The sequence below is a fragment of the Sarcophilus harrisii genome, chromosome 2 (assembly GCF_902635505.1).
Source record: "Sarcophilus harrisii chromosome 2, mSarHar1.11, whole genome shotgun sequence".
Lineage (NCBI taxonomy): Eukaryota > Metazoa > Chordata > Mammalia > Dasyuromorphia > Dasyuridae > Sarcophilus > Sarcophilus harrisii.
The window spans coordinates 445,720,888-445,849,723 of record NC_045427.1 but is presented as its reverse complement, the minus strand read 5'-3'; the positions used below and the strand labels follow the sequence as shown (position 1 = coordinate 445,849,723).

The 128,836-nt window shown below is 37.2% G+C and overlaps 2 protein-coding genes across 6 annotated transcripts; one reads left to right on the top strand and one right to left on the bottom strand.

The window, feature by feature from the left end:
- Nucleotides 1–41,059: 41,059 nt before the first annotated feature.
- MRRF (mitochondrial ribosome recycling factor) lies at nt 41,060–94,035 on the bottom strand. 4 transcript variants are annotated; one of them, XM_012553681.3, is made up of 8 exons: nt 93,959–94,035; nt 86,920–87,130; nt 84,379–84,534; nt 78,447–78,565; nt 66,988–67,079; nt 51,021–51,180; nt 41,674–41,770; nt 41,060–41,495 (listed from the first exon to the last, which is right to left on the bottom strand). In XM_012553681.3, the coding sequence occupies exons 2-7, from the start codon at nt 87,101–87,103 to the stop codon at nt 41,693–41,695; spliced, it is 789 nt and encodes a 262-aa protein (XP_012409135.1). In that variant the 5' UTR covers nt 87,104–87,130; nt 93,959–94,035; the 3' UTR covers nt 41,060–41,495; nt 41,674–41,692. The 4 variants fall into 4 exon arrangements, with proteins under 4 accessions (XP_012409135.1, XP_012409134.1, XP_012409137.1 ...); XM_012553680.3 differs by having other exon boundaries at nt 41,060–41,770; XM_012553683.3 differs by lacking the exon at nt 51,021–51,180.
- Nucleotides 94,036–94,109: 74 nt separating this feature from the next.
- RBM18 (RNA binding motif protein 18) lies at nt 94,110–126,833 on the top strand. Of its 2 annotated transcripts, XR_004232238.1 has the most exons (7): nt 94,110–94,199; nt 101,600–101,718; nt 112,185–112,311; nt 114,492–114,578; nt 118,698–118,783; nt 123,324–123,504; nt 124,634–124,736. XR_004232238.1 is itself a non-coding variant. In XM_003757097.3 (6 exons), the coding sequence occupies exons 2-6, from the start codon at nt 101,606–101,608 to the stop codon at nt 124,791–124,793; spliced, it is 573 nt and encodes a 190-aa protein (XP_003757145.1). In that variant the 5' UTR covers nt 94,110–94,199; nt 101,600–101,605; the 3' UTR covers nt 124,794–126,833. The 2 variants fall into 2 exon arrangements, 1 of the variants encoding a protein (XP_003757145.1); XM_003757097.3 differs by lacking the exon at nt 123,324–123,504 and having other exon boundaries at nt 124,634–126,833.
- The last annotated feature ends 2,003 nt before the right edge of the window (nt 126,834–128,836 follow it).

Here is a 128,836-nt window from a genome sequence, read left to right as displayed (position 1 = left end):
CGAAGGCAAATTATATCAATAAAAATTTATTTAAAAGAAAATTGCTAACCATTGCTCTGCTCTCTTACTATTCTTATCCTATGACAACTATGCAACACTATGCAACAATAAGCAGGTCATTTTCTCTCTATGAATGTCAATTTTATCATCTTCAGAAATGAAGATAAGAATAATTCTATTATGTAATTCATAGGATTATCATGAGGAAGTATTTTGCAAAGTTTAAAATACTACATATGTATCTGAATTATCATTACTCTCCTTTTTTCCTAGTTCTCCTGAACCATCTGGAAACCTCATAAAGGCAAGGTGGTTTTTTGAGTCCCCAATCTGATTACTAAAAATGAATCAGCTAGTGAACTCCAAGACATTGTCTTTGAACCTCTACTTTGCATTGATTTCACTTTCCCCTATATTATTTTCATATTTGGTTCATTTGTTCTTCTTCCTCAGTAGACTATAAACTAATTTAGAACTGGGCTTGTGCCATGATTATCTTAGTAACCCTGATGCCTCACTGTGCTTTGCACATAGAACTTTTTAAATGTTTTTTAATTTGAATCCATATCTTTCTCCAGTCAATGAGCTCCATAAGGGCAGGGACCTATATATTTTTTACCTTTGTGTCTTTATCTACCTGCACAGAGAAGACCTTCAAATCTATGTCCCATAGAACCTCAGAGTTAGAAGAGACTTAAGAACATCTCCCTGAAGAAAAATGGTTTATATTTCTAAAGCAATTTAAGGTTTCTGCTACATTGTCAACAACCTTCCATGAGCTAGGTAATGCCAGGATTAGCATTCTGTTTTACATATAAGGAAACTGTGAACCAGAAAAATGAAATAACATGACCAAGCTCAAGGATTTGAACACAGAGGCCTCTTGATTACCAGTTATGTAGATTTTTTCTAACAACACAAATTTTCCCCTCTTTCTCCTCAACCCCTCCCTTAGATGGCAGGTAATCCAATCCAACATGTTAAATATGTTAAAATATATATATTAAATCCAATATATGTATGCATATTTATACAATTATCTTGTTGCACAAGAAAAATCAGATCAAACAGGGAAAAACTGAGAAAGGAAACAAAATGCAAGCAAACAACAACAGAAAGAGTGAAAATGTTATGGTCCACACTCAGTTCTCACAGTCCTCTCTCTGAGTGTAGATCTTCATCACAAGATTATTGGAATGGGGCTGAATCATCTCATTGCTGGAAAGAGCCATGTCCCTCAGAATTGATCATTGTATAGTCTTGTTTTTGCCATGTGTAATGATCTCCTGGTTCTGCTCCTTTCACTTAGCATCAGTTCATGTAAGTCTCTCCGGGCCTCTCTGAAATCATTCTGCTGATCGTTTCTTACAGAACAATAGTACTTGATAACATTCATATACCTTAACTAATTCAGCCATTCTTTAACTGATGGGCATCCACTCAATTTCCAGTTTCTTACCCCTACAAAAAGGGCTGCTACAAACATTTTTGCATATGTGGGTCCCTTTCCTTCCTTTAAGATCTCTTTGGGATATAAGCCCAGTAAAAACACTGCTGGATCAAAGGGATCAAAGTCATCAATGCCCAGTTTGATAACTTTTTGAGGACAGTTCCAAATTTATGCATATGTTTTGAAAATAAAAAGCTTTAATTAAAAAAAAAAGAAAATCAGGCTTCACGTGGAAATGGCACTTGAGTTTTGATGTTCAAGACAAAAAGAGAGGGATTCTTAGAGGTAGAAGTCAGGAGAGAGTGTATTATAGGCCCTTATGATGTTCAGTACAATTACATAGAAATAGGAGGTGGAATGCTATTTGAACAACACAGAGAAAGTCATTTTGGCTGTTTTGCAGAGTGTGAGAGAAGTAATGTCAGCTGGGAAGGGAAAACTTAATTGAGGCCAAGTCATGAAAGTTTTAAAATCTGAACAAAAGAGTTTGTATTTTATCCGAAAGACAGTGGGACCAATGGAATTGATTGAGTAAGGGAATGATATAGTCAGATCTAGGCTGCTTAAGGAAAATTATGTGGATAGCATTGTGGAGGATGGGCTGGAGTGGAGAGAAGCTTGATAAAGAGATACCTGGTTGCAGTGATCCAGGTAATGTAGATGGAGACCTGAACCAAGGCAGTACCTATGACAGTAAAGAGAAGAGATCAGATTCAAGAGATTGTATGGGTAGAAACAGAAAGATTTTGGAAGAAAGACAAACTCGTAGAAGAGGAACTGTCAGCCCCTCCAAAGAAAGACAGAGAAATGACAATGGAGGAGGAGGAGGAAGAGAAAGAAGAAGAGAAAGGGACAGAAGGAGGGAAAGGAGAAAAAGAGGAGAAAGAGGAAAGGAGAAGGAATGGGAAGGGGGAAGAAAGGAAGGAAAAGGAAGAGGGAGAGATGGGAAGGGAAAGAGGATGAATTGGGGAGGAAAGAAGACATTAGGCCCTCTACAAGAGAAGTTTTTTTTCATTGGATTTGGAGTCAAAAACCCTGGGTTTAATTTTTGGCTCTTCCATTTAGCTGTGTTCTTGGCCAAGTTACAGTATTCAACTTCTCTGAAGCTTGAGTGTTCCCATCTTTTAAAATGACTAGGTAATTTTGAAGATCCTTTTCAACTCTAAATCTATGATCCTCTGAGTACTATCCTTGTTGGGGAATTCAGAGCTGAGCCAAAGAGACAAAAGACAATAAAAATAGCATTCAGAAGTCACCTACTGTCCTGAAGTCAGGAGGACCTGAGTTCCAATATGATCTCAGATACTTAACATTTCCTGGCTGTGTGATCCTGGGCAAGTCACTTAACCTCAATTGCCTCAGCCAAAAAAACAAACAAAAAGAAGTCATGAATTCACAAGAGCCCAACAAACATACTTAATCAAGTATATAAACAGTGCTAGTTTACAGAATGCTGGTCTTAACACAAACTCTTCCACACCCTATGTCCTGAATTCAGGACTTGACCCTGTCATTTATTTGTGCAAGTCACTTAGACCCCCAAGCTTCAGTTTCTTCATTTGTAAAATAAGAGGTTTTGACTTGGTTATCTTTAAGATCTTTTTAATCTCTAACACTGCATGAGTATACTATGACTATATTAGGTTTTGGTACATTTAGGTACATTTTTATTTATGTATAATTAGGTACATTTAATAATGTACCTGCCAGGAAAGAAATTTCTAGTGGCTTGGTCTATAACCAAGCTATGGAGGGAAGGGTGAGAGTTCTCAGTTTAGATTCTGATGGGACTTAAGGTTCCTGGTTTGTTTGGTTTCCAGGGAGGAAGTTTAAGATTTTATAGAGTAAAACTTCTTCCTTTCCAAGAGGTCCAGAGCTCAAGGTTTTTCTTCTTCTAGACAGAGAAATTTGTTATTATTGTTATTTCCTCTTGAGCCCCTTCCCTCACACTTATCTTTTCTCTGAGCTTTTTGAAATCCATTTTCCTAATCTCTAATCCATATGCAGGATTCTCTATCTTGATTATCAAAAATTCTAAGATGACAGGATAACTGTGTCATGCTATCAAAATCTTAATTATACCATATGAGGTCATATTTATCTGCTTTCATAAACATTTAAATTTACTTTGTTTTCAACCCATACTCAGTGCATACACAGTGCATATAAAGAAATCTGAGGGGCAGCTAGGTGGCACAGTGGATTAAAAGTATCAGTCCTGAAGTCAGGAGGACCTGAATTCAAATCTGACCTCAGACATTTAAAGACTGCCTTGCTGTATGACCCTGGGCAAGTCACTTAACCCCAATTGCCTCAGGAAAAGAAAGAAAGAAAGAGGGGTAGGGAGGGAAGGAGGGAGGGAGGGAGGGAGAGAGAGAGAGAGAGAGAGACAGAGAGAGAGAGAGAGAGAGAGAGAGAGAGAGAAGAGGAAAGAAGGAAAGAAGGAAAGAAGGAAGGAAGGAAGGAAGGAAGGAGAAGGAAGGAAGGAAGGAAGGAAGGAAGGAAGGAAGGAAGGAAGGAAGGAAGGAAGGAAGGAAGGAAAGAAAGAAAGAAAGAAAGAAAGAAAGAAAGAAAGAAAGAAAGAAAGAAAACAGCTATAGGTACCATGTTTCATTTCTTCAAGTTATAATTTTCTCTTGCAAATGACAGGATCACAAGACTAAGTGTTGGAAGGGACCTTTGAAATAATCTCTTCCAGTCTTCCTTAATATTCTCATGTTTTAGATCAGGAAACAAACTCAGAAAAGCTTAGTGACTTGGTCAAGCTAACACAAGTAATAAGTTAGTTAAACCTGGGATTGTATAACTTCCAACTCCCATCTTCTCTCATTTCAGTTTTCTTGTTACTACTTCATGAGAGCTCCTGATTGACCAACTGTGAACATGGGTTTGCAATGAGCACCTTCAAAGTGGGAGAATCAGTCAATTAACAAGTATGTATTAAATTCCTCCTATTTTTCAGGCACTATGACAGGGAATGGGGGATACAGAGATAAAAATGAAAAAAGATCCAACCTGTAATATTTGGGAATTACATCCCAAGATAGCTTATGATAAAGAAAAGAGCAATCAGGAAGTAGAAATAGATATTCACTTATTTTCATATGCCCAGGAAAAGGGGGGAAAAGTTTTTCATGCTACAGTAAAATGATTAGGATATTTGAAGTGAAAGGGCTTGGGTTTTAATTCCAGATCTGTAAATTTTTGACTTGTGTAACTTTGGCTGTCAGTTACTCTCTTTATGCCTTTTTTTTCTTTTTGTGTAAATGAAGGTATTAGACTAGTTCAACAGGTCCCAAAGTATAATCTGGAGACCTTTGGGAGTCAATCATTAAAAAAAGTTTTATCAAATATCTTCTATGAGCCAGACAAGTTGCTAAGTGTTACCAATACAAAGAAAGACAAAAGACAATCCCAGTTCTTAAAGAGCTTGAAAAGAGAAAACAAATAAAATATATACAGGATAAACTGGAAATATTCAACAGGGGGAAGGTACTAACCTTAAGGAGGACTGGGAAAGGCTTCCTAGAGAAGACATTTTAGCTAGAACTGAAGTCAGGGAAGCCAAGAGGTGGGTCCCTAAGGCTTTCAAGGAATGTGCAAGATCAAAAATATTTTTATGATCATAGTGAGATGTTTTCATTTCTAATTCAGTTAATATCAATATATATAACCCAGATAAACAAAAGCTCTTTGGGGTCCTCAGAGACCAAAGTGCTGGAGAACCACTGAACAAGAGGATCTCTAAGGTCCATTCCATTAGGATCACCCTATGATCTTACTAAAGGAAAGGGCTACAAAAGACCTTCTAAAGTTAGGAGACAATCAGGCTCAAGAACCAAGCAAGTCAGGAGGATAGATGATGCTTCAAAGTGAGGTTTCTAGCCAGATCTGGGAAGTTTAGTAAATAGTGAAAGGAGGACAGCCTGGGATCCATTCCAAGAAGCTGGAATCTTCAGGAAGCTAACATATTAGCAAAGCTTAAGGCCCATTGACTAATCCTTTATAATATTATGCTTCTTTCTGAGTCATCACTTTCTATTTTGTTATGTCATAGTTTCCACTTTTACAATTTCCTCTGGACATTTTTGTACTACCCCCTTCATTTTCAGTTAAAAGTGACCTTTCCCTCCAAACACATTGTCTCTTTTCTATCTCTCTCTCATATTTTTTCTTCACCATATTTATTTGTCTCTGGGTTTCATCCCTCTTATTAATATGTAATCTTGAAGGCAGGGACTATGTGGTTTTTTATTGAATATAGCAAATCCCTTTAAATTTTTTTTAACTTTGCTGTTTCATTTTGTCTGTGGTCAAATTGTTTCCTGGTTGGTAAATTTATCCTTTTTTTTTTTTTTTTTTGCAAACTTGTTCTTGATCTTCTATCCACTAAAATAGAACTACAATTTCATTTTCCTAATTGCTTTTGGTTGTTTGTTTTGTTTCATTTTTTCAATTTTTATTCTTAAATTGAACACCCAAAAAAAGCATTTCCATACACACAGTACATTAAAAAGAGCCTCCTCTATGAAACTTCAAGACTCCATTTCATTCTACCTGCCTTTTTTTCTTTAAAATATATAGTAAATTATCCACATAGCTCAACATTGCCTTGTGTGTCTGTATTTACTTCTGAATTAACTTATATCTTCTATGTTTTTTAAAAAATGTTTCAATGATTTTTTTTTTCTTATCACTATTGCTAATTTTATAACCTCTTCCCTTGTCTCCTCCCCCAATTAAAAAAAAAACAAACTGAGAAAATGAAAGAGGAAACAACCCTCTTGTAACAAATAGAATCAATCAAAAATACAGTGGTCATGGCACCAAAGATTATGTCTTTGTACCTTGCTTGTATCCATCACCTCCCTCCCTATAAGAAAGTAATTCTGTTTCATCATAGGACTCTGAAAACATAATAGATCACTACATTGATCTTTATTCTTAAGTCTTTAAAAGTGATTTTTCTTTACAATGGATTGCATTCTTTGTAAAAACTGTTCTCTTGGTTGTGTTCACTTGACTCTACATCAGTTCATACTGCCCAAGATTCTCTGATAGCATCTATTTCATCATTTCTTCCAGCACAATAGTATTCCATTACATCCATTTACCACAATTTGTTTGACCATTCCATAGTTGTCGAAAAGGGAATGTAAAACTTTCTCTTGGATTCTAGTTCTTTATTTTTTTTTTCCCCTCTCTTTCCCACCCCCAACTTTCTGATTTCTCCCTTAAGATTAGAATGATTGTTTAATCTCTCCTTTAGGATCAGGAAAATTGTTTTGCTAGTGACTATTAGCTCCCTGTTATTTTGCTACTTCTTAACCACACCCTCTCAGATCTTTATTTTTCCCCCCTTCCTGAGTTTGATGTATTTCTACACCAGATTGTTTCTGTGTGTGTTCAAGTCTCTTCTGTTTCAGATAAGAGTAAGGTTCATTCTGGGGCATGCTGGAGCCAGCTTTCAAGAGCCAAGCACCAATGCTATAAATCTAATGCTTGATTTATTGTTTTCTTGATCATCTAGATTTAAGGAAGTGGTAAAATATCAACAATGAGGATTAAACTTTAAAGGGTTATTCACTACTTCCTCCACCACCACCATGAGCTGGTAGCTAAACATTTAACGGCACACCTCTGCATTTATATGATATTTACACTCCCCATCACTTCTTCCAAGGTTGTATACTCTCCTCAATATTATCATACAAATCCTCCTAACTGCTCAAATGAATTTATCTTCCTAGGTTTTTCTAGATTTTTGTGTTTGCAATTCAAAGTTCTTATTCAACAAAGGTCTTTTCAACAGAAAAGTTTGAGAGTCCTCTATTCCATTAAAGATTTACTTTTTTCTCCTCTAGGATTAGACTCAATTTTGCAGGGTAAATTATTCTTGATTGTAAGCCTATATCTTTTGCCTTTTAATATATCCTTCTAGAATCTCTTCTGGTTTATAGTAAAAGCTTCCAGGTCTTATATGATCATTTAAACGCCTTCTTTGAGAATTTTTTAAAAGTAGTTTTTCTTTGGTATGGAAAATCTGGATTTTTGGCTAGGGCATTTCTGAGACTCTTTCTTTTAAGGTTCCTTTCAGGAAGTGACTAGTGGACTCTTCCTTTATTTATTTTGTCCTCTGGTTCCAATAAATTTGGAAATTTTTCTTTTTTATAGTATTTTATATTTTCCAATTATGTATAAAGACAATTTTTAACATTCATTTTTATAAAATTTTGAGATCCAAATTCTTCCCCCTACCTTCTTCCTCTCACCTCTTCCTAAAATAGTAAGCAATTTGATATATGTGCCATCATATAAAATAAATTTCCATATTAATTGTGTTACAAAAGGAAAAACAGACCAAAAGGAGAAAATCAAACCAAAAACAAAATAAGGAAAGTGAAAATAATATGCTTTGCTCTGTATTTAGAGTCTATCAGTTCTTTCTCTGGATGTAGATAGCATTTTCCATCATGAATTTTTTGGAACTGTCTTTATGATTTATTATTAGTAAATGTTTGATTTGTATACCTATTGAAAAGAGAAAACTGCATACAAATAAAATATATGCAGCATAAACTGGAAATATTCAACAGAGGGAAGGTACTAACCTTAAGGAGGACTGGGCTGCATAAAAATTTGGGGGATGAAAGGGGGTTGCTCGTGGAAAAAGTTTAAGAAGCCTTGCCTTAGAGTATGAGGACTTAGAAAGTCCAATTTTACCCATGTTGAGATAAGCCCTCTACCTATTGTAAAGTTTCAGTGGCTCACAGTCTCATCTCCTTCCTGTTCTTATCTGCCACATTCTTCCACTTGCCAACCCCATGACAGTAGTTTCAATTCCTGTCTGTTACCTCAGAATTTGTTCCTTCCTTATTTCCTTCTTGGGTTAGTTCTTCCATTCTGAAGAGTAACTCTTTATCATCTCTAACAAGCCAGAGTACACCGAGAGGTTCCTTGAACACCTACCTTGGCCTTTTCCTTTATGAGAGAGATCAGCTGATACTTAGTACACACCTGATTGATGAATGCCTTAGCTAGAAGAACAAATCTCTAATCATTGCCCATCCCTAATCAAGCTCCCCTTGGCTTCCCAGAGTATTGGCATGGTAGAGTTAGGGTCACATTTCTCAGTAGAATTCAGGCATTTTATAACTTCTCCTCAAAATTCCGGGAATCATTAAATTTAGAAATGCCTAGGGGGTCAGTTCTGAGAGCAGCAGCAGCAGCAAAAAGCAATAAGAACCAATGGGTACCATAGAACTCGGACAGCCCAGACTATGATGTTCTAGTCCTTATCTTTCCTGTTTATAATCTGCCTCTACCTTCTCTGTCTATAATAAATGAATTTCCAGTTCTCTTTAGTTTCACCATGTTATAGTTTGGGAAAGAGCTAGCTATATCCCAGAGGCATAACCACAAGGGAAAATACAAAGCAATGGTAGCAAGAAGACAAGGAGTGAACAGCTATTCAATTCCATTAATGAATAGTCTCCTGCTCTGTGGTAAGCATAGGGTGCTTTGACCTTGACTGTTTCCCATTATACACAAACAAGATCATCCACTCCATTTTTTCCCTGGGAAGGAATCCTCCCAGAACCCAAGAGCTCCCTCTATGTTCCATTTCAAAATCTTACAATCACTCAACCAGGAAAGAGAGGCAATATAGTTAAAAGGAATATTAGAATTGTGATTAGGAAGGCTAGATTCACATCATGATTCTGACACAACTGTCACATAACCTCTATTGTCATCTAGCTCATCTACAAAATGAGGACATTATTTTGTATTCCCTATCTCACAGAGTTGTAATCAAAGTGCTTTGCTTACTTAAAAGGTCTTGAAAATATCTAAATATTGTCTTCTTGCTATTTTATTGCTGTGCCACAGTTCTCTTTTATTGTTCTGACTCAGTTTCCCTAATTGTCCTGCCTCAGTTTTCCCTGAATTGTTCTGCCTCAGTTCTTAATTGTTCTATTCAATCCTGCAATACCACCTTTCCCTCTTAATCATCAGAATGTTTGATAGGATAAAGATCTTATATCTTAGAATATCAGGTGCCTCTCCCCATCCCAATTAATTAGAATATCAGGTGCCTCTCCCCATTACATCATCATTCTTGTTCCCCTATAAAAGAATCTTTGGATCCCATATTCGATGCTGGATTCTTGGAGATGATAGTCTCATTCATCCCTGGGACCAAACCATGGATCCATTTGGCCCTAGTAAATCTTTCCCTTTCAAATAAAACATTAAAAACTCTCTAATCCCTATCTTGCCTCAGTTTCTCCAGCATTACATCATCTGCATCTTGCTACAGTGATATCACTAAAGAATGGATTAGTAATGGTGGGTTCTCAGGCAGTTTGAAGGGGACAACGATAGGTGCAAGAAAGTACTAAATATTAGGTCATCTAACTTATCCAGTCACCAGATATTCCTTGGGCCCTAAGGGAAAGGCTGGTACTGCCTGCTCAGAGAAGCCTGGACCTGTAGCTACCTGGACCCAGGGCTGCTCCCAACCAGTTGGCCCTGAAAAAAAGGAGTAGTAGAAGACCCATTGTTCCTTAAGCTGAGGAAAGCAAAGGGTGGGGAGACCTCATTGTTCTGGGAAAATAACTTACCAGTCAGAGAGTGTAACAGGAATAGATGTGGTATTCCTTTAGGTTCAGAAACTGGGGAACTTAACTGGGCATGGGAGGACTAAAGACAATTCCCCTCAAAAGGCACACAATTCCTCTCCACACACCCCCCCACACACACACACACTTTGAAGTATGACTCTATGAAGGTTTTTGCTGATTAAATATTAACTAAATTCTCCTTCTCCCCATCATTACTTCCACACCTATTTATTCACCTTCCCCCCATAAGCTCAATCCTTTGGGCTGTATGGCAAGACCCAAGCTGCCCCACCTTAGGGATGGGGCCACATTCCTCACCCTCCCAGGAACTAGGTCTGTCAGAGTTCTAACCTTCCTTCACCTCCACCTCACCTACTAGTACTAGGTTAATATTCAGAAAGGGTAAGGGAGACCATGAGCTAACTGCAGAAATACTTCCTAGACCTCACAGATTTATTCTAATAGTCCTCTGAGTTCACAGTCAGAGAAAGAGACCCTTCCCAATGCTTCATGACTCCCAGTCACCATTGTTATCATTCTCACCAAAATTTATCTTATATGTTTTGTATATACTCTTTATATAGATGTTGTCTCCCCCTATAGACTGTAACCTCCTTGAAGGCAACAATTCTTTCTTTTTTTTTCTCTGTATTCCATGTTACCAAGTCAGAGGTGTCCAATTCACATGAGTTAGAAGGAGGTTAAAATGTAATTTTTAATTATTTATTATCAAAATAAAAATATAATACAACATAGATATTGTTAATTTGTGGTTTTCTAAGTCAACATGTTACCTGCAGAGATCTGTTTCTGAGTTTAACCCCACTGACTAGATTTAGGAGGTGCTTGAAAAACAGATGAATTGAATGGATATCCTACCCATGCATCCATCTGCTGTAAGGAGAAAGGATGCTTTGGAAGGACTCTAGCTCTCAAATCCCAGCTCTAAAGAGCTGCAATTTTAGAGTTTAGAGTTAGAAGGAACTAAAGAGATTATCTAGTCCAGCCCCTTCTTAATACAGATTTGGAAACTAAAACTCAGAGATATTAAGGGATTTGACCAAGGAGAGACAGGTAGTAAATAGCAGAGCGAGGATTTGAACCCTCTGACAAGACTGCTAGATTGAGTTCTGCATGACACCCCTGCTTTTATCCATTCCCTGCAGCTCAAAGGAACAGGGAATGAACTCTGCTCTGGGATTTCTTCAGAACTTTGAAAAGTCTTAAAATAAAAAGCAGAAGCGCATGGCTGTGGCCTGGGTAGTCTGCTGGAAGCTGGGGAACTGAGTGGTGAATGAAGGGAACCAGTAACCCTTTGTTTTCTACTTTACCTCTTCTTCATCAGACTACTTTTAATGCTTTTAGGACCCTCAGGATCCCAGACTCCTCCTTTTTCCTGATTGGCTCTGGCAATAATTGTTTTTCCCAAATTGCAGAATCTTAGAATAGTAAATGACTTTTTAGATACTTAAATACAAAAACATAGTCCCTCCTCTTCTTTGTAGACTGAAACCCAGAAAGGGGGAAAGACTGGGAAAGGGAAGGCCTAGAAAGCACGTACTTGAGGTTACTCATCAAATTGATGGCATAGATGATTGCTGAGGAGGCCTAAGAGCCCAAGTCCCAGATTGGAAGTACTAAATCTTAGACTGGAAGTACTATAGAATAATGAAAACACCCCTGAATTCACTCCAAAGCGTTGGCCCCAGAACTCAGCTCAGCTGTTTATTTACCTGTGTGACTTGGAGCACACTACCTAGAGTTTCCTTTAAAGTCTTTTCCAGGCCTAATAATTTATGTTGGGTACAATGTAAAGAGCATGTTAGTTAGAGTCAGTAACATGACTTGGAATCTTGCCTTCCTTAACTGGCTACCTATGTCATGTAGCTCAGACTTTCTTTTTCTGTTTCCTTAGATAAGGAGATGGGAGTGGGGGAGTGAGGAGGGGAAAAGGGTTGGACTAGATTATATCTAAAGTAGTGGTTCTTAACCTGGAGTACTTGAATTTATTTATTCATTTATTTTTTTTTCTTTTATCTGTTAAAAAAAACATTTTTATAACTGCATTTAAATAGAATTGTTTCCCTTTGTAATTCTATGCATTTTATTTTATTCTTACATAGATTCTGGGAAGATGACCATAGGTTTTCCCATACTGCTAAAGGAGGGAGAGTCCATGACACAAACAAGGTACTTAAAGGTTTTTTCAAACTTTAAAAATCCATATGATCCTGTAATTTAGTTATTCCTCATCTAGGGATTTTCTTTCCTCTCCATCTGAGGAAGTTCCTAGGGGCTTATATCCACTATGGGTACTGGTCCTTACTCTTCCAGAGGACTCTTTTTACCATCCATGCCCACGCTTCAAAAGCAAGGGACACAAAAGCTATTGCCCACAGGACAGAGTCTTCTTGTTTCCCATCTCAGAATAAATCCTCTTTCTAATGAGGGAAGTCAGCATGTCTGTCCACCACTACCCCATTCAACCCTGGTCAGAACCTTTTATTGAAGTAAACAGTGAAGATGTTCCTAAAGTCCTCCATTCTGGTCTCTGGGTCTTCTACCCCATCTCCTTCTTTTGAAGAGAAACCCTGGCTCAGCCTCCACCCTTTTCCTCTCCCCTCCTTTTCCCTCTTTCTCTTTCTGACCTCAGCCTGGTTTTCCTTCCCCTTTCCTCCAACCACCCTTCCCCCAACCTAAAGCCCCCTCCTCCCCGGGCAGTTTTGGAGAGAACACAGGAAGGACAGAGTACAAAGAGCATTCTGATTTTGGAAAATGTAGCCTTAGGTCCTGGCTCTACTTCTTACTAGCTTCAAGCCCTGGGCCAATAATTTTCTCATCTATAAAAAGATGGTTTCTAAGGCACCTTTGAGCTTTAACACTCTATATTCTAAGACCCCTTCCAGATTTAAAAATATTTTGTCTGGTTGAGGCCTGACTGGTTTTAATAATAATAATTACAACAATAAGTTAGCACTTATAAGGGCTTTAAGGTTTACAAAATATTTTACAAATATCTCTCTTCTTATCTTCACAACAACCCTAGGGATTGGTGCCAATTAACTCATTTTACAGATGAGAACCTTAATAGAGAGGTTAAGGGACTTATCCAGGTTCAAACAGTTAATAAGTGTATGAGATTAGATTTGAATTCAGGCTTTCCTAACTCCAGCTTCAATGATGTACTTACTGTCTCTCCACAAGGTGAGGAATTAGGGGTGGGCAAAAGGAGTTAGTTGTTAGAAGTGCCCATGAGACTAAGCCCTACACCAAAGGTGCCTGCCTTTCATGTTTCCATAGCACCTTAAGGTTTATAACACTGGAGCACTGGAGATATTGTCATAATACTATGAGATATCATCATGATTTTACAATCTTACTAGCCCAGTTACAAAGCTAGGATGCATCTAATCTAGTCACAGTATGCACTTGGTAGTTTTGATTAACTTTTTTTTTTTTTTTTTGGAACATGTGCTGGCCGCTAATGACCCTTCCAAAAACTGAGGTTTTTGAATGTTACCATTAATGATTATAATCCCAGATATGATATGGTTGAAATTTGAGCTGAAACGAAATTCATAATATGGTGTTATTTAAAGTGAGATGTGTTCTCCTATTTAGGATAATTGTGGTAAATCAGAACTTAATGCAAAATATACTTACTCTTTGGCATTAAGGCAACATGTTGGGACAATGTATAGAGTAGGAAAATCTGAATTCAAATCTGATCTCGGAAATTTATTAGGCATGTCACCTTAATCAAGTTACTTCATCTCTCTTTATTGAAGTTTCCTAATCTGTAAAGGGGATAAATGATAGCACCTACCCCAGATTTGCTGTGGACAGAATAATTGTAAAGTGATTAGTACAGGGGTTGGCACATGCTAAGAATTATAAAAATAGGAGCAGCTAGGTGGTGCAGTGGATAGAGCACCAGCCCTGAAGGCAGGAGGACCGGAGTGACCTGAGTTCAAATTTGACTTCAGACACTTACCACCCTGGGCAAATCACTTAACCACAATTGCCCTCAGCAAAAGCCAAAAAAAAAAACCCAAAAAACCCAACAACAACTATATAAATGTTAGGAAATATAAATACTCTCTACATTGGTCATCAATGCAATCAGTTGAGAATGCTAAAATCAATAAAATAAGTGAGTTTTCTATGTAAAATTACTTGGAAATGCATTCAACTGAATTGATGTCATTTGACTGGCTATAAGTTTTGTTTCATAGTTTAAATATGTGGTTTGCATATATACACAGGTATATTATTGCATTGGGAAGGACTCTCTAAGGTAAGACATGTACTCCATGTACAATGGAAACTTATGTTTCCAAAAAAGTTCTTATAGTGAAATTTGAGAAACCATTTTATCAGAAATGCTATTAGAAAAGTAATTTCTCAATCTGGATGCTGTTAGCTATTAAAGCTAATAGCTATTAGCTGTTAAAGTATATGACCAAAATGTTTGAAAGCTGTCAAATATTTAATTGTATATATTTTGCTCTAAAATGCATAATAATAATAATAATAACTTACTTTTTTGGGGGGAAATATGGCAAGTTGTCCTTATCAGTGAAGTTTTAGGACTTTCATTCTGGGCAGAGTCAAAAGATTTTATCAATCTTGCTAACAGAATTATGATAAAAGTTTAAAGTACTGAAATTTGAGAAATGAGGACCACACCCACCAAAGGAGGAGAGATGGGAGATTTTACAAGTTTGCTTTTAGTAAAGAATGAACTTTATGTAAGGTTACTTGACCATGACCTATAAAAAAAATTTATTACATTTTTTATTATAGCTTTTTATATATAAAACATATCCATGGGTAATTTTTCAACATTGACCCTTGCAAAAACTTCCCTTTCAACTTTTCCTCTCTTTCCCTCTACTCCCTACCCTAGATGGCAGGTAATGACCTATAAAAATTATGAAATTATTGTTGTTGTGTAGTCATATCTAACTCTTTTGACCCCATTTGGGGTTTTCTTATCAAAGATATTGAAGTAGTTTGCCCCTTCCTTCTCCAGATTAGGAAATGAGACAAACTGGGTTTTAAGTGCTTTGCCCAGGATTACCTGGCTTGTAAATGTCTGAGGCCAGATTTGAACTCAGAAAGATGAGTCTTCCCAAATCCAGACCCCATACTCTATTCACTGTGCCACTTAGTCACCGTTGAAATTGTACCTGATAACAAACAGTATGTATTGAAATTACATCTTTAAGACAACTTAGTAACACTAGAACTTAGTTTGGAAGATTTCAATTTTGCCTCAGAGGTTAATACATATTAGGCATTTACAGTTGCCAGAAATTTTCTGGGGGTCTTAAGTCAGCTATCATGTATTCCCTGTATGTGTGAAATTCCAGAATGTGGAATTTCTACAAAATAGAGTACATACATCCTTCCCCTCTCCACCACACAGTCCTCACACATCCCTTGGCCCAATAGCCTTCCACCAGGAAAACTTGGCTAATTATACTGTCAAACATCTCCTGACATTCTCCCTACAACCTCAAGTCTTCATATCAGAGCAGCTGGGGGAGTTCTTGTCAAAATGATTCCTAATGATTCTCAACTTTAGATTGCTCGCAATGTTCATCCCTCAATGGCCACATGATGGCAGCACACAGCCACCTAATAAGGAAACGGCGGACTCCAAATGACAGGGAACAGGCAATGTCCAACTCTTAGTGAGCCGCTGTGTGGTGTCCAGTAACTCCTCTTCCCTCGAGAACGCTTTGCCCCAAGCTCAGGGAAAGGTAAAGCTGGATAAAAGAAAGACTGAGGACAGTTATAGAATCTTAGCAACAGAAAGAACCTCAAAAATCATTTTGTCCAACCTGTACCCTATTCCCAAGCAGTGATTCCCAAGCAGTGATCATCCAGCCTCTAAGACCCTGTGAAAAGGGGAATTAACTCCCTGAACTAAACTCTTCCACATTTAAATAATAATTTTAGATAGTGATACCTGGATGAATCTATGAGCACATCAATATGGCCATCCCCTAGACTGGATGATCCATCCATGACTGAGTACCTTATGAGACCATTGTCCCTGTATATCACATTTAGAATTAAAATTAGGCTTATAGAATTATTGATTTAAAACTGGAAAGGACTTTGCTGTTGTTCAATCATTTTTCAGTCATGACCTACTTCACAACTACATTTGAGGGTTTTCTTGACAAAGATGCTGGAGTGGTTGGCCATTTCCTTGTCTGGCTTTTTTATAGATGAGGAAACTGAGGCAAATAAGATTAAGTGACTCATCCAGGGTCATACAGCTAGGGTCTGAAGCTAAATTTGAACTCAGGAAGAGTTCATTCCATCAAAACCATCTACTAGGGATAACATCCTTGGCTTCTAGAACCACTGTGGCATTCTCAGGTTGAGGCCCCTGTTGAGTCCTTTGGTTTGCATATATACACAGGTATATTATTGCATTGGGGAGAACTCTCTAAGGGAAGTGTTGAGGATGGCCTACAATGGAAAGATAAGGGGATGAGAGGAGATACAGCCATAGGGCCTGAGCATTAGAGCTCTATAAGTCGACTGAGCATTAGAGGGGACCATGTTGAGGAAGATCATGAGGTGTGACATGGGACTGGGGGCTAAAGCAACCATAGGAGCTATGTAAAGGTGTGCAGAATTAGGAGGGGGTGGGATGCAGGCCCTGCCTCTCTCTCATTAGTAAAGCTTTGTCCAGGACAAAAGATGAAAAGCCAAACTTTGGGCACCTGAATCTCCAAGTCAGAATCGCTCAATTACTCTGGATTCAAGCAAAACATCCTCTCTTTGAGTACTTCCACAGCCCGCCCCAATGCATCCTGATTGCCCATAATTGAGGCCATTACAGTCCCTTCTTCCCAGTACAAAGGGGCTGCCGAAGCTGCTGCTGTTACTGATGCTGCTGCTGCCGCCACCACTGGCCAACCGACTCCCTCCCCTCCCACCATTCTGCGCAGCTCTCCCAGCTGCTCAGCTCCAGTTGGAAAGAGAAAGTGCCCTCAGATCAGGAAGGGGCTGAAAGGTCAGCCCCCTACCGACCTGGCCCAAGTCAGAGGCAATTATAGTCAGAATAAGGATTAGTTCAAGAGCATATAGAACATAGAACAGGAGAATCCAGAATGTAATAAATGGAAGAAATGTTAAACTGTAGAATGATGGAGCTGAGTAGAAACCCACATACTAGTCTACTTGGAAGGGACCCTTGGTGAAGAAGTAGAAAAGGGGGTGGGGTGGTGCTCAGACCTCAGGATCTCAGCTGTCGCCTGCCTATTCTTATCCCCTGACCATCCTAGGGCTGGGGGCTGGGGGCTGGGGGCATGAATGAGAAGGGTTGACAGACAGCATTTGAAAAGGCAACAGATCCGAAATGAAAAGGCCAGGCTGGACAGGAAGTCTGGTAACTTGTAACCCTATCCTCAGGAAAGAGGAATTCAGGAAGGAGCTTTTCAGCAATCATATTCATCAGGCTGAGCCTCCTGGCTCTGGGACAGGCCAAGTTTAGGTTGGGAGGCAAGGAGGTAGAGACCTCCTGCCCAATCCACCTAGAGAAGAGAGGGAGCAAAAAGGGAGGGAGGGAGTGTTGGTGGTAGTGGTGATGGTAGTGGTGGTAGATGGATAGAGGGCCAGAGGTTTTGCTTCCAGACAATAAATGGTTCCAGCTCTTTGGGTAGATTCCCTAGGTCACAGAAGCATCTGATGTCAATTACTACCCTGGTATAGGGTTCCTTGACTTGGGGCGGGGGAAGGAGGATATGGGGGAACAGTGCCTAATATACATACTAAGGCTGAGTTCTGGAGGACCCCCACATTTCACCTGAAGTTGTTTTGTTACTGCCTGGTGAAAAGAGGGAGAGATGTGGGGGATAAAGAAGTTTTTCAAGTCTGTTTAAGGGGTCCCCACCCAATTTGCTCTATGATCTATTCATTTCTCTGGGTTTCAGTCTTTCTAGCTATAAAACAAGGGAGTTGGACTGCAGGGCCTTGGAGGTCGCTTCCAGCTCAAGTATTCATTTCATGTTCTATCTTCTAATAATTTTATATTCCCAGGATATCCAGGTTACCAGGTTTGAACTGTAAACTCAAACATTTTGTGTTCTAAGAGCTCCCCCTCTGGATATCTTTTAAAAGTCTCTTCATGCTCTAATAGTTTATGTTCTAATATTCTGTATTACAAAGTCCCTTCCAGCTCAAGTATTTTATATTTAGGATTCTATTTTCTTATAGCCCTTTCAGTTCTGACATTATAGAATTCTAAGTCATTTGACTTCAGTATTAACTGTGGAGATTCAGCCTCATCCTTTTGCTTTCCTCCATGATGAGTTGGTAATACAAAACCACTCTGAAATCCTGGATGGAATGGTGCTATGGAAACCACAAGGGTTGCTATTTTCTTATTTTTATTTGTCTTGTTAATTAAATATTAATGTCCTCAGACTGTATAGACCAATCCAAATATGTTATGATCACCTCCGTGTTGCTGTGTTGTTTAAATCTTATTGGTACAATAAATATCCCACTCAGTGTCAATACATTGTATATTAATATTATTAACATTGTTATTAATAATACTTCAAACTAGCAAGAGAAACCAGTATGAATTTGTGAAAAGTTGTTACAATAGCAAAATCATTTCAGTCCTTCAAAATAGCTTGGATTTTATCCATGAAGGTGATCCTACATGGGTGTAGACTACAACCTCTCCAAGAAGAAAAAAGAAGAAGGAGGAGCAGGAGGAGCGGGGAGGAGAAGAAAGTTTATATGGAATTTTGAGGTTTGTATATGTTAACTCATTTGATCCTCACAGAAACCTTGTAAGATAGGTGTTATTACTCTCATTTTACAGATGAGGAAACTGAGGCAGCAAACAGGAGGTTATTTGCTCAAGATCACACAGTTTAAAGATATCAACTCAGACCTCAATGACTCCAAGACCTTCACTCTAACTACTGAGCTACTAAGCTGCTTATATAATTTCATGCATAATTGAGGCCAAAAATATTTTTTATCACCTTCTAGTGATAAGCCTTTGGACAATGGACACCCACCTATAGCCCATGCTCAAAGGTTTTCTAGCTTATGGAAGAACCAGCCAAAATTTGTTCTCCAATGATAGAATCATCAAGTCAGGGTCATTTTCACATTATTGAAGCACCAGAGGATGACATTATTAATATTAATAATTATTCAAATATATATAAAGATATTATTCAAGTTTTATAAAATACTTTACTCACAATAACGCTATAAGATAGGTAATATCAGGATTGTGCTTCATTTTACAGATGAAATCAAAAAGAAAATCATAGAGTTAGCAGGTGTTAGAACCAAAATTTGAACCCATCTCTTTGAATCCATCTCTTTTCATAATCAACATTGGAGGAGTTGCAAGAAGACTAGTACAATGCTTTTGATGGAGCTGCAAAGTGAAAACAATTTGTAATTAATTAAGAAAGTTGCAAAACTGTTCATATCTCTTAACCCAAATATCCTAATGCAGGTCATATTACCTCAAGGAGATCAAGAGCAGAAGGAAAAAAAAAAGTCTTTTATATTCCAACATATATACAGGAACACTTTTTGTAGTAGCGAATGACTAGAAATAAAATGGGCACCCACTGGTTGGGGAATAGCTTAACAAATTGCAGTACATAAAGGAATATTATTGTGCCATAAGAAATTATGAATATAAAAGATTCAGAAAAACACGGCACTATTTGTGTGAATTGATAGAGAATGAAGTAAGCAGAATCAGGAAAACAATATACATAATAGCTACAACAATGGAAAATGGAAAAGCAATAAAACAAAGCTGAATGCTACGTAATTACAATGGTCAATCTTTGCCCTGGAGAGGAGATGAAGAAATATAACTCCTTTCTTTCAGTGGTGACGTTAGGGACTGTGGTTGTGGAATATTGCATACCCTATTAGATATGGTCAGTGTATCAATTATTTCCCCCCCTACCCTAAGAGAAGATTTATTGGGGATGAGATATCTGGAAATGACTATGATGTAAAGCAGCATCAATAAAACTTTTAAAAGCTCGAGGTGTTATTACTTTCAATTTCATAAAGCAACCTACTAACAAAGTACCAAGAAAGTATTGCCAAATAACAGCCAGCCTGGGCTGATTTAGCAAAGAGATTAGACTCTTTTGTAATCTTTGATACTGTTTTCCTAACTGCTCTATCTGCCTCATGATTCCTGCCTGTCCTGCCAAGGCCAATAGATTTCTTTTCTAGATGTACTCTGAGAATATCACCACACAGCTCAGGAATCGTCAATGGCTCTACCTAATAAATAAAGTTCATTATCTTCAGCCTGACGTTCATAGCCCTCATGATCTGACCCAAGTTTTTCTTCAATCTTATCTCCCCCTACTCAACTTTAATATGTGCTAAAATGGAAATTTTGTAACCCCTCTGTCCATCAATTTATCCTGTTTCCCAATCTCTATGCGCTGATGTCTTTCCCTCTAACTATACCTGCTGAAACTTAACCTATCCTTTAAGAACCAATACAGATACCATTTTTCTAAGAAATCTTCCCTGATCACCTTCTAACAGACATGATCTCTCCTTCCTCTGAATTCCTCAAATACTTTGTCTCTTTGTCATGTTATCACATCCTCTCACTCAATACTGAACTAAGCATTTCAGATACAAAGAAAGGCAAAAAAACCAAAAAAAAAAAAAACAGTCCCTGACCTCAAGAAGGTAACATTCCAAGGCAGAAGACATATTCCTAAATAAGCAGATGTAAGACACATACAAAATAGAAAGTAATCTTAGAGGGGAAGACTAGAGGAACCATAGAAATGTCTGTTGAATAAACGAATGAGAACAATAATTATAATACCTCCCATTTCTTCTTTTGTTTAACCTCTGAGGTGTTTTTTTTTAATCAAACAATCTACAATCCTTAATAAGCATTATTTTATGCCAGGTATTGTTTTAGGCACTGGGTTTATAAATTCAAAGAATGGTCAGGAGTGGCAATGCATATCTGTAATCCCTTCTACTAGTGGAGGTGAGATGGTGGATTGCTTAATCTCTGGAGTTTTGAGCAGGTCCAAGTATCCATGCCAATCAATTTTGAGATTGAGTTTATGAGAAGCCATTGCATTTCCAGCCTAGGTAGGAAAGGAGAACCAGTCTCAAAAAACAAATAAAGAATAAAATAATCCGCATTCACTTAAATAAAAAATTTAACTGATGCTTTTTTTTATTTTTACTGCTCCACTATTTTTCAATATGACTCCCCTGAATTGAACCATCTCACAACAAAAAATATTCAAGGAAAACTAGCTAACAACCACCTCAGAGACTTGATGGCATCTTTACCATTTTGAACCTGTAGTCCCCTATCTTTCTATAGAGAAGAAGAAAATATATTTCATCAACTGTCTTTTGAGATCAAGATTGATAATTTCAATTAATCTCAGTTTGGATTAACTCTTACTTCTACAGTGTTTTTAGGACATTATTGTACCCATTTGACAGAAAAGGAAATTAGGGCTTGAACTTAGAGAAAGGAAATATTTCCCAGATTTACACAATCCACAAGGGGTCTAACAATAATTTCTGCTAAAATGATAAATGTGGAAATATGTTTAGAAGAATTGTACATGTTTCATCTATATTGGATTACTTACTGTCTAGGGAGGGGAAGGTGGGAAGAGAGGGAGAAAAATTCACAAAACACAAGATTTTGTAAGGTTTAATGGTGAAAACTATCTTTGCATGTATTTTGAAAAATAAAAAGCTATTATTATAAAAATAATTTCTCCTAAAGTTCTTGAAATTAATTGGCAGAGGAGCTTTTAAGCCTGTTATAATGATAAGTAAAGCATGTGAAACTCCCAGAATAATTTGGGAAAAGATATGCTGCAAAAGTCATCATTGGAAACAACTAGTTATGTTGGATAGGTTAAACTCCACACCCCATTCCCCTCACTTACTCTTGCCATCCCCCATCTTATTCATCCCTCACTATTCTGTAATCCTAAACAAGGGTACAATGAAAAGATCACTCAACTAGAAACTAAACAGGTTGATTTCTGTTTGAAGCACTGTCATTTACTGACTATGGGACCTTAGGAACATCCCTCAAGCTCTATGGGCCTCTATTTCCTCATCTGTAAAATGGGAATAATGATCCTGTACTGCTTCCTTCATAGGACAGAGACCAGCACAACTCCAATGGGCAAGCCACATTATTCAGATGCCAAATGTACATTTGTCTAAAAGACTATTTTCTGTAGAACTCACGTGAGACAAGTGCTCACATGGAGGTCAGGAGAAGCTATATAAGAATACTCTTCAAGATCATTCTGAAATACTTTGGAATTAATTGTAATCCATGGGAAAAACTGACATAGGACACCTCAGCAAGGTGTGCCTGCATCAAAGATGGTGTGTTCTGTGAACACAGCAGAATTTCAGTAATTCAAAAGAAATGGGAGATGTGCAGATTCAGAGACATTGCCACTCCAAATGTTCATATAGACTATTTGTGCCCAGCCTGTGGTAGAGCCTTCAAAGTTTATACTTGATGTCTGATCAGTCATATATGGTATGATACACTGAACCTTGACCCCAACATAGTGATGCCATTTTGATCCTTTTCGAGCACAAAGGACAAAAACCATTACCAATGTTTTTATTATAGCTTTTTATTTACAAGATATATGCATGGGTAATTTTTCAGCATTGACAATTGCAAAACCTTTTGTTCCAATTTTTCCCCCTTCTTTCCCCACTCCCTCCCCACATGGCAGGTAGACCAATACATGTTAAATATGTTAAAGTATATGTTAAATACAATATATGTATACATATCCATACAGTTATTTTGTTGCACAAGAAGAATCGGACTTTAAAATAATGTACAATTAACCTGTGAAGGAAATAAAAAATGCAAGCGGGCAAAAACAGAAGGATTGGAAATAATAGGTAGTGTTTCACACTCATTTCCCAGAATTCTTTTGCTGGGTGTAGCTGGTTCTATTTATTATTGAACAAATGGAACTGATTTGGATCCTCTCATTGTTGAAGAGAGCACATCCATCAGAATTGATCATCATATAGTATTGTTGTTGAAGTATATAATGATCTCCTGGTCCTGCTCTTTTCACTCAGCATCAGTTCATGTAAGTCTCTCCAGGCCTTTCTGAAATCATCCTGCTGGTCATTTCTTACCGAACAATAATATTCCATAACATTCATATACCACACTTTATTCAGCCATGCTCCAATTGAAGGGCATCCACTCAGTTTACTGTTTCTGGCCACTACAAAGAGGGCTGCCACAAACATTTTTGCACATACAGATCCCTTTCCCTTCTTTTAAGATCTCTTTGGGATACAAACCCAGTCGTAATACTGCTAGATCAAAGGGTATCCACAGTTTGATAATTTTTTGAGCATAGTTCCAAATCGTTCTCCAGAATGAAAAACCATTACCATTGTAAGAATCAAACAAGACAATATTATGGAACTGTGCTTTTTAGCCATAAAGTGCTATACACACCTAAGGAATAATTATTGTAATATTCTCTTTAAGATGTAATGTTCTCTGTTGAGATTTTCTTGGGGTCGCTGGAGGCAGCCTTTGTTTCAGTTCAGTAATCACCACAAGTGCAGCCAAGGATAAAGGCCCAAATCCTTTATTGTCTCTTTCCAAGTCTTCTCTCCTTTCTTGGGGCCTGTTTAGCTTTTTTAGAGGATTATCTCTCTTCTTGGTTCCAAGAGCTTGAGCTCCTGCCATCAGTCCTTTGTGTTCTCTGCCTCTGCCAGCTTCTTGAAGTCCTCCTAAATGTGTCTTGGTTTCTGTGGGGGAGGCAGAAGAACCTCCATCACAGTCTCTGTCTTCCAGTTCTGCTTCTGGCTGAGTTTGTCTGAGCTTATATGGTCTCTTATCAAAGGTGTGAATCTTGTAGAACTATAGTAAGTACTAAGTACATGTACTGAACTAGAGAACTGTTAAGCACCATGCTAAATAACCATCGTCTCTATCAATTCCCCTGACTTAGCACCTTGTTTCAAGTTCTGGCCCATAACAAATTATGACTATCAATTTCTTATATGTTTAGTAGGAAGTTTGAGTTTGTATTCTTACAAAATTAATAATAAAGCTCGCATTTCTCATATTTTAGAGACTTACCAAGTGCTTTTCTCAAAATAATAAGTAGGAGATTACTTTAACATTTTTGAAAAATCAGTAGATGGAGGGTCAGAAGAGTGAATCACAGGGTTTGTTGAGTCATTTGCAGAATAAGAGAGTTGGACCCAATGTATCCAATGTCTGCCAATATCACTTCTAGCTCTGAATCCTCTGTTACTAAATGGTTGGTATAGTTATTATTATTCTCATTAGTTGAAATATAAAACTTATGCCCAGAGTAATAAAATATCTTGCATTGGGCCACACACCTAGCCATAATCAGAGTCCACTTGAGCCTAAGGTCCCTAAAAGCAATGGCTTTTTACCACCTTACCATGATTAGGCAGATTAAAGAGGATGACCTATAATTGATTAATGATCTGGGTTCCAAGTGGCCTACCCAGCTGAGGGAGGAAGCTGCTCCTTCCCTCCCTGTCATGACCTAAATGTTTGGGGAACTGGTAGGGGAGGAGGGGGGAGGTGAATAAAAAGGATGGAGATGCTAGCTGAGGATCAGGGTCGGGCTTCCTCCCTGAGAGGCAGCCGCCCCACAGCCCCACCGGCCTTGGGCCAGCTCCCCCGACTATCTCCTTTTATGTCCAAAGGGGCAGAGGGAACTCCCTGGAAGGAAGCCACACTTCCCCTCCCTGTCTCCCCCCACCCCCCAAGTGAACAATGCTGCATTTCCTCCTGCTGCCTGGACTAAGGAATCTTCAGCCCTCCCAGGTCCCCCTGCCTGGCCTGCACTGTCTCTCTAGGGGCAGAAGGTCCTCATCTGGTCAGGCCTGCCCAAGCGCCAGGCTTCCCTCCTCTCCTGTTCAGCTCCTGTCTCCAGCCAGCAGGTCAGAAACAATAGCCTTAGAGGGGAATGTTTGCCCAATGAGACCCAAAGGCCTCTGGCTGGTGGGAGGGGGGGTGGAGAAGCGGGGAAACCTGGCCAGGGCCCAAGGACAGCTGGGTGGAGAAGGAGGGCGGAGGGAGGAAAGAGGCAAGGATGGGGAATGTGGGCCTAACCACATGTGATGGAAGTGGGGGTGGGGGGGTTCCTCTCAAAGAATTTGCCTTCTGCAACCTCTGGTCATAGGATTTTACTGTGGGAAGGAACCTTTGCGATCATCTCTTCCAACCTGCACATTTTATATAAAAGAAATTAAAATCTAGAGAGAAGTCAGTTATCTAAGACTAGACGGAAGTTAATGACAGAACTGAGACTTTAACTCGGGACTAGACTCCAAACCCAATTTTCTTTCCATTACACTGTTCAGGTATAGTCTATGGGAGGCCAAGTCAACATTTGCCTCTGTTTGTTCTTTTTACAAACATTGGAACAAGGAGTAAGGCTAGAAGTGAGAACAAGGCTCATAGGCCTAATATCAGACTAAAACTCTGAGGGTCTCATTTAGTCTGTCTCCTTCTCTCTCATGAGGACCAGGCAGACAGCTCTTATAGCACCTAACAGCCTACATACACAGTCCCTAAATTTTTGAGTATATGTCACGTAAACATATGTCCCACTAGCTTATGAACAAGGTTCATCCATGGACATACATCAGATACATACATATATATCTCATATTTATATATGATATACCTTATATATCATATTCATTCACTCATGAAAATATATCACTGATATCAATCCTGAAATCTATAATATGTCCTTAGGCAGCTCTCTTAAATAATTTTTGTACTTTAAAAATACTTTGGTACATTTTTATACTTGTGTGCAGCTCATGTAGTTGTATAATGTGCAAACATATATCTCCAAAACATTTATTTTACAGCTATTATTCTCATGGGTCACATATCCAAACCCCATAAAATTATATCAAAGGCATATAGATCCCATTTCCGTGGATCACACACATAGAAACTGTTAATATACCACAACCAATTTACAAGCTATGTCAATTACCAAAAATAAAAATGATAATAATAAAAAATAAAATCCCTTTCACACATAGTTCATGCCACAGATTACAGCATTAGAATTATAAGATAGTTGCATCTTATATTACAGTTTATTTGAAGCTTTCTTTTCCATTATCAGAATTATAGAATTACAAAAGCTAAGAACTGCAAGAGACCCCACACATTGTATAGTTTGGTCCATACTTAAATAAGTGGTTATGCAACCTCCTCTCAAAGGTCTAAAAATCTATCTCTCAGGTCATTTTATTCCACTTTTGGAGAGCTCTCATTAGGAAGTTTTTCCTTACATCAAGCCCAAATTTGCCCCTCTCCACAACTCCTCCCTATTTCTTCTAATTCTGCTCTACTGGGTCAAGAAAGCCAACAGATCAATTAAGTACACAATAAGCCAGATACTGTGCTAAGTGCTGGGGAGACAAAGAAAATCAATAACAGCTTCTGCCCTCAAAAAGCTCACAGCCTCATAGTGGAAGATAACATGTAAACAACTAACTATGTATGTAAAAGATATAGACAGGATAAATGGAGATAATCTCAAGCCACTGGTATTGGAATTTAGGGGGAATTTTAAAATTTAGTAGAAGATGGGGTTTGAGATGAGACTTGAAGAAAGCCAGGGATACCTGGAGGCAGAAATGAAGAGGAAGGACATTACTGGAGTAAAGAACAGTTAGAAAAAGGCAGGGAGCGGTGGACTATCATGTGAAGAAACTTGTCACTGTATCATAGAATACATGGAGAGAAGAAAAGTATAAGAAGACAGGAAAGGTAGGAAAGGATCAGATTATAAAGGACTTCAAAGCCAAATGGGAAATTATATTTGATCCTGGAGGTAATAAGATAATCATCACAATTATAGGATCAGACCTGGACTTTAGGAAGATCAACTGACAGGTGAGTGGACAATGGATTAAAGAGGGGATACACTTGAGGGAGGGACTGGCCAGAAGGCTATGGCAATAATCATGACATGAGGTGATAAAATAAAACTAACCCCTCTTTCCCGTGAATGTCTTTCAAATACATTTAGATACTGAATGTATCCTCTCTATATCTCTTTAAAATGTACATCCTAACCAAGTTCTTTCAACTTTCCCACCCACAGTGATCACCAGTTCATTCATTGCCACTTTGAACCCTTTCAAATGAGGAGGACTTAAGTAGAGAATGTATTATTATGCCAGTCTTATAGATATGAAAACTGTTAAGTGACTTGCTCAATCATACATCTGGTAAATCACAGAAATGGAATTTGAACACAATTCTTGATTCCAAATCCTATGCTCTTTATACTATTCCATGATGCTACACACTGATCATACATATCTTATACACACATATACACACACACACACACATATGCATATCATAGTCTGCTGGCAACTTAGACATATAGGCTAGAAGGAAGGAGATTTGGCTCTGGGTTCAGAGGGACAGACCTTACTCCATCCCCCATCCCCAAGGACCACAGGACTCAGGTAGCCAGAAGACTTCCTCTCTGGAAGGAAGGAGTCATCAAGTGTCAATGCCCGAGGCCAGGAAATTGTAGCAGACACCAAACCAAACCAGTCCTCCTCCCAGCTCAGGTAATCAGGCTTCTCTAGGATTCGGATTGACAGTTTAAATGTTTTAATTCTGTTTCCAAGGCTCCCTTCCCCCACAACCCCCTATACTGGCTTTCTCCCCAAACCACTCTCAAAGGATATCCAGCCATAATTGGACACATGTTGCATTACCCTGAGATTAGACAGGTTACCGACACAGGGGACATGAGCAGCTGGAAAGGAACAATCTACCTTATGGACTTATTTACCTGATTATATAGTTTATTTTATAGAAATTACTTGAGTGTTCAAGTCTCCCCGAGGCTGGGGTGGGGGTGGGGGTAGGGAGTGAGCAACATACCCAATTCTCAGGACAAGTGGTTTCTGTCTAATGTACCTAAATTTACCAAGAAGATCATTCTCCCTCCCCCTGCCAACTTCCCATGTGACTCCTAATTGGAAAGAGTTTTGTTCCCATTAATTAAAAAACACTTAAGAAGATTAGAGCATGGAGTGTCCAGCTGCCAGACTTCTCTGCCTCCTTTCTCAGGTGAGTGATTGTGAGGAGGGGGCTCTGGGCAGGAGACCAGAAGAGAATCTGGTCCTAAAGCTATGGTTTGTGTCTGATGTGATGATGGGATGATCATTATTTCTCTCTGGGACACTCCGTACTTTCCTTTTACACCTAAATAGATCTTCAGAATCTCTCTTCTCTCTCTCCTCCTAAAAGACCTTCTGAGTGGAGCCTGTGCATTCAGAAAAGATTTAATAAATCTTGTGAAACCTGATGATGCTTGACAATGCACATCAGCTTCCCCATGGAGAATCTTTTCTTATGAATTAGAATTTGCCTCCTAAGCTAATGGGCAGCTAAGTAAGACATGGAGTCAGGAAGATGAATCTTCCTGAGTTCAAATCTGACCTCAAACACTCACTACTTGTGGGAGCCAGGACAAGGCACTTAAACTGCTTTTTGTCTCAGTTTTTTCTTTTATAAAATGAGCTGGAGAAGGAAATGGCTAATCACTTCAGTATCCTTGCCAAGAAAACCCCAAACGGGGTCACAAAGAGTCAGATATAAGTAAAAACTACCAAACAAAACCAACAACAACAAAGTAAGTCAAGGCTGAAGCCTTGTCTCTTACATGAAATTGGACAAGGAAGCTAGGAGGCAAAGTACAGAGAGCACAGGGCATTGAATTACGAAAACCTGAGTTCAAATATAGCCTCAGACACTTATTAGCTGTGTGACTCTGGGTATGTCAGTTAATCTATGTGCCTCAGTTTCCTCAACTGTAAATTGAATTTGATAATAGCACTAACCTTACAGTGTTGTTGTTAAGATCAAATGAGATAATATTTGTAAGGTGCTTGGAATATAATATTTTAATCAATGCTTATTCCTTTCCAAATCATATTGACCCCTTCTGGCCCTCAAATTTTTTTCTGAAAAATGAGCAGGTTGAATTTGGATAAAAGATTCTTTACCTGATATTAATGAACTTGTTTTGTTTTCTCCTTTTTAAAATTTTGATCACTGTATTTCAACATAACTGGTTGCTTTTGTAATATTATATATTTTATTTTGTGCATCTAGAAATATGATTCTGAGAAGGGACTAACAGGCACCAGACTGCCAGAGGGGTCCATGTCACAAGCAATAATAGAATCTCTAGCCTAAATGACCACTTAGGACCCTTCAAGTTCTAACATCTCTTTTCTTATGTCCCTCCTAGTTCCTTTTTCCTATACTCTAACATCTTGGGGTCTAAGAACTCAACATTCTATGAGTCTATCAACTTTGCATTAAAGCATGATGGAATTTTGACTGGGTGTTTAGAAGTGATAGGATCAAAGATTTAAAACTTTAGTTCATCAAATCCAGTGAAAACTGGGGCCCAGAGATAATAATGAATGACTTGCAGGTAGTACATGGCCAGGTTTGGAAACAAACCTCATACTAATTATTATGCCATTCTGCCCTTCATCCATTGGAATTATTTAGAAGTCCTTGACAAATTGCTCCCTTTTATACCCTTGTCCTAAAGAGGCAGTATATAGAATGGTGGATAGAATGTGAATCTTGTGGGGGATGGGAGTTGGGGGGGTGAAGAATTTGTTCAAATCTTGTCTCTGATGCTTACTAGTTATATAATCAAGGACAAAGCTATTGATTTTTCTTTTTTTTATTATAGCTTTTTATTTATAAGATATATGCATGGATAATTTTTCAGCATTGACAATTGCAAAACCTTTTATCCAATTTTTCCCCACCCTCTCCCCCAGATGGCAGGTAGACCAATACATGTTAAATATGTTAAAGTATATGTTAAATACAATATAAGCATATGTGTCCATACAGTTATTTTGCTGCACAAGAAGAATCAGACTTTGAATAGTGTACAATTAACCTGTGAAAGAAATCAAGAATGCAAGCGGACAAAAACAGAAGGATTAGAAATGCTATGTAGTGGTTCACACTTATTTCCCAGAGTTCTTTCACTGGGGTTAGCTGGTTCTATTCATTATTGAACAAATTGAACTGATTTGGTTCATCTCATTGTTGAAGAGGGCCACTTCTGTCAGAATACATCCTCATACAGTATTGTTGTTAAAATATATATTGATCTCCTGGTGCTGTTCATTTCTCTCAGCATCAGTTCATGTAAGTATCTCCAGGCCTTTCTGAAATCATCCTGCTGGTCATTTCTTACAGAACAATGATATTCCATAACATTCATATACCACAGTTTATTCAGCCATTCTCCAGTTGATGGGCATCCACTCAGTTTCCAGTTTCTGGCCACTACAAAGAGGGCTACTAGAAACATTTTTGCACATGCAGGTCCTTTCCCTTCTTTAAGATCTCTTTGGGATATAAGCCCCTACTGATTTTTCTTTAGCTACCCTAGACATCTCTAGAAGAACTAGTCTTGATATTATGTGTGGACAGCACTCAAAGGACCATATAAATGTGAATTATTATCATGTCACAATCCTCCACAAGGACTCCAAAGGTCAGCAGGAACATCCAAGAGTCATCTTATTCCTTTCTCCTGCCTTCAGTCAGGAAGCAAATACTCTCTCTTTTTGTGAAGGTATATTTTTTTAACCCCCACCAGCAAAACAGTATTTGCCTGCCCAAAAATCTCTTTGTAATCCAGTGGTATAAGATCAAAAGCAGTATAGGAAGTAATGGAAAAATCTACTGTTCTTGGGGGATGGACTTTAGATCTCAGATTTAGCCTCTGCTCTTGGAGAGGCCAGACAGTTAACTTGGCATTTCCAATTATTCACATTAATGATACCCATCCCCAGTAGTATCAGTAATCAAAAGTTGGCCTCATTTCTAATCCTATCAGTGAGCAAATGTAGTTTTCTCCCTTGAAAAGGAAATCAGCCACTGTTGGATTTTTCTACAACCTTATATTTAATTTCAAGCCCTCAGACTTTCTTAATCTCTCCCAGAACAAAATACCTGGGGGATTAATTTAATCAGGCTCTAAGGATGGGCCCTGTCCTAGGCCTTATCTTATCCTATCCCTTTATACAGCCTGCTTTCTCCTGCCTTCTAGTTCTCCAAGTTCTGGGAGAAATATAAGAAACTGGAAATTAACCACTTCTCTAGAAGGCCAGCTTAAGCTGCCACTGATTCTCTTCAAGATCTTAGTCAAAGAAGGAAAGAACTCCAGAAAAGTTAGTTGCCAATAATCCTATAAGGTTCAACTCTACCATGGCTATTGTTGAGTTTTCAAGCTATAAGAGATAGAATATTTGAGCTGGAATGGCCCTCAGAACACAAAAAAATAGAGCTAGAAAGGATCTCAAAATCATCTATGATACAAATATGATATGCACAAAAAGGGGCAAGAGACATCTGAGGAAGAAGAGGTCTCTGAGGTTTCTCTTAGAAATCAAAGAAGTGACCACAGAAAAAGTAACAAGAGCTGGATCTTGAAGGATAGGTAGGATTTCATGGGTAGAGTGAAATAAAGAAGGACATAACAGGTTGAGTTCAAAGAAAGACATGCTTTGGTAGGAGGAGAAAGGAAAAAAGAGGGAGTGGGGAATATTGGTAGATTGGGCCTTGAGTGGCAAGTAGATATCACTTAAAATAACATCAGCATTACCCTAGCTACCTAAAAGCAGCTAGGTGGTGCAGTGGATAATGTTCAGGGGAGGAAAGAACCTGAGTTCAAATCCATCTACAGATATTTCCTGGCTATGTAACTCTAACCTGTTTCCTCATCTATAAAATGGAGATAATAATAGCACTTAATTCCCAGAGTTGTTGTGAGTGTCTTTAATAAAAAGTAAGGTGATATTTTTAAAGTATTTGGTACTAACACTTAATAAATGCTTGTTTCCTTATCTGTGAGTGTAAGAGAACAATGCTTATTCTCTGAAATTGGAGATGAGCGAGGAGTTAGACCTGGACTGAGAGTCACTTGTGTATGCTACAGAGGGCCACATCACTGGGCTAGGAGCCAAGAGACTAGTTCTGTCACTCAGAACTTGGACAAGTTATTTTCTTCCTTGATACTAAATTCTGACATCTGGGAGAGCAAGAATCTGAAAGATCATCTAGTCTGATCTCTTCATTTTACAGATCAGGAAACTGAGGCCCAAGGAGGTGAAATGAGTTGCTTAAGATTCTACCAGTGATATTTGGCAGAAGTAGGATTTTAATGATAGTCCTCCAATTCCAAATCTAGCACACTGCCTTCCAATAAGATTTCATCTCATCCTGATATTCTATGGTACTAAGCTGTCCTTGGGATAGGAGTCCTGGGAAAAAGGAATCTGGGGAAAGGAACAAGGCAGTTTCAGGTCACACAGAGAGTAAATGTCTCACCAAAGAACAAGACTTAAGGCAAAGGGGAAAAGAAACAAAGGTCTGTTTGCCTGAGGCACTACAGAAAAGATCCTTCATGTGGAAAGCTGTTCTCCCCACTTCCCTCCTCCCCCATATAAACTCCTCTCTGGTGACCTCAAAGCTGATGTATCCCAGTCGAACTCTGGGAACAGTAATAAAATGGGTTCGTGAAGAGAGAAAGAGTGATGGCTTTCTAGAAGCCTTTCCCCTCCCCCCATGCCATCCCAGGGGAAGAGGAGAAACTCACATTACTGGAAGATGGATGGCCAGGGGGCTCTACCCCAGCCACGGAGGGAGGTCACTGCAATAGGGCTCCTCGAAGTTCAGTCTTACCCACCCCCATTCCCCTATTCCTAAAGACCACTCAGACCTGCAGAGGGGGGGAGGTCAGCTCTCACTCAGCTGCAGATACAGCAGGGAGTGCTAGAGAGACAGGCAGGCAGGCAAACAAAGGAAGCTAAGACAGAGAGAAAGAAGCAGTCAGAGACATAAAGAAGGGAGAATGAGGGGTGAAAACAGAGAGAAAAGGGAGAGAGAGAGAGAGAGAGAGAGAGAGAGAGAGAGAGAGAGAGAGGAGAGAGAGAGTGTGACAGGGAGACAGAGAGAGATTCAGAGAGAGAGAGAGAATTTGAACCATGATGGTAGTTCTCACTTCATAGTCATAGGATACTTCTTTGTTAGAGCTGGAAGAGAACCTTAGAACAATAGAATGGTAGGACACAGAAGATAGAATGTTTGATGTGAAGGAAACTTTGAACATGGAATGTTAGAACTTGAGGGGATCTTAGAATACATGGAATGTTAAAATTGAATATTGAAGACAGAAGAAACCTTAGAGGTGATCTAGTCTAATTTCCTAAATTTACAAAGCAAGAAACTGAAGTCTAGAGAAGGAAAATTACTTTTGCCGTAATTACTAAGATTTAGTGGCAAAGCTGAAACTGGAACTCGGCTCTCCTGCCAGTTCAGAGATTTTCCCACTATACTATGAACTGTAACTGGCGGGCTGATTGTCAGTTGTCAACTTTACATTGAGAATAAACTGGTCATAGTGATAAAAATTCACAAGCATTTGTGTATAAGTTTTAGTTTACAAATGCTTTGCTTGTATAAGTGCAGAGACCAAACTCAAACCCAGATCTCCTGGCTCCTCATCTAGCAACCCTCTTTGCTGTGATGCCTCTCAAGAGATAACTAGAAAACAGGATTCCTCTGGCAGGCTGCTGTGTCTGGAGCCATGTGCAGGTGCATGTTTATTAGCATTCTCCAAAAGCTGGTAAGCATCTGCCTGCCTGGGCACAAGACAGAGCAAGGTAGCCAGACTACTACTCATTGGAACAAGGTCTCAAAGGCAATATTAGCCATCCTGGTGCTTGGAGCTTGAGGCTGCTCTTTCTTAAATCTCCATGCTTCAGAAACCTCAATCTTGACAATTCTCTAGCTCAGAGAAGGTGGAGGATAGAGAATAGGATAATGTACTTTCAAGGCTGGCCAAATCAATCCAATGGAAAAGTCATGTGAGGGATCTGAGCTGTCAGGACATAGTTTGAGGGCACATTGGTAAAGCAGAAAAGATCACTTTCTGACTTCCTGAATCAGAAAATCTAAATTCAAATCCATCCTCAGATGATTAATGTCCATGTAATCTTAGGCAATTCACTTATCTGCCCTGGATTTTTAGTCTCCTCATCTGTAAAATGAGGGGAGTGAGCTAGAAGGTTTTTGAGGATCCTTCCACCTGCAAATCTCCAATCCCATGATAATCCTCAAAAGTGGGCTAGAGCTAATTTGTACTAGCTTTTGAACTGGTGATTAAATTTTCACTGTGTGCATTTGCACCTTGGAAATTGGCAAATGCTACAAATCAGGGCTTGATTTAGCATTTTATTGGCTGCCTAGTTTTAGAATATAGTTGAGAAAATGTTAATAATTTAGATTAAATTTAAAAATGTATCATGTATTTTCAAAGAGCAAGTTGTTAAGCATTTACTAGCATACTCCTTATCCTTATCCTTAAAACAGAATATTCCTGGGAATGAGTAGTAAAGGAGATTTGTCTCTAGGATGGTCTCCCCGAATTTGACTCTTTGGGCCAGCATGGAATGAGTTCCTAAACTCTGTGAATTTTTCTTGTATGTGAACTTCTTATAACTACAAATAGTCAAGCAGAAGATAGGTCAGGAATAATTGACATAAGTTTCTCCAAGATCCCTTCTACCTCTGAAATTCTATGTTCTCATATTTTATGTTCTTCAATCTTCTATGTTATATGTCCTAATATTCTATGTTTTAAGGCCCCTTCTAGTTTCAACATTCTATGGTCTCTGTTCTAATATACTGTTTTAAGATCCCGTTTAGTTTCAGCATTCTATGGCCTATGTTCTAATATCCTTTTCAGTTCTAACATTTATCATACCCACTAGTTTAGTTTGTGTTTGTACCCATCTCTATAGGCTCCTGTCTTTGCTGCAGATCCATCTCATTTACATGTGTATTGCGCCTGCCGCCATGGGTGCTGGGGTCAATTGAAACTCAAGAAAAGGGAAGAAATTTATGCAAAACTGTTGATTGCATTTGTATGTAATGAAATCATCCAATATTCATCTGACTATAGAATCTAATCTGAAAGGAGAACTGGAGGACATGAGAGTCACTGCAGAGCAGTAATGAGCCTCGGTAGTGATTAAAAAAGCACTTGAGCTTTCTGAAAATCCAGGCAGAAATAGTGTCTAATCAACACTGAATATAGGAGGCAGAGATTGGACTGATACATTTTGCAGAGCTTGCCACAGAAAATGTCTGTGAGCGGTAAACTCTGACACACCATCCGTATTCTGTTTTATACAAATCTGGGAAGCGCACAATCAGGCGAATGGCTCATCCCTGCACAAAGCAATCTTAGTGTCTCTTTTGGATCACAAGGAGCCCAATCACATCTATTTTGAAGAGCAGTGTTGGTTTTTTAACCATGTCAAGAGCTTGTCAGAGTCCTAAGGGTTTTTCTCCCTGCTGTTTCTGTGGAAGGTTGTGTTCCCAGCAGGCCAGCCTTGGGGTGGGAACAGCAGGGGGAGGAGGTATCTCTGAATGATCTCTGTGCCACAGAAATAGCTCAAGTCCCAGTTATAAATGTGCTTTGGGCATCACATAGGACTACAGAATGTTAGAATCTTAAAACATAGTATGTTATAACATGGAACATGGTTTATAGAGCTGGAAGGGACCTTAAAACAAAGCATATTGGGGAAAAAAGATTACCAATGGTCAAAGGCACATTAAAATACAGAATGTAAAAATATACTAGATCAGAATGGAAAGAGATGCTATATCAGAGAAGCAGCATGGTGCAATGGAAAGATCAGTGGACTTAGAAGCAAAGGACCTGGATTTGAATCCTCATCCTGACAATTACTACCTATGTGACCTCAGACAAGTCATTTTACCTGATGATCCTGTTTCCTCTTATGTAAAAAGGGAGGGGGGGGGGGGGGATTAGCTGTCCTCTAGAAAGAATCTCATTGATCTCAAAATCTATTAACCTAGAATCTTAGAACAGAGAACACTCTATTTGGAAGGAACATTGGAAAATTCTATAGAGTTCTATAAAAATTCTGAGATATTTTTAGATCTAATCCTCTTATTTTTCAGTTGAGGGAACTGAGGCTCAGAAAAATTCAATGACTCATCCAAGGTCACATAGTTGATTACTGGTTTAAAGTTTAAAGATCCACGCTTCCTTACTTCTGGCACAATGTTGTTATTTCTCTCCCCACTCTCTTTTATAGCATTTGAAGAAACAACACTAATTCACCAACTGAAAGGATTGAACCCAGAACTTTTTCCTTATTAACAAGATGCTTTCAGCACTAGCCTGTCTGCTGGCCATGGTGCTGATTCGCTTAGATTCCATTATTACCTTTTAGTACCTGGATACTATAGAAAAAATAAAACCCAAATAGAGAACTCCCACTTATACCGGCTGAAACACATGAGACTCATCAAAACATAAAATGTTAGTGACAAAAGATAGAAAGTATAAGAGGACAAATGTTAGAACATAGGAAGGTTAGGATCTTCACAGAGAAACTTTAAAACAAAACACAGGATATTAGAGCTAATATTAGTACCAGGTAAAAGATATCAACCTGGAAAGAGATAAAAATCATGTCTGCAACCAATTCTACTAACCAGTTACTGACATGGGTTATAACAAACAGGTTTATACTGTAGTTTGAGTTTGCAATAAATAGAAGTCTAGAAAAAGGCATAGTGAAAGGCATCAGAGTATAATGGAAAGAACAATGGAATTGAAATCAAAAGACTTGAGTTTGAATTATTAGATGTTTGGAATGCAGAGCTGCAAAGTTAAACAGATCCCATAACTAGGAAAAAACATGGGACAAAATAATCTCCCTGAGGAGACATTAGGCACTGAATCAATGAGCAGAGAAGAGGTGATAGGAAAAACAAAACAATAATTATCATATTACTGTATCATTACTATTATTTTTATGTTAGTATTATTATGCAATAATTATTGTCAATAATTATGAACAATTAAAACAATAATAGCAAAAATCAATCAAGAAAGTTCTTCTAAGGATAATATAACATAACTGTAGTAAAGTCATTTCCCTGATCTGGACCTCAACTTCCTAATTTGCAAAATGAAAATAATAGTATCTGTACTACCTACCTTACACAGAGTTGTGAGGATAGCATTATTAAATATACTATTGTCAATTCACTCTGATCTTGAGTTAACAGTCATTACCAATGTTTTAAGGTTAATCCATTATGGAAGATCATAGAATTTAGAGTTGAAAGGAATCTGAGAGATCTGCTAGTCCAACCACTCATTTAAAATAAATGTGTGTATGCATGTATACACATACACATATTGTTATTCTAAACATGATAAACATCAACAAATATGGGCATTTCCAAATACAAAGAATAAAAAAAAGAGAACTGTGCATAAAAAAAGTGAATCTCTATCATGTACAGGTTGGGATTTTTAGCAAATAATAAATTCAATATGTTAATTGCAAAGATCTTGCTCATCTATATTCCTTTTGAACTCAATCTGTTCTCTTCTATGCATTTTATTAAATTCTTCACTGATGCTTTTATCATAATTTTTGTTTCTGTTTAACCACCACTTAATTCTTCTCAGCTCCTACCCCCAAATTTCGCCTTCTCTTATAACAAAAAAAAATAAAACAAAACCATAGTCAAGCAAAGCAAATCTAGACATTGGCCAAGTTCAGAAATGTGTATATCATTCTGTACTACTTTTCTATCACTCTTCTGTCATGAGGTCAATGCTCTCATTTTACAAATAAGAAAAATGAGACAGTGAAAGGTTAACTGACTTGTTCAAGGTCATACAACCAGTGAGTGTTAGAGCCAAGATTTGATGCTCAAGTTTTGATTCCAAATCCAGTGAACTTTCTACTATAACTCTGCCTCTCACCATGTCTTCCTTAGTTTTGGTCCTCCTCCCTTTTTATTATTTATCCTTACAGTGGCAGATGGCAACAAATGAAACTATTAATTTTGTTCCCTTCTTTTATAAAAGTTTACTCCTTAGAATTTCTCTGCCTTTGTATATTTGTCAAAGCTCTTCCTTCTCATAATTCTTTTATTAACATCAACACCTTTTGCTCATTATTCCCCTAATCTAGTCTCTGTAGCCTTCACCAAATCTTCATCTTGTTAAGTTTATGGATTTGATTCTCTTAACAACTTATACTACCACTGCTGTGAGCCACCACCTAGGCTTAGGAGATCACTCCCTCTTCAATCTATGTACTCAGAGATTCCTGTATCCTCAGAAGAACCTTACTGATTTGTGTTGTTGTATTTTTTTTTTTCTATTGACCACTTTTCATCTCACCCACTCAATACCTAATGCCCACTCAGGTCAAACTGTCTATTTTTGCTCATTTCTTGTCATCTGCTACCCTCCAGCCCTGGTCACTACATCTGTTTTAATATTCTCTCTTCATTCCATATTATCTTGTATCTAGAATTTAGATACTCTAATGATTATAACTATTTATCTTGAGTGTTAGAATATTAGAGCTAGAAAAGATCTTAGAACATAAGATATTAGAACAAAGAATATAAGAGCAAGGAAAGACCTCAGAATGAAGAATAGTAGAGCTAGAAAGGAACTTAGAAGACATAACCAAAAAATATAGGAAATAAGAGAACTTGAGATGTTAGCATATGGACAACTGAACACAACTCTCTCATTTTGCAGATAAGAAAACTGAGATCCAGAGTGGGGGAAGTGATTTACTCAAGAATATGCTTCTAATTAAAGGAAGCTGGGGCTTGGATCTGGATATTTTGACACACACCCCCCTCCAATTCAGTGTCCTTTACATTATAGTACACTGCGTCTCCATCCTGACCTAGCTTTCCCCCTTTTAATAAAAGCTCAAAATCATATGCTCCAGAATTTCTCAACATAATTGGACAGGTAAAGTCGTCCAGTCTCTGCTACCTACCCCTGCAGCACAGACAAAGAGAGGGACCAAGAAAGTATTTGATAAATGTCAACTGAAATAGAGTAATCAGCTGAAAGCCATTTGCTGAGCTGTCTGGATTGCCTTGGGCTCGAGGTTTTCCTTTATTCATTTATCATGATATAGGGCTCTGGCCAAAATACACACAGGGGAGAAATTGTTGACATGTGGAACCCGAGTATAGAAAATCTTTCATTTTTTTCCCGTCTGTTCACAAAATAAGTTTTTGTTTATTTAAAGACTACAGAGGCCTCGGCTGTTAAGAACCAAATGCCTTTGGAGTGGAGTTACTACATAATTTATCATTTCCTCTGTTTATTAAAAAAAAAAAATCCTGTGTTGGGGGGGAAGTCTATTTGCTGTTGGAGGGCTGTTTCAGCCACTAATTAGAGGCAGTTATTGCAGAATCTCAAGGTTGAAAAGGACCTCAGAGGCCAAAGAATCCAACCTAATCCTGACCAGGAACCCCCTCTGTACCATCAAACATTTGCCTGAAGATTTAAGATGAGGCCCACTCCCATCGATGGCAGCCCATTCAACTTTAGAATGACTCTAATTGTTCCAAAGTTCTTTACTGCATCAAACCTAAGTTTATCCCTCACTGATAAGAAGCAGTATAAATCTAATCTGTCTTCCACATGATGCTGCTTCAAATACTTGAAGACAACTATATTTTTCCATTTCCACTTCCATCTTCTCTATGACAAATATCCACCCCCTTCCTCTGACTGCTGTTCATTTGCCAACATCTCAAACCCTTTCACAATCCTAATCAGCTTCCTCTAGATACTCTCCTTCCTAAAATGTGGCAATCCAGAAATAGTGGTCTGTGAAGAAGTGGTCTGACTAAGGCAAAGAACATCAGGACTGTCACCATCCTCACTTTGCACACTGTGCTTTTCTTTCTTTTCCCACTGAGGAAATTGGGGTGAAGTGACTTGCCCAGGGTCACACAGCTAGGAAGTGCTAAGTGTCTGAGGCCAGATTTGAACTCAGGTCTTCCTGACTTCAGGGCTGGTGCTCTATCCACTAGCTGTCCCCTGTGCTTTTCTTAATACAATGTAAGACTTCATTAGCTTTTTTTTGGCTACCATATCAAAACAGCTGATTCATATGAACTTACAAGTCACAAAAAACATCAGATCTTTTAAGGAGATATAAGATTAGAGTTGTAACACTAAATGGAAAGCATTTATCATGTGGATTATGGAAAGAAGATACTTGCCTTAAGATTGATGGGCTCCATGGAAAAGTAGCATGATGTGACCCAGGTTTAAATTCTGCCTCAGATACATCCTAGCTGTGTGATCATAGGCAAGTCACCCAAGCTCTCTGAGGTTCCCACATTTATAAAATTGAAGGAGCTGGACTTAATGACCTCTAAGATGCCTTATGGCTCTAAGATTTTATTCCATTCTAAAATTCAATGCATTTTAATCTCCCTTATAATTCTACATTCTATGATCTTTGCATTATGTGTGTTCTATTCATTGTCAGGTTCAACACTATATGTTCTAAGGATCCTTTCAGTTGTAGCATTTAGTGATTCTGAGGCTCAACAATTCTATTTCAAGTTTGAGCCTCTTGTTTTTCCCCAGACAATTATATCTATCCTTTGACAAACATAGATTCATTAAGTTGGGTAAGTCACTTAACTTGTCTTGAAATATTTCTCTGTATGTTATTTCTAGATTCATTAAGTTGGGTAAGTCACTTAACTTGTCTTGAAATATTTCTCTGTATGTTATTTCTAAGTCTCTTCCAGCTCTAAAATCTTCTATTTCCATGTTTCTAACTTAACTGAATTTCTGGAGGTTTTCTACAATTGTTTTGAGGTTTGTTTTTTAGTTACTGGAACAAGTCAAATATATTATAATGGGTGAGAAGAAATGGAAATGAAAGATTTCATCCTTGTTGGTTGTTTTCAATTATTTCATTTTATTCAGACTTAATTCATCAATGAAAACCCACAACAGGCAAAATACAGAGGCATTTAATATTGAGGCCTGGCTTCAGAACATGAATTACAGTTAAAATTTCCCAACATTGAACATGGAGTTCAACCTCAGAAGCGATTAGTGGTATGAAATGTACCCACTTTCTCATTCAAAAGGAAGAAAATAAGCCCACACTAAATATTCCTTGAGGTAATATTTAGCAGAAAACAGAGATAGTCATAATTTACTAATAATCCTGCTCCCTCAGGAACATCAAATAAAGAAAACTAAGCCCAACAGGGTATATTTCACTACTATAAGTATTTACTTAATGGAGGCTGCCCCTGCTGATAGGCCCAGCATGAAACATCAAGATCAGCGAAGAATTGGAATGGCCCAGTTCCATACAAGTAGATGCTGTGGTGGGAGACAGAAGACAATATTTTGACTTGAATAAGACACCCAAAAAAGACACCTCCTAAAAGTAACACACAAAGCACAGGAGAGAAGAGCGCAATCATCTGCAATGTTCCAAAGTTCTGGCCCTAAACAACAGTTTAAGACAAGCAGCTTCTGCAGGCTTCCCATAGCTAACCTCGTCAGGAGCTTCTTTCTTATCCCAAGAGTTCCTTGGTTTTCTGTGCCAAGTGCTTGTCCATTTCAACTGCTGTGTCATCTGCCATTTGTCCAATCTGTAGTGAGACAGAATAAGAAATTCAATACTGGACAAATTCAGTGCCCCAATACAAGGATGCTCATGTGATGTTGCACCAATCCACGTCATTTGGGGATAATAGTAGGAATATGTGGAAATCTAACTCCATCTGAAAATCTCTTCTAATCCTATTTTTCCTTCTGTCTATGTGCTCTGCTTGGTGAAGAGCATCAAGTCTGATCATTTAAAAATGATTGCTAAAGATTGTAAGAATAATCAAGTTTGAAAGACTTGATAACTTTAGTGCACACTATGACCAACCATAATTTCAAAAGACTCAGATGAAACATGCCATTCATTCCAATAGAGAGCTGATGGAATCAGAATGCAGATGAAACATTTTTTCTCCCTCATTCCTTTTATTTCTTTTTTTGAGCATGGCTAACACAGAAATTTGTTTTGCATAACTAATACATATTTGTAATGAGTTTTGGTTTTTTGTCTTCTCATCAGTTCAGGATAGGAAAGGCAAAAGGTGAAAATTAGAAATCAAAAATAAAATAAAACTGAATTTTCTAAAAAAGAATATAGTTGCAGGGGCAGCTAGGTAGCACAATGGATAGAGTACCAGCCCTGAAGTCAGGAGGACTTGGGTTCAAATCTGGTCTCAGACACTTAACAATTCCTAGATCCTGGGCAAGTCTCTTAACCCCAATTGCCTCAGAAAAAAAAAAAAAAAAAAAAAGAATATAGTTGCTAGTAAAGTCCAAAGGAGACATCAATCCTCATGCCCCTTGGCCCCACCCTTCCCTAGAAAGAAAAGAGGAAAGAGATCCTACCTTATTAAACTATTCTCTGTTCGGGTGGTTCTCAGAATGTGATCTAGGAACCCCCAAGGATCCTTTCAGGGGATCTGTGAGGTCAAAATTATTTGCGTAATAATACTAAAACATTTTAATTTCTAATGTGGCAAATATCAATTAATATATTTGGCCATATAAGCAAAAGTACTTGGGGGGAGGGTTCAATAATTTTTAAGAGCATAAAGAAATCAAAAGTTTGAGAACTACTGCTCTATTCTAATATCATCTGCCTACCCAGATGATAATACCCAGGTATTGCAATGCCCTTCTAACAATCCTTCCCACCTCTACTCTTTCTCCCTGCTAATTCATTCTTTATAGTACTGCCAGTTACAGATCTGGTGAGGCCATCCTTCTGCTCAAACTCTTTAGTGGCTCCCTATTACCTACTAAGTGAATTGCCTGAAGCCTTCCAGCTCTATGTAATACATAAATATTACTTCCTTCCACTTATTCTATAGTCTAAGCAAACTGGAGCACTACATGTTCTGTACCCTCCCCATCTACCATTCATTTTTCATTCCCCCTTTTAGGGAATGACCTTGAGAGGTTAAAAAATTACAAATAACCCTGAACCTTCCATAGTACTTCACACTTAATATAACGTATTGTACATTAGCAATTCCTGTGTGTGTATCTTATCCTATACGCTCTGTAAGGAAAGGGTGTGTATCTTACCTAACCTTTCTATTTCTCACAGCTCCTGAAGAGAGCAGGTGTTTAATAACTATTCGTTGAATGATCAACCAAATTACATTTAGAGAGGAAAGGAGAATAAAGATAAGGAGAGGTAGGAAGAAAAGGGTAATAAGGGAGCTAAGGACAAGAAATTCTACCAGGAAAGGAAATAAAAGATGAGAAAATTCAATAGGCTTTCAAACTCCTCTAAGTTTTATTCTGCTTGTTCCTTCACCTCAAAACTACCTTTCTTCTATTGTGAATGTATCTTATATGTTCATAGTTATTTACATGTCATCTCCCTCATTAGATGTGAGATCCTTAAAAGAATGGATTATATTTCTTTTTTTTTGTATACCCAGTGATTAGTGCACTATTTCACAATTTCAGTATTTTGATTGATTCTCTTTGGGCATATAGAATTCCCTTTTTGATTTTAAATTTCAAAGACTATTACCAAGAACATATTTCCTACTGTCTCTACATTGCTAATCCACACAATATTTTGTTTTCAAGGAACCGACGACATTAGTTGGGATGTGCCCATATTTAGTCCCATGCTGAAGATAAAAGATTAAGACCTTAAGAAACCTGAAACCAGCATATCTTTTTCCTAATATTCCCTAATATTTTACCAAGTTGAAACACTTTACCCTTGAATTCCTAGGTTAGCATTATTATAACAACAGTATAATTTACTGCAAGGATATATGATTTCATTATCAGTCTGAATACTTCTTCCACTGCTATGGATGCAAGCCTTTTTGCCCATCAGGACATTGTCTAGGAAAGTTGCTGTTTACAACGATTTGTCACCCTATAACCAATTAGGTGATGAATATCTCCAAGCATAGTTGAACTGACTCTCAAAGAAGACGCACAGTCAATGGAAAACCCTTAATGGAAACCCTTCCAGATTAGTGTGACCTGGCAGCACTCTAGTTTTCACTAAATTGGTTTTGAAAAACTCAAGAATCAACTCTGCAATTCTAGAAGACAATGTCTTAAAGATTGCAGGGTTTATAGCTGGAGGTGACCTTAAAAATTCAAACTAAAATGAAGGGAAGTAAAGTAACTTGCTTAGAGTCACAAAGATAAGTATCTGAAGCAAAATTTGAATTCATGTCTTTACGAGTTCACTGTGCCACCTGTCTCCAAAAGCTGTTGGGGTAGAGGATAGGGGTAGGGGAGAGGAGGTCAGGGGAGCATTAAAAATCTGGTACCATTTTCTCTCTCAAGTCTCATCTCCCCTCCATCACTCTATGTTACATCCAGGCGGGGTTCCTCTATTTCCCCAAAAAGCTCTGCACTTCCCCAGTACAATGCCTTGCTAATGCTGTACCCTGCAGCTGGAATGCAGAGGGGTATCAATATATTCCCTCCCTAACTAGCACCTATCATGATTCTTATCAATCCTTTACAGCTGAATCATATAGTGATTTTGATTTTGAGCAAGTTGCTTTTGGGCTAACAGAGTTAAAGTTGGAAGGTACATAAAATGTTTGTGGCAGCCCTGTTTGTAGTGGCTAGAAACTGAAAAATGGATGCCTATCAATTGGAGAATGGTTGGGTAAATTGTGGTATATGAATGTTATGGAATATTATTGTTCTGTAAGAAATGACCAGCAGGATGAATACAGAGAGGCTTGGAGAAACTTACATGAACTGATGCTAAGTGAAATGAGCAGAACCAGGAGATCATTATATACCTCAACAACGATACTGTATGAGGATGTATTCTGACAGAAATGGATTTCTTCGACAAAGAGAAGATCTAACTCAGTTTCAATTGATCAATGATGGACAGAAGCAGCTACACCCAAAGAAAGAACACTGGGAAATGAATGTAACTATTTGCATTTTTGTTTTTCTTCCCGAGTTATTTTTACCTTCTGAATCCAATTCTTCCTGTGCAACAAGAAAACTGTTTGGTTCTGCACACATATATTGTATCTATTGTGACCTATTTAACATGTATAGGACTGCTTGCCATCTCAGGGAGGAGGTAGGAGGGAGGAAGGGAAAAAGTCGGAACAGAAGTGAGTGCAAGGGATAATGTTGTAAAGAAATTAAAAAAAATAAAGTTGGAAGGCACATCAGACAGTGTATAATCTAATCTTCTATTTTGACAGATAATGAAACAAAGGCCCAGGGAGTATGACTTACCCAAAAGTCAGTCAGGAAGTAGCTGAGTCTGGATTTAAACCCAGGTTTTCTAACTCCAAAGCCACCACCCTTTCTACTATATAATAGTGACTCCCAGATAATTTATATCCAGTGACAAAGACACATTCATGGTCACACACACACACACACACACACACAGAGTTTTCTTTGATCCTAAATGCCACCTCCTTCAGAAAGCCTTCCTATCCCACCTCTACCCCAAATAATAATGACTTTTACTTATCTCAAACTTCATGTAGCACTGACTCCAGATTTCTGATATATTTACTTTGGATTATTGAATGTTATAATTATTTGTGTGTGTGCCATATTCCCCTTCTAGACTATAATCTCTACTGAAAACAAAGACGATACCTTATTTTTCCAATGACTCAGCACTATACTTGGTATACAGAAAGTGCTTAATACTTAATTGAACTGTTTAATATGTTTCCTCATTAAACCTTCTAATAACATGATAGGCTACTTCTCAGTACCTCAGTACCCATGCTCTGACATTGTGAAGAGCTCTTAAGAAAATATGCAGGAGTGTTGAAGCAGGAAACAACTTGGAGGGTAGGAGAGGAACAGATGTAAGGTTGAGGATGTGTCCTCAACCAATCAGCACTTCCCTCTATCCCATCCATATTCCAGAATGCCTCCTGGGTACCAGACCCCAAAACCAAAGAGGGCCATGGCCAGCTTGGTTGGAATTCTGTTTTTTTCCCTCCTGTTCTATTTCTTCATCTGTCTTTTAGTAGAAATTACTCCATTCAACTCAATTCCATTTGGAAGAATACTATGGTGAGCACTGGAGGGAATTTGAGTTTAGATAAGGCAAAATTCTGGCACTTGGAAGCTTATAATCTTGAAGGAGGTGGAATAGCTCTGATGTCTCTGCTATTTTAAGATTTACAGAGTGCTTTTCTCATCACCATGTGAGGTGAGTAATGTTCAGTGTGATCACTCCCATTTTACAGCTGTCAAAACCATGATAAAGGAATGTGCTCAAAATCATAACGCTCTAACGTGTTGAAGACAATTGGAACCCAGGCTTCCATCATCCTCTCTCGTACCTCATGCTGCTTCCATACACACAGAGTGAGACCTAAATACATAATGTGACATGACAGATATGTCAACAGGTACAAACAAAGGGCTCAGTGAGGCCTGAGGAAGTTCCCTGGAGGGAGTGAAGTTAAGGTTTCTGGGAGAACATGACATGTAGGCTGGTTCCAGGAGGACAGCAAGAATGAGAACACTATCTTGTACTTTGAGGTCCAGCTTAAAAGTTGCCTCCTCAAGCATGCTTTCCTTGACCTTTTTCCCCCTGCCTCTACTCTTTACCCCAACAGCTTTTGTAGACAATTAGGTGGCACAGTAAACTCATAAAGACCAGTTCAAATCATGCCTCAGATACTTATTTGTGTAACTCTAAACGAGTTACTTTACTTCCCTCCATTTTAATTTCTCCATCTGTTAAATGGGAATAACGATAATAGCATCTATCTCCAAGGGTTATTATAAAGATAAAATGAAATAATATTTACAAACTTTAAACATGATATAAAAACTAGCTATTATTATTAACAATTTTCTTTTTCTACAATTTTCTACAATTTTCTAACCTTTTCTACCTTTAGCTTCATATCTTTCATGTGTTCTTATTCTATTTTTGTCCTACTATAGTTTACTTTATGGAATTACATATTTATTTCATATCATGTCAAAATGGCAGGGACCACAATATCATTATTTCTGTACCAAAATCAACTCTAGCACCCAACAGTGATTGGTACCTAATAGGTACTTATAAACATCTGCTGAAATGACTCAAATTTAATTGGTATTCCCAACTCCTCTACCCCAAGATCTGGCATATATTTTATAATTTAATTTTCAACACCTAGAAAAAATGGATAGACATGACCCCAGAACCAGGAAAATCTGAGATCAAGTTCCACTTGTGACTCATCCTGATGTTGTGATCTTAGAAAAGTCACATAGGTTCTCAGAGCAAAGCCAGTTTGGCACAAACTATGTGCTTAACTGGGCAGCTAAGAGACAATGGATAAAGCACTGGGCTTGGAGTCAGAAGACCTGAATTCAAATCTACCTCAGACACTTACCAGTTGTGAGACCTGGGCAAGTCATTTAACCCTGTTTGCCTCCTATCCTCATCTGTAAAATGGACTGGAGAAGGAAACGACAATCTCTGAATCCAGTCTCTCTGCCTAGAAAACCCCAAATAGGTTCACAAAGAGTTGGACATGATTAAATGACTAATTCTCTAGGGCCTGGGAAAAACATATTAATCTTTGCTTATAGAATGAATACAAAGTTATATCATTATATGGTGCTTTGTACTTTCCAAAACATTTTCACAAATACTATCTCATTTAATTCTCCTAATACCTTCATGAAACGGGGCAGGGATAACTACCCCTGTTTTATGGAAGAAAGTGGAGCAGAGAGGCACAAAGCAAGCCTCTTTGTCCAGGGTTGCACATAGTCAGGCTGTGGCTGATTTGGGACAGAAACCAAAATTCTCTTCCCTAACTGTAAGGCTGTTGTGCTCTCCTAGAGTGATGGCTCTAGGCTAGAGTGCTTTCCCTCTTCTTCTCCCCACCCCCACAATTTTCTGGGGCTGCTTGGAACAGAAAAGGGAAGAACTAGAGGGAAGCTCACAACACAAATGTAGGGGAGGAGAGTTTTTGTGGCAGGGGTGGGATCTCAAAGTCACTGAGGACTCTTTCAACTCTGAAATTCTGCTTCCATGGACAGGGCTGCAAGGGACCACAGAGACCACTTAGTCTAAAACCCACAATTTATGGGTAAGGAATTTGAGGTCCAGAGAAGAAAACTGATGTCCCAATTCACACAAGTAATGAGGTGACATTAGGTTTGGGGAGTTGAGTCCTCTTTCTAGTACAGTGCAGACCTAGGACCCCAAGGCCTTTCTGGGAGTCAGGGGAAGGAATAGCCCCTGAGGCAAGTTCCCAGCACCTTGAATTGATAGCTTTTCTCTCTCCATCTCTCAGCAACTAGTACATTGACAATGTACTACTACTCCATCCCCACTGGCAACATGGTTAGTTTATTTCTGAGTGGCTTCATTCCTCTGAAAGGTTTGTAGTGAAAGGTTCTTGGCCGAAGACGCCACCCATAGCTGCCAAGTGCTTTCATGTTTAGCAGGCCTGTTTCAGCAGCAGGACGGATCGAAGATAAAACAGAAGGCCAGCAGATGTCGGAGGCAGAGAAGGGAGGACCTCAGTCCTCACTCAGCACAGCTTTGCCAGGTCAAGGGACTAGGAGAGACTGGGAGGGAAAGAGGGGGGAGAGGGAAACTAAACCTATAGGGACAGAAGTCTAGAACTGATCTTTTCTTTCTTATAAACCCAAAGTAGACCGTTAGCCCCTTCTTCTAGAAAAACAAAGGCAATCTCTTCATTGTGGAGGACCAAATACTATAGAAGACAATATTTGGAAAGGCAACACAAAGTAGCGGAGGGCACTAGATAAGAGTGAGAAGACTTGAATTGGAGTCCCAGGTTGCTCTATTAATCTGCTATGGAATCTTAAAAATGTCAGGCCCCTTCTGTGTGTCAAGATTTACTTACCTGTAAAATGGACATAGTAATCCTTGTACTGCCTACTTCAGGGCTAATATGAAGAGAATACATTTTTTTTTAAACTATAAAGTGCTACTGAAATTCAAACTGTTAAGTGAACTAATATTAGCCTCATATTAAAACTTGTGCATGCATAAAGTAGATTTAAAAAGAGATTTTCAATACTTTGCAAAGATCTAGCAATACCCCATAAAAAACCATAGCCCTTTGATGACATTATTGCTGGTCTCTGTGCCATCAACAAAAACTCCAGCTCAACTTTTTAAATGATGAATGATAAAGAAAGGAAATGAAACTAAAAACAAAGGTATACTTCAAAAAAATCCATGATTTTACCCTTGTGGGTATTTCCCAAGAGAAATCAAAATTCTTCCATGATTTAGTAGTTATCTTCCTGAACTTCCTTGGTCAAAAAATTAATTATCTAGTGGCCAACCCTGTAGTGGTGATGAGCTTCTTTACACAGAGAGACTAATCTCACAATAGGCAATTAAAGATGATGACAGGCTGAGGGCTAGAAGGGATCTCAGAGATCACTGCTTTACAGATGAGGAAATAAGTTTAAAGAAGTCAGAAACAGTACTTAGACAGGGCCTATCCTTATAATAAAGCAATACAATAGACATTTATCAGACACTTATTTTGTGTAAAAAGCAAATTGTCAAATGCTGGATGAAATAGAACTTTATCTTTCTAACTGGGTGGGGAAGGGAATGCTAATAAGAGTTTGTGCTAAACTACAGGTCATCTTTCAGGTCCCTTCCAGGTCATTCCATGGTTAATATTTTATTTTCTATTTTGGCTTCTAAACTCCTTTCCAGCAATATTTTAACATTACATATATATATATATATATATATATATATATATATATATATATATATATATTTAACATATGATATCAAATAGACAACAAAGCAACAGAGAAAGCTGGTTTCTGATTCAAAGATCCAACTTCAAATTCTACCTTTGCCTTTGGGCAAGTCCTTTAACTTCCCAAGAAGCAACTATCTAGAATTCTAGTAATTTCCTCACCTAAGAGTTTTCTTTATCACTCAAAACATGGGTCCAGGTCTTGACAAGTTTGTTGGAGCATTTTTTCTTATTCAAATGACTTGCTTCTGCCGCTACTATTGTGGGCAAGAAGCCAATACAGCAATGGATAAATAAGGAAAGTCTGCCAGTCTCAAATGTTCCAAGGTTTCTCACAGGAAAGAAGCATCAATTTATTGATGCAGTGAAGAGATTGTGTAGTCTCAGCAGGAGCTTTTCCTTCTGTTGCCCAAAATGCCACTGAAATCCACTGAGGGAGGGAAGGAGGGAAAGAGGGAGGGAGGGAAGGAGGGAAAAAGGGAAGGAGGGAGGAACAGAGGGAGGGAGGGACGGACAGAGGGAGGGAGGGACGGACAGAGGGAGGGAGGGACGGACAGAGGGAAGGAGGGAGGGAGAGAGGAAGGAAGGAAGGAAGGAAGGAAGGAAGGAAGGAAGGAAGGAAGGAAGGAAGGAAGGAAGGAAGGAATTATTGATTCTAGAGTCAGGAAGCTGGGTTCAAGTCTTGGCTTTGACACTTAGGAGGTATGTAGCCACACCAAGTAATTTAGGTTCTCTGAGGTATGGATGACTTTTAAGGAACCTTCCAAATCAAAAGTTCAATGATTCTTCTTCTCTTCCATACATTCCAGCCTTGACTCTAGTTCCCATTTGACTCCTGTGTACCTTAGGGCAGATCACTTCCTTTCTATAGCCCTCAGTTTCCTCATCTATAAAATGGGGACAATATTTGCACTAGTCACTTCACTGGAATGGTGGGAAGACATCACTGTGACATACATATGCATTTTGTGATGAGGCCTATAATTATTACATCCTTGCTTGTGCCACATGGAATTTACAGCCTATTGTGTACAATTTATATACATTTATGTGCTGATCTGGAAATAGCAATTACCTGTTTCTCTATTAGTTTAATTGTATCTTCTGCCACTGTATCCTTGGATTTCTTCAGTTTATTCATTGCATTGGTCCGCACTTTCCTCAGGGCATCCTTAGCCTTGTTTGTGTTCTGCTTTGCAAGCTTGACCAACATTTCTCTGTGTTCCCTTGTAACTCTGATCAACAAAGTGGGCAGAGGGACATTAAAAAAAAATATATATATATATATTTGTTACTATATTTTAGGTGCTGCTGAAAAGAGAAAAACAATGAGTTAGAAAGCCTGATCATGCCCAGGTACAGAAACACTGGGGTTAAAGCCCATGACCTCTCTGAGCCTCAGGTTCAAGTAGAGATTGGATAGCCATTTGTCATATGAGAGAAGAGATTTTTTGACTGGGTGTGGGTGACCTTTGTGAGTACTATGAACTCTTCATGGTTATGTGATTCATCTTTAAAACAGGGATAAGAATATTTGCATTCCTGCACAGGAATATTTGGCAGATCAAACATTTTTTTCAGGACATAAAAACACTTTGTAAATTTTAAAGCACTATACTCAATCTAATAGTGGTTTATTAAGCACTGATATATGCATAAGATTCCTTGTCTGTTGCAGAGGACATAAAAATGGAAGGGTACAGTTTCCACCCTTAAAAAGCTAAAAAAAGAGGAAACAAATGTTTATACATTTGCATAGTAGCTGTAATACAAATCAGAATAAGATAAAGCAAATCAGCAGAACTAATGAAGAGAGGAGAAATAGTGGAAAGACAACAATCCTAGAGTCCGGAAGAGCTGGATTCAAATCTGCCAAAGACACATATTGACTGTCACCATGAGCAGTGTTCCAGGCAATTCTCTAAGGCTAGGAGTTAGAGATGCATTATTGATCTGCTTTGGTGCAGGTAGTTTTTTCTGTAGAGGTTCCCTATACCAGTAATATCACCAGTCCAATAAGGCTGCTTTACAGTTTATACTTCACTTTATTCACAATCATCTTTTGTGATGAGTAGGTACAAAAACTAGTACTACCATTTTACAGAATAAGGAACTGAGACTAAGAGAGGATAAGCTATTTTTCCAATATCATACAACTTAGTGGCAGACTTGAACTCTAAATAGATCAGAGTCCACATTCCCAGAGCACTTGGTTCTTTTCATTAAACAGTACTTTATTGTACATTATTATAGTTTGCAAACTTTATCGATTTAAGATGTGTGATTTTTAAGATTCCCTGTGAGCCACAATGTGGGTATCTCTTCCTGTATGCTGTTGTACCTATGCCTCCACATTCTTACCTTCCCTCCTTTAAAACTACCCATTCAATCTCCTTGTTAAAAGTTTAAAGAAATTTAAAGAACAATGGAAAAGGGAGCATTTTGAAGAACAAAGAATATACCACAATGAAAATCGTGTGTCAGAATACCCCATTCATGAGAAAGGGAAGAGGGCACTGTACATAAATCACATACATTTGGGCACCTAAGTTGTGCCTAAATGAATATTTTTTAGATTCTAGGCAGAATATACTTTCAAAGTAAAAAATATGAATCCCAGAGCTGAATGGGGGATTGAGATTTAACTACCATGTCAGTAATTTAGGAATTTGGACTAGCTCATGTTGCTTTTGTGATTTTCAATCCAATTAATGAAAATCACCAATGATGTTCTTCTTTCAGGTTCGATTTTTTGGCAAAGCAAAAGAAACAGAGAAGGAGCATGAAAATTGAAACTTGATCTATCCAAAAAACCAAACTCAAACCCTAATCATATTGTAATGCCAGGAAGAACATTATGAATAATCTGTGTCAGTGGGAAGTCATTTAAATTTAAACTAAAAGTAAACTTAATCTTAAACTAAACATAGCCCACTAAAATGTAACAAAACATCTTGGCCTTAGAATTGGAAGATTTCCTTCTATCACTCAGTACTTATGTGATTTTGGGGAGTCATTAAATCTCTGGGAAAAACACTACTTGCCCTGACTACTTCACAGGCTGCTTATGAGGCTCCAAAGAGTAAAAGATTGTGAATATAATTCCAATACTGTAAAGTGCCATAAGGCTAATATCACATCATCATCACCACCACACCAGCACCACTACCACCATTATTACTCCACAATTGCAGGAAATGAAAATACTCCTGGAAGTAGGGCACAAATAACTCAAATTTTTACAAAATCTTAATTCAATCATTTCCAGCTTGTTGATGATGATTGTTAACCTTATCAATCACAGAGCCCCCGAGGGAGTAAAATGGCAAAAACAACAAAGGTTGTAGAAAGACTGAAGATAACTTTTTCTTATATTTCATAGTTTTGTTAAAAGATGGTCCTGGATATTAGCATTTTTCTTGCTAGGGAAGAAACTACTACTATAAACTGCTGGGTTCAGTGCCCTTAGAAACTAGAGACATATTTGTTTCTTACAGCATTTCAAGGGCTTCATCCATTCAATCCAATAAGTTTTGATTAAGCAAGATATTGTGTGAGACAAGCCAAATATAAAGACCAAAGGAAAAACAGTATCTGCCCTCAGGAATTTTACATTCTACTGGGGAATATAAGCACCTTCAGTTCAAGTCATACAGGTATTCTCCCTCTCCTTCCCTCTTCTAACCATGAACAATGTAAACTCTATAACCTTTCTTATGACTTTTCTCTCCTAGAATATTCTCTTCTCCTTCAACCCTTGAGATCTATACCTTGATCAAAATTCCTTCATTTATTCTTAAATCCCTCTTACTTTCTTTTATTTGCAAAGAATACTCCCTCTCTCCTACTTATTCTGACAGAATTATACTGGAATATTTACCATTACTGGTATTTAGTTGTCAAATAACACTGGGAAAAATGAGGGAAGAAAAAATTGTAAGAGAATCTTTAATATAAATGGGAATGAGGTAAAACCCCATCCAGGCCTGGTCAAACACCATAGATACCCAACCTGTAATTAAAAGCCTCCCTGGGCAACTTTATTCCTGAACTAAGCCGGAGGGGCCCCCAATACTGGTGTCAAACTTAGCTCAGACATGCAATTGGTTTAGCCTTATTCTTACAACTAAGTTCCTTAACTTAACCAACTTTCCCAATAATAGGAACCATAAGTGTAGGCCACTATTCCTGGCTTAGATCTTTCAATGAGGCAGCTAGGAGGACAGAGTACTACAAATGGAACTAGGAAGACCTGAGTTCAAGTGCTCATACTAGCTTGCTGCAGATACTAGCGGGGTAACCCTCAGAGAGTCACTTTACCTATAGGGACCTCAATTTCCTTATCTGTCAAAAGAAGGAGCTGGATTCAATGGTCTCTAAAATCCTTTTCAGCTCTAAATTTGTCATCCTATGATACTGTGAAATGATAGGAAAAATAATATAGTAGAAAGAGCACCATATTTGGAATAAAAGGAGCTCAAATGCTCATTTAGCTACAGTCTATATCAAGTTCACTTAACCTCTCTGGGTCCTTGTTTCTTGTCTTTAAATAAGGAAGCTCCAGCCCAGATAATTTTTTAATAGTATTTTGTTTTTCTCAATACATGTAAAGATAGGTTTCAACATTCATTTTTGTAAAACTGTGTGTTCCAAAATTTTCTCCCTCCTTCCTTTACTTTCCCTTATTTCTGTCCCCAAGACAGCAATAGGCTAAATTTATGCAATTCTTTTAAATATATTTCCATATTTGTCATGATGTGCAAGAAAAATCAGATCAAAAGGGGGGGGGAAATCACAAAAAAGAAAAAAAGCAAGCCAACAACAATAACAAAAAGGTGAAAATACCATGCTTTGATTAGCCTTGAAATTTTCTACTGTTGATTTCCATCTCTAAAATCTGTTACTCTTATCATCTCAAGCCTTCTCTCCATGCTGACTGTCCTCCCCTGGAAGTGTTCCAGTTTGTCAGTGTCCCTTCTCAAATGTTGTTCTTAAAAGTAAAAATACCAGTCCAAATGTGTTCTGTGCAGGGAAGGTGTGTGGTGGTACAATAGGGCAGAGTACAGCAGGGATAGTGTTCCCCTCATTCCAAAGGACTCCACAGACTTAATGTAGAAGGGCTCCAGACACAGCACAGGATCCACCCTCCAGCTGGGCGTAGTGCCAGCTGATGAATACAGCAGCCCCTTCCGTTAGGGTCAGAGATCCCCCATGACACAATACAAAGGTTTTAACCACTCAGCAGGTTTGGCCCTGGCCACAGGGTGAGGCATTGTTTAGACAAACTTTGCTGGTTAGGTCTTCCTGATACATCCAAGACAGACACCTTCCTGGACTCCTTAAACATATCCCCTGGAACAATGTGCAAAGGGCACGCCCCACTCCCAACACGTGGCAGACAAGAGTCCCCACAGTAAGATAAGTGCTTCCTATTATTTACACATCAGTAGGACAAATGTACATAGAGCTATCTACCAGGTGATGAAGGAAGAGAAGGCAACACACATAGATATAATGACTTCAAAAGATAGCTATTAGGAAGGACATTCAACTTTAAATGGTTTTCTGATTACACTTATGGAAAATGACTTTAAGAAGTTTCCAATTTAATTCAATTAATATCTACCAAGCACTTACTATGGGTCCAAACTTGATATCTTCCCTGCAACCTGGCACAGTGCTTTACCTACAGCAGACATGAATATGTATAAAAAATTGAACTATCAAAGCACCGTGCCAGATATTGGGAATATATTTTAAAAGTACTGTGTTCTAGGAGAATATTTCTTTCACTAAGACAAGGGAGCAACTCCATCTGCAGCTTACTACATGGTCTTTGAGAAATATTATAGAAAAAATCTATCAGTCTATAATGAGCTTCTACAACCTTGACAACAGACATCAGATATATCTAAGTTCTTCTCCAGAATCATACTTGAGAGTCTTTTCACTACCACTACCACTATTTGCCTAATGGTAGGGTCTGTAAGAACCCTATGTGGCCTGTGTGTGATAAGGCACTAGAAAACAGCATTAGAACTAATATATATATTAAGTATTGACTTTGTGGTTATACTTTTTATCTTTCCCATCATAATGTTTCATACAAAACAAGCATTTAATATATAGATTCAAATACATTAAATTGCAAAGTACTATATCAGGTGCTAAAATCATAGCCCAATTTTGCAAATACTTTTCATTTACTACATTTAAGGCAGGGGAAAATACATCTGTGTCCTCACAATCTTGGTTTTCTATTAAGAAAATAGAAACCAGTCAATTAATGAACTATGATGCAAGAAAGAACTACTTGGAAGTAGTTCCAAGTAGCCATCAAGGCAAAATGTTACAATAAATTAAGGAAGGGATAGATCCCTTTCAGTTAGGTACAAGGAACAGGGAAAGCTTCATCTTTGACAATTCTTTCTAAAGCCCAGGGTTACTTGCATGCCTCCAAAGACTTCAGTTTGGCATTTGTACAAAGCTTACCATTTACCAAACACCTTCTTCACAATGCCTCTATGAAGCAGCATGCTAAGAATGATCATGACAATTTTACAGAGGAGGAAACTGAGGACTGGAGAGGTACTTGCCCCAAATTACATCACTTAGTGCCAGAACTGGAACAAACCAAGATCTCTTGATCCCAACTCAGTGATCAAGATGATGGTTGCAATGTGTTATACTTTGTCCAGGGCACACTTTATAAAGAGGAGTCTATTTTTCCTAGACTCCTAGACTCTGTATTTTTCCTACTGACTTGCTTTAAGTACCAGAGGAGTACTATCTACATGCCTAACAGATCTTCAATCAGATCTCTGGATTTTTTAATTTATGCTTCTCCAATCCAGACCTCACTGTCAGCCTTTTCCTTCCTGAAAGGGACCTTAAAACCAGTTTAGTCCCTTTATTTTACAGATAAGGAAACTGAGGCCCAAAAGGTCTGATGACTTATTCAAAGAGAACTGGTCAATAAGTGGGAGAGCATGATTCAAACCCAAACCTTCTAATATCTCAACCTGGTGTGGTGTTCCTTCCACTAGCCTACAGTGCCACCACTGAGATAAGAATTTACAAAACAAGGATCTTAATCTATGGTTCAAAGACCCCTTAAATTACTAGGGGTTCCTGACTTTAGATGGGAAAAAAATATATCTTTATTTTCACTAAATTCTAACTGAAATTAATATTTCCTTCAATTAAAAACATATAAGGAGAAAGGGATCCATAGGTTTCTGAGAAAGCCAAAGGGATCCATGATACAAAAAAAGTTAAGAACCCTAGTTATAATAAATAATCAATACTCTACTAATCTTGGTGTTTTTCAATTTCTATGCTCTTAGTTACAATGTCTATTATAAAGTGAAGATCTTTTTATTAATGAACCATCATCTCTTAAGATCTGAAAATATCCAGATATTTTCCTAATCTAAAGAATGCTTTCGCTGCCAAAGCAGGAATTCAAAACAGCAGTTGTGACAGTTAAGTCAGCTAGCATATATAAGTGCCTACTGTGTTCCAGGCTGTGCTAAGTACTGGGGTTTACAAAAATAGATCTGGTCCCTGTCCTCAAGAATGTCAGTCTAATGAAGCAGAATACCAATATACCCACTTTTTTTTCTCATGAAATTAAAACCTTTCCTTGTCTAAACCTTTGAAAAATATACTTTGTGAGTCTCAAACTCCGTCATCTGTAAAATAAGAGAACTGGACTAGATCTCCAAGTTCAAATCTAAGTTCAACAATCTTATCAGGTTCCCTACAACCTACAGGATAAAATACAAACTTCTAGGCCTGACCTTCAAAGCCCTGCTCAATTTGATTCTAGTCTATCTCATTTCACACTATACCCCTTTCATGCCCTCTAAATTCCTAGCAAATTATACAATTCAGAGTGGCCAATCTCATCCTGTTTTCCCCAGCAACTACATTTGGGCAGCCTGTCTTCTGTCCTCTGGTAAATATACCCTCCTCCTCCGCCTCCCCATCTCTAATTGTTGTAATATCTCTTCATTCAATGTCCAATTCAAGCATGAAATTCTCCCCCTACATTACAAAGCTCCTGTGAGCAAGGTGCTTACAAATCTAAAAGACACATCAAAATTATCCTATGCATTAAATGAGAACTACTGTACTTTAAACCTTCTAGGCCCAGGATCTAGCAAAAGAAATGACACAAATAGATTCCAGAGAAAAAGAATGTTCTGCTGTTCTAGGGAAAGGGATTTTCCAGTACTTCATCTCTAATCTTCTTAAGGGGCAAGGGGAAATATAGGAGTGTGAATCTAGCCATCTTCCTGCTGGGATTCTGTGAAAAGAACTCCTCCCCAGAGATGGGAAGAGCAGGACGGCAATCTGCCATGAGCATAGTCACCAGCTTTATTGTTTTCAGACAGGGGCAGCCTGGGGACTTGGGGCTCGGAGGACTTGAAGGAAATGTTTTTGTTTGTGCAGTGTGGCCTGATTTCCTATGCATCTTGGTTTGAGGTCACAGAGCTCATGCATCCCCATCTGTCTGACAAATATAATGCCATCTCCCATTTAGGTAATTGGACCTTTTGTTGTTAACCTTTTTACCCAAAACAATGACAGGTTATTATAGGAGAATTGATCTAATTCTTGGACCTTAAAAGTCATAGAGTCCAATCCCTTCATTTGACAGATTAGGAAACTGAGGCCAAGAGAAACGGCATTTTGGCCAAGGTCATGCAACTACTTAATGTGGCAAAACCCAAATTTCAACAGATCTTTTACTCAAAATCTAGGACTCTGTACATTCTACTAAAATATGAAATTAGTCAGAAGAGATTCTAGAGGTCAACAACTTTTGCCTCCACCTGAGGTGGAACCACAACAAGGTAGAACCATCTGTCCTGGGTGTGAAGACCCTCTGGCGATATAAGATATAACCACCTCTTGAGAAAACCCGTTCCACTTCCCAAATCCTACCAGATTTCACTGAGTTGAAATTTGCTTCCTTATAACTTCTTCCCCACTGGTCCTGGTTTTGCCTTCCAGAGCCAAGAAAATTAAGTCTTGACAAGTTGTCAGATATTTGAAGATGATAATAACATCATGCCCCAAGTCTTCTCTTCTCTGGGCTAAATACTTCCAGTTCCTTCAATTAATCTTTGTATGGCATCATTTATAGTCTCCTCCCCCAATCTAGTCAATGTCTGGACAGGCTCTGACTTGCCAATGTCCCTCCTACAATGTGGCACCAGAGTTGAACGCTGCACTGCAGCTGTGGGCTGATCAAGGTTACTGCATCCAGCCCTGCTCTAAAAGAACTGTGCTGTGACAATGCTGTGACCCCATCAGTGGTATGGGAAATTCTGAGCCCGTGTAGATGTGTAATTAGTCACTGTTGTCCCTGTGCCTCTTCCAATCTGAGTGCAGCAGGAGGGGTGTCTGCTCAGAGGGGTTAGACACGTTAATGATGCTATCTAACCTGGAAGATTGCTGACAACTTTCTTTGCATTTTAAATCAGTCTATTAGGTGATGGAAGAAGATATCAGAGAGAAGAGGACAGAAGTGGCCTCTTATTTATGCAACGTTTTGCATAGGTGTTGGTGACAACTTTCTCTCCAGTTTCTGTTGAAAGCTCAATTCCTTTAGAAGTGTGTCTGGAAAGCTGATTGCTTCTCTTTGTGTCTTTCAATCAGGCAGGCAGGTGCCTAAACACTGGGTCTCCTGTCTTAGGAGTATGCTGCAATTATTCAGACAAGGCAAACCATGGAAACATGTGGGCCTCTCCAGAGCTTAAATACATCTTCTCTTGAAAAAGATGGTTCTCTTTTGGATGTGACAAGGCCAAATAAAAGAAAGAAGTGTCCTGCAGATTGATGGAGGCCCACCAGACACTTACTTTTAAAGAGCTCTATGTGTGGAAAATTATCCGACAGAATGAATTACTCAAAAATGAACAGCAATGGCTGGTATGGGTTGTAATGAAAGAAGTAGCAAACTCCACTGTAAACAGCTGCAGTTGCTCAAAGGAAATTTGTGGGCTCTCGATCCAAAATGAGGTCTTTGAGTCATTCTTAACTGATTTTTCTCTTTAGAGAAAGCCAAAGTTCCATGTATGCGTGTGTATATGTGTGTGTGAGAGGATATTACCAATATTTCCTGGAATGTATAATTCAGACACACTATCCCTCTAGCACAATCAACCACAAGACAGATATAGTAAATGCACATAGATGGAGGAGGGCAGCATTTGGGGCTCATCATATTATAGGAAAGTAACTTTGGAAAGACTGAATTTGGGTTACAGTATTTCAGCTGAGATCATAGGATTTCAAATGGGAAGGAACTTAGAGCACACCGAGTACAATCTAGGGAAACTAAGGGAAACTAAGGCTCAGAGATGGAAAGAGATTCTCTCAAAGTCCCAAAGAGGAAAAAAGCAGAACTGGAATTTGAAATCTATACCTATTATTTTTACTTGAATTCACTGGTATTTTTCCATTATATTATATGAAACTTTATGGTCAGCAGTCTACCAATTAAGGGTAGGAAAGTCCTAGACAAAAGATTCTGGGTGGAATTTTCTTGATCATCAGGCCCCTCCTTCAAAAAGGCAGAAGGCACATTAACTTCCAAATGCATAGGGGCAAATGACAGCAATTATTTCAATTGCTCCCAGGATGTCAGGACTAAAAGAGTCCTGAGTGGAAAGATGATAAAAATTATTTTTAAAAGAATAGGACCAAGGTCTCTAATCTTTTCCTCATCAAAGAAACAAAGGTATTAAAAGAAATAGAATTAGTTGTTTTTGTTTGGGATTTACCTGCAAGAAATTTCTTATTTCCTTAAAGTTCATATTCAAGGAATAAAGTCTATATTCATTAAAATCAGACTATAGTAACCTGAGCTGAATGAATATATGAATGAAGGAAAAGACATTTAGGAGGCACTTTTGTGACAGGCTTCAATGAACTAAGTTTTGGGGATACCTCTAAATTGAAGGAAGTCAGCTAGATTGATAAAGCCTTAGACATAGAATCAGGAAAACTTAAACTCAAATCTAGTCTCAGACACTTCCTAGTTTTGTGACCATACACAAGTCACTTAACTTGTCTGCTTCAGTTTCCCCAACTGTGAAATGAACATGATAATACAAAATTGTTATGAAGATCAGCTATTTGTTAAGTGTATACACAGTGCCTAGAACATAAGTAAGTGCTTAATAAATGCCTGTTCCCTTCAAGGAGTTTATAATATGGTAGGAGAAAACAACACAAATAGGGGAGTGATAACTAGGGAAGGGAAAAATGGATAGGCAGGTGGATGATTTGAGAGGAGATGTGATATGAAGGTTGGGACATGATCTGGAATCAAAGCAAAAGGAAGTATGCCAATTCAAAGATAATCAGAGTTGATGGCTCAGCTCTATCTATCCCAAAAAAAATGGCAGAAGAAAAAGAAACCTAGTACAAAAATGAGGGCATGAGAAGACATTCAATTCTAGGTATCAGTTTTTTCATCTGTAAAATAAAGACAATAGTATTTGTGCTATCTACGTCACAAGTTTATTTTGAGATAAGTACTTGTAAACTTTAAATCATCATACAAAAGAGTTATTAAAGACAAGAGTGTACAGAAAAGTCTGTAAAGACTTACATGAACTGAAGCTGAGTGAAGTAAGCAGAAGCAGGAAACTATTGTACACAGTAACAGCAAGACTATGTGATGATCAACTATGATAGACTTAACTCTTCTTAGCCAGACAATACAAGACAATTTCAATAGACTTTAGATGTAAAATACCATCCACATCCAGAGAAGAACTATGGATGCTGAGTGTGGATAGTCACACATACTATTTTCACCTTTTCATTATTGTTGTTTTCTTGCAGTTTTTTCTTTTTGTTCTGAGTTTTCTTTCCCACATAACTTATATGGCAATATATTAAAAATTGACTGAACATGTATAACCTTTATCAGTTTGTCTGCTATCTTGGGAAGGGGGAAGGTAAGGGAGGAAGAAAGAAAAAAAAATTGGAACTTAAAAATCTTACAAAAATGAATGTTAAAAACCATCTTGTAACTGGAAAAATAATATACCATTAAAATATTTTTTAAAAGAAAGAATAGATTTATGAATATATTTCAAAACAATCTCATTTGTGTGAGCACTTCCTTAACTGGTACAAATCACTGTCTAACCAAGCTATTTCATTCTAAGTGACATTTGTCAATGTTTCTGTAAGTTTTCCAGAAAAAAAATATTCAATACACTAAAGACTTTCCTGTAGTTCACAAATCCTAATGGAATACTCTGGTTACACACCTCTTTGCACATGGGATAGTCCTAGAGTGACAGAAGATGACAGATATGGAAAGCCTTTCCAACTTGGTGGAACTGACCAGAGCTTGTACTCTTAATGGGAAAGACTCTGAGATTCCAAATCACACCACTGGGCCAAAATAAGGGATCAGAAGACTCCCCTCTCCCTTTTCTGCACATCCCCCCCCCCCAGAATCTGTGTGTGTATATGAAAATGTAAATATATATATGTGTGTGTGTATCAGAAATATGAAGATCTATTCTATAATTCTATCATTAATAATTCATTTATATAGTTATTTAAAGTTGATAAATGTGTTAGCACAATTAATTCAAAGATTCCATTAAATGGATTCAAAGTAATAGATATTTTTTCTATAACATTAATATCTTGTATTTATATAGTTTCTACCTTTTTAGGAATTCAAAACATTTAATACATTATCCCTATTACCCCCACATTATTCTTCTAGGTATGTGTGTCATGTATGTCGATGAAATAACTGACAAAAAGGACACCAATATTTTATCTATGGTAACCAAATTGGGGCAAAGGCAGAGTAAGAGCCCAGGTCATCTTACTCCTACATCAGTTTTCCAAATCATGTTATTTTGCCTTTGTAATAAAGAACAGAGAAAGCAATTTTTAGCTGGAAAACTCCCCCAAACATAATTCAATAATGTCCTCATGACCCTTACCTACCCTGTTGAAGGAAGGGGAAAAAAAAATTTATAAAATAGAGTTTACAGAAGCAGAAATGTTTGTTTTGTCATTTTTCTTGGATTACCATCATTCCCTACTCTAATGGAATAGATTCCTTTGCCTTTGCAAATGGTAGTTAAACTCCCCTATCCTTCAGTCTGAAATTATATAGTTCAAACTGAAAGGAATGAAGAAATTTTCTGGGATTGCAGAATTCTATAATGTGCAAATAAGATGTTTGACATACAAATATCCTTATGAATGGGCCTTAGCATTGGAGGACAGATCCATTACAACAATGTATGTTTAATCATACCAAATCTTGCAGCGAGCACCGCACAAGACCTTAGAGAATGTCAAAACTTAGAGAATAGAACAATGGAATTAGAAAAACTCTAATATTAAATAGAGGAAAACTAGCCATAGGATATAAGTAGAGAAAGGGTCCATAAGACTACAGGATTATTTACTAGCCAACTCCACTTCAGTCAACATCTTCATCTCCCATCCACAAACTCTACACAAAACAAACTCCTCACCTGGGATAACATGATCTGGTAGGTGAAATTTTGCCTTAACTTGCCCAGAACTAGTCCTCTCCAATACATCCTAGCTACTGCCACATCACGCCATAGCACATATGACTGCACTACCACCTCACCCCCAACTTCTCATCTTTTAATTCCCTTTTCTATGATAACTTCCCTCATTAGAATTCTGTTCATTGAGCACAGGGACTATGTTACCTGCTTATATATGCATCCAAAACATTTAAGACAATGTCTGACACATAATAAGTACTTAATCAATGTTCCATTAGATGTTAAAACATAGGAAAACAGCATCTCAGTGCTATAAGAGATCTTGTAAGATCATATAGTCTAACTCTTCATTTTCAGTACAAGAAAATGAAGGTTAGGGAAGCAAATGACTGAACCAGGACTGCCTGACCAGATAGCTAGTGGCAAAGCCACAGCTAAAAGCTGGTTCTCCTATCTCCTAGTTGAGGGTTCATCCCAGTGCAATGTGCCACTAATCTGGACAATAATATTAATATGAGTGTACAAGAGTGTACAAGAACTAAGGCACCTATTTAGAATCTAATAGGGTAGGGGAGGCAGAAGGTACTTGATAAGCTGGTTTAGGGGCCAAAATGAAAGCATTCTGAAATTTTACTTTAATCTCATGAAGTCTAAAACCCATATTCTAACTAACTTTGTATCACAGCGAGCTACTCTGATCATTTATAAAAACAGATGGAATGATGGACATATAGATTGAAAAAAGATCCACAAGAATCTTAAAGTAAGAAATCCATCAACAAATTACTCTATGATCCATAATGGACAAAGGCTAATGGCTGGTCAATATGGTCATTAACAATGGACAGAGGTCAAAGAAAGCAAACAATATGAGTACTACTTGCTGAGTCTTTCCCACTCCCAAGAACTTATTTATACTGGTCCCTCTAGCTGGAATGTTCTGCCCAATTCTACCAGCCAAAATCCTCAAAAGGCCTATCTCACATGCTACTCCTTTTAACAGATTTTCCCAAGGAAATAATCTCTCCTCTTTTTCTGACAAAGGAGGGCAACATGTAACTGAACCCTCTTAAAAATTTGTTTTTAACTGACTTATGATATTGATGATTCTCTAGGAAGCAGAAATAGTATAACACAGTAACCTGTGTAACTGGTAACTGGAAGTTAAAAGATCTAGGTTTAAGCCCAGGCCTTGTTTACTTTCTAGCTATGTGATAATGGGTAAATCACATAGCCTTGGTTTTTTCTGTAAATGGAAATGATTATTCTCATGCTATTTACTTCAATATACAAATATGAGAAATTATTATTATATTTATTTTTCTCAACTCTCCAAACCAAACTATAATTTCTCTAAGGACAGCAAGAGTAAGACAGGGTCTTACATTTAACTTTAATTGTTTCACTTGACTGAACTGGAAATCAGCTCCACTTTTCAGATGTTTCCTCTTTGAAGCATTCCATCAATTAGTTTTGTTTTGTTTTTTAATTTTTTTTGCTGAGGCAATTGAGGTTAAATGACTTGCCCAGAGTCACACAGCTAGGAATGTGTTAAGTATCTGAGACCAGATTTGAACTCAGGTCGTCCTGACTTCAGGGTTGGTGCTCTATCCACTGTGCTATCTAGCTGTCCCTCATCAATCAGTTTAAAAACAAAAACAAAACAAACATTTATAGAGCACTATAGACTATATCATGGAGTGTGCCAGATATAGGGATACCAATAGAAAAATGAGAGTCCCTGTCCCCTAGAAGTTTATATTTATCCTGGTAGGATATGACATGTTCACAAATAAATAACCACAAGAATTATATACAAAATAAATACAAAGTGACTGGGGGAAGGACTCTGACAACAGGGGGAATCAAGAAATGCCACTTGAAGAAGATAGTATGTGAGCATAGCCTTAAGGAATCAAGAGGTTCCAAGAGGTAGAGAATATTCCAAGTATATAGGATATCCTGGGAAAAGGCATGGAGGCAAAAGATGGAGAACTGTATATGTAGAGAAGCAAAGATACTAGAAAGTGTGAAAAGGATGAATTTAAATCATCCTAGAAAGATAGCCTGGAATCAGTTTATAAAAGGTTTTTGAACGTCAGACAGAAGTTTGTATTTTATTCTAGAAGGATTGGAGAACCACTGGAATTTTTAAAGTAGAGAAGCAACATGATCAAACCTGTATCTTTGGAATATTAAAAAGGTAGCTGTAGAAGATGGATTGGGGAGAACAGAACTTGAGAGATTGGATTCGGGGAGCCAACTGGGAGGTTACTGCAATAATCTATATAAGAAATGATGAAGGTTTGAAGTACAGTGGCCATAGGTTTATGAAGAAGAAAATTTAAATATTTATGTTACATGAGATGTTGTGGAATAAGAAATGACAAGACTTATCAATATATTATATATGAGTAATGGGTGAGAGTGAAGAGTAGAGGGATCTGGGTAACTGGAAGAAACAGAACGATTAGGTTTAAGGGAAAGAGGATCCATTTTGAAAATGAATTTTGAGATGCCTTTGAGAAATCCAGGTGGAGCTGTCCAGCATAGTTAGAAATCCTAGACAAAAAAGCTAGATAAGTAGATTTAGAAATAATCTATACGATAGTTAAACCCAAAAGACCTGATGAGATTAAGAAGAGAAAATGTGAAAAGAGAGAAGAAAGCCCAAACAGAATCCTTGGATATTCCCTTACAAGGGAGTAAGGCATGGATGATGGCCCTCAAAAGCTGACATTTAAGGTTTACAAAGCATTTTATACATACCAACTCCTTTGAAACTCATATAACAATCCTGTAAAGTAGACCCTATTATCCACACTTTATGGAAGAGGAAAATGAGGCTTAAAAATGTTCAGTGACTTGCTGATGCCACAGTGCTACCAAGGGCCATGAGCAGAATGTAAACCAGTTCCCCTTGAATCCAAATCCAACACAATGTAAAATAATTCATGTGTACAGCCATGTTCTTTCACACAGTAATTTCTTTCTCCTTGATATTCATAGCTCTTGGCCTAGACTCTAACTTTGACCTTAATTCCCTCTCATATCAATATATTTGTGTATGTGATACTGACACGAGCAACTTGAAAGCAAAGCCTGTAGCCTATTTAATCCAATTTGTTCAGTATCTTCAAAAGCACCTTTAATATACTGGCCACCGAATAAAAGATTTACTGAATTTACAGGAAACTGGAATCTGGGCAAGTCACATGTCATCTCTAGACCTGCTTCCTCATGTATAAAATGACATATAAAGGGACAGTTTCTAAAATTCATTTTCCTTTCTTAATAATGAATGTTCTAAAGTCTCTCCAATAGTGATATTTTTTCCCCTGGGATTGCTTCCATTTCTGACATCCTAGAGATGATAAAAACACGATGGGATAGCCCATCTATCTCTACATGCCCAGATCTAGAATAGAGCCATGCACTTAAAAAACATTTGCTGGATTCAGTTGAACTATATGAATTTCACCCAAAAGTCACTTAACTTACTTGGGAATTGGAACGCGAATTACTGTCCCATCGACTTCTGGGTTCAGATTCATTCCACTTTCTCTTATGGCCTTGATAGCTGCAGCTGTACACTGCAAACCAGATCAAACAGTAAGTAGAATTAGTAAATAATTATTGCCAGATGCAACTGCTCTTTCGACAGTTGGCGATCCATCTCAGCTGAACATGGAAACATTTAGTTCTGTTCCCCGTAAGATCAGGAAGTTACATTGGTGCAGACTGCTTTGATCAGGCAGAATAGCAAACTGTGTCCACTCTTGGTACCAGGGTACTGCAAAAGAAAAAAAAAAAAGTAACAAGGAGAAAAAAAAGGAAAAAAAAAAACTTCTGCTGCTTTGAAAAGATTTCAATGGTTTGAGGCAATGCAGATCAAAACCACAATAAATCCTCCAGGGAGGGGGCTGGATTGTGCAAAGATTGGTGTAAAGACAGATGAAAGATTTTGTCTGTTAAAAATTCAGTTGACCAGAAATCTCCCAGTGCCGATTGTGAAAGATTAAATCAATTTAACTCCTTAGGTGCTAGATTGTGTTCACACCAAACCTATTTATTCTTTTTCCTGAGTGATGAAATGCCTGGTTATGTGTTCATGGGCGTGGCGAAAATGTCTATCTTTAAGGACCCAAGGAATTCTGTCTTTGAACTCAGGGGCTGATGACCTACCTTAAACAGCTCTTGGAGGTTGATTTAAACACAGTCACAACTTACTAAATACCACAGAATTACAGTCACTCAGAAGTTAAAAGGTATAGGTATCTAGAGATCATTTAATTTGGGGATTTTTAACCTATTTTGTGTCCTGGACCCTTTTAGCACTCTGATGAAGTCTAAGGACCTATCCTCAATATTTTGAGATGCATAAAATTAAATGAGATTACAAAGGAAACCAATTATACTAAAAATACTTAACAAAATAGCACACACACACACACACACACACACACACACATATTCATGGTCCTTTGGTTAGGAAACCCTGATGATTCAATTTATCCATATCCATATACTCTATAACATCCCTAACAAGTGGCTATCCAAGCTCCATAAATATGTGGAACCCATTACCCTCCCAGTCCATTTTGGTTAGGAACAGCTCTTATCTTCAGGATATTTTTCATTGTGGAAGCCCAAATCTATCTCTCACATACTGCTCCAGGTGCTGGGGTGAGGACTCTGAATATCTCCTTTAATGTCTTTTCCTTTAATGACTAATGCTGCAGCTATACCTGGTCTGCCATACTAAGGAACAGCTCAAAACCGAGAAATTTTCATTGACTGCCTGAAAAATTAATGAAAGCATCCTCCACCAAAGACATTTTCTGGGAGTTAAATCTGACAATGAGACCCATCCAAAGCCTATTAAAGACCTCAATATCTTAATTCTAAGTCCAGCTCATCTTCCTCCAGATAATCTCAAGTTCATATTAAATGATTTTCTCTGAGAAGGGAATGGAATGAATGAAATCTGTTCTCTTCCATTCCCAAAATATCTTTGTTTCCATAGTCAACATTTTATTCATGAAACATTAAAGGCTACTTTGTGCAGAGCACTATTCAAGGTGCAGGTTCTAAAAGACTTAGAACACTTTATGTGCTATAAAGTAATATGATTTTACTGCCTGTTGTAATTGAGGTTTTTTTCTTTTTAATACAAAGAAACCAAAGGTTACTTATCTGAATGACTGCCCTATCCAGTTCAATTGTTCTCTTAGGACATAATAATAATTTACATTTACAAAATACCTTTAGATTTACAAAAAACTCTTTTCACAAAAAATTAAGCAGAATCCAGAGCCAGGATCTAAATACAGGTGTCTTCAGACTTCTAGAACAATATTCCTTCCACTATATGACACTGCATTTCTCTAAATTTATACTTATTCCAAATATGCTGCCACTGCTCAAGCCAGTCTTAGAATAGGGTTTTCAGTATGTTCTTTTGAAAATCCTCAATGGTTGCAGACCTTTACCTTCTAATTCATAAATCACAGATTACTATTTGACCTAATCTCCTGATTTAACTAAAGAAAAAATAAAAAACTCAGGGAGTGAACTGTGCACAGTCACAAAGCACATTAGTAGCAGAAGGATAAGGCCTCCAGTTTCTTGGTTCCCTGGGCCAATTCACTTTGTACTTATACTAAGCTTCCTGTATCATCTCACAATCTTTACATCTCCTTAACCTTTACAGTAACATATGTGTTGGATCAGAATGAAGAGTAGTGATAAGGGGATGTATCTGACTTATGAACACAACCAAAACTCATTTGAATAAATCTAGCATATAAGATGGGTAAATGATGATTAAGTTCTGAGGTCAGGTTCTAAAACTGGCTCCCACCTATTAGCTTTGTGATCATAGACAAGTTTAGCCTCCCCGAACCTCAGTGTCCTTATCTGTTAAAAAAAGAAAAAAAGTTAATACCTGTGTTATACCTCATAGCCATATGGCGCCATAGTGCACAGAGCACTGGGCTTTGAATCAAAGATTCATCTTCCTGAGTTCAAATTCAGCCTCACTTACTTGACCCTGAGCAAGCCACTTAACCTTGTTTGCCTCAGTTCAACTGCAAATTAGCTGAAGAAGGCAATGGTAAATTCATGTACCTTTCCCAAGAAAACCCCAAAATGGGGGTCAGAGTCAGATATAATTGAAACTGAAAAACAAAATACACAGGTTCATTAGGAAGAAAATGCACTAGAAGTCTTTAAATGTCCTTCATTTTCACCTGTACACTCTACATGTAATACACATTCTGTTTAGGGTCAAAATTGGGATATGTCTATAAAATCATAAGACTTATTTCGTGGCATGACTCATACTTTGGCCCTAAAGTCAAAGCCAGACACATCATCTTAGAACAGGCAGAAAGATAATCCTAAAAGATCTACTTTTAAGAGGACAACATCCATTTCGACATATGTACCTCTATGTATTAATGGATTAGTGATTGGTATTTATGCCCCCTTAAGCAAAACAAATAACTCTCCCATACCTTCTCAGCCACTACAATTCTTGCCTCTGGCTTTTCTTTAAAACTTGCATGAAGGATGTACACAACAAACTAAAAGTCTTCTTCTGGTTCTCTTTTTTATTATGAACTTAACAATTATTAACAAATACTTCAATATAAAGGATCGTATTTGAATTTCTGTTAGTTTGTTTTATTTAACAAGGTAGTAACAAAACTACCCCTTCTGTTTAAAGGAAAAATTCCTTCGGAATTTTTTTTTTTGGCTTCCTTCTGCATATTTTTCATTTCTCATTGACATTCTTTTCTCTTTTTATGTACCTCTCTTGCCACTCACTAATATATTGTAAGGAGCCTTACAATATATTAAGTGACTTTTCCTCATTTTTAAGCAATGCTGCAGCTATATCTGGTCTGCCATACTAAGGAACAGCTCAAAACCGAGAAATATATATAATACTATATAATATATACTGTCAATATAATATAATATAATAGTAATATATAAAAATATAATATAATATAATATAATATAATAACAATATAATAAAGAAAACACTCTAATACATGGGTCATTTCTGATGCAGCTCCAGTCCATCACCTCAAGCTAGCTGCACCTTTTATCTTCTAAAGTTATGAGTGATTCAACATTGCATTTTCACTCTTTTTGTTGTTGTTTATTTGCATTTTATTTTGCTTCTCCTTTTTTTTTTTAGGTTTGATTAGATTTTTCTTGTGCAATAAGATAAATGTATAAATATGTATGCATATGTTGGATTTAACATATTTTTACCATGTTTAACATATATTGGCCTACTTGCCATCTAGGGGAGAGTGTGGGGAAAGTGGGGGGTAATGGGAACACAAGGTTTTGCAAGGGCTAATGTTGAAGAATTGTCCACACATGTTTTGAAAAATAAAAAGCTTTAATTTTAAAAAAATTACCTTGTAAAAGCTAAACTTATTTATTATTATAATTATTATTATAAATATAATTATATAGTATGTTATATATAATTATATATTATATATATTATATATTATGCATTATATATATAATTATATATAATTATTATTATAAAGATTATGCTTAAAAAGCTTTGTAGAGACTCAATAAATTTACTTTGTCTTTGAACTGAATCACTCAGAAAACATCTTCATCAGTTAATTAATCAATAAACATTTATTAAGTACCTTTAGCAATAATAAAGTCAAGAGTGATCTTATCTCAAGGCAACTTTTCATATTTAAAATGAGAATAACATCAGTAGCACTTACCTCAGAAAGTTGTTATAAGAATAAAATAATGATAAACCTTAAAAAGATTTATCAGCTATTATTATCAACAACCCTTAAAAAAAATGCTGCAATTAACCACAAGGTACTTAAACATATTGTTGTAGGGCTATGATTGGCTCAACCACTCTAGAAAGTAATTAGGAAAAGTGATTAAACGTCTATATCCTTTGACCCAGAGAAACCACTGCTAAGCATATACCTTCCAAAAGTAAAAGAAATAAAGGTCACATGTGCTACAAAATATTTATACTTTTCCTTAGTACTGCCCAATGATTTAATGACAGAAATGGATATGGTTTTATCATTGGAAGTATTGAAAAAGATATGTTCCCTTGTGCTTTGCTGCTGCATTCCAAGGGAAATGGGAACTCTGCCTTTGATCTGTTACTGATATATTGTCTCTTTATAACAGAATGTGAGCTCCTCAAGAGGAAGAACTGTGTTGCTTATCTTTCTATAGCTCCAACCCTTAACACAATGCTTTGTACTTAATAAATATGTAATAAATGTTTTTTATTCATTCAATAAGAGGATGTAAATGGAAAGAATGACCCCCCCCCAAAAAAAATTGAATTATAAAACTAAAACTCAGCCCTAGAAGAGAAATTTAAAAAGTTGTCTTCCTCTCATTTTCACATTAGTAAAATCTTTTATATGTGGAACATTGCATTGTCAAAATTCAAATGATATCTCATTTAATCGTGCTAAGTTGTTTTTCTTCACTTTTTAAAATTCACTGTTATATGGGAGGACTTTTTGGGGAGAGGAAAAATATATTTGGAAATAAAGGTAATGTGAAAAAAAACTAACAATTAAAAATTTATAAAGAAAAATAGAAAATACCCACAAAGCACATGACACTAGCAAAATAGACTAAGAGATGGTATGGCATATTAGAAAGGTAATTAACTAAAGGAGGAAAAAAAAGTTTGAATTACACTTCTAATACTAACTTTGTGGCCTGGCATATAGTATATGCTAAATAAGTGCATATTCCTTTCTCCTTACTCCTCTATTGGCAAGTCAATTAGCCTTTTGAGAGCATAACTCCTTATCTTTTAAATCAGAATTTTTTTAAACTTTTTCCAGATTTGACCCCTTTTAAACCGAAAAAATTTTTATGTAACTCTGCTTATATGTAGATATATAAAAAAGGCTTACAAATCAAACTTTACTGATAATAAACCATAAAGAAATTTATTCTAAAACAATTCAAAATATATACATATAATTTTACCATTTATTAAAGACAAAAGCAAATTTGTATAGTAAATAAAAATTTATACTTTTCATAGGAGCAAAAACAGGAAATAGGCCATATGCCCATCAACTAAGGAATGGCTAAACAAACTGATATGTGAATGTAATGGAATATTATATCACTGTAAAAAAATGACAAATAGGAAGAATGCAGAGAAGCACAGGAAAATTTACCTGAAAATGATACAATTAAGTAACCAGAATCAGATAAATAACATACACAATGACTATAACATGTAAAATGGGAAGAAAAATTGAGAATGGATGCTATGTAATTATGATGATCAAGTTTGGTTCCCCCCCCCCCCAAAAAAAAAAGATGAGAAAATGCACATTGCTTTTTTCTTTGCAGAGATGGAAAACTATGGAATTAAACACTTTGCATATGGTATGTCTTGATTAGTTTTGCTGAATTGCCTTTTTCCTTCTCTATTTTATTCTTGCTACAGAAGATGGCTCTTCGAAAAAAATATATTGGAGGAAGGAAAAAAATCAACAAAAACTTTTGAAAAGGGAAAAAATGTTCCCAATCACTAAAGAGAAATGCATATTTTAACAACTGAGATTTCACACCACATCATCCATCAGACTAGCAAAGATGATAAAAGATAAAAGTAATTAATATTAGAAGGGCTCTAGAAAGAAAGGAAAATTAATATACAGCTGACAGAGCTTTGAATTGTTAAAAAGTTCTTAAAAAAAAAAAAAAGACTTGGAATTGAGTAAGGAAAGCCACTAAACTACAAACCCTTTATTCTAGCAATTCCAATTCTGGGGATGAATCCCAAAGAGGTCCAGGACAGAAAATTTTCAAATAAAAAAAATTCATAGAAGCACTTTTCAACAAATGCTTTTGTAGTAGCAAAAATCTGAAAACAAGGTAGGTGCTTATTGAATGGAAAATTCCTAAACAAATAGTATAATTCTACTGCACTGTAAAAATGACAAATATGAGGAATACAGAGAAGCATGTGAAGACTTTGGGTGAACTAATAAAGAGAGAGGAAAATTGAATAAGGATTACAATATACATAATGATTACAATAATGTATATGAAAACATTATAAGCCAGGTCAATTTAAGTTCAATACCTATCTTGATTCCAGAGAGGAGACTTCCTTGCCCTCAAAACAAAAGTAGAGGACTAAGGATACACAAAGCTGCCTATACTATCAGAAATGACTTCTGAATCAACTGGTTTTGCTTGACTGTTTTTCTGTATAACAGGAGAAGATACATGGTGAGAAGTGAAGAATGGGGTACTTTGAGAAATAACTATAGGGTAAAAGCAAAAAAGCAGCAATAATTGTTTTTAAAGATTCTGGCATGCTGGCTTAAAAAATACTAATGACATTATACTCCACCTATATAGCATCAAATAAAGTGAATTTTGAGCTTCTGATTCTAGTTTTCAATACTATAATGAAAGAATTCTGATTTCACAAACAGGGAAAAACATAATAAAAATATATATTTCTACTTGAGAAAGACATAAAATATGTACACAGTTTTACAAAACATCCTTGAAAATTAGTTTTAAATCTACTGGGGCAGAAGTCAGTACTTTCAAAGAAAAAGAAGAAGGTTTTATACAATGTGTTATTTGAACAATTTATTTTTCACACATAAAGTACAATCTACCATTTACACACAAAATGCTTTGAATTTGATTACATTCATGCATAGCTAGAAAAAAATTCAATCCACAGATCTCATTTGAAAGATAACATAAAAGCACAGAAAGTGATTTGCCCAAGAACCATAGAGCTGGGAAATGGCAAGGCAGGGATTAGTATATAGGTCCTCTGATTCTCAGTCAAATTCCCTTAAACCATGTTGCCCTATTTAAACTCTCTTGTCTCTACTTGCAAATGTTTCATGGGTCACATTAGCTGTACCCCTTTGGGAGGAACAATGAAAAGATGTGAGCAAAAACCACATAGAATAAGAGCATTAATGGGATAGATACAATTTGTACAATAGAGAGAAGATATAACTGATGAGGTCATGGGTCCTTTGGAGTTCTTATAAATAGCCTTCACTAAAATATTCTTCTAATGCCTTGTCATGGTATAAAGGCAAAATTGGGCTCTACTAAAGACGATGACAATAGATTGCAAGCTCTGGCAGCTCTATCCAAACTGTAAAGTCTCAAAATATAGCACGGGGCTAGCCTACACTTATGGTTGAGAAAGTATCCCAGCCAAGGGTGAGGGATAAGCCCAAGCCACCCAATGCCAAATGAAGGTAAACTGCATGTAGGCCTTCACAGGTCAGGAAAGGCCAGCTTCCAAGCATTGTATCACTTTAAATGGTAAGATTCATTTCAAGTTGTCTTAAGTCTATTTAACTCTTAAGAGTCATTTTGGAGCTGGCTGGAGACCTTGGAGATAATCTAGCACAAATGTTTTACTTGACAGAGGAGGGAATAGACTTCGCTAAGGAATTTGACTTGGCCAATACAACACAGTTTATCAGTGCCCACGTCAAAACTAGGGTCTAGGTTTTCTGACTCAATCTAGTGTTCTATCACATTGTGTATATGTGTGTGTGTATAATGCAAGCATCATAAGGTTCAGTGAGGTAAAGCATCCGAGCAACATTTGAACCCAGGTTTTCAGACTCCAAATCCTGTGCTTTTCTCCTTATTTCTAAGTAATCTCATTGCTGCAAGAGGGCAAGAACTGAGTGTATTTTTTTTCCTACTTTTCTTGTTTGGCTAAAAATCAGGCTGTGGTTTCTGTTTCTTTCTTTTCCATCATTAACTCTAGCTGCAGGCAAGTCTGTAGATGGCAGCTATAAGCTTGTATCATTTATCAGTCAAGACATATGTTAAACAAATGCAAAAGAGTTTTTTTTTTTGTTTTGTTTTGTTTTCATGGTGCAATAGAAAGAATGCAGGGCTGGAAATCATAAGACCTGGATTCAAGTCACAATCCTGCCACAAACCTGATGTGTGACTTGGGGAGAATTATTTCCCCTCTCTAGGCCTCCACTTCCCTTTGTGCAAAATAGAGAATTTGCATTAGGTGATACTGAAAGTACCTTCCAGTTTGTGCAAGAAGTACTTAGTTTGAATCAAAGTGAAAATCTGAGCTCTGCTTCTTCCCTTCTGGGTAACCTTGGACAGATCAGTAAGCAGTTCTGAGCCCGAGTCTCCTGCCATGTAAAATAAGAAGGCCAAGACAAAGACCTCTCGGGTCTCTTGGCTCTCAATCCTATGAACTCTGACCCTGTGATGCTATGGCGCACCAACAAACATCCTCGAATTTGAAAATAAATCAAGTCAACAGATGGAGGAATAGATCAGCATGTTGAAATGGGCACATTCAATCCTTCATGTACTGTTCCTAAGCTATAGGAAGGAAATATTTAGTTACAGCATATGCTATTCCCCAGACAACACAAAAGAATCACAAAAGTAATGAGTAACTTATATTTCCTCATGATGTCCCTGGTAATAAACTTCTGTTCCAAGTCATCTGAAAGTGCTTCTAAAGTCATCAAGTTGTAATGGGCAGAAAATGAGAGTGAGACAGCGATAGGAAAAGATGAAGACAGTCTGACTTCAAAAAAAATTAAGTGCTTTAATTTCTATGGGTCCTCTTCCTGCCTCCTATCACCCTGCAGTGGCCAATCAGGTTCTTCCTTTGTGAATGCCATTTTATATTTAATAATAGAAGTGGCTGGAACTGCCAAGCAATCCCACTGATGAGGTCTTCAAGCTGTGCAATTAGGAGGCCATTCCCTAAATTGGCTCTGCAGTACCATCGTATAAAATAAACTCGCTAGGTATGGCTGAGGGGCCTAAAGGAAACAGATATGGGAAATATCTTCCAACTCTAAATCTCCATATTCCTGGCTCAAAGGGGCAACAATGATTCTCATGAAAGGGCTCACCTTCTCAGCTCAGGGTCTGGATTATTTCCACCTCCCATGTTTTCAGCAGTACTGGTTTTATTGACTCCAGAGGTGTCCAAACAAAAGCTTTGGGGTAGGGTGGGAAAGAATGGGGAATAATATAAAAACTTCCTGCTGTAATTGATCCTGTCAAATGTTCTCTGGCTCAACAAGCTGGACATTTGTTCTAATGATATCACTATTACCTTCAGAATCAAATTATAAGTCACCAAAGAAAATGAGATTCAAGATCTATAATCAAAATGTTTTGGGGTTTGTTTTTTATTTCAAGGGCTTTGGGGCAGGAGAAAGGAAGAAGAGAAAAGGGATTTAGATCAGAGAGTACGTATACTCTCCTTACTTTAGTATTTAGTAAGGAGTAGTATAATCTCCTTACTTTACATATTACTATACTTAGAGATAAAGTGCCTTGTCCTAAGTCACATGCGAACAGGCATGACCAGAATTTAAATCCACATCTTCTGGCTCCAAATTAAGGGTCCTTTCAAATTATTTGAAAACTGTCTCTTATAGTTTCTCTTGCAAATTGCTGGTTTACCTTATGCAACTCATTTGGATTCAAGTGACTTTTGCTTTTCTTTTCTTTTTTTTTTTTTTTAAATCTAACTGCCCAATTCCACATCACAGCAAAGATTGAGGAGGGTACAGGAATAGGCAAGGAAGTGTAGCAGAATAGTGGAATCAGGAGACTTTGGATCTACTCCTATCCCTGACAACTCAGAGGAGTTAACTGAGCTAACTCAGTGGACCAAATGACTTAAACCCTTTGTGTTTTAATTCTCCCTTCAGTCAAATATATGGCTTAGATTAGATGAGTTCTCTAAGGCAGTAGTGTCAAACAAATAGAAACCTGATCCCTGTATGCCCCATACTGACTTAGAAATCCACAAATTAAAATTATCTATTCTATACTATATTTGCTATTTACTTTGTTAAATATTTCCCAATTACATTTTAAACTGGTGGGAGAAGGAGGTAGGGATGGAGAAGAGGTGTATCTGTTCTAAGGTCCCAGCAATTCTATGAATGTATGATTTTCAGTATGTTATATAATGCATGGATCCAGTGTTCAACATAGGCTGAATTCACACTGGGGAGATGACAGAGAATTTTAGGGAGTAAAGAAGGAAAGAATTTTATAGAATTTAGACCTAAAAAAAGGGAAATCTGAAAGTTAAGAAACCTGTATTTTATAAGACTGGACCTAAAGGAGTGAAGGGACTCATACAAAGATGCACTAATAAGCAGCAGAACTAGGACTTAGAACTAGGTCATCATCATCTATTTTTTTAATAGTATTTTATTTTTTCAACATGCATTTTTATAAGATTGAGTCCCAAATTTTTCCTCCCTTCTCCTTCCCCAAGGCAGCAAGCAATCTGATATAGGTGGAACTAGGTCTTCTCACTCTATATTCAGTACTAATTTCCTTACCTGGCCTCAAAAAAACTGAGTCCCTCTCTATATTATCAAATGGTCCACTCAGTCCCATTAGAAAGCAGTATTAATGATGTAGAGACAGCAAGATGGAACCATCAATAAGAATACTGGGCCTGGAGTCAGTCTTTGTGAATTCAAATCTGGCTTCAGACACTTACTAGCTAAATGACTCTGGGAAGACACTTAATTTCCATGGCCTTAGTATACTGGAAGAAGAAATGTCAAACCCACTCCAGTAGCTTCGCCAATGGATAGCATAGTCATGAAGAGTTAGACACAATGAATAACAACAATTAATGATATACACTTTGCAACACTACAATGCTCCATAATCAACCAAAAGGAAACTGAGTAACAAGGACATTTTCTTTATTCCTGGGTAAACATTCTCTCTGCATGTCTATTCTATTCTGTTTTCTATATGAATCTGAAAAAACTGTGGGAGCAGAGAAAGAAATGCTTCCTTCTCCTTTTTATCTAGCCTTTCTGACTTCTTTCCCACTTCACCTTCAGCCTGCATAGAACCCTTGAGCAATTCAATCTTACCTCTGGGAAATTGGTCATGTTTACTAAAATCAGCTGAGGCGATTTCAGGGAGATTTGACCAATCTGATTTAGAGCAAACTTCCCATCAGCAGTTGTCACAGTTATATGATCCAGGGACCCTGAAAGAGAATATTCCATGCTTCTCCATTACCTTGCTTGCATACAGTTTGTGGCTCTTTCCCTCAGGTCTCCCCTCCCCTCTCCCCGGCCCAAAAAAGAAAGTAAACTTCTAACAGGGCAGGGACTATTTTGATTTGGACTTTGTATCCCTTTGGCTCTCAGTTGTTGGTGGGTTTTTTTTTTTTTTTAACATAACAGACAGAAAAGTCTGAATTAAACCAAATTTTTGCCACTTCAAATTAATCTCTGTACTGAGTCCCACCAAGCTCACCTTTGGAAAATGCCAGTGCAAAGCCTGACAATGGCAAAACCCTTCACAGTTATTTATACTTTAGTACTTCATAGACCAATGAAATCAATGTTAGACATAGATCATGGCTCTACCAATTCCGGCCAGCTTTCTAGCCAAACTTTAACTGGTCTTCAGAGACTAACCTTCATCTATCACTGAGCCCAATCCCCAGGTCTTTCTACCTTGGATTGAATGCCTTCCCAAACATGTACTTTCCTAGCAGCTATAAGGATCAAAGATAGTGGGTTTTTGGTAGAGGTACATCTATAATCAAAAGCCAGGAAAAATGCTTTTTTCAAATTCCCTAATTTCCTGGGCAAAATATAACTACAACACAAGCAATCACTTGACTGTTGACACTTTTTATGACTAAGAGAGAACCAAACAAAGCAAAAGAAAATAAAAGATGACTTGCAACTAAATTTTAGATTACCTTGATCCACTTTTATAATTCAATACCTTGCCAGGAATATAAGAGCTGAGCTGAAGTCTTAATCTGAAATTGTTGCCTTCAAAAAGTATAAGTTTGTTGGAAACTACTCAATTTACCAAAAGTAAAACAATGGGGACCACTGCTCTGAATAAATTCAGCCATCATAAGGGACTTTAATAGCAAATAAAGGGAAATGAAGGAGAGGAAGAAAAATCTGGTCAATTGATAATGAAAAAGGATTTGAATGTATTCTATGAATTAAAGGGCTCTGATTCCATTAGACTAATTGAATATGATGGTGAAACAAAAAAGAATGCTATACTTAGAATCAAGAGGCTTGAGTTTAGGTATTTGCTCTGTCACTCATTAGCCCCATGAATAGTGAGCAACTGACTTCTTCTCCCTTAGCTTCCTCAGCTGTAAAATTGGGATAATTACCCAAGTACTTGTCCATGGTATAATAGAAAGAACAGAGCATCACTGAATTTCAGAGAGAAGGGATTTCAGATGCTATCCAGTACATCCCATATCCCCAAAATAATATTAATAATAATATCCAATAGTTGGCTATCCATTTTCTGCTTGAGAAATAACCTCTTCCAAGACCATCCACTCTACTTCTGAATAACTATTAAATAGATCCTCTTGGCATCACGCCAAAATCTTCTTCTCCATCTTCTATTCACTGCTTCTACTTCTAACTTTTGTGGTCACAGCAAACAAGTTTAATCTCTCTTCCATGTGACAATGCTTCACCCTGAAAGACAACCCTCATGTTCCCCCTCCACTGGGACAATTTTTATTCCATTCTTTCAACCAATTCTCTTATGGCATGAGCCATATGTCTTCTTTTTTCTTCTTTCTTTTTTTTGAGACAAATGGGGTTAAGTGATCTACCCAGGGTCATGCAGCTAGTAGTCTAAGACTACATTTGAACTCAGGTCCTCTATTTCAGGGTTGGTAGTCTATGCATTGTGCCATCTAGTGCCCCTAAAGTCTGCTTTTTTGAATCCTATACCTTTATCCAAGTCATTAATATAAATGTTAAACAGCACAGAGCCAAAAACAGACCTCTGTGGCACTGACTGGAGACTTCCTGCCAAGCTGCTAAGAACTGCACTTTTCTCTTTTGCTCTAGTTATTTACCAAGCTCCAGTTCAATCTAACTCTACTATTCTTAAGCTTACCTCTGTCCATCTTTTCCAGAAGAACAGTCAGAAAGATTTAATAAAATGTTTTGCTAAAAAAAAAAAAAAAAAAAAAGTAGACTACATCTTCAATGTTCTTTTATATACCAGATTAGTAACTCTTTTGGAAAAGGCAATAAGGACGAGGATGCGTTCTTGATGCAAGGATCCATCACAGCTTTCTTCAACAAATGGTAGCAAACTATATCTCTAATAAAGAGATGATAATAATCTCTAATAGAATTCTGCCAGAAACTGAAATCAAGATTACTGTCCTATGGTTTCCAGATTCCATTCACTTCCCTTTTTTGAAAATTAGGACATCTAATCTTTTCCAATCCTGCAACCCCTTTTCTGTGCTCCAAAGTTACTTAAAAATTATTGATAGTGGCTCAGAAATCATATATGCTAGTTCTTTCAGGAATGGAAGAAGGAGTTCAATTGGATCAAGTGTCTTGAATTCATTAAGGCCTGATAACATGCTCTCTAATGATTTCTTATTTATTTATTTAAATCATTTCTGTCCTGTCTTCTCCAGGGCAAAGATCACTTTTCTCGGCAGAAAAAACAAGTGGAATAAGAATTAGACAGTGATACTTTCTTTAAGTGGTCATTTATCCTTGTCCTAGTCATTCCAAGCAATGGTTCTTCTCTTTTCCACCATATCATTAAAAACAATAATAAAACTTCTTGTCTTTATTTTTCCTTGCTAGCATCAGCTCATTCTGAGCTTTGGCACCTCTAAAACTATTGGTATAGTGCCATAAAGGTACCTCCTGGATATCTTCCCACCTGCTGCCACCCTCTTCTAGTTCTCCTTCCTATCTGGCCATTTCTCACTCTCCTTTGCTGGTTGCTCATCCAGGTCATGTCCACTAAGCTAGTCCATGAAAGCTTTGTCCTGGGTCTTCTCACTGATGATATCATCAGCAATCAGGGACTCAATTACCATCTCTTCTCTCCTGACCTCTAGTTCTCCATCTCTAACTGCTCACTAGACACGTAGAATTGAATATCCTATAAACACCTGAAACTCAACATATCCAAAAATGAACCCCATGTTTTTACCCCCAAATTCTCCTCTTTTGCTAACTTCTACCTGTCAATTACTAAAGCTCAAAACCAAGGTGTCATCTGTAATTCGTCTCAGTCTCTCACTCTGCTATCCAATATGCTGCCAAGTCCTATTCTACTTTCCCCATCTCTCACATGTGCCTTCTTCTCTCCTCTGACCTTGTTACCACCCTGATGCTGGTCCTCATCATCTCATCCATGTACAACTGCAAAAGCCTTTAAGTTACTCACCCTGCTCAAGTTTCTCCCCACCTAGTTCATCCTCCACTAAGATATCAAAGTAAACCTCTCTGAAGCACAAACAACCACATTATTCCCCTATTTAACAAACTCTAGTGGATCCCTATTTTCTCCAGGACAAACATAAACTCCTCTGGCTTTTAAAGCCCTTCATAATCTGACCCCTTCTTATTTTTCCAGTCTTTTTAAACCTTATTTCTCTTCCACACATTCTAATCTGGGTCTTTTCATTGGCTTTCCCTTATGCCCCCAAATCCCTCCCTCCTCAATCTCAGTCTCCTGGATTCCTCAAAGTTCTAACTAAAATCTCAACTTCTACAAGGAACCATTCCTGGTCCTCCTCAATGTTAGTACCTTCCCTTAAAGATTCTTTCTCATTTTTACTATACATTTGTATAGTTATCTACACATTGTATCCTCAATCAGATTATAAGCTTCTTGAGGGCAGGGACTAGTTTTGCCTTTTTTGTATCTCTGGACTCAGCACAGCAACTGGCGCTTAATAAAAGCTGGTTTATTTGAGTTGAGGACAGTGATTATTTTTGCTTTTACATTTATAGCTCCAGTAGTTAGCATATAGTAAACACTTGCTAGTTTTTCATTCATTTTTCTCCCACTCTTTATGAATTCTTTATATTGAATAATTGTTCCTATTTCTATCTTTTAAGTATTTTTTTAAAATCTAAGTTGATTAGTAGGTTCTCTGTATATCATATTGGTCCCTTCAGACATCTCCCATTTTTCTTACACATCTGAACTATTCTCTTTGTGAATCAGAAGTTGGGATCAAATACTTTGTGTCTTGATCTGATCTATTCAAGTCTCTTGGACTCATTTTCTCATTTTAAAGTAAGAGGATTGAGAATGATCTTTTAAGATTCCTTTTGGCTATAAAACCTATAATCAAGGAGTATTTTGAGGAAAAACTGTACATTGTCAAGTTGGGCCTAGTGTGAACTTTTGTTATTATCATTACTACACAAAAATTATTCAGAAAATTTAAGAAGACAAAGGGGAAGATCCTTTCTGAAGCATCTTAACTCTATTCTTCCTCGTTGTCATGAGATTCTTTGTCAAAGAAAGTACCTCTGTGATCTCAGCAGCATAGTGTGGTGAAAAGAGTAAAGAATCTGGAATCAGAAGATCTGGATTCAAGTCCCAATTCCAACACAAACTAGTTATAACATCAATGACAAGTCACTTAATTTTCTCACTTGTAAACAGGGATTATTATCCCTGTTTGTCCCCTTACCTCAACAGTTTGGTTTAAAAATAAAAAAATCACTTTATGAACTTTAAAATACTATAAAAACAGGTATAATTCTTAGTTTCAGTTGATGACAGTTATCACACCCCTTATACCTATCCACAGCATATTCATTTCTTCCCTCTTACTGGTCTTCAATAAGGATCTGGCTCATTCATATCTCTTTTCTGCCCTTCACATTCTCTAAGGTTAACATTTAACAAACTACACTCTATGGCCTCTTTCTGCCAGTTTAGCAGATCTTTTCTGGTCAATGGAATAGAATTTACTGGCCAATTTTAGGTATCATATTTCTCCCAGAGCTCTCCCTCCACTTTGCTCTCTGGTTTTAACTACAGAATGTTAGCAGATACAACACACCAGGGAAAGAAGCCACCTTTTATTCATTTCATACCAAAAACAATAAGCAGGGTTAAAATAAACAGTTAAAGAGATTGAATGGCATATTCTCCTGTCAACAAAAGACAACTATGTCCCAGCTGACAAAGGTTGACAAAAGAGTAGAATGGTCTTCTTGCTTAATGATGGTTGTATCTTACAGCTTACAGGGCATATAATGATGTTTACAAATGGAACCATATGTTTTTCTCTTTGTTTGCTCAAGAGCAACTTAATAAAATATTTTCAAATTTCTTATATAAAACAGCTTATTCTGAAGGGGAATGGAAAGAGGGATTCCTGCCCATACTCCCTCACCTCCAAAGATGCCAGTGAGTCTGACACTAGGCTGATGACAATTTCCAAAAGGCTCATTTGGTGGAAATTGGATTTTTCCTGCCTTGCTGACGTGCAAGCTGACAACTTGCCTCTTCGTCACATCTGCAAACAGTTCTCATAGACATTTCTGACATTTCCCACTTGCAAAAAGCCATTTTCAGGAAGTTATTAACCCAAACGAATTCTTCCTGGTCAAGCCCAGGATGTAGAAACTCTTTAGTTGGAAATTTCAAGGTTATAATCATTCAGTTCCCAGTGAGTGATGAAAAATAATAAACTAGGAGAAATCTGAGGATGCAGAACAAAGCTCCTAGTTCTAAATTGCTTATTGTGTGGCACAGTGGATAGAAAACTGGCATCAAAGACAAGAAAATCTGATAAAGATAAAGTCTTATATGTGAAACATACTGGATGTGTGACCCTGGGGAAGGGACTTAACTTTTCAGTGGTCTGGGCAACTCCCTAAGAAATTGCAGAGGTGGAGAAAGTTTCCTTATCCCCGAGTTCTGTCTATCAAAAGCATAAAGTCCTTATCCTTGTATATTCAACTTAAAGCAACTACACATTATTATATATATTAGATAGAAATATATGTTACTAACCTGGAGAAGTCCTTATATTGAGATTTTTGTTAAAATTATCCTTAAGGGCTTCTACCACAGACTTCATTTCACCATCTACCTCTTCCAGACGGATTATGTCCTCCACCAACGATGCATTAATGTTGACTCTGGGCTGGGAATGTCCTTTACCTTTGGCTAGACATTAAACATACAATGAACACAGGTGGCAACAGCAGCACTAATATCAACAAACAATGGACTTATGTTCCCTTAGAATATAAGTATCTTAAAGGCAGGGACTGTTTTTGCTTTTTCTTCATACCACCAGTGCTTAGCATAGATCCTGGCATATAGTGATCCCTTAGTAAATGTTTGTAAATTGGCTGGTTAGACTCAGAATCAAGAGATCTGGAGAGACTTCAAAACTAGATCCGGGTTTCAACTCTGCCCTCTAATGTCTACGTATTAAACAAACCATTTCCCAACACTAAGGCTCAGTTTCTTCATCTGCTAAATAAGGATGGTAATAACCTGTCAAAGAAGCACTGTGGTATGACTGATGAAGAGCCAAACTCAGAGTCAGGAAAACCTGGATTCAAGTCCCATCAATGACATTTCTTGGCTGTGAATGTGGGGAAGTCACTCTATCTTTCAGCACCCAAGGGAATTCTCTAGGACTTTAAGCTGCCAAACATTTACATATGGCTATCAGTAGAAGTAGTTAGTTTACACAAAAGAGTTCTCTATACTAATGAAACCACAATTTCAGACAAAAAGTAATAACTGTCTTTCCCACCTCCCACGGATTTTTAGTAAAGAATACACTTATTAAACAGCAAAATACAACAGAAATTTCCTTTCTTATCACAAATATGCTAGAGAAGATTTTTTTATTCAGCTATAGGTAGGGCTACAAAGTCCCTCCAATGCTGAGATCTGGAGTCTAAGATTCTTTTATTTCAAAAGATTTTACTGGCCTGGGCACTCCCCTAAGCAAGAGCGGATAACAGCCCTTCCATGCTTTGGAAGACAGTCTTCAGTAATCATTCTGCCAAAATCCAAAACAAAACAAAAACCACCATCACATGGTAGCCACATTTTGGGTGATGAGTTTTTCTGTCCTTACTTAGCCTGGTCCAGAGCTAACAGATATAGTCTATCCTCTAGCCCATACTCAAAGGTTTTCTGAGTTGCTAAGAATCTATCAATGGTAGAAGCTTCAGGGTACTAGGATTACCTCCAAAAAAGGATGGGCCAACAGAGACAATTATCACCAAACACTTATAGGGTACCTAAACTAAATATTAGGGGCCTACAAAAGGCTTATCTTGATAGAAAGCCAGAATACATATTAAAAAATATTAATGTGTGGTGGTGGTGGTGATAAGAGAAAAAGGAGGAAGAGAAGCAGCAAGTAAGTAATAATAGCAGCAAACATTTTTGTTCTTTCAAAGCAGTTCACATATATTGTTTCATTTCAATCTCACAATCACTTTGTGAGGTGAGCAAGGCAAGGATTATTATCCTTATCTGATAAACAATAAATTAGGTTCAGAGAACTAAATGGCTTGCTCAATATCCCTCAAGTAATAAAGAAGTTAGGGTATAAATGAAGTGACAAATAAGTGATAGAGAAAATAAGTAATATCCATGCTTGGAACATTATGAGTGTGTGTGTGTGTGTGTGTGTGTGTGTGTGTGTGTCTGGGGGGAAGGGATTGTATTTGTGGGTCTGTGTGTCCATCTCTGTCTCTGTCTTGCCCAATGTTCACTCAGTTACTGGGATTAATATATATGTGTGTGTGTTTGTGTGTGTGTGTGTATGTATGTGTATTCATGTAGCTATAAAATGAATGAAAGCATTCAGAAGTTTGTTGAGATGGCACCACATCTTACAATAAATATGTATTATTTGGTAATAATATTCTCCAGAAGAAAGTTTAAAAGTGAACCATGACAAAGTTAGGTGCTTTAAGGAGGAATGAATGTTTAACATTATTTTAGTGCTCATAAGAGGCAACTGGACTTATAGTAGATCCCCAGGCCTGGAGTCAGGAAGACCTGAATTCAAATCTGGCTTCGGTTACTTATCAATTGTGTAACCCTGGGCAAAACACTTCACCTTGTTTGTTTCAGTTTCCTCATCTGTGAAAATAAGAGATAACAACAGTACTTACCATTGAAAGGCTGTTGTGAGGATCAAGCGAGATCATAAATGTAAAGTTGGCACATAGTTAAATACTATATAAATGTTATCCTTATTAAGATGTGAGACCACATAAAAATTATTCTGTATTCTATTATTCTAACATTCTGAGGGATCTTCTGCCTCTAGCACTATGAGTTCTAGGACTACTTTCCATTTATATATATATATAGTGTTCTATTGCTTCAATATTCTAGATATTAAAATTTCTCTCAGTTCTAAGAAATTCCATTCTAACTATAAATAATGAACTATAATTATTATCATGTGTTATGGTCCCTTCCAGCTCTGTTCTATGATAGTTCTATGACTGTATTTGAAAACAACAACAAAAGAGAGAGAGAGATAAAGAGATTAAGGTATCCTCTCTATACCTTTGGCTTTCTTGGTAGCAAAATGTCGGATTGGCACAATTGGAAAGGCCCCACATTGCTGGCAGTCATTCCAGGTTATATTCGCACTATTCAGCCTAACTCCTGAAACAGGCTTTGTCAAGACTAAAAGGGAGTTGCAAAATCCAGGCTGCACCCAACGAAAGCATCTGAGTCCCAAAGCCATGGTTCAAAATGATTCTTGAGACACTACCTATAAAAGAAAGAAAAGCCTTTCACACACATGAAATACACAGTGAACATTGAGGCAAGAGGCCATTCCAGCAATCTGAACCTCGTTGACTATAATGAAATGCTTATGTGGAAAAAAACACACAAAATTGTGAGTATGTTATACTGTAAACAGGGAGTACAGATTATAGGAGGTAGGTTTTAAGCTCATTTTTTTTTTAAAGCCTCAACAGGCACAAAATGATGGGAAAAATTACATGACAGCTTTTAATTAAAATTGTCTTCTGCTCCATATGCACTGATTACAAATTAGAATGTACTTTTCTTTGCTACAAGTCTAAAGCATGGATCAGATCTGAGGCTTTTAATGTTTTTGGTGCTAGAGCTCTGGAAGATGCCATTCTCTTCTGTGTGAACACAAGTTACTCATTATATTTCTATAGTTTTAAACCCTCAAAGATTTTCCAGCCTGCAGCTACCTCTGTGATAAAACTACATAATTGTTGAATAGCAATGTTGTATTCATAGCTTTGGAAAGAAAAAAAGGGGCTCTCTCACACAGCTGGGGAATGCAGGGAGATAATATAACTTAGTTGAGTATTTTGTTCATTCAACAAATATTTCTTGAGCACCTGCTCTGTGCAAGGCACTGTTTTAAATGAATAAATTAGCCAACACCCTGAGTCTGCCATCTTTACCAATTAGTTCCAGTTTTCATCTATAAAATTCCTCTCAAAATGAATGAGTCCCTCTAAAGAAGGAATGTGATACAGTGTATAGGGATGACAATTAAGAAACCTGAGTTCTAGTCTTAGTCCTTCCACTTACTAATTATATCACCCTAACAGCTATTCCCCTTCTTGGGGCTTCAAGTTCCTTTACCTGTAAGATGATCTCTAAGGCAACTTTCAATTTTAACATTCTCTGTTCAAACATATCATGCTCTGAAGTCCTTTACATTTCTAACTTTCTATAATGCCTTGGTTTTTTCTTTCAAATACTCATATTTCAGTTTAATTCAAATAAGAGTCATATGTATCTGTAACTTCAGAGCGGGAGACTGTATGTCAATCTATCTATGACTTAGTAGCTAAGTACTCAAGAGCTTGCTGCCTGAGAAACATAATAGTTTTAGTAACATGCCCAGATTTACAGAACAAGATTTTGTAACATGCCATATAACCTCAAGTCTTTCTGACTTACAAGCCCAGCACTCTTGTCTACTTTGCAATGCTACTTTCAATAATCACCATTATTTTTTATTTTATTTTATTTTTTGCTGAGACAATTGGGATTAAGTGACTTGCCCAGGGTCACACAGCTAAGAAGTATTAAGTGTCTGAGACCAAATTTGAACTTAGGTCCTCCTGACTTCAGGGCTGGAGCTCTAACCACTAAGTCACCTACCTGCCCCATCACCATTAATTTAAAAAAAATTTTTTTAAACTTATAAATGACCTTTCCCAAAATGCAAACTAATGGGTTAAACATGAATAGTTTCTCCTCCTGTTACTATGAACACATGAATTTTACAAAAGTAATTAGCATTTCCTTAGCAGCAAAGGATGCAGGCCATCGCCCAGCTATGTATGGAGCCAATAGGAACAAATTCTGCCGGGAATTTATATTGCCAGGTACTAGCAATACCACTGATCTATTTTAGCAGAGCTCTATGTAAAAGGTTGGCTTCAAGTGAGGTTTCTAAATCTGAGCTTCTGCCAAATATGGTCACTGTTTAACCCATACCTATGTCCAAATATGGGCTTTTAATTATGTGCAGAGTTGGGTATTGTTTTTTTTTTTTGGGGAAGAGGTATTGGTGGAAAGAATTGTTTGAATTTTTTTAAATTTACCATGTGCTTCAATCTGCCTGCTCAATTTGAGATAAGCTTCCTGGTCCTACTATTTAGAAGTTATAATATAAAGCAGTACATCAATAAAAATTTGAATTAGGTTAGAAATAAACAACTTTTCAAAGAAAATACAGAACCCCAAAGTAGAACTAGTATAAAAGAACCGGAAAAGAGCTTCTATAAATAACCTACATTTACTGCAACATTTAAGGCTAAGATTTTAATTGCACATAAGTCAGGAAATTTGAAAGGAAAAGTCCAATAATGTTACTAGTTTGTCAAGCAATACAATGATACATTTATTATAGGATACACTAAAAACAATGTTTAATTATATTTGCAAGGAGAAAGAACTGCAAGAGATTAAAAACAAAAAAGAAAGAAATGGTATATTAGAATTATAAGAGATGTTTTAACAACATTTTAGAAAATAGAACAAGCACTAGCTGGGGAATTCAAATACTTTAAATTCAAATCTCAACTTTGCTACCCTCTTCTTGTCTGCGTAACATTGAACAGTGAAATCATTTCACTGAGTTTAAGTGTTTTCCTCTCAAACTATTTCTAAGGTCCCTTTCAACTCCAAAGCTTATGAAATTTCATTATATAAGAGATGGAAACAGCCTTAAAAAGTAGTGCTAAATCTAAAAGGGATCTTGGGGGGAAATCATTAGAGCTAAGGGGATCTCGAAACATTAGTATTTTAGAGCGACATAAAATGTCAGATCTGAAAAGAATCTCTGAACATAAGAGGTTAGGACACACATTAACAATAAAAGGAACCTCAGAAGATAGAATCTTAGGCCCATAGATTTCTAATCATCCAGTTCAGCTCCCTCATGTTTTAGATGAAATGGAAGTCCACAGAAATAAACAATATTTCCACTACTTTTATCCAAAAAAGTCCAAGTTGTTATCATTTTGCTAGTCTTTTCTTTATATATTTTTAAAAATCAATACCAACTTTCCCAAAAAAAATTCATTCTAAAATTCTTAATCCCTAAATCATTCTTCCTCTTTCCCTTCAAACCTTTTTATTAACAGGGCAGATGTGGACCTACACCACTCCCTGACTCAAGTTTCACTTTCTTCCTCTCCCTCATTTTCCAATGAACTATTCAATAAGTTAAGGAAATAAAAAATGACATATGACAAGGTAGCTAAGGGATCCAAAAGAACCTAGACAATCAACTTGTCTTCTGAGTATCATTAAGATTATTTGACTTTAGTTTTGAGGCTAAGAGACAAATTCTCATCAGGAAGATTCTGCTAATGTCAATTTTCCCAAGTTTGTGATCAATTAGTAAAGAAAGTAAGGTAGCATCAGTTGGAGGGGAAAAGTTTGTGACTCATCAACAAATATTAAGTGCCTACCCAGCATGAGGTACTGTGCTAGGCACTGAGGTTACAAAAACAAAATTGAAACAGTCCATCAGTTCCTCAGGAAATTTATTTTCTACTGGAAAAAACAGCAGTTACATATGTAAATAAACTTATTTTAAAATATACAAAATACATAAGATAATTCAGAAAGAGAAGGAAGCACCAGGAGCTGGGGAAACCAGCAAAGGCCTCAAATCTGAAGGAAACTAAGCACATTCCAGTCACTTGTGAAACAAGGCACAAAAATGAGATGTTTGGCCTGGGCTGTTTCAAGGAAGAGCAAGAAGGTCTGTCTGGTTGAAACAAAAAGTGAATGAATATATGAGTAATATAAGTATGTTGGTGTAAGAAAAAGGTTCACCTTTATTGGTTTTAATCTTCCCACATATAAAATGAGAGTATTAGACTTTATTATCTCTAAGGTCCCTACCATCCAAAGCAATGATTTGGAGTCAAAATATATGGTTTTGAACATTGTTAACAACAGCAACTACTATGTTGCTTTAAGTTTTACAAAAGGATTTTATATATGTTATTGTAGAAGTAAGCTGTAGGGCAGGTATCATCATCTCCATTTTATAGGTGAGAAAGATGAAGAGTAGAGAGGTCCAAGTGACTGTCCAAGTAACTTATTCATATACCAAATAAGTATCAGAATAATTCCAAGCCAGACTACCATATTTGGTAATATATTGCTTCTCCAATAACTTAAATAATGGGAGTGAACTAGATGATCCCTAAAGGTTGAAAGAATCAAGCAACCTATCTGAATTAGAATACTACAAATTTATATTATACAATTTCAGCTGGTTACTCACTACTTCTAGGTAATCTTCCCATACCTGCCTTATTAATTGTCCACAAAGACTTCTGTCCACCTTTTCTCAAACCTCCTCCTTCTTACACTCTCTCGGCTGAGAACCTTGACTCTAATTTTACAGAAAAAATTGAGGCCATTCACTCTGAGTTCCCTCTTCTCCACTCTTCATGAACTCATATCCTTCATCTAGTGGCTTTTTGCCACTATCTCCTTCTTCTCACACGAAGAAGCCAAAAACCCAATGTCCTTTTCTTTATCTTCATTCTTGCCCTCTCTGCGGCTTCTGACACTGTTGATCACTCTCTCCTCCTTGATACTCTTTTTCTCTCTAGACACCACTCTCTCCTGGTTCTCTTTCCACCCATATGATTGCTCCTTTTTAGTTTCCTTTGCCGGATCCTCTTCCAGCTCATGCCCTCTAACTCTGGGTGTCCCACAAGGTTCCATCCTGGGCTGTCTTCCCTTTTCTCTCTATACTACTTCTCTTGGTGATTTCATCAGTACCCACGGATTTAATTACTCTCTCTATGATGATAATGTTCACATCTACCTAGCCTGTCCCAACCTCTCTGTTCACCTCCAAACTCATATCTCCAAGTGTCTTTCAGATATCTCAAACTGGATGGATATTCAGTAGATATCTTAAATTCAATGTCCAAAGCAGAATTCATCTTTCCATCTAAAACTTCCTTCCCTTCTGCTTTATCATTGTAAAAGGCATCATCATGCTCCCAGTTCTTCAAGCATGAAACCTCAAAATCAGCCTGAGCTTCTCAATATCTTTCACCACCTATATCTAATCTATTGCTAAGGTCTGCAGACTTCACCTTTGCATTATCTCTCATCTCCTTATCTCTTTTGACACTTCCAATGGCCTTCTGGTGGGCCTGCCTGCCTTGTTTCTCCCCATTCCAATCCATTCTTCATTCAGCCACCAAAGTGATTTTCCTAAAGAACAAGTGCAATAATATAACCACCCCCACTCAATAAATTCCAGTACTTCCCTATTATCTCCAGGATCAAATGCAAAATCTTCTACTTGCTGTTCAAAGCTTTTCATAACCTAGTTCCCTACTACCTTTCCAATCTACTTATACCTTATTTCTCAACAAGTACTCTTCAAACCAGTGTGAGGGATGTAAAAGACCCTTACCCAAAATGACTACTCAGAGATCACTCAGAAGAAGGCAGAAAAGTTGTTTATTGAAAACCTCCGGAGGATGAGCGGTCCCATCTCCAGATAAGAAAGAGAAAGCTCGCGGTAGGAGGGCTAAAGAAGTTGTAAAGATACATAGTAGTAGTAAAGTAGTATAGTAAATTCTTCATAGTAGTAAAGATACATAGCTTTTATACAAGAAATTACATCACAAGTAAGAGAGCATTGAGAAGGGGAGGGGGAGGCATCTAATTGGTTGTTGCTATTTGGGGAGATTGGAATGGAAGGTTTCTGTTTCCCCGAAATCTTCTGATTTTAAGGAAACAGAAAGTCAGGCCTTCAGGCCTAATCAAGCAGATAGTGGTCTGGCTAATAGACTTCACCTTATCTATTCCATACACCAGTGAAACTCAAACAAGACATTCTATCTTTCATTTTCATGCCTAAGTGCTCTCCTTCCTTACTACCTTCTCTGGTTTCCTTTAAATCTCAATGAAAGTCCCATCTCCTATAGGAATCCTTCATAATTCTAATGCCTTCCCTGTGCTAATTATTTCCTATTTATTTTACATGCAACCTGTTTGCATATGTTTGTCTCCTTCACTAGATGTGAGCTCCCCAAGGGTAAGAACTGCCTTTTGCTTTTTTTTTGCATCCCCAAAACTCAGCACATAGTATGCATTTAATAGCTAATTGAATGACAGAGTTGTTTCTAGCACTAAATCACATGATCAATGATTGTTGCTTGAGACTAATAGAAGATTATGAGTTCCTTGGGTTTCAATACTCTAGGTGAGAAAGGTTTTCAAGATATGAGCCCCCTAGTGGGAAGGTGATTCCCAACTCAAAATTATTTTCATAATAATACTAAAATGTTATTTATATTATTTTATTTATGTATGTTATTTTAATATACCCCAGCAGATTCGAGGGAAACAAATGAGAATCCAGCAGTCTTCTATTAAGCCAGATATGTAAAAAAAAAAAAATGCTTTTCTTCTAATTTTTTGTTTCGGAAAATATAGTTTTTTGCATTAATATTTATTCTAATACATAATGGGTTTGTTATTGCTATTTTGAAATGAATTATTTTTTAATTTTCTTTTAAATTCTAATACAGTAAATATTTTAAGACATAACCTAAATAAATAAAAGGTCTTCCCGGTCCTCAAAAATGTTTAAGAGTGTTAAGGGACTGAAACGTTTTAAGGACCTCTTCATTGGACCACGGACTGGTTAAAAACTCCTCCTGCCCTCAGTCTAGCTCCAGAGTGACAAACGCCGCCCCCTTCCCCCTAAGCACTTAGTATAGAACGCAGGCCCTGCCCCAACCTCGCTCTGAAATGACAGGCCCCGCCCCCAGCCCACTCAGTCGGCTTAGTTCAGAAGCCCCGCCCACGCTCGGCCTCACTTTAGGGCGACAAGCTCCGCCCCTCACGCAAAGGTCAACTAGAACTCTGGGGAGGGGGTGGGGAGTGGGGGGGGGGGCGAAGGTTGGGAGCTTGAGAGTGATAATGTTTTGGGCCTTTAAGCCTACTCCTTTCAGGGCTTGGACTCCTGCACGCACGTTCCTATCTCTCAGGCTCCGCGGCGACCCCACCTGCCCAAAAGCGAAGCTGGGCCGAGGATCGGACTCACCGTGGCTTCCGCTGCCGGGGAAACAGGCTTCGGGCCGGTCGCACGTCATCAACGCAGGCCTGTGACGTCACGAAACGGCGCAAGTTGCGCAGGCGCATCGGTGGCGGCTGTGGCGGAGTCAGAGAGGGGAAGAAGGGAGGTCGGGGTCCGGGCCTGGCGGTTGGAGTCAGGTGGTGGAATCCCGAACCGTAGCCGCCTTAGCGGCGGGAGGAACCGAGGGCATCAGGCCTGAATCCAGAGGGTGAGTTGAGGTCCTCCGGGGACGCCCCCGCTCGGCGTCAGCCCCCTTCGCTCCCTATTCCTCTCGTACCGACAGTTCCTCCTTGCTCCCTACCCCCGTCTCGGGCTCCTACCTCGTCCTCGGCTCACCCCTTGTCCCTGGGCCCCGCTTTCGGGGCTTCCCTTTCGCGCTCCGTCTCCGCCTCTGCCCCTTGTCTTCCGTTGGTTCCCCGAGCACACCTTTCCCCTGCCGCCCTGCTCCATCTCGGGGCCACCCCGTACCTTCCAACTGCTGTGTTCTCCTTCCCTTCAGATGCCCTTCTAACGTGCTCCGGCCCTGCGCTGGGCGGTCCTGGGCCACTTTATATTGTTGTTGTCGTAATCGTAGCCACCATTAAGCGTCCATCTCCAAGGAAACACCGCAGATCTTCGGAGATTTCTATAAGCCAATTCAAGGCAGGGGTCATTGAATTGCATGCCGTGTGGCTGAAGCTGTGCAAAACTCTTGCCCGAAGTGGGAGATTGGCGGGTTTGTGCTCAGCCCTACCAAGAAGTTTTCCAGTGATCTTTAAGGCTGCGTATATGGGGAGCATATGGAACATTCCAAGGGACGAGGAACAGGCCCATTCTTTGCTCTTTTCAGTGGCTAGAATGATGCGTCTCACAAACTCTCTACTTAAATCCCAATGACTTCCTCTTAATTTCAAGATCAGATATAAAGATCTGTGTAGCATGTAAAGTTCTTCACAACCTGGTCTCTTCCAGCTTTCTGGTACACTTTTCTCTCCTTCCCAAACTTTTCATTACTGACATAGTTGGCTTCCTGCTATTCCTGGACCCCAACATCTTCATCTTGCATTTTGGCCTTAGCTGTCCCCAATTCCTAGAATGTTTTTTTACCTCACACACTCTTTAAGTCTGAGCGACTTTAAAGCTCAAACACTTCAAAGAGGTCAATCCAAAGCCCACTTTCTTCAGGAGGCCTTTCTAGGTCCCGTCTCTTCTCCCCGTATCTCTTATTGCTAAAGTTTTCTTTAAAGTTATTTTCTATCCACTCTCTATGTATCTTGTATGTAGGTGTTTGCATGTTATCTTCACCATTAGAATATAAACTATATAACAAACAGTCAGCCGGATGATTTCAGAGAGGCCTAGAGAGACTTATGTGAACTGATGCTAAGTGAGATGAGTATAGAACTAAGAGAACATTGTATACAACAAGATTATTTGATGATCAATTCTGATGGATGTTGCTCTTTTCAATAGCAGGGTGATTCAGGCCTGTTCTGTTGATTTTTGTGAAGAAGAGAACCATCCCCCTTTTTGCTCCCCCAGAAAGGACCTTGGGGATTGAGTATGGATCACAATATTCTATTTTCACTTTTTTTGTTGTTGCTGTAGTTTGCTTGCATTTTGTTTTCTTTCTCATTTTTTTCCTTTTTAATCTGATTTCTCTTGTGTAGCATGATAATTGTGGAAATACGTATAGAAGAATTGCTCATATGCTGTATGGAGGATAAGGGAGAGAGAAAAAAATTGGGGACACAAGGTTTGCAAGGGTGAATGTTGAAAATTCTCTATGCATGTGTTCTGAAAATGAAAAGCTTTATATAAAAAAGAAAAAGAAAAAAACCAAAATCTTTGGAAGCTTAAGAATGCTGACTAACAGGAAAAAAAAAAGAATATAAATTACATAAATTCAAGATCTGTTTTTTGCCCTAGTGCCTGATAAATAGTAAACATTTAATAAATGCTTATTGATTGATTTTCCCTTCAGGTGCTTCAGTATAGTCTCAACTCGAAGAAACTGCCCCAGATATCCATACTACATATGTTTTATGTGACACTTGTTTAACTGAAATTAACATGTCCAGATCTTTGTGGTTTTCTTTTTATAATTTTTAAATTTTCAATAGTGTTTTATTTTCTAAATACATGTAAAGATAGTTTTCAACATTCATTTTTATAAGACTTTGTGTTTCAAAATTTTCTCCCTCCCTCCCTTACATTCCCTCTCCTGTGACAGAAAGTAATCTGATATAGGTGGCATTCTGATAATAAGTGACAATCTGATATGTGAAGCTCTTGTTAAACGTAGTTCCATATTTGTCATGTTGTGCAAGAAAATCCAAATCAAAAAAAAAAAAAAAAACCATGAGAAAGAAAAGAACAAACAAAAAGTGAAAATAGTATGCTTTGATCCCTTCAGTTTCCATAGTTCTCTTTCTGGATGCAGATGGCCAAGTATGTTGAAATTATCCTGGATCACCAAATTGCTGAGAAGAGCCAAGTCTATCACTGTCTATACTTTGTATAGTTTTCTTGGTTCTACTCCACTCGGCATCAGTTCATGTAAATCTTTCTAGGCTTTTTCAAAATTTCGAAAACAGCTTGTTCATCATTTCTTATAGAACAGTAATATTCCATTATATTCATATACCATCACTTATTCAGCCATTTCCCAATTGATGGGCATCAACTCAATTTTCAGTTCCTTTCCACTTACATAAAGGGCTGCTACAAACGTTTTTGCACATCCTTTTCTCTCTTTTATGATCTCTTTGGGATACAGGCCCAGTAATGACATTACTAGATCTAAGGTGCATGGTTTTATAGCCCTTTGGGCATAGTTCCAAATTGCTCTCCAGAATGGTTGGATCACTTCACAATTCCACCAGTGATGCATTGGCGTCCCACTTTTCCCACATCCCCTTTAACATTTATCATTATCCTTTCCTGTCATCTTAGCTAGTCGGAGTTGCCTTAATTTGCTTTTCTCTAATCAATAATGATTTAGAGCATTTTTTCATATGACTAGAAATGGCTTTAATTTCTTCATCTGAAAATTTTATGTTTACATCTTTTGACCATTTATCAATTGGGGAATGACTTGCATTCTTATAAATTTGAGTCAATTCTATATTTTAGAAATGAGGCCTTTATTGAAATGTTGGCTGTAAAAAAATTTTCCCAGCTTTCTGCTTCCTTGGCTGATCCTTGGCTGCATTGATTTTGTTTGTGCAAAACCTTTTTAATTTAATGTAATCAAAATGATTCAGTTTGCATTTCATTATATTCTCTAGTTCTAATTTTTCCATAAATTCCACCCTTCTTCACAGATCTGTTAGGTAGACTATCCCTTGTTGTTCTAATTTGCTTATAATATCGCCATCTATGTCTTAATTATGAACCCACTTCAACCTTATCTTAGTATAGAGTGAAATGTTGGTCATAGTCTAGGTTCTGCCATACTGTTTTCTAATTTACCCAGCAATTTTTGTCAAGTAGTGAGTTCTTATTCCAGAACCTAGAGTGTTTAGGTTTATCAAACATTAGATTACTATAATGATTGACTATTGTGTCTCGTGTACCTAACCTATTTCACTGATCCACTTCTTAGCCAGTATCAAATAGTTTTGATGACTGCCACTTGATAATATAGTTTTAGGTCAAAGGGCACCTAGGTGTCTTTGCATTTTCTTTTTTCATTCAGTTTTTTTTTTTTTTCATTTTCCTTGATATTCTTAATCTTTTGTTCTTCTAGATGAATTTTGTTTTTTTGTTTTTTGTTTTTTTAGCTCTTTATAAAATAATTTTTTGGCAGTTTGATTGCTTTGAAACTAAGTAGATTAATTTAGATAGAATTGTCATTTTTATTATATGAGCTCAGCCTACCGCTAAGCACTTGATATTCTTCCAGTTGTTTCAGTATAACTATTTGTGTGAAAAGTGTTTTGTAATTGTGTTCATATAGTTCCTGGCTTTGTCTTGGGTGGTAGACTCCCAAGTATTTTATGTTGTCTACAGTTGTCTTAAATGAAATTTCTCACTCTATATATAGCTTTCTGCTGGACTTTGTTGATAACAGAGAAAAATGCTGATGCTTTATGTGTTTTATTTTCTATCCTGCAACTTTGCCAGTTATCTTTTATTTCTAGTAGTTTTTAGTTGATTCTTAGGATTCTCTAAATATACCATTATATCATCTGCAAAGAGTGATATTTGTGTTTTCTTATTACCTATCTAATTCCTTCAATTTCTTTTTCCTTCTCTTATTGCTAAAGCTAACGTTTCTAATACAGTGTTCAATAATAGTAGTGATAATAGGCAACCTTGTTTCATCCTTGATCTTATTGAGAATGCTTCTAATTTATCCCTATTATATATAATACTTGCTGATGATTTTAGATAGGTGCTATTTATCAACTTAAGGAAAACTCCATTTATTTCTGTGCTTTCTGGTATTTTTATTAGAAATGGGTATTGTGTATCTTTGTCAAATGCTTTTTCATTATCTCTTGAGATATCATGATTTGTTAGTTTTGTTGTTGACAAGGTCATTATGCTGATAGTTTTCCTGATATTGAACCAGCCCTGCTTTCCTGGTATAAATCCCATGTGGCCATAGTATATTATCTTGCCAATAAGTCGCTATAATCTCCTTGCTACTATTTCATTTAAAAATTTTGCACCAATATTCATTAAAGAAATTGGTCTGTAATTTTCTTTCTCTATTTTGGCTCTTCCTACTTTATGTATTAGCACCATATTTGTGTCATAAAAAAAGTTTGGCAGGATTCCTTCTTCACCTATTTTTCTAGATACTTTATCTAGTATAACAATTAATTTTACTTTACATGTTTGGTACAATTCACTTGTAAATCCATCTGGTCCTGGAGATTTTTTCTTAGAGCTCATTGATAACCTTTTCAATTTCTTTTTCTAAAATGGGACTATTTAAGTATTTATTTCCTTTTTTGTTAATCTGGTTAATCTATATTTTTGTAAATATTCATCCATTTCACTTAGATTATCAGATTTGTTGACATACAGTTGGGCAAAATTGCTCCCGATTATTGCTTCAATTTCCTTTTCATTGGTTGTAAGTTTACCCTTTTCATTTTTGATACTTGTAATTTGGTTTTCTTCTTTCCTTTTTCTAGCCAAATTAACCAAAGTTTTGTCTATTTTGTTGGTTTACTCTTAGTTTTATATATTAATTCAATAGTTTTCTTACTTTCAATTTGATCACTCTCTGACATTCAGAATTTCTAATTTAGTATTTATTAAGGAATTTTTAATTTGATGTTTTTCTAGCTTTTTTAGTTGCATGCCCAATTTATTGATCTCCTCTTTCTCTCTTTTATTCATGTAAGCATCTAGAAATATAAAATTCCCCCTAACAACTGCTTTGGCAGCATTCCATAAGTTTTGGTATGTTGTCTCATTGTCATTCTCTTAGATGAAATTATTGTTTCTGTGAATTGATGTTTGATCCACTCATTCTTTTAGATTAAAGATTATTTAGTGTCCAATTAATCTTTGGTCTCTTTTTCCACGATGTTTTATTATATATAATTTTTATTGCATCATAATCTGAAAAGGATACATTAACTATTAATGCCTTTCTGAATTTGATAGTGAGGTTTTTAAAAGCCCTAAAACATGGTTAGTTTTTGTGTAGGTGCCATATACTACTGTTTTCTCCAAAGTCATACCTAACTTTTCTAAAATTTCTATTCACCTCCTTAACTTCTTGTTTACTTTGTGGTTAAATTTATCTAGTTCTGAAAGAGAGAAAGGTTGAGGTTCCCCACTAGTATAGGTTTTTTTTTTTTTTTTAAGCTTTTTATTTCTCAAAACATGTGTGGACAATTCTTCAACATTAGCCCTTGCAAAACTTTGTGTTCCAATTTTCCACCCTTTTCCCCCACACCCTCCCCTAGATGGCAAGTAGTCCAATAAATGTTAAACATGGTAGAAATATATGTCAAATCAATATATACATACATATTTATACAATTATTGTGCTGCACAAGAAAAATCAAATCAAACCAGTAAAAAAAGAGAGAAGCAAAATAAAATGCAAGCAAACAACAAAAAGAGTGAAAATGCTATGTTGTGAACCATATTCAGTTGCCACAGTCCTCTCTTTGGGTGTAGATGGCTCTCTTCATTACTGAACAATTGGAACTGATTTGGATCATCTCACTATTGAAGACAGTCACGTCCATTAGAATTTATCATTGTATAATCTTGTTGCTGTGTCTGTTACAGTTTTACTGTCTATTTCTTCTTGCAGCTCATTTAACTTCTCCTCTAAGAATGTTGGATGTTGGTACATATGTTTAGTATTGTATTATTATCTGTGGTACCCATTAGCAAGATGAGGTTTCTTTCCTTATCTCTCTCTCTTTTTTCTTTTTTGTTTTTGCTTTTACTTGGTTTGAGATCAGGATTTCTATCCTTGCTTTTTGTTTGTTTGTTTAGCTGAAACATTATATATTCTACTCCAGTCTTTTCCCTTCACTCTGTATATATTTCTCGGCTTCAGTTGTGTTTCTTATAAACAACATATTGTAAGATTCTGACTTTTAATCCACTCTGCTATCTGCATTGACTTTATGGGAGAGTTTATCCCATTTATATTCATAGTGAATATATACATACTAACTCTGTATTTCCTGCCATCTTATTTTCTCCAGGTTATATTTTGATCTCTTCTTTCACTCTTTCGCTTTTCACCAGTATTTTGCTTCTGATCCCCATCTCCCTCAATCTGCCTTCCCTTTCTTTTCCCCAATCTCCAATGAAATTAACAAGGCTTATTCACCTGCCTTCTTTCCTTCTACTGTCTTTTGTGCCTCTTCATGTAATGTAATTCATCCCATTTTGCCTCTCCTTTCCATTTTTCCCAGTATAATCCTTTTTCCACCCCTAATTTCTTTTTTATATCATCACATTAAAGTTAATTTATATCTACACCCTCAATCTTTGTATGCCCTTTCTCAGGTCTTCCTGACTCCAGGCCCAGTGCTCTATCCACTGAGCCACCCAACTGCCTCCATAAGTTCTATTGACATTCTGCCTATTCATCCTCAGCATTTCATAGAGTTTCTTTGCCACAACTATCAAAGGAGCTGTCCCTGGGTATTGGTGCTGAGGTTAAAATAGCTGAAATTTGAATTGAAAGGGAACTTCAAGAAGTCATATGGTCTTACCTCCTCATTCTGAAAGCAATATATTATAGTAAAAAGAGAATTGATGTGGAGTCAGAGGACCTGGATTCAAATCCAATTCTAAAATCATGTGACTTTAAGCTAATCACTTTTTTACTCTGAACTTATGTTAGCACCTCTTTTAAAAGAAGGAGTTGAACTGAGTGATTGCTAAGATCCCTTCAAGGAATAGATTAATGATCCTCTGATCTTTAAAGCTCCTTCCAGGACTAAATCCTTTATTCCTATGACAGTAATATTAGAGGGATTTACTAAAGTATCAGGAAGAAAGAATCTATATTGTGATTTCTCCTCTTTCTCTCCTTCATCTCTACCTATCCCCACCCTCCTAAAAAGAAAAAGATACACTTAATCTTAGTTTCTTGGGCTGAATAACCTCTCATTGTTTCATCTGAAATTCCAGAGATTGATGGAGGCAGAAACCAAAACTCTTCCCCTGGAGAATGCATCTATCCTTTCAGAGGGTTCCCTACAAGAGGGGCATCGGCTATGGATTGGAAACCTGGACCCCAAGATCACAGAGTAAGTCTAATTGACTTTCTTTCAACAACTATAAATAGTTATGTTAATGTAAGGAAGGAGTATTGATTCATATATGAGTTTTGAGCCTGCTATGTGCAGAACACACTGTTAGGCAATGGGAGATCACAAAGATAAATAAACCAGCTTCTGTGCTCAAGAAGTTTGCACCTAATTGGGGAAATTAAACATGGATACAAATTAATAGATATTACATATCTGGGCCTCAGCTTCCTTATTTATAAAATGAGGGAGTTGAACTAGGTCACCTATAAGATTTCTTCCAGTTCTAAATTGGTGATGCTATGAAAACAACACACATTCAAATCTGGTAAGTGCATAATCAGAGTATAAAATGCTAGAGCTGATAAAAGAAAAATCCTTTCTAACTGGTAGAGTTGGAAAGGTTTCCTAGAAGATATGGCATTTGCTCTACTCTTTGAAATATAAATAGAATGTACAATTGGAATTGGAATAGGGGAGGGGAACTGGAGAAGGAAGAAATGAACAATTCGACATAGAGAATAGCATGGGTAAAGGTGCAGAGGCAGAAATATTGATGAATTTTTTAAAAAGAATTTTAAAGCATTTTTAGTTTTTTGAGGGTATGTCTTCTCCTCCCACCTCTTAACTTTCAGCTGCTTTGGAGATTTAATATGCATTTGGCACATTTATTAATCCTGTCTCTTTGTGTAAATTTGAAGTTTTCAGTGGCATTCCAGCAGGATAAGAATCCTTAAAACTATAGGTTCGTTATGATTTAAAGTGGAAATAAACCTTAGAGGTCATTTAGTCCAAACTTTTCATTTTACAGATGAGGAAACTGAGGCCTAAAGAGATGAAGTGGCTTGTCCCAGGTCACAACTAGTAAGTAGCAGAGTCAAAATTCACAACCAGGTTTTCTGATACCAAATAAAATGTTCTTTCCATACCACACAATGCACCCCATCTGGCACTCTGTGGCAAATTGTTACTTTTTTGAAAAATCTTTACTTCAAAGGTCTTTGACACCAGTAAATTTCAAAAATTAACACATCTTTTCTCTCCTGTATCCTATTCTTCCCACCTTTGATGCCCTCATTCTCTTCAAAAAATTAAATATATTACAGATCTTTTGTATGGTTTGTATTGGGAGATATAGCTTCAAATGGCATAAATGTGATCCAATTTATGTTACTGAATTTTTTAAAAAAAATTTTATATTACTCCTGCTAAAGATTTTCTCCCCAATTCTGCTACTCAGACCCATTGTTTTTAATATTTATCACTCAGTAGTTAAGGTGAACTATTTTTGCCAGAAATCATTTCCAAAAGGAGCATAAGTACTCCTATCCAGTGGAAAAGAATCTCATTACACTAATTCATAAGTTATGCATGAAACAGGGATAAAATCATATTCTGCTAGAATACAAATTATTAAAAAGTTAGAGTTGGAGACAAACGAGAAATCATCGGGTCCAATGCCCTTGTTTTACTGATAGGAAAACTGAGACCCAGAGATAAAGAATGACTTGATCATAGACACACAGGGTATTAAGCTATAAGTGAAACCCAGTTCTTCTGACTCCCAAACCAATGAATATTTTTTCCAGTGTACCATAAAAAAGAAAACATTTCTGGGGAGATAAGAAGGGGACTTTTTTCCCCTCAAGGTACTCATAATTATCATGATAGATAATGGTCTGAGTTGGGTAACTCCTTTAATGTAGTGTAGACTACACTCTCTGAGCCAGAAATGGCTCTCACTTGAAAAGAATTTGACAAGAAATTGGGAAGAGGGGAAAAATGAAATAGAAGAAGGCCATACTGCAATTGGAGTTTGGGCCAGCAACAAAAGGTACAAATGACTGGGAAGTGATTGTGTATATAAGTCAGAATTGTTGCAGAATTTTACAGCTTCTAGACATCTCAGCAGCCATCTAGTCCAACCCCTTGGTAAAAAAAAGAATATACACTGCAACACCTGAAATAAATGTTTATGATCAGGACTTTCCTTGAAGTCCTCCAGTTAGGGGAAACAACCACCTCCAAAAGCAGTCCATTCAGTTTTTGGATAAATTTGCATAACTAACTTTTGAAGTTTTTTTTTTTTTTTTTTTTTTAATGTAAACTTAACTATCAGTTTATATAAAACATATACAAAATAACTGGTTGGACAAGGCATTAGGAACTGAAGGAATCAGAAAAGACCTACAGAAGGAAACCCAGGTTTCTAAGAGTTGGAGGAAGGGAGGAAGGACGTTCAAGGCAAAGGACTCTGAAGGAGTTGGGGAATGGGGATAGGAAAGGGAGTGCAGTAGAGATGGGAAACAGTATCATGGGTAAGACAGTCAGAAAGCCAGTTTGACTACATTGTAGTGGGTAGTGGAGTAATGTTATGAGGCTGAAAAGAGAACACAGCCAGGTTATGAAGAGCTTTATAGTTTATCCTCAATGTAAAAAAGAACCAATGGGAGGACCTATAAGAAGGTGATATGGTCAGACCTGAACTTCTAGAAATTACTTTGGCAATTGTATGAAGGACAGATTAGAATAGGGAAAGATTTGAAGCAAGTTGATAAATTAGAAAGTTATTGAAGTAGTTCAGGAAAGAGAAAATGAGGGCCTAGATTAAGGTAGTGGCAGTATCGGGGGAGGGTGTGGGGAGGGGTGCAGGTTGTGGAGATAAAAATAAGATTTGGAAATTAGTTGGATGGTTGAGATGAGAGAAAGTGAAGAGTCAAGGATAACACAGAGACTGAATTGCAGGTGGATGAAAGCATGTTGCTATTGACAGGAATAGGGAAATTCCAAGGAGGAGTGGGTTAAGGAGGAAAGACAAGAAATTCTATTTGGCAACATTTTGTTTGTAAACATACAAGAAGGAACTAGTTGAAAGGAAAAAATTAAATAAGAATGGGTATGGCAATGGGGCCAGTCAGAAAAAGAACTAGATAAGATAAGATCAAAAGTGAGTATGAAAGGGTTGGCATTGGCAAGGAGAATGGCCACTTTTTCATCAGAGCCTAGAATAAAGGAAGAAAGAATGGTAAGGGTTGTTAGATCAGCAAATATTTATCGCTGGTGCTGTGCTAAGCCTGAGGATAAGATAAAAGGCAAAAACAGCCCTTGCTCTCAGGAACTTCACAGCCTAATTCCAAGTAGTTGTGAGATGGAGAGGAAAGAAAGATCATGTTAAATGGCCTCAGTTTTTTTAATGAAGTATGAGTTTCGGTCTTCAGCTGAAAGAATGGAGTTAAGGGTTATTGTGGAAGGATAAAAGAGGTTTGGAAAAGTTGCTTTGGTGGGTGGGATGAGAATCAACTAGGGATAAATAAATTGCCTTGTTGCAGTGAGAACCCAGTTGAGATTAGATAACATAAATTTTAGGTTGATGTCTGTTATAGGATTCATCAGACATGAAGAAACTGTGTTCCCTAGTAATGATGCAGTGTGGGTAAGGAGTACAGGTATGTAGTGACAAAAGAATGCAGCTAAGCTTACTAAGCACCCATGTGCTATGCATTGGGGATACAAAGACAAAAATGAGGTAGTCTCTCACTTTAATCTCTAAGAAGATTACATTCTACTGGGGAAATACAACATGATCTTGATTGAGCAATGGGCCTGGGAAAAGCCTTTTGAAGGAGATAGATAGCATTTGAGCTGAGCTTTGAAGGAATGCATATTCATTTCAGTTCAAAGATTCAAACTCCAGTATTTTTACCATTACACCATGCTGCCTTTCTGATTTTATTTCTTATGACTTGTCCCATTTTAAAATGGATCAATCTAAGCTAGTAGTTATCACCACTATAAAGACCATGATAATTTCAGTGTCCATTGCTCTTGTGGCTTCTTAACTTCATTTATCAAAACCCTGCCATAGATGTAGATATAACATGACATTATTGTAGGAAGCAAATGAAACATATAGTCAGATACTCTAAATTTTAATTTGACCTCTCGCCTTGGTCACATTCTTGCCTCATTCTGTTCATCTGTAACATAAGGAAGCTAGATTAGATGATAGTTAAAAGATTTCTTATGGTCCTAAATCCTTTTATCTGATTATTCCATCTCTGTTGCTATTCTGATTGTACTTTATTGACCTAACCTACTAAGTTAATGTAATATTCAACCACAATTTTGTTAGGTGTAACACATTTGATTAATGACTCCCCATGAGAAGAGCTCTTTCCAACATACCCAATGCTGCTCTCATTCCCTACTTTGCATATATGAATGGAAATCTGAAAGGTAGAAACAGTGCCTAATGTAGTTCCATGCAGTGATATGGTTGTTGTAAAGGTGTCCTGATATCCAACAGGAGGGGTCCATTGAGGTGTTTCCCATTTCATATGAGTAAAAAGTTGAGTCATTGAATGTCCTTATCCATTAAAGCATCTACCATCAATGATGCAGATTTCCTACTTCCCACCTTTGTACCATAGTTTCCTTCCTTCCAGTTGATAATATTATTTAGTAATCTGCATAATTTAGGGCCTGATTGACTTAGTTAATGGATTCATTCTCAAATTTTTCCTTCTGATATGTTTTTAAACCCGGATTTTGCTCTACATGAAGTTTTCCCTTGTAACCTACAAATGACTGACTGATTCCTGCTGCGTTCTCCTTCCACATCCCCTTCTTATCTTGATTCCCTACTCATATCCTTGCTCTTTTCCACACCTCTTCCTCCCTTTTCACATAAACAATGACAGATGCCCCTTCTCATTGAGCCTTGGCTCCCTGCCTGTCATTAATATGCATGAATAATTTGTCAACATTAACCCTTGTAAAACCTTGTATTCCAATTTCCCTCCCACATCCCTTCCCCTAGATGGTAAATAATTCAATATGTGTTAAATATGGTAAGAGTATATGTTAAATCCAATATATGCATACATATTTATACAGTTATCTTGCTGCACAAGAAAAATCAAATCAAAAAAAAAAAATGAGAATGAAAATAAAATGCAAGCAAACTGTTGAAAATACTATGTTGTGATCTGCCCTCAGTTCCCAGTCTTCTCTCTGGGTGCAGATGGCTCTCTTCATCACAAGATCATTGAAACTGGCCTCAATCAACTCATTGTTGAAAAGAGTCATGTCTATCAGAATTGATCATCATATAATCTTGTTGTTGTCATGTACAATGATCTCCTGGTTCTGCTCATTTCACTTGGCATTAGTTCATGTAATTCTCTCCAGGCCTTTTTGAAATCTTACTGCTGGTTGTTTCTTATAGAACAATAATATTCCACACCTTTCATATACCATAATTTATTCAGCCATTTTCCAACTGATGCTGCCCTTAACTTTTAAAACCCAAATCATATGAAAAAGGAAGTCTCGTTGTTTTGCTAAGCCCCAAGGTTCAAAACTATGAACATTGTGCAGAGAAATTACAGTCACGGTAGATTTGGATTCAGTGAGCACATTAATAATCAGATCTGCTTGAAATTGGAGTGTGCTTCCACATTAAGTAATGATCATTCTTTCCCTGGAAGCTTTCATGTAATGGCTGAATGAACACTTAGAGGATGTGGTAGAACAGTGGTGTCAGACCCATACAGATACAGTTCCCTGCAGCCTGCATATTGACTTCGAAAACCATAGATTAACATTATCTGTGCAATATTGTATTTTTATTTATTTTGTTAAACATTGCTAATTATATTTTAATCTGCTTTTGACCATACCAGGGATTTCTGAGGGCTCCAAGTTTAACACCTCTCTTATAAAAGAGGACTTTTATCCTTCAGTTTTGAGTAAGGCTGAATGACCTTAGAGGTAACATTTAAACTATAATTCTTTGAAATGCCACCTCTCTGAAGCCACCTTTGATGCCTAATATCAAAAGTTGTCTTCCACCCATTTCAGGACCTCCTATAGCATTTTTTATAATTTTGTCTTAACTTTGTTGATGTGTTTTGTTCATTCTGAATGTTATGGTATAATAGATAAAGCATTTGGTCTTAGATTCAGAAAAACCTGAATTCAAAACTTACCTCTAGCACTTAGTGTTTGTATAACCCTGGGTCTCTGAGCTTTAATTTCTTCATCTATAAAATGATAAAGTTAAGCTCTGTTTCTAAGATCTAACTCTAAATCTGTGATCCTAGGATCTCTTCCTTGGCTATCAAATCATTTCTTGTTAACAACTGGGTTTGACAATGTAGCCAGTATTCTGTACCCTTAGTCCTTCAAATCTCCAATAAAATAGGAAGGAGGATACAGTTTCTGAACTTCAACTTCCCCCAAACTTTGTCATCATTTGCACATTTAGCTATATTTTCTTGTGTGTCTGTATCTTTATGTATATAAGGTATCCCAAAGTTTTAGTACAGTTGAAATTTTATTTCAGAACTTTAGGAAATGAAGGAATTTGAGCCCATTATAATATGAGGAAACTGAAGCCCAGAGAAATGTATTTAAATCCAGATATTCTGACTTAAAGAGTCCTCAGGTTCTTCTCTTATTCCACAGATTATCTCTGTTTTATGTGAGGAAAATGTGATTAAGTGAGGTTGTATCTTGCCCAGGTTACCAGACAGAATGTGGTGGGTTTGAACTCAGAAATCCTACTAGCAATCTTCTAGCAAATTCTAGCAACCTTTTTGGTCCCACATATTGAGGCAAAGTCTATGGGAAATATAATAAATAAGATACAATCCCTTTCTAATAAGAAGGAGAATAAAATATCTTTGTGAATGGATTTAAGACAAATTAGAATGTAAATGGAATACAAAGTGCTATGAAATCAATCACATGAGGGAAAAATCATCTTCCATTGTAAGAAGTCAAGGAAAACTTTATGGAGGTATCATTTGAGTTAGGACTTCAGAGAACAGTAAAATGTCAGTAAACCTCGATAGAGGATTCAAGGGGAGGTTATTGAGTGGAACAGAGGCACAGAGGCCCAAAAATACCTGGGATCAACAAGGAATCCAGTTTGGTTGAATCAGAGAGCATGTGAGAATTTGTGTGGGCTAATAAGACTGTAGCCAGGTTGTACAATATCACAAAAACTTCGGATCTAATCTCACAATTTTACATTGAGAAAGTGCCAATAGAAGTGCAGATGCATATGACCACAGGATGAGAGAGTCTTTCTCTAAGGGAGCATTGCAGGGCTATCTTCTGCTATAATTCTAGAGTTAAATACTATGATGACCACAGTTCATTAAATGGAGCCAGTTTCTGATGACTAATGAGCTCTTGAGCTCTCCTCCTTCCCTTCCCCCCTCCCCACTTCATCAGCAGATAGAAGTGCTTGCAGATGTGAGAATAAGCCTCTTCAGGCTTTGTCCACTATCAGGGTTTGCAGTCCCCATCTCCAGGAAGCCAAATGGTAAACAGTTAATTCCTTTTGTTCCAGTGTTCTGATAATTTCAAGAAATAATCAAACAAGAAAAAGATCCTGGAGCAGTTGAAAGACATAGACCTCACAGATGTTCCTGAACTCTTAAGGTCTTACTCCTTGGGCAAAATGTGTTTGTTACAGATTTTCAAAGAATAATCTTTTGGCATGTTTTTTTCTGATTAGAATAAAATTTGTTTCCTAGGAAATGCCCGTCACCTTATCTTCCTGCTACTAAGCAGAACAGAACTAAAGAAAAGATGACCCACCTATAGTAGCCCTTGGGTCAGTTAACAAATGTACCAAAAAAAAGAATCTGATTTGATCTGACATTGTACCGCTGCTGGCACGGAGTAGAGAGTTATTGGATAGGCGGTAGTTTGAATGGTATTATGTGTAGACTGTAGCTGAAAGCCAAGGCATTTTGGAGGCTTTTATAGCTCAGCTCATCTATAAAATCTACCAGCTCCACTATAGATTGCCTTTCCAAAAAAAATGAGTAAAACCACCACTTATACTTACTGTGTATAATAACCCTTTCCTTTCTCATAGGAACTTAGCTACCACTAGCAGGTAGTAATCTCAGGAGCAACGGGGGAGGGGGGAGGGTATGTTGCCTTTCTTGAGCACTCTGAAAGGACAGATTAATATTAGTTCAATTCAGCAAAAAGTTTTCAAGTGCCCACTACGTACAGTCACCATAAGGCTCTTACCAGCAAAGGCAAAATGGATATAGTCCCCCTAGGAGTTTGTAATCTACTTGTAGGTTGAAGAAAACAAATAAACAAAACATAAAATCAAGTATAATGGGAGGAAGAGATCCAAAGAAAATGATGCTCTAGGGAAAAATAAAAAAAGAGAAAAAGTTCATTTCTATCCTGTTGGATCAAATGAAGGCTTCATAGAGGAGGAAGCATCTGAGCTAAATATTAAAGGAAGAAAAGAGTCCCCAAAGTTTGAGGTGACAAGGTATGCCATGCCAGGAATAGACTGTGGCCTGTGTGAATGCTGAATTATAGAATAATGTGAAAAAAAAACACTGCACTCAACTGGAAAGGTAGCTTGGAGCAGCAGTTACTTGGAGCCTGAAATCCAGTGCTAGTAGGTCTGTGTTATATCTCCTTGCCCCCTGGGAACTCAGGAAAATGTGCTGTTCATGTCCATCAGTATCAGATTATGCAAAGGACAGAATTCCATTTTGTATCTTCCACCCTTCCCAAAGGAATCCTTACTTAAAAACCCTTTCTTGATGAGTTTTGCCTAGAAAAAAACATGAACATAAATGAGGCTATGACAACATTACTAGCTCCCTATGGGGTAGAATTCCCAGTAATAACAGATTTAGCATGTGGTCTGATACCTTTTTAGTATCCCAGGGACAGCATTGTTTAGAGAGAGCCTTGACTCTCGGTTTGAATAGTGTGGAGGGTGCCAGGAGGAAGACCAGCGGAAAAGGAAATGGGAGAGCTGTTGGTTTGTCTCACCCTCGACATCAGATGACAGGAAGTGGAAATTGAGCTTGGCCGAGGCAACCTGTTGAGGCCACATCTGTTTGAATAACTTAAAAAGCTCTATAGAAACCAAACAGTTCTTAGAGTAAGTAGTCCAGAGAGAGGGGTGAGGGGCAGAAGAAGCAAGCAAAAGCTTGGGGGTGAACACCCTTGTCTGGATTAAATTTCTTCTTTGGCTCTCCATGATCTCAGCTCTTCAACAGCCCATGTTTCTGGCTAATTATTCAGAGATGATTCAAAGGCACTGGCACTGTTCCCCAGCTCTGCACCAGGCCAGCCACTCAGTTTGGGACTCACCATTGTCCTGGTGTTCATTCACATCAGGGAATAACACTCAAGCTATTATGGAAATGCTACTGATGGTGGTTGGACTATTAGAAGAGCCCTTATCTGATGGGAAAAGCTTTCTAGGGGTTTGTGGATAGATTGGGGGAGGAGGGGTGGGTAGGAGCAAAGTTGTTTTGTTTTGTTTTGTTCTTGGTAGTATTGTAGTTATTTACAAATATCGCTCTGCTGCCAAGAAATTAAAAATAAATAAATCGACACTATTTTTGAGTCCTTGTCCAAAAGGAAAACAAATGGAGCTTGCAGGCCAGACAGCTGTTTGTTGCGGGTGGGGGAGGGGTTGTTTTTTATGTTAGAACTACAATAATTTTAGTCATGATTCCAAGGAGGCAAACAACTTTGTTTGCCAAACAAAATAGGACATCGTTGGGCAGGATGGAATGCTAAGAGTCAGAAGGGTGTGGTAGAGCTGGATTTAAGCATCAGAAGTTATGGGTTCAAGTTCAGGCGCCATAGCTTAATAGAAGCCACACCTCTTGAGTCTCAGTTTCCTTGTGAGTAAAATGAGAATAATTCTTGAACTAGAATTACAAAATATTAGAAAAATCAGAAGATTTTATAGTCAGTACCTTATTCTAATAGAAGAAGATCAGAAAGGGAGGGACTAGAAATCATTTTCTATGACCCCCTCATTTTGTAGATGAGAAATTAAATGTGGAAAGGGAAAGTAATTTGTTTGCTCACAATCATATACATAGTAACATCCAGGAACTTAGCCCATATACTCTTCCTGTAAATGCAGCGTTCTTTTTCCCACATTCTAGTGAATCCCTTCCCCAAGCTATCTTGTATTTATTTTATATCATTCTCTCTTCTTTAGATTCAAGCTGTCTCCCTACATTAAAATGACAGCTTCTTGAGGCCTGGAACTTCTGCCTTTGTATCTCCCAACTGTGCATAGTTGCTGGTACACAATAGATGTTTAATCAGTGTCTTTCCGTGAGGATATGAGACTCAGAAAACAAAAGTAATTTCCCCTATGTCACACATACAGGAGGCAGGCAGAGTCAGCATTTGAACCCAGGTCTTCTGATTCCTAAGTGTAGGCCACTTAGTTTCCCCACACCTTCCTTAATAGATTTGTCTTGAAAAAAGCATTACAGAAACATAGGCTTCCACTATATATTAAGGTTGTTAGAATTGAGTATCTATGAAGCAAATGATTTTCCTCTCAACCCCTTTGGCCGTTCCCATTTCATAATAAGTAGCTAACCAAATGTGGCATGTTCTTTGCATGTTATCCCTGACTATTATTGTTCTTTTAACAGGTACCACCTCCTCAAACTTCTTCAGAAATTTGGCAAAGTAAAGCAGTTTGACTTTCTTTTCCACAAATCTGGTGCTTTGGAAGGACAGCCCCGAGGGTACTGTTTTGTCAACTTTGAAACCAAACAGGTACCTGTGCTGTCTCTCCAGTGCAGTTTTGAAACTAATTCATTGACTTCTTACAGAGACATATTTTAGGCCCAAAGTTTGAGCTATTGACCTGTTTTCCAGTTGGGCTATTGAATAAAAGAGGTTGTTAGTATTTGGCATAAAATTGACTTTTCCAGTGTTAAGGCAGTTTGCTCATCTTTTCAGGGTCTGGCCAGCAAAGCCAGTTTTGCTTTTGGGCCTTGAGTTATTGGAGCTCTATGGGAAGGGTCATCCATAAACTTTATTTTATTATGATTGGTTGATACATTCCTTACCCCCAAATCTTCTAGGAACATGCACAAATGTGAGTATGTGAAGAGCAACAAACAATCTTAATTTTAGCCAGGATGCTTTTTTTCTCTTATGTTAAATCATCACTCCTTTGAGAGGACTAGCTTTGATGATGAAATTTACAAATAGAAACATTACACAATACAGTATTGCTGCACAAGCAACTTTGCTAAGTAATTTTTTGAGTGAAGTGAACTTTTAAAAATTATCTTTTAGCAGGTATTCCTAAAAAAGAATGTATTCTAGGTCTTTTCTTGACTTTTCCCAGATATTAGAATGATGGGTACTTTCTTTGATTCAGAATCACTGAAAATGGCTACTATTTTATCAAGGAAGCTGGAGAGAGCACTGTCTCACTGTTCAGAGGACGTACTGCATGACTTATTGATAGTATGGTATAGTGGAAAGAGTTCTGACCTGGAAATCTGAAAACCAGGTAAGATCTCAAGACTGTGGGCAAGTCATCATCCCTTTCTCAGGAGTGTTTCACCTTGTGTAAAATGAAGGCTAGATCTCCAGAGATGTTCCAATCATTCATTCTGTGATTCATCACTTTAGTCACATGACCTGGATCATGGCCCTTCTTCTCCTTGCCCCTCAGTTTCTTCAGCTATAAAATAAAGGTAATACCCATTTTTGACTACTTTTTACTACTACTTAGAGCCATAAAATGAAATAGTAAATAAGGAACTACTTACATATCAGTGATAATTGAAAGCATTATTTGTATACTTATTTTCAAAACGGTATGCCTCTACCACCGCTCAAAGATCTTGCACAATAGTATGAGAAATGGGCAAAGCACTGTGACCATTCACATTATGAATTAGAAATGAAAAATACAGTTTCCCTTGGTTCTCCATCTAGCTATGGGTACAATATGATGAGGCAAAATAGAGTAATATTAGCCAATTCCAAATGATAGAGGTTACTTCATATACTGGAAGGTAAAACTGGGGCATAAACAGAAAAACTCTTCTGATGCTCTATCACAGTCTCTCTTAGTAGTTTCCCTTCACTCAATGGCTTTTTCATCCCCAGTACATACATGAAATAGACACTTGGCTGATTGCCCTTTAGATCTTAACTTGGTCAGCACAGATTGGGCAAGGATGTTTGGTAGTGCAGGAACATAGGGCCAGGTTTCCTGGGGGTGACCTAGGCCAGCTAATATTCAGGTTCAGGAATTCCTTTCAACTTTTTTGCTCCTTGAAAAGGAAGGGTGTTTTCATTAGTTGAAAGTATTTGTTTCAGAAAACCAGGTGCAAAGATTGACTCACACAACCACCTTCTTGCTTAGTCTCCTTGACTGACTCCTGCTTTTTCCTGCCCAGAGTTTCCTTGACTCCCACAGCATCTGAAAGCAAGGCTACAGTGAATGCAAAGTATGGATCCAGCTCCATGAGAGTTCCCTGCCCCCCGAGGGGCCTATAGTCTATGACGGTCCTCATGATAAAACTGCATGGCAAGACCACTTTTTGTTTTTGTTTTTTGATGCAGTCTTGAAGCCTAGATCTTCAGTGCTGAAAGGATCCTTAGAATGTAGAATATTACTGCTTAAAAGAATTTTAGAAACTTAATTCTATTCCTTCATTTTACAAATGGGGAAACTGAAACCTGAGGGGAAGGAGGGGAGGGAAGGGAAAGGGATGACTTGCCTTTGGTCACAAAGGAAGTTAGCAGCAGAGTCTGGACTAGAACCCAGGTTCCCTGAATCCCAGCTCAGTATTCTCTCCACTGTATCACTTTCCCATTGGTCAGTTGCTTGTTAAAAGCATAGCTCCCCAAATTGAAAGCACCCTGTATTAATAGATCTAACCCAACCTATATTTACTTTGTTTACTAACATGGGTCTTTTTCCTGTGTAGGAAGCAGAGCAAGCAATCCAGTGTCTCAATGGCAAGCTGGCCCTATCTAAGAAGCTGGTGGTACGGTGGGCACATGCCCAAGTCAAGGTGAATCCCAATCAATAGAAACATAAAAATAAAAGCATCTCAGATGTAAGAGGCTGAAAAACAATGGTCAAATACTTTGACAGCAGCAGCTTTTGCCATGCAAGACCAACCAGTTATTGTGGCAGATAAAGAAAATGCCCAAGCAGTCATTCTTCTTTAGGAATGACTCTGGTTTCCATGATTAACTTTTTCCTTAAGCTGTTGTCCTCGATGTTAGAATGTAAGCTCTTGGAGGGCGAGGACTGTTTTCTCTCTGCTTGTATTTATATTTCCAGTGCTTAGCACAGTATCTGGCACACAGAAAACACCTAAAGAATTCTTTTGACTGACTACTAGACTTGGACTCAGGAGATACTGGTTCAGATTACATTTCAGACACTTTTTTGCCATGATCCAGTCATTTCACATCTCAGAGCCTTGGTTCCCTCATCTATTAAATAAGTATAATGATATTTACTATACTTATACATAAGGATAAGTTGAAGAAGGCACTTTATAATAACAGCTCATTTCTAAAACATGTTAGCATTGTTAGCCCCATTTTATCTATGGAAAAACTGAAGGTAACGAGTATGATCATTTCACTTTCCTATTCAAAAAACTTCATCGACTCCATTTTAACTTTATACTAAAGTATAAACTTCTCTGTTTGACATTTAAAACTTTTTACAGTATGGCTCTAACCTATCCTTCTAGACTGATTTTATATTACTTTATGTCACATACTTTGTATTTCAGCCATGCTGACTTCCTTAATGTTTCCTCTAAACAACATTTCATCTCTTATCTTTGTGCTTTAGCACAAAACTATCTCCCTGCCTGCAGTACCCTAATGGTTATCATCACTTCTATTTCTTGGACCAGCTCCCTCCCTTCAGGTTCAGCTTTAGGGCCATCTCCTACATGAAGCATTTCCTGATTATGCATTTGTGCTTTCTCTCCCTACCCTGAAATTACTTTTATTATATTTTATATTTACTTATTTGTGTGTGCATTCTGGCCGCCTTCTTATAGAATTTTAATGCCTTGAGGGCAGAGATTTTCTTTTTTTGTTGTTGTTTTTGTTTTTGTTTTTTGTATATGTATCCCTACCACAGTGCCCTGCATGTTTTTTAATTTGTTTTTGGTCCAGACTTGTGATGTTATTGATGTGGAAAGGTCCATTTAGCGAAAACCCTCCACTGATGAATATCTTGGAGCACTAATAAGTAATTTGCCCATGATCTCACGGCCTGTACTGGTCAAAGGTAAGACTTAGCCCCAGGTCTTCCTGGATACAAGATACCTAGCATCACATAACTAGCAGCTGTCAGAGTCAGAATTCAAAGTTTAAGTCTTATGACTCCAAGTCCAATACTTTTTCACGTTCTGGTGCTATCATGCCAGGACAACTAGAGCATATATATATGCTCCTTTCATAAAATCTGAGTGTTAGAAGTCTCCTGATTGAGTTTTAGGGATTATAATCTAGGAAGACTAAAACCAAAGATTGATCTGTAGCCATTAAGGCCACAGTTTCTTTTGGAGTTAGCTAGAACAGAGGTAGTACAAGAAAGGATCCCTAAGACTATGCAATAGTACTTTCAGAGATATTACTGTTGACAACTACTATATAATATTGTTAGTCTAAATCATTATATAGATCTGTGGTTCTATAATTTGAAGGTATTTGTTTATTCTGAAAACCTGCTAGATTGAAATTTCCTTGAGATCAATTTCTGACCTCAGCGTCATAAGATAGATAGAACTTGGGTTTGAAATCAGAACACCCTAACTTCAAGTCTGAGTGTGACCATTCTTAATTGCTTCACAATTAATTTAATGTTTCACTGAATTTTTTCAAGTTCTATTTACTCATCAGTTAAATGCAGATAGCATAATAAAAGTTACTAGCCTTACCAGTTGTTATAAAGACAAAGCTATGTAAAATACAAAGTATGATAGAAGTTAAGCTGTTACGACTTTTCTCTGTTTTTCTTCCATTACTTGGTACAGTGTTTTGCACAGAGTAAGTATATAACAGGTGTTTGTTGAATAAATGATTTATTAACTGATTCATCAAAAACTTAATCATCTTCCTTACTCTCAAAGCTCAACTATAAACAAAACTACCCATATTACTCAGGAAACCAAATTAACCAAGTATTAATTTAAGAGTTTTTTGCTGAAAAATGAATTTGGACATTTGGAATGTTTTTAGCTTTCATAAAATCCAACATGTACCTTTTTAGGAGCAAAAATTTAATTACATCACAATTTCATCATGGTATGTTCTCATTGAAAAAACATTTATTTTGTTACATATCTGAACCCCCTCTTTGGGTTCAGATGAGTCATGCAAATCTCGTCCTTGTCTTCTTGTAAATCTTCATACAGAATTAACCTTCTTGTCCTTTTGATTCTTCCTAGCAGTACAGATTCAGGATGTCTATCTGTTTACCCCTCGGTCTCATTACATGACTGGCCCATCTCTTTTTCTGTGAAGGATTACTCTTATCTTCAAGGAATAGAAAAAACATAGGAAAATCAATGGGTGCCGTTTTTTCTCAAAGAAAAACTAGAGCACATTTGATTAATGAGTGACTAATGTCTACGATCTTCATCTTGTTGAAAAATGCAAAGAAGGGAAATAGTCCTTTTTCTTTTTCACTTGAGATTATGCATTATAACATTGTTTGTTTTTTTTTCTGCATTGTTTCTCCCTACAATAAAAAGCTCCAGGGACTCTAATTTACCATTTCACATTTTAGGATTATAGACTTAGAGCTGAAAAGAACCAAAGAGGCCATTTAGTGCAATGGCCTTATTATATAGATGAGAAAATTGAGGCCCAGAAAGGTTAAGGGAATTACCCGCATTTACAAAAGTCCACATACATGTCAAAGGTCAGATTTAAATCAGGTATTTCTGACTCCTGAGTCCAGCATGCTGTCTACTATATACATGCTGTTTACGATTCATGGAAAAACTTTACTTATTCTCACATAGGAATCCCTCAGATAGCAAATTTCCCTTGGTTTCCTTTCATAAAATCTGAACCTTGGTTTCCTGAGCTGTAAAAATTCAATTCAGTAAAGCATTATTAAGCACCTACTCTAGGTAACAGACTCTGTAAGTGCTGGTCAAAGAAATTGCAGAATTGAGACTCCATGACCTCTTAAGAACCCTTCAGCACTAAATATGCAATATTCTGAAATTCTTTCCAAGAGCTCATATTGTGTTCCAGTATTCTTTGTCATAAGATCCCTAACAGCTGTAACAATGTATGTTCTAAGGTCTCTTCCTGTTGTAATATTCTAGGGTCCCTTCTAGCTCTCTATTTTAAGTCCTTTTCAACTCTGACAGTCTGATTTCTCTTTTACCATAGAACTTTTTCTAGATCAATAACTACAGGCCTACTTTCCTGTTCCTCTCCACACACCTCAGACCAGTGGAGACTTGCAGGATTCAGCAAACATAGGTAGAATTCCAAGCGTAACATTTCTGACCATGATTTTGAGGTGAGTTGTGAATAGACAAAGTGAATATGGAGAGAATCCAGGTGTAGCAGTATTAAAGTTGAAACAGTGAAATTAGATTTAAGTATAGAATAATACAAGAGATGCCCATATTGGTTTTGTGTCATGTATGAAATTGAAACTAAAACTTCCTATCCAAAGAAGAGAGCCTGTATCAAAATTGGCTTGCCATATTGTTTCCAGACTTAAAAGTTTAGAGCCACAGCACTGTATTGTTTTGCACTTAAATCAAAATGTGAAAGAATTTTAAGTTTGAGAGTGTATGGGCTGAGAATGTCTTAGTTTTTTTAGGCTTCAAATTAAAGACAACAAGGTGGGCATATTAAATTGTTGGACTTGGAGTCAGGAGGACTTGAGTTCAAGTCCTACTTCAGACACTAGCTGTGTCCCTCTGGACACGTGATTTATTCCTTCAGCTTCAGTTTCCTCACCAATAAAATAGGTTAATTATAGCACATACCTCAAAAAGTTGTTGTGAATCTTAAATGAAATAATATGTTCAAAGTGTTTTGCAAATCTTGAAGTACTACATAAATGCTAATTAGTGTTATAGGCTAATCATTGCCCAAATGATTTAATTCCTTTTTTTCCTTTGTTTCAGAGGTATGATCATAATAAGAATGACAAAATCCTTCCAATCAGTCTTGAGCCATCATCAAGCACTGAACCGACTCAGTCCAATTTAAGGTAAGGCTTTATACTTCAGAGTCTTACAAAATGCCCTCCCATGTTGTAGTCTATCTTTATTGTTGTTGTGCTGGGGCTTTGTGACAAAGGAAACTTTCTGCCTTATCAAAGAAAAAGGATTTGTTTCCTCTTGTCCATATTAATAACTGTTCAGTAAACATAGCGATGTCCATATTGGTCTCCTTGTTGTCTATTCCTTCCCCTCTCAATCCATCTACATAGAAATAAAATTGATAATCCCATGATAAAGGACTGGGTGAAGATCACTTCTGCTCAAGAAGCTTGAGTAACTTCCTGTTAACTTAACATTTTGACTCCACATTCTTTCTTAAAACCTATCATAAAATCACCCCCCAGTAATTTTTCAGGCCATTACCCCTGCTCTACTTCCACTTCCCTATTTTCCAGCTTTGACCCTATAGTTAGCTAGTCTGATGCTGTACTGTCCTCCATTCTGAAATTCCTCAACCCTTGATCCATCACTTTTCATCCCTTGTCAGACCTTATTCCTGACTTCCTCCTACCTTCCATTGTTTTTATTCCTACACACATGCTGTTAATTAGAACTGAAGAAAGCCACACAACCATGATGACCAGGTACATTATAAATATTTTTTTATCAAATTTTAACTGGGCCTTTAAGCAAGTTAATCCATTTATTCCTTTCTAATTGCTTCCCTATTTTTTCTTCCTACAAAAGCTTTTCTAAGCCTTTTCTCTCCTCAGACTTCTCTTAACTTCCCTTCTCCTTACCTGTTTGCAGCTGAGGAGTTTTCTTCTTATTTTATTGAGAAAACTGAATCTATTCCACAAAAGCCTTTCATCCCCTTATCTGCATCTCCAAACCCCTAGACATCATCTTCTGGTCTCTCCTTCTTGCTCCTCAGTTCTGGAAAAGAAAAGCCCCTTTTCTTTGCCTAGGCCCAACCCCCTTCTCTAATGGACTATAACTCCAATCACACTATCCCCCTAAATATTCAGCTTCTGTCTACTGGTTCCATCCCTCCTACTTTCAAACATGCCAGAGTCACCCCCATCTTTAAAAAAACATTCACTACACTTTACTCTCCCCTCAAAATTTAATGTCCTATACCTCACCCTACTCCTGCCCCCCTCTCAACTCTTCAAAGTTAGCTGAAATTGATACTGAAAAAAATATCATAACTTCTTTTATTTACTCATCAGCCTTTTGCAGTCTGGTTTCAGACTTTTTTTTTTTTTTTGGCTGAAATTGTTCTTTCCAATGTTCTTAATGATCTCTTAATTACTAAATATGATGATCTCTTCCCAGTGTTCTTCCTTCTCAAGCTATTTGAAACTTTTGCATATCCTCTCCTCCTAAATATTCTCTTCCTTCCAGGTTTTCATGGTACCACTCTTCTGACTTTCCTCCCATCCTTTTGTTGGTTCATTATCTATATCACACCCACAAATGTTTCTGTATATTTTGCCTCCCACGCTTCTCACTCTACCTTTTCCCTGACAATGATCTCATTATCATCTCTATGTTGGTGACTCCCTGGTTTATATATCTAACCCCAGAATTTCCCCTGAGTTTCATTGTCATTTTAGTACTTGGCTATCAAACATTTCAAATCCTGGAGAAATCTCAAAGTCAGCATGTCAAAAAATTCTCTAAATACTACCCTTCTTCCCATCGCTTCTTTTTCTGTCAGAAGCAATGCTATTGTATCATAACCTAGATTGATAAGCTCAGCATTATTCTTGAATCCTCACTCTGGACTACTTGCTCTTATCCTCATCCCATTTCTTTGTTTTTTAATATCCTGCCCCCCATTCCAAAAGCCTTTGCTCATTCCCCTAGTTGTTAATGCCCTCTTCTCCACTTCTCCACTAAGATAAATCATTTTGTATTCATCTTATGTGTATTTATTCCCTATGTGTTCATTTACTTATTTGAGATCATGTTATGTAATTTTGTCCCTCCTTAGTAGAATGTAGGCTCCTTGAGAGCAAGGACTATCTTAATTTATATTTTGTTTCCAACACAATTCCATGCCTGGCACATCATAGGTGCTTAGTAAAGTCTTATTTGATTTAAAATTTTTCTACAGTATACGTGTTCCCCAAGTACAGCACTATTTCTTTTGTGTTTTAATTCATTTCTGAAATATTATTAGGTATCTCTTATGTAGTGCTAGAATTTGTAGTGGGGTTTTTTTTTAAAGTTTTAAAAAGAGTAGTTTTCTTTGTTTTTTCAAATTTTAAAAAAATTATTTGCCTGTAATTTCTTGAGAGTTAACTGAATTGATACTGAAAAGAACTCTGAACTTGGAATCAGAAAACCTGAACCTAAATATTGGATGTGCTACTTACTCCATTCCAAAAAAGTATATTATAAACTATAAAAATACTATATAAATGGGAGGCATTCAAGCATCATAGAATTAATTTACAGTTTGATGGAACAGATTATCTGTCCAAGTTTTTTATTTTACATGTAGGGTAACTGTATTTATAAGATCACATAGTTATTTAATAAGGAGTAGAATTTGAATTCAAACTCCTGTCCCAAGATTCTGAATCCAGTCATCTTCCCATTATTCTCAGCTATCCTGCTTATCTATGTCTCTCCTGTTTTTCAATCTCCAGGTCATATTACTTTGCCCTTTAGATTTTTTTAGAGGGAGGAAGCAAAAGGGAAAGGGAAAGAACAGTTCCAGGAGTCAGGAGTCCTGGATTTCCCACTTAATGAGTTTCCAGAGAAGCACTTTTGTCACTCTAAAGAACAATATCAGGGCAAGCTGTGATCATCCATACATTGCACACATTTACTCAGTAATTATGTACTTACCTTATGACTTTTTTTCTTACATAGAAATATCAACTTTTATCTCTTGTTAAATCCAAATATATATTTATAGAGAATCATTTGCCTGCAATTTGTATCCAAATGGCAGAAATCCTAGAGAAATGTCATTCTTTAATTGCCCATGGATTTTAGTAGACTTATTATAGGTTTATATAATACCAAAGTTACGTGTATTTTTTTTTTTTAGTTCACAACTTTTATGTTTCTTCTCCATGTAAGTCTCATCTGAGCTCAAGACTTAGTTTTTGTCTTGAGCTGTATCTCATTTGGAAACTCAACAAAGTCAATAAATAGATTGTCTTTCTGGTCTCTTAGGAGGAATTACTTTTGACTCGGCATTTGTGGAGCATTCAGTTCAGTATTAAATACCTACTAAATGCAAAATATTAGATAATAATTCATATTTAGGAAGTACTTTAAGGTTTACAAAGTACTTTCTTTACAACTCTATGGTAAGTAGCATAATAGCATCATGCTCTGGTTCCAGATAAAAATCTGAAGTGTAGAGCACCTGTAATTTGCCTAGGCTCACACAAAAAATATCTCAATCTCAAAGTGTACTTTAAGCAAATTTAAGAAAGAAGAGATGACCTGAGAAAAGTTTCTTGGAGGAGGTGGCATCAGAGCTGGTCCTTGAAAAGGAAAGAGAAATAAGTGGGAATGAAGGAATGTAACCCAAGCTTTAAGGTTGGAAGAAACAGTGACTCACTTAATGACAGATGTCCCAGAGAGGCTCCTCATAAGGCTTGATGTTTTGACTTGTCGAATCTAGGGAAACAGGACTCCAGACTTGAAAGGAAATCCACAGACTGCAAGAAGTCAACACTACACAATCTTCTTCTCTTTCTTATAAAGGAAAAAATCTGTTGACAAGAAGAGGAGGAGATAAAGTGGCCAGGCACCTGGGAAGATGAGAAAATGAATTAGAAATTCTCTGAAAGGGCTCCAGTACTTTTGTTTGTTGATTCACCAAGAGACTATAAAACTGTAACAAAGTAATTCATCCAACAAATATTTATTAGATATTATGTGTAGAATATTCTGCTAGACAAAATTTAGATAAATTTATTATCTATTAGGAAGATATAAGATTACGGTAAAATATATTTCATACACATCTAAACCTATTAGTATAAAATCTTCTTATGTACAATATTATATAAGTTCATTAAAGAGATATGAAACTGGGGGCAGCTAGGTGGTGAAATGGATAGAATGCCAGCCCTGAAGTCAGGAGGCCCTGAGTTCAAATCTGACCTGAGACTTAACATTTAACACATCCTACCTGTGTGACCCTGGGTAAGTCACTTAACCCCAATTGTCTTAGCCAAAAAAAAAAATATGAAAGATCTTATGTAAGATGTGAATGGAAAAAGAAGATTGCTAGCTAATGGGAAATTATGGCATTTGAATTATGCTTAGTTAAAGACAGAGAAGAGGGAGAAAGCTGGAAATATGAGAAGAAACCACATTGTAGGGGGCTTGAATACCAAGCAGAATGATTTGAATTTTACTAGGGAGTCCCTAAAGATTTTTAAGTACAGAAGTAACAATCAGATCTTTTCCTAAGTAAATTATTTTGATAGTGGTGCAAAGGATAATGTTATGCAATTTCCTTTTGCTGAATCAGATCAAGTTATTATCTTTGATCATCAATTCATGATAGCAAGTTCTGCTGACCATATTTTCATTCTTTTCTGACCCCAGGTCAAGCAACATGATGTATCATTATCCCTGTTCAAAAAACAGTATTATTCACTGTAATAACACCTAGTTTTACATAGACCTGTATGAAGTCTTCCTATCTGAAGATTCCATTGCTTAAAGTAACCACATTTCCATAGCACTTGAAGTTTACAAAGGGGTTTCCTCACAACAACATTAAGAGGTAGGTCAGAGAGAGATTATTATTATCCCTGTTTCATAGAGAAAAAAAATTGAAACCTAGACCAAATAAATGAGTAATTCTTGGTTATGAAACTAGTAAATGTCCAAACTAGGATTCCATCCCAGTCTGTGAATTTCAGATTCAATGCTATCCTCTGTACATGTGCTTTACTCTCCATTGAGTGGAAGCAGCAAGATTTGAGCTCTTTTTTCAGATAGCAAAAGCAAGAGTAAAGTGAAAAGAAGACTGGCCTTGTAGTTCCAAAACCTGAGTTGAGGCTTCAGCTCTGACACTTGGTATCTGCTTAGGGCTAGGAACTGAAGCTGTGATCTTACTTATGGAGAGCTCTCTTTGAGGAAGAAGTTCCCCTGTTTAATCACTGGAGGATTAAGTGACTTGTAGAGGGTGCAGCTCTTTGTCCTCCTTCTCAAAGATAATTATGACATCAGGGAGGTGATGACATAACATGCAATTGAATTGGATTTAAATGAGGGAGAACTGTTCAAAGTTACCTGCCTCACTTTCCCCTCCAGAGCCATCTGGGTCCAGTGGCCAGATATAGATTAAGACAACTGGAGATGGTCTTGGCCTTTTCAAGCTAAAGTCTTCAACAGGTCTCAGTTTGACTGAGGCCCCATCCATTCAGAGATTTACAACTAGGTAGCAATTGAGGCAAAGAATGGCCTCCTTCACCTGGTCCAAAAAATTAAGTAAATAGTTAAATCTGGAAGGAGAAAACTCTTTTATTTCTGGCCAAATAAAAATAATTGCTATGTACATTTATTCAGTCAGTTAGGACCCAACCAAATGGGGCTTGGCCTGGGACCTATTGTAGGGTACATTTAGCTAGTGTGTATAAGAAGTAGGATTGAATCCAGGTTTTCTTGGTTCTGAAGTCAGTTCTCTATTAACTACACCATACTTCCCCCTCTGTCTGTCTGTCTGACTCTGGGAAAATCACTTTACCTCTCTTAGCCTTAGTTTTTGACATCTGTCAAGTGGGAATACTAAAAATCTTTTGTGATAAAAGCACTTTATAAGCTTTCAGTATTATAGAAATAATAATTCTATATCATATAGAATATCATTCCATCACTGACTCACGAACTCTTTGCTCTTCTTTTTCCAGTGTCAGTGCAAAAATAAAAGCCATTGAAGCCAAGCTGAAAATGATGGCCGAAAACCCTGATGCTGAGTACTCAGCAGCTCCTGTCTATTCCTACTTTAAACCACCAGATAAAAAAAGGACTAGTCCTTACTCCCGAACTGCTTGGAAGTCTCGAAGATGATAATTGGGAAGAGCTGTAGCAGCCAAGAAAACTGCTTTATACACCTAAAATCTCTGCCTTTGTACTTTGTAGATTTAAATGGTACTATCCAAGAGCACAATCACAACGTTAGAGTTTTGTAACATGGCATTTTAAACTTTTCTTATGGCTATTCCTTGCCCAAAGTATGTATAGAATTGAACACCATCCAGAATAAATTGGATTGCATCCAGAGCTCTGACTTTAACACAGGGATACTCTAGTTGACTGAGCTGTTTGCATTTTGTGAGTCCAGAAATGTTATTCAATATATCACACAAAGAGAAGCTGATTGTTTTAACCGAGAAAATTAAATTTGTCAAAGTGGTCATTTTCTAAAGAAGTAGGAATGAATGGGGTAGAAAATTGTGTATTCTGCTTTGCCTAAATGTCTTCAAAATCTAAGGGCAGCCGCCAGACCTGGTGGGAGAAGGTGACCAGAGACTACTTTTGTTATTCTGTTTTTCAATTGTGTTCAGAGGTGTCCCCAAAGTTTTACTGTGTGGAAATGCCTCAAATAAGAAATGAAAAAGAAAAGTTTTTTGCCAAAGAGAATAGGTCTTTAATCTGTTTAAGCATTCCTTTTCTCTTGTTTTAAATTCCAAATAGGAAGGTATAATGGATGTCTGAAAACTATTTTAAAGGAGATAAATATATAGAGCCCATTGATTTTTGTTGTTGTTGTTGTTTTTTATTTCACCAAGACAATTCAGTCTTGAAAAACTTTTGTCAAGCTAAGGATGCATCTTTTAAAAAATATTTAGCCCAATGAACTAGTAAACCTATAAGAGTATTAATGAGAAACTTATAGAAATTACAAGTCTGCCAAGGCAGTTTTATAGCATGAGAATGCCTTTTTTCAGAACTACATTTTGGCCACTTTTGTGAGCAGTAAAATGAAATAACTCTTTTAGCAAATGTGAAAGCTAAACTAGTCCTGTCAAGACACTCTCTTTCCTAATCTGTCACTCTTAATTCAGTAGCAGAGATTGAGCTTTGTTATGGGAGAAGGGAAGTAGGGAAAGTGGAGGGAATAGAAGCAAGGACTTTGTATAATAGGTATTATTTCAGTCATTGGCCTAGTAATTTAGAGATTTCCTTTGATAAGAAGTGCTATATGACTGTTAAAATTTACTGTTGATCTGAATAAGCTGTACTTTTTCCTGTAAACCTAGAATGTGGCCTATAATCCAGGTTGAAGTGTTTTTTGTTTGATTAAAAAAGATCTCTTTTTAAGTCACCCTGTTTTCTGACAAATATGCTTAATTTTCATAATAAACCACCTTTTTGTTTTCTATTTTATTAGACTTTGAAAAGCCCTTATGAAAAAAGAAAGGTGAAAATAACCATGAAGCCAGTGGGGATGGTGTCTCTGCCAAAACTATTTTAATTATTTAGGATAAATTTTGGCCAAGTGTTTCTTTGGGTAGCTTGTTCACTCCTCCAGGTCATTCATTTATACTGGGTGATACCTAAATTTATAGTCAAGAAGTTTCCTCTATTTCTTTATAATAAAGCATGCTCTTTCTCTAAAGCAATATGAGCCTCCTTATATTTGTTGAATATCAGAAATGAAGCTTCTTGGCAATTTCACTGCATCATGGTATAGTTTCAAGAAGTATTGGATTTAGAGAAATCTTTTGTAGTTGAGGGAAAGGGGGTTGTTTATTAGTTGGTTCTTGGTTAAGTATCTCTCTTGAGCTATCTTTAGGTAGCACATATTGGCAATTAAGTAAAGACATCTCTTTGGTGCAAGTGATAACCTTTTCCCATTCAGAAAGATGGGAGAGCTTGCTTGGCCATTGTCTTATAGATGGTATCCCCAGCAGGTTTGGGATGAAGTAGGACTTATTTAGTGCAAACCAGTCTTCTATTTTTAATAGGAATTTTGAGAATATTTGACTTTGAATTATATAGAGCTGTTTCCTTTAGAAACCAGAGCTATTTATTTGTATTGAAGGCAATGTTATGATTTATAGCAATTCTTATTTCTCTATGTGAATAAATGGAAGAAAATGTTGATTCCGTTTCTTTTTCTCTTGGATCACTGGAATCAAGATCATGAAACGTCAAAGTTGTAAACTCCCCTCAATACTTCCTTTCCACCTCCCATATTAAAACTCGACTCAAATGTTGCCTATGCCACCACTAAGAGAACACGACTAAAAAGGGACCATAAAGATCATGTAGTCAGTCCAGCCTCACTCTAAAGATGAAGAACCTGAAGTCCAGAGCTTGTCATTTGGCCAAGGTCACACAAATGGTAAGCAGAGACAAGATCCAAATCCACATCCTCTATCTCAAATTCACTGGTTTTTCTGTTGTCCCATACAGGACTGTTAATTAACTAGTGTTAACAACCAGGGAGCTGCTGCTGGAAGAATAAGCACCTTTGGGCTTGAAAATCAGACTTCAGTTCCACATAGTGTTCTATTTCCCTTAACTTCTGTTTGGTCAAGAATACTACAAATGAGGGCCTTTGAGCCTAGCTTTTGTAGGCTATAAAGGAAGAACATTTAGTTTAAGGTCCCAACATTGTGAATTCTGGGATCTCACAACTCTCCCATTCTTAATGTTCTATGTTCCCTTCAAGCTCAGGCATTCTGTTCTGATATTAGTGTAGGGGACAAGACTTTTTATTCCAATATTTAGGCACAACAACCTTGCCTATTAGATTTGGTGGATTGCTCTGTTTCTATCTTGGTCTCACTATGGAAAAGTTCCATGTGTCAGGCAGAAACTTTACTAGAGCATCATAAATTGTTCCTTTGCACAATGCAACCTTTTCCTTTGCACAATGCAACCTTGTCATTAAGACCAGCACTAAAAGGCAGCAAAGATTCTAAAACAAGAAGGTAAATTTGGCCTCGCAAGTAACTTTAAGACTAGCAAAGCTTAAACGAGTCATAATCCCACTTGGGCTTGCATAACTGAAAGTGGAGGTCATGAAATTATGATTTATTATCAGTAAATGTTTCATTTGTATACCTGTTTTATATACCCAGGGTTGCATAAGAAGGATGAGAAGTGAAAAAACTTTTAAGAAGCCCTGTTCTGCAATTGGCCCCAATGCTATATAAATTATTTGATAAAATAGGGAATGAAGGAGTCCTACCAAATTCCTTCTATGACACAGACATGGTACTGATACCTAAACCAGGTAGGCTGAAAACAGAGAGAAGAGAAAATTATAGACCAATCTCCCTAATGAATATTGATGCTAAAATCTTAAATAAGATATTAGCAAAAACACTACAGAAAATCATCTCCAAGATAATACACTATGATCAAGTAGGATTTATACCAGGAATGCAGGGCTGGTTCAATATTAGGAAAACTATCAATATAATTGGCCATGTCAATAACCAAATTAACAAAAACCATATGATCATCTCAATAGATGCAGAAAAAGCATTTGATAAAATCCAACATCCATTCCTATTAAAAAACACTTGAGAGTATAGGAATAAAATGGACTTTTCCTTAAAATAATCAGCAGCATCTATTTAAAACCATCAGTAAGCATCATATGTAATGGAGACAAACTGCAACCATTCCTAATAAGATCTGAGGAAACAAGGTTGCCTACTATCACACAAGTATTTATTTAATATTGTATTAGAAACGCTAGCTATAGCAATAAGAGCTGAGAAAGAGATTAAAGGAATAAGAATAGGCAATGAGGAAGCCAAATTATCACTCTTTGCCGATGACATGATGGTATACTTAGAGAACCCCAGAGATTCTGCTAAAAAATTATTAGAAATAATCCACAACTTTAGCAAAGTTGCTGGTTATAAAATAAACCCACATAAGTCATCAGCATTCTTATATATCACTAACAAAATCCAACAGTCAGAGTTACAAAGAGAAATTCCATTTAAAGTAACTACTGATAATATAAAATATTTAGGAATCTATCTGCCAAGGGAAAATCAGAAACTTTATGAGCAAAATTACAGACCACTTTTCACACAAATTAAGTCTGATCTAACCAATTGGAAAAATATTAAATGCTCTTGGAT

Coding starts and splice junctions, on each gene's coding strand:
- RBM18 (XM_003757097.3), top strand. CDS start 101,606: ATGGAGGCAGAAACCAAAACTCTTCCCCTGGAGAATGCATCTATCCTT. Junction 112,312..114,491: donor TCAACTTTGAAACCAAACAG/GTACCTGTGCTG, acceptor TTTCCTGTGTAG/GAAGCAGAGCAAGCAATCCA. Junction 118,784..124,633: donor CCGACTCAGTCCAATTTAAG/GTAAGGCTTTAT, acceptor TTCTTTTTCCAG/TGTCAGTGCAAAAATAAAAG.
- MRRF (XM_012553680.3), bottom strand. CDS start 87,103: ATGGCTTTGGGACTCAGATGCTTTCGTTGGGTGCAGCCTGGATTTTGC. Junction 84,535..86,919: donor TGCTACCAAGAAAGCCAAAG/GTATAGAGAGGA, acceptor TTTAATGTCTAG/CCAAAGGTAAAGGACATTCC. Junction 78,566..84,378: donor CAATATAAGGACTTCTCCAG/GTTAGTAACATA, acceptor ATTCTCTTTCAG/GGTCCCTGGATCATATAACT.